Here is a 144,179-nt window from a genome sequence, read left to right on the forward strand (position 1 = left end):
AGCATCCATCTAGCATGATTAATATGGTATTGTTTGCTACTGAGATTCCCCCGAATCTCACCCCTCCCTAACCAACCATTTAGGTCAATCATCAATGGACAATAATGGCATGAGAAGCAAGGAGAAGAAAGTGGAGAATTGTTCATGTTAATGAATGATATTATTATTCAATATGTAATTCTCCTATTATGTGATTTATGTTATGGATGCCAATGATGTCATGTATTTATTTATAATGTTTATGGCATGAATGAAAGTGTATGAGCATGAATGGGAAAGAGTAAACCCATGTTATATATGCCAAAGAAATAAAAAGAATTAAAGTAAAGAGATGTTAAGAGATAAAACGTAGGTACTGAAGCAGTGAGTTTGTAGCTCCAGTTTGGCCTATCAAACGAATGAGTTAAGTCACGAGATTTGACAGACTCATAGTACACATCCCAAGCTTTAAAATGAGAGGTAGATCACCTCAATTGGATGTGTACACAAGGAGATTCAAATTTCCAAAATTGAGACAGAGAATCTGGAAGTTTCAGATTTTATGAAATGAACAGTAATATTTATTGATTAAACTGTACGAATTGGGGAAGGATAAGTCCAGTTTGATATTTTTCCACTAGAGACCATGAAATAGCTTTTCATAGAATTTTAAGAACACCTCAATACGATTTTTATGGAATTAGTTATAAATTTTTAAACAGTAAATAGTAACCCAAGTAATTATGTTGAAATTTTAAATCCACGGGCTTTGTCATGAGGGGTTAAAGGTAGGAAGTTTTAGAATAAAATTCCAAAAAATTCCTATAATGTCCCAAGAATTATAAGAGATTATGGATTAAAAAGACACCCTTAAATATCCAGGATTTTTTCTAATTCTTTGGACAATTGTGAAGGGAATTGAAAGACGCGCAACGAAATAAACTTTAAAATTTTCAATCCCTTGCCTGGATCTACCAATCGTGTTTAAGTCAAGTAGTAAGAAGCATTACCTTCGATGTTCGGTCTCTTGGTGGCTCGAGGATTCTGCTGTTCAGGATGCCTCTGCTCGCCTCTTTTATCGCTCGAAGTCGACAACTCTGGTCGGCTTCCTTTACCGGTATCCACACGAATAGCTCCCCAATCACAACGACGTGCTAGCGCCTTTTTGTCCGTCTAGGGTTTTTCGAAGAATCCGTCCTCCTCTCTCTATTTTTGGCCGTCTCTTATCTGCAAGCTTTCGCCCTCTCACACCCAAAACCCTAGCTCCTAATATCAAATATATAGGATGCTATAGGTATTATGAATGATATTTAATTTCAAATTAATCCTAAATTAATTCCGAAATTAATGCAATATCAAATATTGCCTAATCAGATAAGAGAACAATTAAATAAATATGGTTTATATTAAATCCGTCTCACAGATTTAATTCACCTATTTATTTAATTCAAAATAAAGATATGACGGAATTAATTTATATAGATCTAATTTATCCTTATAAATTAAATCTAACAATTAATATCTCTTATATTTATATAATATGTGTATATATATACGGATTTATATATATATACACGTCCACCCTATATTATTCATTGAATCTGGATAAATCTTAGATTCAATGAATCTGGACATCATAACTCGTGTTGGGCTATTTTGTGTGTGACCCTGTAGGCCTATATGAAGTTGGCAGTGGGCCATTAACTATAATGACTCACAAGTCGTAAGCGGTCTCTAGCAAGACATCACGACTACCCAAATCATATGAGGATCGTTGAACGATGTAACCTTTCATACAACCATATCACGTCCCTTTTGTCACACAACATTTTGGTCATGGATGAGGCATGGAGAACGTCATCCTCCTATTCATGACCGTTACTTTCTCGATCCCTGAGTAGTCTGAGTATAGAAACGGAACTACCTTTCCATTATAGTATGGCCATACATTTCTCAGACTTACTCATCGAGGGGCCCAGTAATATCTCTTTACGAATGTGAGGGACAAATTCCTTCTTGACTATTCACATTCCTCCGCATGAAAAACCACTAAGCCTGAACATAGTCTTTATGATCACTCGGTCAAAAGTGACTTTTGACTAGGTCAAAGCTGAGCGTTTCTCATGTAGGAATCCATGATGATCTCAGGTCAAAAGGCACAGTGACATGGTTTGTATATGAGAGAAGCTTATGACTTAACCCATGCAGCTCTCTCATGGTAGGTCAATCCAACACCTTGTACTCTTACGTGTGCCTATGACTTTGATTTATATCTCTATATATCTTCAAAGTCATACTGGTCTTATTTCATCTCTGCTCCCACATAGATGACCGACCAGGGACATTTAGGATAAACCATAAGTTATCCAAGGATAGTCATCACAGTAAACATGCAAATAATATGATAACATAATTAATAAATTCATAAATCAACAATGTTCATAGAACAATGATTGGCCCCTAGGGCACAATTTCCAACAAATTGGAAAAGTCATTAATGAGAAAGAAAATAGTTTTCCTTTTTATTTAATTAATAGGAATTTAAGATTGAGTTAAAGATGACCTTTTGGGCCAAATGAGAAAAGAGTAGAAAGTTGGAGTTTTGAAGTTGAATCAAGGAGAAAGCAAGAAACTTTGATCTTCCAACTAAGATTCAAGGTTAGTAGGTCGTCTTAAGTTCTTCCTCGCCTTGTTTTCTGAAGTTGTATGGTTGGAAAATTCTGTTTATCCTCCATGATGGTGCTGGCCAAAATGGTTGATGGTTAGGGAGGGAAGTTTTAAAGTTAAACATAGCTAAGACACTTTGATTCAAGTGGTTTCAAGTGGTTTTTGAAAAGATTTCTTGGTTGATCCACTAGAGGTTCAGTTCGGCCAAAATGAAAACCATAACCTAGGATGATTTTTTCAAATTTTTGATTCCTTTAAGAACGAAAGGAAGTATCAACTACCATTCAACTTAGCCAAGAGATTGACAAATAAAATCAAGTAGCCTTCCAGGTCCCTTTTTTAAGACCACAGGCCAGCGGCACTGCTTGCTCAATTGGACCTGCATTTTGACTTCCATTGTGTTCAAAATGAAAAATGGTGTAGGAATGAACCAAGAAAGAATTTTTAGGGTTAAGGAAACAAAGCTCAAAAATTAAAGAACAAAGATTGAAGCTTTAAAGGATAATGGAGTTACTTGAGTTTTACTATTGATTTTTGTATGGTTTGGTTTGTAATGTTGCTACCCTTTTTATGCGTTATGATGTTAGGGTTTGATATTTGTGGAGGAGAGGAAGGAGATCAAAGAAGAAAAGAGCTTTTGGATCAAGATAGTAGGATTTAATTAACTATTAATGTTAACTTTACATTGTTTATTGTGGCATGAATACTTGCTATCATGTGGTTAAACTATGATGATTGTGATGTGGTTGCTTCTTGAATTTTTTCCCTTGGCCTTGCATGTTGAGGTTGCCTATTTATAAGAAGTTTAGTTCTCCTATGGTAGCTAATGTTAAAATGCTTTAATGATGATGCATGTTGATGTTATGGTCGATTATTCTTGCTACTCTGATTTTATTGAAATCTCACCTTTCCAAAATAATCCAACATTTTAGGAGCTGAATCATCTAAAGGGAAGCCGCAAATTCAAGGGTAAATGTGGTGGTGGGATCATGAGAAACAATTATATTTTGATTATGTATAAGTATGCATGGTTGGTGATGTAACCCTAACTGAACTATCAACTTGAAGCTACATTTTGATTAAGCCCCCAAACGAATTTTACCACAAAATTTGGCATAGTTAAAGATCATGTCTTGAGCTTCAATTTGATAGGTAGCACGTTAAAAATGGTCAACTATTCGATTTATAATGATTTTTCAAAGTTAAGGTTCAAAATCTAGAAAATAGATTTTAATTACCAAAATGACAGTGGTGACTTCCACAAAAACCTGACACTTTCTCAAATAGAATTGTTTTACAGGATTATTTTTTCTTGGAAGAGCATTCAAGAGATTTCCATAGAATTTTGAACCACTTCATTTTGATTTTTATAGATTAAGTTATGATTTTTGAAGTTAGTTCAGAAAACTGGAATTTACACATGAACAGTAAAAATCTGAAAGTAATGTCCTATACATGATTTTTGAGCCCACGACCATCCAATATGGTCTAAAATAGTTCTAATTAAACTCTCAGTTGATTCAATAGTAAGGTGTAACAGTAATTAAATGGATGATGCAAATGCCCTTAATGATTGTCAATCAACAACCATAGAAACCAAGTAAGCAAATTAACTATCAATAATCATTGACGATTAACTAACCAACAAGGAATCAAAACTTATATATAGATAATCCTACACAAAATAGCATCCAATCTACTTACAATAGTCTAATCACAAGATTTACCAATCAGTAATCAAATCTTACATAAAAGTGGAACTTCCTAAATCTAGAAATGTCTAACACATTCAAGTACAGAATTAGACTAAGAAAACTCCCCTAATGTGTCAATGAGCTCAAACTTTGTCCTCCACACCAAGAGACTAAGGATTTAGCCTCTCTTAGCTTGAAACTTGCCACAATCACTCCAAGAGTGTTCAACCATGAGGAACGCTAGAAAAGGGGTTCAAGAAGTAGAGAAAAAGATGATAGAAGTGATTTAATCAATGTGGAATTGCAGAAAATAGTGAAGAAATGAAGAAAAATGGAAGATTGAGGTATGGGATGAATGGAGGCTTGAGAGAGAATGGTTGATACTTCCTTTCATGCAAATCTACAAAACGAGCTACTGTTTTTCGTGGCTACTATTCCCTTTTATTCTCAATGTAGAATGACCTATTCCAAAATGCACAGCTTCACTAAAAATGCATTCAGGTCACGACCTAGGATAGCTATGTCATGACCCAAGAACATAGAGGCACTATAGATTGACCTAGCTCCAAAATGCACAGTTTTGTTGAAAAAGCATCCAAGTCGCGACCTGAGAAGTCTATGTCGCAACTTAGGGACATAGAGGCACTTCCAATCTTGCATTTTGGCTCTTTTGAACTTGTAGCTCCTTAAATGCTCTATCTTAGATCTTTAAGCCTTCTCCAAATGGCTAAAAACAAAAGCAAGGAGCTTTGTAAAAATTAAACAAATTAAAGATCAAGGCATTTACAATTAGACGAGATAATTGACCCTTTTAACCCTTAAATCAGCAAAATACAATGTATAAATTGACATAATCAAAAGGGTATAAATGCATATAAAATGACGGTAAAAGTGTTACAAAATACCAGAAAATACTTAGAAAAACCATATAAAGATTGGGTTCTATCACAAGGTCACAGTGACCAAGCCTAAGGAGAACATAGTAAGCATTGAGGGTGATAACTCTTAAAGCATGAAAATGAGATAACCATGAATGAGTTAAGATGTAAAAGCCTCCCCAGGATGGTTAACTAGTACTGAGAGTGTCACATCCAGAAACTTCATCATTAAGGGTAAGGAAATCCCCGGACATTTAAGGGCCAGAATAGTGAAAGAAATATAAAAATTTGGAAAAAATATGTTAGAAATTCCTAAAAATTATGAAATAATTATGGAAGGTAGAAAAAGAGTCCTTGGATAATATTCTAGGCTCAAAAAGTTGAGATTATGATGGAAAGCAATAATCATTGAATTTTCAATAATTATTGAATATTGACTAATTAGGAAAAATTGGTCAAAATAATTATAAAAAAATATTTCCAAGCCTCAGAGAATTAAGAAAAAATAAGGATAATATTCTTTGAGAATTGTACAATGAGGTAGAAGTGGTTTTATGCCCAAATTACCCCTAGAGAAATTACAAAGGAATTTAAAGGGGAATTAGGCTAATATTGTGTTTTATTTGAGAAAATTCCAAATAAGTATGTGGAAGAAAAATAAAATTCCAAGAAAATTCATATGATATCCCAAGAAATTATAAGAGATTATGAGATTAAAAAGAGTCCCTTAAATATCCAAGATATTTTCAAATTCTCATGACAAGTAGAGAAATCGCTATAAAAAGAAAAAAAGTTTTTCTTTTTATATAATTAGTAGGAATTTGGGATTTTAGCAAAGAAGGGTATTTTGGGAAGAGAAAAATGAGAAGAATGGAATATGGATCTGAGAGAAAATAATTACAAAGGCCAAAGTACTGTAATTATGGAAAAAGAATTAAACCCGGAGCAAAAGTGTACCGATAAAGTAAAAAAGTAGAGTCTTGCACTTTAAATAGCCCACATTTTGCCAGGTGTCAAGCCACCAATGGAAAGGATTTAAAGTTACCAAGTATCAAGCCCCTAATGGAGAGGATCTTGACTTTTGAAATTAATTACATTTGGAATTAAATTAATTAAGAGAGAAGTTACAAGATGGTTTAGGGAAATGACACCTAGCATGGCATTAATTATGGTAGTTGAGATATTTTGGCATTAAATAAACACACTCCTCCCTCTTGCAAGACCACTCTTTTTGGCCAAAAGAAGAGGAACCCTTGCCATTTGATTTCTTGAGTTCAAACAAGCGAAAAGCAAGCTATTTTGATCTACTAAGTTAAGATCCAAGGTTAGTAAGTTGTTTAATTGTAGTTCTTGCTTGTTTTTCTTGAGTTTGATGGTTGAAAATTTTGTTCTTGCCCTTAGTTGATGCTGGCTGAATTGATCAGTGGTTAAAGAAAGGAAGTTTTGAAGTTAAACATAGTTTAAACACTTTGATTCAAGGTTGTTTCAAGTGGTTTTAAGTTGTTGTTTGAAAGATTTCATGGTTGGTTTATAAAGGGGACTGTTTGGTCACTTCAAGAAATATACCCTATGATGAGATTTTTATAGTTTTGATGGTTCCATTGTGTTTAAAATGAAAAATTGTCACATCTAGTAATATGGCATTTAGGGAATAGGAATATTCCTAAATAATTAAGGGTCAAAAATGACAAGGAGAAATAGAAGAATTTTGGTGGAAAATAATTATTATAATTTTCCAAGCCAATTATGAAAAGTTTGACTAATTAAGGAAAATTGGTCAAGAATAATTATGGAAAAATATTTTCAAGTCTCAGAAAATTAAGGAAAAATAAGGACAATATTCCTTGAAAATTATATGGGATTATAAAATTGGTTTTATGACCAAATTGCCCTTGGAGAAATTACAAGGTAATTTAAGGGCAATTTAAGCTAGTTTAAGGTCTTTTATTTGGAAAATTCCAAATAAATATTTGGAAGGAGAATAAAATCCCAAGAAAATTCTTATGATGTCCCAAGGAATTATAAGAGATTATAGAATTAAAAGAAGACCCTCAAGTATCCAAGATTTTTCCCAATTCCTCCTAAAAGTGGAAAAATCACTAAAGAGAAGGAAAATAATTTTCCCTTTTTATTTAATTATTGGAAAATTAAATTTGAGACAAAGAGGGCAATTTGGGAAGATAAAAATGAGGAGAATAATTTATGAATCTGACAGAAAATAATTACAAAGGCTAGAGCACTGTAATTATAGAAAAGAAATTAAACCCAGAGTAAAAGTGCACCGATAAAGTGTTAATCGGAGCCTTGCACTTTAGTTGGCCTACAAGTGCCACTTGTCAAGCCTTTTAATGGGTGGTGATTAGAGCTTTCCAAGTGTCAAGCTACCAATGGAGAGGATCTTGACTTTTAAAATTAATTTCAATTGTCATTAAGTTAATTAAGAGGGAAAATTAAGAAGGAGTAGGCATTTGACACTTGGCTCCTCATTAAATGTGGTAGATGAGATATTTTTGATTCATTAATGAGCTCCTCCTCCCCCATTTTCTGGTTATGGGTTTGGCCAAGTGAGAAAGGAAAGGGAAAAGAGAGAGTTCAAGGGAGAACCAAGGAGAAGGCATCAACTTTAAGCATACAAGTGAGATCTAAGGTAAGTTCTCGGTTCTAAGTTGTTCCTTGCCTTGTTTGCTTGAGTTGTATGGTTGAAAATCCTAGTTTCTCTTCTCCTTTGATGCTGGCCGAAACATATATATGGTAGAGGAGGAAGTTTTATGGTTCAATCTTGCTAGAACACTTCAAACTATGGTAGATCCTAGTGGTTACAAGTGGTTGTAGGTTGATTTTGAAGTGTTTTTCTTGCCATGTTGCTTGAGTTTCATTTCGGCCAAGGCTAGATCTGGACCCTAGGATGAGTTTTTCAAAGTTTTGAGGCTTCCATTGATTTCAAAATAGAAAATAGTGTAGGGTAAACCTAAAGAACAAGTGTTGGAAGCCATAGAATCAAAGTTGTAATTTTTGGAAAGTGAACCATAGTGGTTCGGCCAAACTGAAACTGAAGGAAGGAAATTTATTTTGTTAAATCCAAATAGATATTTGGAATCTACATGAAAAATCATGTATGGTTGAGTCAAGAAGTGATTTTTAGGGTTTATGGAAACTAACTCTAAAAATTCAAGAACAAAGATAGAAGCTTTAAGGGGGTTTAGGAGTTACTTGAATTATGTTATTGATTTTATAAGGAATGGTTGATGATTCTTGCTGCCATTTTTGTGGATTGCCATGTTAGAGTTTGGCATTTGTGGAAGCAAGAAAGAAGAACAAGAAAATCAAAGAGCATTGGATTAAGGTAGTAAGATTTAATTGACCTTAATGTTGAATGTTGCATTGATTGCTATGCAATTTCATGTGCTATTATGTGGTTGAACTAAATGATGATGATGATGATGATTGTGTAGCTATACTCCTTGCTTTATGTGCCTTGGCTATTGCATGTTAGAGTGCTACATGTATGAGGTAAAGTAGTTCCCTATTAATAGCAAAAGGTTCGAATTCTTGTAATTGATGCATGTTAATGTTTTGGTTGATTGATCTTTCTACTGGGATTTTCAAAAATCTCATCCCCCAAATATAATGTAACATTTTAGGGCATGTAACTCTCAAGAGCAAGCTACAGATTGGAGGCTAAATTATGGTGATACACCATAAAAATTTGTGGACATTTGGTTATGTATAATTATCAATGGTTGGTGCTGTAATCCCTAAGCAGGATGTTAGTTTAGAGCCATGTTTTATTTATTTACTGAACAAATTTATGCACAAAATTTGGTATGGTTAGATTTGACGTCCTGAGCTTCAAATTGATAGGTAACACATTAAAAATGGCCAAGTATACGATTTTTAATGATTTTTCAAAGTTAAGGTTCAGAATCTGGAAAAAGGATTTTTGCCAAATGAACAGAGGTGAATTTCACAAAAACCTAACGCTTTTTCAAATGGAATTGGTTTATAAGCTTATTTTTCTTTAAAATAGAATTCAAAGATATTTTTATAGAATTTTGAACCACTACATTTCGATTTTTGTGGAATATGTTATGAATTTTTGAAGTTGGACCAGAAAACTGGATTTTTACCAAATGAACCGTAAAAATCCGAAAATTAGCGTTTTTAATGAAATTTTGAGCTCAAGACCATCCAATGTGGCCTAAAATGGTTTTAATTAAACCCTAAGTAAATCCAATAGTAAGGTGTGACAAAAATGGTGTAGGATAAACCTAAAGAACAAACATTGGAAGCATTAGAATTAAAGTTGTAATTTTAGAGTTCAAGACCCCTATGTTTCAGCCAACCTTAGTTCTTAAGGAAGAAAATTTCTTTTCATAAATCCAAGTACATATTTGGATTCTATATGCTGGTTATTGCATGAGAAGAGAGGAAGAGGGAGAAGAGGAAGTTTGCAGCGAAGGAGAAAAGGAGAAAAAAAAGAAACTGCTGCTAGGATTCGCTCTAATCTGATGAAAAATGGCGTTGTGTTCTGAAAATTCAAAATTTAAAGTAAAATTTTTTCTTCTGTTACGTAACAGATCAATATATATCTACATAGTCGCCTATTACAGCATAACAGACGAGTACGAATTATTCATACTTGTCTGTTATGCTCTAACAAACGAGTATGTGTGTGCATACTCGTCTGTTCTGCCATAACAAACAAGTATATACACACATATTCATCTGTTAGAGCGTAACAGACGAGTATATGTGTACATATTCATCTGTTCTACCATAACAGATGAGTATAGTGGTCTTTTTTTCTTTGTTTTGAAAAACAAACGAAAATGACCTTTTTTGTAGTAGTGATTCTTGCCTTTTCTCTTCTTTTCTTTCCATATGATCATTCCCATTTCATAACTCATGCTTGGACATGATTCTTTAATCAAATGCTCACATGTAAAGTATACTTGATCATTGATAGAATATTCTAACATAGTTTATAACAATACATAACAATTCATAATAATTACAAAATATAATTTCGATGGCATTAGATTCAACCCTCTTCCAATATGATTTTCTTTCCTTTCTCCTTGCCTTTGGTAACACCACTTGAGGTTCCTATTGATTGTTTATACATTGAAAGGAATGAGATTTTATAGAAATCTCAGTAGCAAAGGAATTACAATAATAATGTTAAGTATGCAAGATATATTACAATCAATTCATGAAACATTTCTTGACCTTTTTGCCATATAAACACCATATCAAATCATTCCAAATCAATAAATTTATGCATTATGCCAAGGCATACTATGCATGTAAATCAAACACATTATCATCAAACAATTTTAAATATCATGTATCATGTAATAACCAAGCAAGTCAACATTAAAATTGTAAATTCCATACTACCTCTTTTAATCCACAATTTCAGTTTCCTTGATTCCTTTGGGCTCCTCCTTGTCCTCTTGCACAATGCCTATCAATTCACGCATAAACACATTCCAAATTACCAAAAATCTAAGCATAAACATCAATGTTCAACCTTGAATTCAATTAAACCCCTTTTTCCTGGATTTTTCACATAATTAATTTCTTTTTGTTTCTATCAATCTCTTGGTTCATCCCTACATAATTTTTCATGTAGAATCCAAATATCAAATTAGATTGAACAAAATCGCACTCCTTCCCCTTCAATTCATTTTGGCCGAATAGTAGGGTTATATTTCAAAATTTTTATTTTTGATTCCAATGATTTTAAATACTTTTCCTTAGTGTTTTCCTACACAAAAACACCTTTTAAACTCACTAGAATCATCAAATCACATTGAAACAAACTCCTATCTCAAGCACCCATAGTGGCTGAATAGGGCTATATAAACCCGTACTTTGATTTCTTCCAAAATTCAATCCAAACATCAATTAAATATGATAATTTCAACTCATTTTTAAGGCTTCTATCCTTCCCTAACCATATTCAATCTAACCAAATTGGACAGCATAATAACCTTAGGTTACAACTTGAATTTCCAACCAAAACAAGCTTTAAATTCGAGCAAAATCAAGCTCAAACTTACCTCAATTAATCCTTGATCAAAGCTTGATATTCTTCTTCCAATTGCACGGTTAAAGTCTCTCTCTTAAGGTCAAGAATTCAGTTTGGCAATACCTCCCCTAAGCTCTCTAATTTTGGCTGAATTACTCCAAATAAGGGGGTATTTATAGAAATTTTTGGGCCAACCTCCCCTCTGCAATTATGGCCAAAAATTGGCCAACAAAATGTCCATGTGGCTACCATCAAATGCTCCAAAATTCCTAATCTTGCCAAGTGTCCTTATTCCCACTGATATTTTGACTTAATTTGAGTTTAAGACTCTTTAATTGTTGGGCCAAAATTTGCACAAAATCTTTAGGCTTTCTTGGGCCAAAATGAAGCCCAGATCTAACTTTAAAAGGAAGAAAAAATGGGGCCTACTCATAAGTATCAATTTTTTTTTACCAAAACTCACTATATCGGTTACTATTTTTAAAAATATTTTTGGTCCTCTAAAAATTCATTTCTCTTCATCAAAACTCCTTTCTAATATAGGAAAGCATTCTGAAAATTTTGGGAATTTATCTTCACCTCTAACTATTTATTTTGAATTTTCTCTGAAATCAGGCTTTATTGATAAGATTTTGGTGATTAAATTCTAAAATTAATCCTTTCACCTCCAGGACCTGGAAAAATTTTTATAAACTCAAATAAATCCTTAAATAATTTTTTCATATTTTTCTAGAAATTATTGAGGCCTCTATATATTTAAAATAATTTTTTTGGGCTAATTTTTCACTGTTTTTTCCAAAAAAAATATGTTTATAGAGAATTCTGTAATAATTTATTTTCATGTCATTTCCACCTTTAGGGCCTTAAATAGGGTTCCAAAACCTCTAATTTATATTTTTTCCATTTTCTTAGGATTTTTTGAAATCTTTCTCAAATTTTTCCATTTTACCCTTCCTGGACCTTTAATTTCAAAAATATCAGTTCAAAAAAGAGTCGGAGCTTAACTCAAAAGTTGTTCCACCTCTGAGTCTATTTTACTATTTAACCCTCTATCTAATTTATTATTCATATTCTTAGGGTCAAATTTGGTGGGATGTGACATCTCTCTCCCTTTAAAATAAATTTCGTCCTCGAAATTTGAAATATATCTTAGGTAAAGAGCTCTGGGCAATTGCGCTTCCTATCATCTTCCTTTTCCTAGATTCTTCCTTTTGTATCAGATCCTCCCAAATCACTCTAACCAGTGAGATTAAATTACTTCGTAACTACTTAACCTTTCAATCCACATTTTCCAGTGGTTGTACTCCAAATATCTAGTCTCTTCGTAGTGCCATGCCATCGTACTTCATGATATGAGTAGGATCTGGTTGATACTTCTTTAGTTGGAAAGCATGAAAGATGTTATATATATCTGATTAAGATTAAAGGGTAGGGTTAATTCATAGACTACTAACCCAAATTGTAACATAATTTAGAAGGGTCTTCGGCATTAACTTCTTCCCCTTAAGGGTTTAACCCATTCCCATGGTTAGTATCCCCAACCACAAACTCTAATAGCTTCCTTTATATGCCCACATAACTTTTCTGTTTACTTTGTGATGTTAACAATCCTTGTCAAATCACATTCATTTGCCCTAAAACTTGATCCCTTATCTTTGGACTGTAAACTTTCCTTACACTTAGTTTAGTCCAACACAGCAGTGATCGATACTTCCTGCCATCTAAGGCTTTATGCAGAGTCATCCGTATACTAGAATGGTAACTATTATTATAGCTAATGTCTGCCAATGATAGATGCTCATTCTAGTTTCCTTTTAAAATTTAATACATAGCCTCACAGCATGTTTTTACAGTATTTTGCTACCCTTAATAGGCATGTTAGCACATTCAGCCATCCTTCTCTTTACCTTAAAGGTCTATTTTCCTTCTTTTGCCTTTCATCTAACATTTAGCTTGCCTAAATGCACACTATTCAAGACTTATAGCTCTTGGCCTAATTGACAACAATGATATCTCTGAAAAAGTCACAGTACTATCTCTGTACTAGTTAATCACTGGAGGGGGCTTCTATATTTTAAACGCATCCCTGGTCATCTCGTAATCAAGCACCAAGAGGAATCACCCTCATGGCTTAGTATGTCATCTCATGCTCATACCTCGAGAGGCATCACCTTCTCAGCTTAGCATCTTCCTTTTATGCTTGGTCTAATGTGACCTTGGGAGCCACTGTGCTCTATCGTAAGCCTCTTTAGGATCTACTGTAACCCTGGACTATCATCACCATCACCCTCGTTATTATTTTCATCATCACCGCCACCATTACCATCATCAATTGCCATGTTAGGATCTCTAGGAGATCCTAGACCACAGGACTGAGTAATAAAATAAGTCACCTCTACTCCATAGATAATTTGACTGATCGTTCCCCAAGATTGATCACAGATACTACTATTGCCTTCTTAAACCTTACTTAATACTTCCCATCAACTTCAGAGTTCTTAGCCTTTCCATATTTTCTTAGCCCTTGAGTTTAGCTACTTTAAGTCACTTTTCCTTCATTGTGCCTCTTGAATCTCTAAGCACTGGCTCATTTGTAAAACTTGTTAGTTTGTCATCATGTTAATGCCAATCTGTCTTGCCTTAGGACTCTGTACTCCTTGCTGTCTCTTATCAATTTGAAAAAATATTAGAAGAGGACTTATATCATCATGTTCTCATTACCCATCACCATACTATAGTATCCTGTTAAGTTCGAGGAGTCTCATATACCTACCTCATAATACTTTCCCATTACTGTTGACCAATTTTGCTCTCCTCAACGTAAGATCCACTCTGCGTGTTGCCTCAACTGCTTCCATTATCCTCATTAGAGAATTTATACTTGTGGGAAGACGCATTGCTCATGCCAGAGCAACCGTCTGTCCACTATTTCTAGTACTATTGATGGGGGATATATTCTATCAACTCTATTCGAGCTATTCATCTATAATTCCTACCGAGATTAACTTGCTCCCGTAAGAGCAGAATTAATTCTGTGGTGGAGGAGCACATCCAATCTTAGAGAGGCACTTTGTGGCCAAGATCTTCCTTGTATTCAATTTTTGCCAGGATATACTCCTCAATGTCATATCCCTATTAAAGGGAGCCTCTCCACTAAAATTATTTAGTCCTATAGGCAACGGCATTCATTAGTGGCGATTTTGTCTCTTGGGTTCCACACTGGTCTGGGTGTCATGGTTACACACTCCTAAACACCTTAAGGATGGAAAAGAACACTATATAGTTCCTAACATTATCAAATATCCTAGTATCATTAGGTTTTAAGTATCATCGAGAATTTCCTTATCTTTTATTACATATCGATTCCCAGTGCAACCTTTAACTATTACATTCTCGTCTCTCTCTATCCAACTCTATCCTCAAGAGGGATCTTACTTGACACTAACTTTTTCTTTTTCTTTTTTTTTGTTTTACTTTACCTTCTAACCAATCATTCCTATGGTCAAATATTGATTGTCATACACTGATCACATTACACAGCAAATATTTAATCTCCTTGCTGTCATATCTTGGTCAGGTACCTAACTCATCATTAATTCTTCATTCAATACCATTAAATTCCTATCCCTCTTAGTTTATCATCCCTTAGGGATTTCTACTTCTACTTCAAAGGTTTGAATAGACCTCAAACATTTTACCTTATCACCTTGTCTCTATCAACGTTACATTGATTACTCGAAGTTTAGGTTGTCACTCTGCTTTCCTACTAAGGTATAAACTCCTATTTCTATTGGGTCTACTATACTTCCAACCATTTGATTAGGAGTTATACGATGAGGATCCTTTGAAAATCAGACCCGTTCCAGGCATCCCCTCAATCATAAATTCCACCTCAAGAAACAAACTCCTACCTTAAGAAACCATAGTGGCCAAATAGGGCTATATAAACCCTAACTTTGATTTTTTCCAAAATTCAATCCAAATATCAATTAAACATGATAATTTCAACTCATCTTCAAGGCTTCTATCCTTCCCTAAACCATATTCAATCTAATTGAATTGGACAGCATAACAACCTTAGGTTACAACTTGAATTTCTAACCAAAACAAGCTTTAAACTCAAGCAAAATCAAGCTCAAACTTACCTCAATTAATCCTTGATCAAAACTTGACATTTCTTCTTCTAATTACATAGTTAAAGGCTCTCCCTTAAGGTCAAGAATTCAGTTTGGCAACACCTCCTCTAAGCTCTCTAATTTTGGCCAAATTATTCAAAATAAGGGGGTATTTATAGAAATTTTTGGGCCAGCCTCCCCTCTGCAATTGTGGCAAAAAATTGGCTAGCAAGATGGCCATATGGCTGCCATCAAATACTCCAAAATTTCTGATCTTGCCAAGTGTCCTCATTCTAAAATATTCCACTAATATTTTGATTTAATTTGGGCTTAAGACTCCTTAATTGTTGGGCCACCATTTGCACAAAATTTTTAGGATTTCTTGGCTCAAAATGAAGCCCAAATCTAATTTAAAAAGGAAGAAAAAGCGGGGCCCACTCATAAATATCAATTTTTGACCAAACTCACTATATCGGTTACTATTTACAAAAATAGTTTTGGGCCTCCAAAAATTTATTTCTCTTCATCAAAAACTCCTTTCTAATATAGGAAAGTATCCTCAAAAATTTGGAAATTTATCTCCACCTCTAATTATTTATTTTGAATTTTCTCCAAAATCAAGCTTTACCGATGAGATTTCAGTAATTAAATATTCTAAAATTAATTATTTCACCTCCAGTGCCTAGAAACAATTTTATAAACTCCAATAAATCCTTAAATAATTTTTCATATTTTTTAGGAATTATTGAGGCCTCTACATGTTTAAAATAATTATTTTTGGCTAATTTTTCACTATTTTTCCCGAAAAATCTCTGTTTACAGAGGATTTTGTTATAATTTATTTTCATGTCATTTCCACCTCTAGGGACTCAAATAGGGTTTCAAAACCTCTAATTTATCTTTTTACTATTTTTCAGAAATGTTCTAAATTTTTCACAAATTTCCTCATTTTATCTTTTTTGGACTGATATATTTCAAAAATATGAGTCCAGACAAGAGTCGAAGCTTAACTCAAAAGTTGTTCTACCTTTGAGTCTACTTTACTATTTGACCCTCTATCTAATTTATTATTCATATTCTCAGGGTCAAATCTGGCAAGATGTGGCACCCAAAAATTAAAAAACATTTCTTTCACTACACTGTTTTATTTTACTTGAAATGATTTTCAAAACTCCAATTTTAATTTTAACTTCATTGAGTCAGTTAGTTTCCTAGGTAATTAATGAATAAGGCTTCTTTGAGACGACTCGAGGTTGTAGCTAACTACAATCTGTGGTCTAAAAATTTATTGATTTTTGACCCACAATATGGGCTAGACGCAAGTCAAATCAAGGCAGCCAGTAAGGATAACTTGAGGCTTTTAAAAAATAATAATAATGGAGTAATATTGTAAATTTGCCAACATTTTTAAATTCAAAATCTGTCATTATGACTGATTTGAAATTTCGCAAAATCAAGTGACCTTTTGAAATTTGGAAATTCAACTATCAATGTTTTTTTTTTTTTGGAATTTTCCCAAAAGAAATATGTATTGAAAAGATAACTAAAGTCTAGAGGAATTCATGTAGAAGGAATTTTTGCTCCATTTCGAAATGTTCAAATGTATTTTTATATCAGAGATTTTTGTTTTTTTTGTTTTACTATGCACGGGTATTACCCTATTAAATATAATTTGTTTAAGACACTGTTAAACACTAAATGTGAGCACCTTTCTCAACTAGGATTCAAATATTGGTTTATCATTTTATGAAGGACCAACCCCTTTCACTATACTTAATCCTCGTAGGTCATCTAAGATCTGATTAGTCAATAGAGCTTTTAACAAAAGATAACAAGTAATTTTAAGCCACTAAGCTTTAAAATTTTGGCTAAAGTCTTTGGATTTGCGTTAGAAGGATGACTAAATAGGTTCAAAGTTTAAAATATTAAAAGAAAGAGAGGGCATAATCTGAAAATTTATATTCTCAACATGTAATGGAGGCATATGCCCACTAACTTGTATGTGGCTCCGCCACAGTTCGCAACTTCACAGAGATGGTGGTATTTCAGAGAGTAGTACGAGGGAAGCTCAACTGAAGGTGTGAGGGCTGCTAACTCGATTAGCCGAGAGAGATGGAGCGTTGCCATCGAAGTCCATTAGTCAGAGGAAATGAAGGGGCGGCTGCGGTCAAATTTGATTTGCTTGTTTTCTCATATAAAATCACTCTTTAAATATGCTAGCGAAGCTCGCTCCCCACACTAGAGCCGTGTTAAAACTGATCTTTTGAACTTGTAGCCATCAAGCCCGAGCCTGTTTTATTTTATTTTATTTTTTGTAATTCTTTTCCTCCTTTCAGCTATAATTTTGTTTACTTTTTTAGTTTTTTTATCTCATTCTCATTATTTCAAATGACCATAGTGTAATATATCTTTCACTTTGTATTATGAATTTTATTTGTGGTGGAGTTAGCTGAGCAAAAAGAAGGCGGCTCTGCTTCTCAAGCTCAACCAAATAATTTCATATTTTCATATCATGCTTCAAACCCTATCAATATTAAATGATGACTGATGGTTAGGTACTTGATATGATTAGTGGCATTGTGTTTGTGTTATTATTGATTTTGATTTATCATGTTTTAATTTAGGATGTATGCTGATAAAACTCAATTTTTATATATTTTATTTCACATTAATCTTGGATTTAAATGATATCTTAAGCTTAAATAGATATTTTATGCATTATTGGATTAAATTATTGATTTTAGGATTTTTCATAAAATTTTAGATTTTGGATTGAAATATGAATATTTTGTGATTTCTTATTTTTTGGCTTGAAATTAATATTTCCTATTTCTTTCAAGTCAATTCTCATATTTTTGAAAAGTTAATTTTTAAAAAAAATTTCAATCCCTTGCCTTATTTAATTTTTTCAATTCCTTGCCTTATCTAATCTTTAATTTTGATATTGATTATATTATATTTGAATATAATCCATATTAATAGACGAGGCGGCTACCTTCCTCTTCACTCAGTAATCTTCATTCCATTTATTCACTTATCCCCATCCTCCATCATTCCATGAGTTTCATGCCATCCATGGGAGTTTGAGCTTGGTTGGGAGACAATTTGGAAGGAGTATGAGGAAAGTTAGAGCCTAAGGCTAACATTTGAAGACCATAAGGAAGTGATATTTCATTTATATTTTTAATTCAGAGTGGATTCATACCGAGATTATATTTGTACTAAGATATTTGCTAGATTTTATGTTTATGAACCTCTACATTGTTAATTAAATTTATAATTGAGTTTTCATTATGAATTTAATTATCAATGTGAGTTGAATTGCAAACTTGGATTCTTTTTCCTCTTGATTGTTCAATTGAGTGGGTAAATGATCTAATTGTTTAATTAGATAATTCTAAGCATAATTTTTAAAATTAATTTGAATTATTTCTCACTAGTCTTAATCAGTTTAATTAACTAACCTTATATCATTATGAGTTCTCTAATGGTTTAAAAATTTTTGAACTGAAGGGTTTCTCATGTTTCAAGCAAGTAATTGAACTTGTTAACTCCTCTCTTTTGTCACCTCCCTTTGATCCAATTAATTGATTCCATAAAAGTTCACTTCTTGCAATTAATCATTCTTGAAAAGAACCTCTCATTTTTGTTTTCTTAATTTTCTTTACTTTTTATTTAATTTCCTTTATCCCCCCAAAATTACATTTACATTCATCCAGTTTAATATCACTTTTATATAGATTCTAGGTTATTTGCATCACATTTTTCATCACATGAACTCATATCTTAAAAAAAAAACCCCTAAATTGCTCCTTAGAAGATGACCTATGTTGCCACCATATTACATTTATAATTGGTCTTTGTTTAATTGAGTGATATAGCAATGGAGACATCAAAATGATATATCATGTATGTCTAATAATTTGGGATGTTTGAAATTTTGGATTCTATATTTTATTTATAATAATTTCTATTTCAATATTTCATTTCAAGTATCTAGGAATTGGAATGAATTTTATTAAAAGAAAACAAAATGCAAAAATAATTTTTACAACAAAAAGTGACATTTTGGCAAGCTTGCTTGGTAAAATACCAATCCGCTAGAAATCTGATCTTTTAGCTAATTAATAGTCCAAAAAGATTGTAGAACTCCCATGAATAAATATGGGTATATATGCATACCAAGAAATGAGCAACGACGTCAATTATATGTGCATACCTTTAGGGTTGATAATATGAACCCATAGGTTGCCTTTTGGCGAGTTGAACCATATAGATCAGGTTGAAAAGACTCGTTTGAAAACAGCTCGGGAGCCCATCAACACCTTTTTTTTATCTAATGAAATTGTTACTTTTTAATATTTTTTTCTTATACAATATCCAAAAATAATAATAATACAATTTTTTTTCCTTCAAATATTTGATTGAAAACACCAAATAAATTATATAAGTATTTTTTAAATTTTTTAGATAGGATATAATATATAATAATATAATTATGATAATTAAAATTTAAAAAAAAATAAGGGCTAACCCGCAACAAGTTGCGAGCCTAGCGGTGCGGGTTAAAAAAACTCGTTTATTAATGGGTTGACTTTTGGCTAGCTCTAACAGACTATTTTTGGAGGGTTGTACGGGTCCAACTCATATTACCAGTTCTACATACTTTTGCTCATCAAACTGACGGATATTTAGAAATGCTTTAAAGCAAGATGCACAAACTGAATATGAAAACAGATCCAACATCTTAAAATGAAGAAATGAAATACAACGTACTCAAATGCTCACTAAAGAAAGAATGAAACAATCTTCTAGACAAAAAGCTATCGTAATGATGTTACTCGGACAGAATTGTCGGCAGATCCTGTCAAAAAAATGGGCAATATCGGATGCCAATCAACAGCTGTAACAGAGGCTGCATGAGCAAGCGTTCTCCACCCACTTCGACCACCTTGAACCTGAGACAGTACAGTGAGACGTACGAGTAAAAGCACCATACCCAACATCGAGCACGATGAATGTAACAAACAGGGGTACATGGATTTATCACTTTTCAACTACCACGCAGAACTTCAAAAACTAAAATATCATCCACAAACATTACCACCAGGAAGTTATATCCCATTTTTACAAAGGCTCAGTTTGTGTAATATGTCATTCCTAACTGAATTGAAGGGTATCACATGACAAACCAGATATAAATTGACATCTTCGTCGAGATGGGTGATAGCAAAATTAATACACCAGTGTTTAGATCTTCAGGAATGATAGTTAAGTGGGGTATTTTCGACCACCTTGAACCTGAGACAGTACAGTGAGACGTACGAGTAAAAGCACCATACCCAACATCGAGCACGATGAATGTAACAAACAGGGGTACATGGATTTATCACTTTTCAACTATCACGCAGAACTTCAAAAACTAAAATATCATCCACAAACATTACCACCAGGAAGTTATATCCCATTTTTACAAAGGCTCAGTTTGTGTAATATGTCATTCCCAATTGAATTGAAGCGTATCACATGACAAACCAGATATAAATTGACATCTTCGTCGAGATGGGTGATAGCAAAATTGATACACCAGTGTTTAGATCTTCAGGAATGATAGTTAAAGTGGGGTATTTTCTACCTTTTGAAGTTTAGCAAATGGCTCAAATTAAAAGGTGTGTTTGCATTTTTCCCCAGTTTAATCATAAGTTTTCCATCCATCATGTGAAGACCGGTGATGCAAGTCAAGCCAATATGACACCCAGGGAATTCTAATTCATTTTCTATAGAGCAAAATAATTTATTATTGTTAGAAGGAGTAGACCCAAACCCAGAAAGCTAGATTAGTTTGAATTTAAACTGTTTTTTTCCTTACGATGTATTAACAGTGAAGAATACATCATAAGGTAGTTAGTTAGGATAAAAAGAATAATAGTAAGGTATAGTTGTAATTGCAGATCAGTTTTTGGAAGTTAATCAAGACTATTATTCAGAATTATCTGTCTCTTCTTCTCCTACCTCTCTTCTTCCATTTTCTATCCAAACCACAAAATGGATAGACCTCAGCCTATATGCCCTCCACACATTCGCAAGCAGCACTACAACAGGTGGCTGAAGAGTACGATCAAAGGTTTCAAGCTTCAAGCCATCAACAATGAGCTCTGAGACCTACATGAGCTTTGTGCTCTGCCTGCCACCACATGGGCTCTTTCCAACCAAATGGATTCCTTTCTTCAAGATAGGGAGTCGGACAATCATGGTGGGAATAATGGACCTCCTTGACACCCAAGAGGCTGCGCAGATGCTTAAGGATTATCAACCTCCTATGAGGCTTGCAAAATTGGACTTTCCTAAATTCCAACACTCAGATATTGTGGTGTGGATCTAGAAAAGCGATAGGTATTTTGAGTTGGATGAAACGCCGGACAAATGGAAAGTGACTACGGCAAGCATTCAATTGGACGAAAAGGCTTGCCTCTAGCATCAATCGCTTGAACAGGACGTGGAGGGTCGTTGAATAAGATGGCCAGAATATAAAGACGACCTCAAGAATAGATTTGGACCAACTTACTAGGCTCCATGTGAGATTTAAAGAAGCTTAGACAAACAGGTTTGCTAGATGACTACAATGACAAGTTTGATGCCATTTGGCGTAAATTGAGACTACCCAAAGATTATATTGTTCAGGGCTATATGAGGGGTCCCAGCAATGAATTTGCTAAGCAAGAATCCTGCAGCTAAGAACTATGAGGGAGGAAGAAGTATAGCAAAATTACATGATATAAATCTGCGTCAAGAAGAAGACACAAAAGGAGGTTAGAAGGGGTTTAATGACGCAACACAAACACAAGGGAAGTGACACTATTCCTGGATGCCATTCGTGTGGAGTGGGATGCAGACCTTTAGGGGCAGAATAGTCAACTCGGCAAAGCCCACTACAGTGCCTATGAAGAGTGGTTTGGGTTCTTCAAGTTCACGAGTTTCTTCTCAAGGGACAACCCGCCTGAGGAAGTTGAGAACCACATAACACAACCTATGTTTCTACTGTCACCAGAAATATTCTAAGGGGCGCAAGTATCCCCAACAACAATGCATGGAGCTCCAATTGACTGAGTTGGAGCTGGGTAAAGGAGAAGATGAACCCAAGCCCACAAAGCTTGGACAAGATATTCAAGATCAAGAGCCAAAGGTATATATGCAGATTTCTTTACATGCAATACAAGGCAGTGCAGGGGCGTCCTCCATGAGAATTCAAGGTCATGTGGGAAAAACGCCAGTCCAAATTCTTATTGACAATGGTGCTACGCATGACTATTTGGACTGAGCTTTGGCAAAGCAGTTGGGGTGGAAGGAAGAGTTTGATGTTATGTCAGATGCAGAGATCGCTAGTGGGGGTAGGTTGAAGATATGTGGAGGGGTTCAAATGGCGCATGTAAGGGGAAGAATACCTGTGGGATCTGAGAGTCATGGGAATTAAGAAATATGATATAGTCCTGAGGCTGTGTTGGCTTAAGCATACAGTTCACCAGGCTTCATGGAATTATGACACTTTAGCTATGCCATTTTGGTATAATGGTATAATGTGTACATTGCAGCCAGCACAACGAATAGTACGTGGGTTAAGAAGGTTGATGGGTCTTTAGAGGATGGTGGTCAACTTTTTCTGTTGTGATTGGTGGAAAGTGGAGAGAATAATCTCCAATGTGTGCAAGATGAGTTAGAGTTAGGTGCTGTTCAGGGAGTGCAGAAGCTTTTCTCACAATTTGCTGATGTATTTAGTGAACCCAAGGGGCTGCCTCCTTCCAGGGAAGGTCAGAACCATCTTATAATTCTTCACGGGTCAGATCCAGTCAATTTAAGGCCCCATCACTATGAAGGCCTGTTAGAAGCCGTGATCCTCTCCCCCATCTTCTCCCTTGATTTACTCTATTAATTACCTAGAATAACTTCCTGATTTCTTGTGATATTGCATTATTACTGATTGATTGTAATCTCTTTGCATTATTATTATTGATTGTAACCGGATTGCACTCTCCCATCCGGACTCTATAAATTGTACTCAGATCATATGAAATAAGATATATGAGTGAATTTACATACTCCACAAATATGGTATCAGAGCACTGGGTTCGGTCTGAACCCAGAAAAGCTCCGTAAACGTCTGTTGTGAGCCAGAGAGAGAGAGACAGCGCGGGGAGAGAGAGAGAGTGAGGTGTCCTCAAACTAATGCAAGAAGAGCTGCGTGGACGACACCACCCCTCCAGTCCTCACCGGCGTCCCTTGATCGGCTAGTCCCCAGAAGCCGACGTCGAACGGAGCTGCGCGTGACTCTCACGCGCCGACACAAGCACTGCGCGTGAAGTCCACACGCCGCCACGCCCTATCACGCGCCGCCGCCAGAGACCTCCAGTATCTTCCAGAGACCCAGAAAATGGATGACCTAGAATTTCCACCACTTTTTGGATCTGTTCGCAATATTCCAAGGGCCCTCATGTCCGGTACATCTTCTAATACTCAAGCTACTCCTTCTAAAAACTCCACTGCAGAATCAGACTTGACAATAGCCACTGAACCTCAAGCTATGGGGGTATCTCACAAACTTAATGGTAGCAACTATCTCCAATGGTCTCAAAGTGTCTTAATGTATCTGCGTGGGAAGCGTAAGGAGAAGTATATCAATGGAGAAGCACAACAACCTTCACATAATGACCCCAAATTTGACACCTGGTTCGCTGAAAATAATCAGGTGATGTCTTGGTTGTGCAATTCAATGACCCTCAAAATCAGTGAAGGATACCTTCTTGCAAGCACAGCCAAGGAAATCTGGGATGCTGCTAAGCGGACCTACTCTACCCTCGACAACACTGCAGCCTTATTAGATCTCAAGAGGCAACTCAAAGATCTGAAGCAAGGCAACTTAACTGTAACACAATACTACAGTACTCTGACAAAGATATGGCAGCAATTGGATCTCTTTGAAGTACATCCTTGGAAGGATATAGATGATGCTAATTACTATAGACAGTTGGTGGAAAAGGGACGAACATATGAATTTTTGTTGGGCTTGAATGATGTGTTTGAAGAAGTGAGGGGGAGAATTATGGGACTGAAACCTCTGCCATCCCTATTTGAAGTCTTCAGTATGGTTAAGTTCGAAGAAAGCCGAAGACACCTCACCCAAGGTAATCTGACCCCAGCAGAGGGCTCGGCATTGGTGACGAGAGGGTTCCAGACATCAGAGGGGCCTGAGAAGAGAGGGAACAAGTGGTGCAATCATTGTAACAAGAGAGGGCACACCAGAGATGAATGTTGGAAACTACATGGAAAACCAACCCAAGGGAAGCAGAAACGAGAAGATAGAAAGAGCCACCACACCTCATCTGAAGAAAGAGGTGACGATGGAGACTAGTTGACCAGAGAAGAGCTTCAAATGCTTCGTAAGATACTTGAAAAACAAAACAAGTCAAAATCTGTTCCCAACGTGAACTTGATACAGTCAGGTAACTCCATTATAGCCCTTAATGCAATGGTAACTAGTGATGAGACTTGGATTATTGACTCCGGTGCTACGGATCACATGACTGGTAATAAGTCCTTCAAATCCCTCAAATATTGCCATGAGAACCTTAGGGTAAAAGTAGCAACTGGACTATATACGAAAGTTGAGGGTGTTGGCATTGTGGCTCTATCTGAAGATCTGGAAATCCATAATGTTTTGTTTGTCCCTGCTCTTACTTGCAATCTTATTTCTGTGAGCAAATTAACTAAAGGGGACGTATGTCGGGTGATCTTTGATGATGTTAAATGTGTTTTTCAGGATTCGACCTCGGGGAGGAAGATTTTGACTGCTAAAGAATGGGATGGACTCTACTACTTTGAAGGAAAGGATATGAAGATAGCAGGAGTAAAGAAAGCTATGGTTAGCTCCAATTCTCAGAATAAAAATGTAATGTTGTGGCATCTAAGATTAGGCCACCCCAGCTTTGATTATATGAAGCATGTGTTTCCAACTTTATTCAATAAAAATTCTTCTCCTTTCCAATGCGAAACGTGCCAAATTGCAAAACAAACTCGCGCCTCTTATCCCAAACATACTTACAAACCTACTGCCCCGTTCACAATGATCCATACCGACATTTGGGGACCTGCCAAAACCAACACACGAACAGGCACAAGGTGGTTTATCACATTCATAGATGATCACACCCGGGTCACATGGGTTTACCTTATGAAAGAGAAATCCGAAGCCTTACAAATTTTCAAAAACTTTTGCTCGTTTGTGAGAACCCAATTCCAAACTCCCATCAAAGTTTTGAGAAGTGACAATGCCAAAGAATACGTGAGTGGAGCCTTTAGGGAATTTCTTGAGCAGGAAGGAATCCATCACCAAACCTCGTGTCTATACCCCCCAACAAAATGGAATTGCTGAGCGAAAGAATAGACATCTTTTGGAAGTAACTCGAGCTATTATGATGGAAAGAAACGTTCCGAATATGTTTTGGGGAGATGCTGTACTGACCGCAGCTTACCTTATCAATCGCATGGCCTCCAAAATCCTCCATTTCAGTACCCCTATTCAGAAATTCCTCGAGACTTACCCCACCTCACCTATCATCAATTCCATTCCCCAAAAGATCTTTGAGTGTGTTGTCTTTGTTCATAAACATGATGGAGGCAAACTAGGTGCTAGAGCAGAAAAATGTATTTTCCTCGGGTATTCCTCCACCCAAAAAGGGTATAAGTGTTATAGTCCTACTACTAGAAAACTCATCATCTCCAAAGATACCGTCTTTTACGAGGATGACGCTTACTACCCCAAATTACCCATTCAGGGGGAGCACTGTGGAGTAGAATGGCTAATTACACCTGAACCTATAACCACCTCCAACCTACCTCTTAACCCCCTTGAATCTTCCACACCTCAAGAAGAAATCCCCGAACCGGAATCACAAACCCCTAGTCCTACACCTTCTCCAAAACACCAAAACACCACAAACACTCCTCACCCAATGGAAACCAATGCTGAAATTGATGCAGAGGTGACAGAGCACTCAAGTTCTCAATCAGGTAGTAGGGTTCCTTCCATTCCAAGGCAGCAACATGATTCCAATCCGGAGTTGGATCCTGAAGAGCTGGGATGGCCTATTGCACTCAGAAAGGGGGTAAGATCGTGTACTCAGCATCCTATTCAAAAATTTGTCTCCTATGGCAATTTATCTGCGCGAATGCAAACCTTTGTAGTGAATAGTTCACAGGTGAAGATTCCAGAAACATTTCAACAGGCTATGACAGATCCTAATTGGAAACATGCTGCATATGAGGAGTTAAGAGCCTTGAAGGAAAACAACACGTGGGATATTACCACACTTCCTAAGGGCAAGAAAGCAGTGGGCTGTAGGTGGATCTTCACCCCTAAATTCAATCCTGATGGAAGCATCAACAAGTACAAAGGAAGATTAGTGGCTAAAGGGTACACTCAAACCTATGGGATTGATTATCAAGAAACGTTTGCTCCTATGGCGAAATTCAACACCATCCAGGTACTCCTATCCCTTGCTGCTAACCTTGACTGGTCTCTACATCAGCTAGACGTGAAGAATGCTTTCCTAAATGGAATTTGAGGAGGAAGTATACATGGAAATTCCAGATGGAGTAATAGCTCCACCCAACTCAGTTTGCAAATTGAAGAAATCATTGTATGGCTTGAAACAGTCTCCACGAGCTTGGTTCGACAGGTTTGCCAAAGCAATCAAAAGGTTTGGTTACATTCAAGGACAAGCTAATCACACTCTTTTCGTCAAACACAGTGATGGAAAGGTAACGATCCTAATTGTGTATGTGGATGATATAGTCATAACTGGCAATGATGAGGTTTCTATCTCCCATCTCAAGAAAGCCCTGGCTAGGGAATTCCAAGTGAAGGACCTAGGACAAATGAAGTACTTTCTTGGAATGGAAGTTGCTAGATCCAAAAAGGGTATAAGTGTGTCTCAACGAAAGTACACACTTGACTTACTCCACGAAACAGGAATACTTGGGGCTAAGCCTAGTGAGACTCCTACGGAAGAGTCATGCAATCTGGAAGTGAAACCAAACGGGACACCAGTTAACTCAGAAAGGTACAGAAGACTTGTGGGTAAACTGATCTACTTGACTCATACAAGGCCTGACATTAGCTATGCAGTTGGAGTGGTAAGCCAATTTATGCATCAACCCCAGGAAGAACACATGGAAGCAGTATACAGAATCCTCACCTACCTCAAACTCAATCCTGGAAGAGGAATATTCTTTCAAAAGGGGAATACAAGGAGCATAGAGGTCTACACTGATGCAGATCACGGGAGAGCTGTGGATAACAGGAGATCAGTCACAGGATACTGCACTTATGTTTGGGGAAACCTAGTCACTTGGCGAAGCAAGAAACAAACAGTAGTCTCAAGGAGCAGTGCTGAAGCTGAGCTAAGAGCTGTAGCCCTCGGGGTATGTGAAGGAATGTGGGTGATTAGACTCCTGAAGGAATTGAGAATTTCCTATGAAGGACCTATGAATCTCTGGTGTGATAATCAAGCCAGCATTGAAATGACCAAAAATCCTGTGTATCACGACCGAACAAAACATGTTGACATTGATCGGCACTTCATCAAAGAAAAGGTCGAAGATGGCACCATTAACTTGAACTATGTGCGTTCAACTGATCAGATTGCTGACATCATGACCAAGCCGTTAGCCAGAGTCAAGTTTGAAGGGCTTCGGAGCAAGCTGGGAATGGTTGACATTTACTCTCCAGCTTGAGGGGGAGTGTTAGAAGCCGTGATCCTCTCCCCCATCTTCTCCCTTGATTTACTCTATTAATTACCTAGAATAACTTCCTGATTTCTTGTGATATTGCATTATTACTGATTGATTGTAATCTCTTTGCATTATTATTATTGATTGTAACTGGATTGCACTCTCCCATCCGGACTCTATAAATTGTACTCAGATCATATGAAATAAGATATATGAGTGAATTTACATACTCCACAAATAAGGCCCAATGCAGGTTTTATGTGACAACATGGCAACAATCAAAATCGTAAAGAATCCTGTTCAACGTGAGAAAACAGGATTGATTGTCATTTTATCAGTGGAAAAACACGGGAGAATTGCAGAAGTGAGCTACGCTCCCACTAGACATCAAGTGGCAGATATACTCACCAAGTCAATTGCCAGGCCTAGGTTTGAAGAGTTGACAAAGCAGGGAATGATAGACATCTTTCTCTAGATTGAGGGGGAGCGTTGGAAGGAGTGGACCAAGAAGCCCAAGTTCAAAAAGCTTGATTACTTTGAATTTAAATTTTGTTTTTTTTCCCCCTTTCAGGTAATTATTATTTCCTTGATTCTAGCAGTCAAATCTAGCTATTGATTATTCCTTGATCAAATTCGATCCTCACAACCTAATTAGCCTATCTATGTACTACCTTGCCTACCATGAATAATACAAGTTGAGAATCATTTTTCTCTTCGGCAAATTTCAATTATCAACGAACTTGACTTCATATTTAGAAAGGAGGCAAGAGTATAAACTTGAACCTGATATATGGGTGCTCTTACTGAACCTGACGTTACTAAGAGTCTCCTCCCACTACCATCCAAAGCCATCTCATGTCTGCAATATTTAAGATCTGCTGGGTAACGCAACCTACAAAAAAAGGTTGAGATATCATGATAGCAACAAACTCTTTGAGCATGTCCAAACATGGGAGGAGAGGACAGGGGGCCCAAATTTATTACTCCAACAAAATGCATTGTTGTTCTGCACAATTATCACATGTAGTAGCAAAGTCTATTACTGAGTAGAAGTCAGATTAACCAAATATTTTAGCTATTGAAAGTACACACCCATAATTAAATCATATCTGCAACAGGAAAAGAAAGATTGTCATTAAAATTCCACGTCAAACAAGATAAAAATACCCAATTTTACAGCTTCCATTAAACCATAGGTTCCTTTACACCACAACACTCAATATGTGAATGGTAGTTGATAAACCTCTAATTTGCTATGGTTAACATCGAATTTGTATGACATTTAATTGTCTTTTATGGGAAATTACACTAATATTGGATTGGATGATTATGAGTATATGATATTACATCTTTGATTGAGATTTTGGCAGATTGTGTTGGAATCTTGAACATAGAAGTAGAAAAAGGGGAAAAGGCAAAGAGAGAGAAGAGAAAGAGTAGGGAAGAAGAACTCTAGAACCAGAATCTGAAGAAGAATGAAAGAAATAGAGAGAAAAGAAGAAAGGAAGGGAGAGAGAAAAGGGAGAGGCTAGAACCAGAATATAATTCTAGGGAAACAGAGGAGAAAGTTAGGAAATTGTATAATCATTCATTCATCCATGTCTAATATTTATAGCCTAACACAGTAACTGCAAATAACTACTCTTTCCTAAACATATAAAACTAACATTAATTGACATTATCTTAAAATAACTGACATAAGACATTTGTAAAACTGACACTAACTTAAAATAACTGACATAAGACACTTGTGATGGCCAATACAACATCACATAATAGACAAAACATAAAACACAATACTAGTAAAGGGTGCTAGTTCCTATCAATACCCTCCTCCAGGAGAAAAGCCTTGTCCTCAAGGCATAAGGAAGCGAGTTGAGAAGCAATCAGATCATATTTTCCACCATATTCCTTTCTCCAAGTTATTGTTTTTCTTGGTCTTCATAGTCTAATTCTTCATAAGCATATTTCCCATAATTATTGTTGCTCCCTTTAGGTTTTGGAAGTGACTTTTGATGCTGCATGGCTGTCATCTCTGTATCCAAATTGTTTATGAACAATATGGTGCGCCGAATGGTATATATTATTCACTGTACAGAGCGCTATATTTATAGGAGAGAGGAGGAGATCTCACAGAATCATCCGAGATCTTCCTAAGATACAATATGGAAAAACATAATAAAGGAAACAGAATAATTCTATGATCCCTAGAAACACGGAAATAATGATAATAAAGATAATAAAGATAATTAACCCTAAAAGGCTGTTACTTAGTCAAACCAGAAACAAAGAACTACTCCCACTTCCAACACTCCCCCTCAAGCTGGAGAATAAATGTTGAGCATTCCCAGCTTGCTTGTGAGCTCATTGAACTTTGTTTTTACAAGTGGCTTAGTCATCACATCTGCCACCTGCTTTCCAGAAGGAATGTATGAGAGATCAATTTCCTTAGCTTCAATTTTTTCTTTGATAAAATGTCTATCAATCTCAACGTGCTTTGTTCGATCATGCTGTACAGGATTGTTTGCAATCTTTAAAGCTGCCATACTATCACACCACATCTTGATTGGTGTGGTTACTTCTATACCCAGTTCCTTGATCAACCGAACTACCCAGATTCCTTCACAAATTCCAAGAGCCAGCGCCCTGTATTCTGACTCAGCTGAGCTTCTTGACACAACAGACTGTTTCTTACTCCTCCAAGTCACCAAATTTCCCCAGACAAACGTGCAGTATCCTGTGGTAGACCGTCGGTCACTTATTGCACCTGCCCAATCTGCATCTATATATACTTCTATACTTGTATCACCCTTTAGATCAGGCACCCTCTTGTTTCCATTAGTGTATATCTCAATATCCTGTTTGTCCCCTTTGCAGAAAAATAGACCTTTACCAGGAGTTTTCTTCAGGTATCTGAGTATACGGTACACAGCTTCCATATGTTCTTTCTGAGGATTATTTGCAAATTGACTAACAACCCCCACAGCAAAGGATATATCCAGCCTTGTATGGGCCAAGTAGATCAACTTTCCCACTAGCCTTTGATATCTCTCCCTGTTAACAGACTTTCCATCAGGAGAAATTTCCAAATTACAATTGAACTCCATAGGAGTATCAGCAGGCCTGGCCCCAAGCATCCCGGTTTCTTTGAGCAAATCCAGAGTGTATTTTCTCTGTGATACACTAAGACCCTTCTGTGATCTGGCAATCTCTAACCCAAGAAAATATCTTAAGTTGCCGAGGTCTTTTACCTCAAATTCGGTGGCTAGTCTTCCCTTCAAGCTTTTAATTTCTTCAGGATCATTACCTGTTAACACCATATCATCAACATACACAATCAACACTGTTATTTTATTAGCATGGTGTTTAACAAATAATGTATGATCTGTTTGGCATTGTTTGTATCCAAATCCCTTCATGGCACGTGTGAACCTTTCGAACCATGCCCTAGGGGACTGTTTCAAACCATATAGAGACTTGTGTAGTTTGCAAACCTTGTCTTCATTTTATGGACCACGCAGTCCTAAAGGTACTTCCATATAAACTTCCTCTTCTAAGTCTCCATTTAGAAAGGCGTTTTTTACATCCAATTGATGCAAAGGCCAATCTAGATTTGCTGCAATAGAAAGGAGCACATTTATGGTGTTAAATTTAGCGACCGGTGCAAATGTCTCTTGATAGTCAATCCCATAAGTTTGGGTGAAACCCCTTGCAACTAGTCTTGCCTTATACTTGTTTATACTTCCATCAGGATTATATTTCTTGGTAAATACCCATTTACTTCCTACAACAGACTTCCCATGAGGTAGATTAGCAATTTCCCAGGCTTTATGTTGATCTAGGGCCCTCAACTCTTCTTCAATTGCTAATTTCCAGTTTGGATCAGTCATAGCTTCCTTGAAATTTTTTGGAACTTCTTCCTTGTCAATAGTAGTAACAAATGCCTTAAATTGAGAATTAAGCCTCTCATAGGAGACATACCTGCTGATTGGGTGCCGTGTACAACTTCTCTTGCCTTTTCTTAGTGCAATAGGCCATTGAAGATCTTCAGGACTAGCCTCGGGTAGAGTTTCATGGCTCTGCCTCGGAATGGTAATGGGATCTTCTTGGTGTGCTGGCTGCTCAATCTGATTCTCCCTGTTTTCATCCCCACATGAGCTTGGGTTTACTTCCGGGGTTGTATTAGGTGCAGGTTCAGGTCTGATTTCTGATTCTGCTTGGATTTCAGCTCTGTTTGGCTAAGTTTCTGATTGGGTATTTGGTGGTTCCAGGTGAGGACAGGTGATTTCAGGCCTATTTATGGATGGTTCAGGTTCAGCTGTTGGTTCGGTTGCAGGAAATTCAGGTCTGTCTAGTGATATAGGTCTGTCTAGTGATGTTTGAGTTCCAGTTATAGGGTGCCCATCCATGGGATAAGTAGGGGTATCCACTGTAGGACAAATAAGCCATTCACTAGTCTGCTCCCCCTGAATGGGTGATTTGGAATAAAAAGGAAGTGTTTCAACAAACTTGACATTCATTGTGATATAAACCCGTTTTGTGGCTGGAGAGAAACATTTATACCCTTTTTGTGTGGAAGAATAGCCCAGAAAAATGCATTTGATGGACCTAGAATCTAATTTCCCACCGTCATCATTGAACACAAATGCTGTGCAGCCAAATACACGGCTTGGAAGAGAATTAATAAGATGGGAGGTAGGAAAAAATTCTAGAAATTTTTGGAGAGGGGTTTGAAATTTCAAAACTTTGGAAGGCATTCTATTTATGAGATAAGTTGCAGTAAGAACTGCATCCCCCCAAAAATTGTTTGGGACATTTTGGCCAATTAAAAGAGCCCGAGCTACTTCCAAAAGATATCTATTTTTGCGCTCAGCCATGTCATTTTGTTGAGGTGTATACGCACAAGAGGTTTGGTGGTGAATGCCATTTTTAGCGAGAAAATGCTGGAATTTAGAGTTAAGATATTCTCTCCCATTATCACTTCAAAGAATTTTAATGGAAGCATTGAATTGTGTTTGAATAAAGGCATAAAAAACTGTAAACAGTGAAAAAACTTCAGATTTATCTTTCATCAGAAAAAGTCAAGTTAGACGGGTATGATCATCAATAAAAGTAACGAACCATCTTGCTTTAGAATTAGTGGCAACCCTTGATGGTCCCCAAACATCACTATGAATAAGGGCAAAAGGTTGGGTTGGAGTATAAGAACTAAGAGGATAAGAATTCCGAGTTTGTTTGGCAAACTGACAGGTATCACAAATAAACTGAGAAGTATTTTTATTCATTGAATTTGGAAACAAAATTCTCATGTAATCAAAACTTGGATGACCTAGCCTATAATGTCATAACAAAATTTCCTCAGAAGACATAAGAGAAGCAGGTTTAGAATAAATTGTAGAAGCAGTTGCATAGCTTTTACTGATGTGATCGCCCTCGAAATGATATAGCCCATTACTTTCCTTAGCTTTGCCAATCACCTTCCCCAAAGCTATGTCCTGAAAATCACATTGAGACTTGTCAAAGATAACTAGGCAATTTAACTTGTGGGCCAAACACTTTACAGAGAGCAGATTACATTTTATGTCAGGTACATAGAGAACATTTTCAAGAATAATTTTTTCAGATAAAATGATAGTTCCAGAACCCATAACTGTAGCATAGGTATTATTTGCAACTTGAACCCGAGAGTGTTCAGCATAAGGACTAAGTGTTGAGAATAATTCCCTATAACCTGTAATGTGATATGTGGCTCCAGAATCGACCATCCAAATATTCTTAGACCCCGTGATAGCACTTAAAGCAGTAAATAAAACAGTACCTGCATGGGCCAACGTAACAGTAGGAGTAGGTTGTTCACTTGGCTTATTGTGAGAATACTTATCTAAAATTCGTCGCAGCATAGAAAGCTCTTCATGATTTAGACTATCATTCTGATCAGTGGGGGTGCCTATTACAAGTCCCCTGCTTTCTCCTTTGGACCGTTGCTTCAAATGGGCTGGTTTCCCATGTATCTTCCAGCAAGTATCCCGTGTGTGTCCATTTTTGTTGCAATGATCACACTTCAAGGAAGATTTCTTTCCCTTATAGTCTCCCCCTTGGTTATTACGAGTCACCATTGCTGAACTCTCAAACATGGGGGAAGGAGTAATGGAAGACAGATTCTAGACTAGAGCTTTTCGGCTTTCCTCATTCTTGACCATATTAAAGACATCCTCAAGAGTCGGGATAGGTTTGATGCTCATGATATGCCCCCTAATATCCTCAAACGTATCATTAAGACCAAGTAGAAATTCATAGCATCTTTCTCTATCAATTACCTTTTTGTAGTAGAATTCATCGGTATGGCATGACCATTGGTGGACCTCATAAAGGTCAATTTGCTGCCAAAGTCTCACAAGGGTGCTGTAATATAATGTCACAGATTTTTCCCCTTGTGAGAGGTTGCGGAGTAATCGCTTTACTTGTAATATGGCGGCTGTGTTTTCCTTCATTGAGTAGGTACGCCTAGCTAATTCCCAGATTTCGTGAGCAGAACTAGCGAGCAAATAATTCTCGCTAATCTCGGGTGTCATGGAATGAACCAACCAAGTCATTACCAAGTTATTATCTGCACACCAAGTCTCGTATTGAGGATCACCGGCTTCTGGTGGTTTCGGATCCCAAGTGAGATATTTTTCCTTCTTCCTTCCACGAACAAACATGAGCACATTTCGGGACCATTGAAGATAATTATTCCCATTCAGCCGATGGGTAATGATCAGGCCAGAGAGAGAGTCATTTACCAGTCCAGTTGACTTGCTCCCATCACTGTCGGCCATGGTTGAGGAGTCCTTGTTTGATGATGATAGGGTCTTTTCACCATCGGTATTGAGGACTCTGGGCTGACCGATCAGCACTTCTTTGAAAGACATGGGTGGTGCTCTGATACCATGAACAATATGGTGCGTTGAATGGTATATATTATTCACTGTACAAAGCGCTATATTTATAGGAGAGAGGAGGAGATCTCACAGAATCATCCGAGATCTTCCTAAGATACAATATGGAAAAACATAATAAAGGAAACAAAATAATTCTATGATCCCTAGAAACACGAAAATAATGATAATAAAGATAATAAAGATAATTAACCCTAAAAGGCTGTTACTTAGTCAAACCAGAAACAAAGAACTACTTTGGGCCTAACAGCGGAGGCCCACTTCCAGCAGTTTAATTTGGCCATAACGGCCGATAGTTGTTGGAAAAGGTGGTCTGTTGGAGGAGGGTCAGTGGAGACAGAGGGTGTGGGTGCAGTGTGAGAAGTTTCTGGATTGGGAGGGGGAAGCATTATTTTGTGATTAATTGCGGGTGTTAACCACGTTGACCCAACAGGTTACAAGAAGGGCGCTCTAATACCAAATTGTTAGATCTCAAAAATAGAAGTAGAAACAGGGGAGAAGGCAAAGAGAGAGAAGAGAAAGAGTAGGGAAGAAGAACTCTAGAACCAGAATCTGTAGTTCTAGAGAAGAGAGAAGAAGAATGAAAGGAATAGAGAGAAAAGAAGAAAGGAAGGGAGAGAGAAAAGGGAGAGACTAGAACCAGAATATAATTCTAGGGAAACAGAGGAGAAAGTTAGGAAACTGCATAATCATTCATTCATCCATGTCATTAATAGAATACATGTCTAATATTTATAGCCTAATACAGTAACTGCAAATAACTACTCTTTCCTAGACATATAAAACTGACATTAACTGACCTTATCTTAAAATAACTAACATAGGACATTTGTAAAACTGACACTAACTTAAAATAACCGACATAAGACACTTATGATGGCTAATACAAAATCACATAATAGACATAAAACATAAAACACAATATTAGTAATCCTATATCAGATTGAAGTTTGGAAATTTAGCTGAATTCCGAAAATGTTTAAAAAGGACCAGGTTCTGCTCAGCAGAGGACTAATTGGTACTGGTGGCGCTAAAGGACGTCAGAGTGTTGAGATGCAGTGTTTAGCTCAATTTGAAATTTCAGCGGGAAGCAAAGGTGCGATGGGAATTTAGTTAGAACCTGTTAAGCACCTTAGGTATTTTGCCCTTAAGCTTGAGTGATCTAATCAGGGACGAGAGATTCCGAGAGGTAGAGGAAACAGAACAAGGGATTGAGAGAAAACTGAGTATACTTCTATTATTCACGAATCATCATAGTGGTCTGATACAATTAGGGATTCACACATCTATTTATAAGGAGAGAATTAAATCACTAATCCTAAGTAACTCTTCTAATAGCTATATGATGCAACACACACACAGAAACCCTTGAACTACCGTAAAGAGTGGGGATTTTAGGAGAAATGGATAGAAACAGAGAGGGCAAAGAGAAGAATGAGCAAAATAGGAAGGGAATAAGGGAGAGTCAGAAAGTGGGGGAGAGAAAACAGAAGCTCAAGGGAGAAGTTTCATGTAATTCAACTACTATTCATCAAAATCTGATTTCAAAGCACATAAGATCTCCTATTTATAGACTAAGGCTTCCTTCCATCAACTTGCAAATAATAAAAGAAAAGAAGATCCACTTGCACGACAAGTAGCTAAAATATCTTGACACTTGCAATGAAAATATATCTACTTACATAACAACTTGCTAACAAAATATCTTGAAACTTGCATAAAGATAATATAAATAAATTAAAGCTCTCTTTTATAGTAAGTTATTCCAAAAATATCCTAACTTATATATTCTATCATTTTTTTCCTAAAATACGTGTTCCCATATTTTCTATCAATTCCCCCCAACTTCCAAGAGCTCTCCTCTAGAGAGGTAGAAAGCTTGTAAGTTTCCAACAGGGTAAGATCTAAATGTTGAAACTCATCTTTTGGGATCCAAGTAGCATCCAAATCTCAATGACCTTTCCAACGAACTAAGTAACGGTGAAGGGGGCCATCTCGAGTGAAAACAATTTGGTCATCCATAACTGTGTCAATTTCTTCTACAGGTGGTGTGTTGGATGGCAAGGATGGAATTTATGCTTAAGTACCTACAAAAATATCAAAAAGCAAAAAGGGAGGCTTAAAAGTTTCCTAGTAAGACATAAGCTCCTCCACATTAAAAAATGGACTTATGGTCATTTTAGAAGGTAATTCTAATAAGTAAGCATTAGACCCTAATTTCTTAGATACACAAAATGGTCCAGAAGCCTAAACATGCAACTTTTTGAAAGCATTTTTGGGATAACATTCTGGACGTATACGTGCCATAACGTAATCACCAACATTAAAACTTTAAAAACGACAATGTGAATTAGCAAATAATTTATACTGTTCATTGCTCACTGTTAATTTGTGCCTGATGTCTGCATGTAAATCATGAAGGCGTTGGGCAAAAGATACTATAGATTCAGAGGTGCGGAATGTCAAAGGAATTGGCATGAGGTCAATAGGTTGTTTGGGGTTGAAACCTTGAACAATTTGGAAAGGACTCATACCTATGGACCTATTTACCAAGTTGTTGTAAGCAAATTCAGCAATTGGTAGCACCAAATCCCAATTCTTAGGTTTATCCCCAACTAGATACCTAAGTAAGTTACCCAAACTACGATTAGTGACTTCTGTCCGTCCATCAGTCTAAGGATGAAAAGCAGAAGAGAATTTCAATTGGGTGCCAAATTGCTTCCAAAGGGTTTTCCAGAAGTAGCTCATGAATTTGACATCTTTATCTGAAATTGTTATAGAAGGCAACCCATGCAGACGCACAACCCCCTTGAAAAACAATTTTGCTAGATGATAAGGATCTATAGTTTTACTAGACGGAATGAAATGAGCCATCTTAGAAAATCTATCAACCACTGCCAAGACGAAATCATGTCCTCAACCTATGTGTGGTAACCCAAGAACGAAATCCATACTCAAATCCTTCCATGGTGCTTCAGGGACAAGCAAAAGGGTGTAATATCTGGTATTTTGTTGTTTTGCTTTTGACATCTGCCAGGTACGACACTGTGACACAACTCTAGCCATATCACACTTAAGGGATGGCTAGTAAAATCGATCTTCTATTAGAGATATGGTCTTGTTAACCCCAAAGTGGCCAGCTAAACCTCCTGCGTGTAATTCCCATATAAGAAAATCTCTCATGGACGTATGCATGATGCACAGCTTGGTTCCTCGAAAGAGATAACCGTCATTGATGATAAAGTCTACATGATCGTGATGATTTCCACCACAAACCTCTTGGTATATGATACCAAAATCAGGACATGAGATGTATTCATCCTTTAACCCCTCGAAACCTGTGATGCCAACGCTCATGGTACTTAACAAATGAACTCTTTGGCTTAAAGCATCAACTACCTTGTTCTCTATTCCCGATTGATGCTTGACAACAAAAGTGAATCCTTAAATAAATTCAACCCATTTGGCATACTTGGTGCTCAAGTGCCGTTGAAAATTGATAAACCTGAGTGCCTCATGGTCAGAATGCAAAACAAATTGTTGTGGAAGAAGGTAATACTTCCAATGCTCTAGGGATCTTATGATTGCATAAAATTCTCTGTCATAGGTAGAGTACCTTTGCTTGGCATCATTCAATTTTTCACTAAAGAATGCCACAGGGTGACCTTCTTGACTCAAGACACCGCCAATTCCTACTCCTAAGGCATCACAAGCAACTTCAAAGCACTTGGATAAATCAGTTAAAGATAAGAATGGAGCTTCCGAAAGCTTCTTGATATCCTGAAAAGCAAATAATGCTGTAGATGTCCACTTGAATTTTTCTTGCATCAAGCAATTGGTGATGGGAGCCACGATGATGCATGTAAAGATATGTAAATATTATGCAATTAGTAGAGAATTTGATATGATATTATTTTCTCATAATGAGCCATTAGTGCATAGGCTCCTCTCTCTTGTATATATGTGCATATTCTAATCATGAATAATACAAGGAATTATTTCACAATTCTCTCTAGAACTAATATCATATCAAAGCAGGCATTTTAAGGTCTTTTTTTTTCTGTTTCGAACTCTAGTTGCAGGCTATGTTTCTGGTTCTCCATCAGCCCTTGTGCTCACAGTTAGGGCTTGGGTTTCCAGCATCAACTGGGAGCACGTGCTGCACAGGGAGGAGCGCGAGGTCCCCATTGGCCGTTCCCCGAAGTTTCGTCTCCGTCTGAGCAACACGTGGGCCTCACACGCTAATTCATGACCTTCTTTTCTGATAAGGTATCCGACGGCATTCCACTTTGCCAAGATCAACTCCACTTTTCCAGCCTATTCGCAAAGGTTTCGAGGTTTAGAAGCAACGTTTGGTAACTGGGCTCTCTCTCACATTCTATGCTAGGGTTGAATCTGTTTGCTTCTTATTTATGGTACATTCACTCTGCTCTTGAGCTCTTGGTATAGCTTTTGTTGCCTCTACCTCTATTTAGTAACTTATCTACCTCTGGCGTGGCACTTTGGTCGTACGTCTCCTCTCTATGATCTTTTGTTGAATATTATAATTATGACTAAACTTAAATCTATTTCTAAGATTGTTCCAACTGTTACAAAAATTACTGATCATAAGTTGACTTGGACAAACTATTTGGATTACAGTAAAACTATTCGACTCTATCTATGGAGTGTTGAAAAGGAAGATCATTTGAAGGATGATCCTCCCAAGACCGATTCACATCAAGCATGGTTACGGGATGATGCATCAGCCGCAGAGTTAGTACTCCCAAGCTTATATTGGATCTGAAAAGTATAGCCCATCGACTTAAAGACCCAACCTTACTGGGTATCATCAAGTATACATTGCTCAAGTAAGAATTTGAGTGCTTTTTGGTCTATCTTGATGCTAAAAGGACGCCCCATGAGATAATAGAGCCATTTGCGTACTACAAACACAATGGCCATCAATTCTCATTCCTACACAGATAATTTCCGATGTCGAGCAAAAAGAGAATGACCAAAATAAGCGATTGGTCAACCTGATTGCATTAACACAGCACCCAACCCAGTACCAAAAGCATCTGTCTCAACAACGAAAGGCTTTGAAAAATCTAAAAGAGCTAAGACAGGGGCGGTGGTCATAGCTTGTTTCCATTTCTCAAAGGCCTGCTGCGTATCATCACTCCAAATAAAGGCATTCTTCTTAAAGAGGTCAGTTAAAGGGCCAACAATCAAACCATAATTTCTAACAAACCAATGATAGTACCCGGTTAAACCCAAGAAGCCCCTAAGGCTTTTTAAATTAATAGGGATAGGACATTGCAGCATGATGTCAATTTTGGCCACATTAACATGAACGACTTCCTTAGAAATGATATGGCCCAAATACTCAAGCTTAGATTGAGCAACAACACATTTCTTAACATTTAACACCAAGGCATGTTGTAACAACTGCAAGGCAAGTCAAAAATGTTGCAAATGAGTATGGCAGTCCCCACCATAAATGAGAATATCATCAAAAAAGACTAGGATGAATTTACACAAATACTGTCGGAAAACATCATTCATAAGGGACTGAAAAGTGGATGGTGCATTCTTCAAACCAAATGGCATGACCAAAAACTCATAATGGCCATCATGTGTGTGAAAAGCAGTCTTATGTTCCTCCCCTTCCTTCATCCTGATCTGGTGATATCCAGATTTTAAATCCAACTTAGAAAAAATCTGTGCTCCCCCTAATTCATCCAAGAACTCCTCAATGTGACCTTGTTCAAGGCACGATAGTCAACACAGAAACACCAACTCCATCCTTCTTCCTAACCAAGAGGACTAGGCTAGAGAACGGGCTCTTGCTGAGTCTAATAATATCCGCGGTAAGCATCTCTTGTACCAAACGCTCAATCTCAGTCTTTTGATAATGGGGATACCTATATGGACATATATTTGGGGGCATAGTATTGGGTTGTAAATCAATGGTGTGGTCTACTGACTGTGGAGGAGGTAACCCAAAAGCTGGGATTAGCACTGTAGGGAAATCTATTAGTAAACGCTGAACATCATTAGTGAAAGGACCATAAGACAACTCAGTCATTTTTAATTCTAAAAACTCAATAAAAAAAAACCTCGTCTTCACATCGTGTGGATCAACGGAGGGAGTTGAAAGACACCAGAGTCTCATATAAGGCAGGGTTGCCTTTGAGACAAACCCATTCTTTGCCTAAATCAATCTTAAGGGTGGAATGTTTTCAACTAACCAATACTTCCCCCCAATGAAGCTAACCAACCAGCTCCAAGAATGACATCCAAACCCCCCAATTGAAAAAGGTATAGGGAGTGAACAATATGTAAACCTTGAACCGGAAGAGAAACATCACAGTAAACCCCCTACCCTTTAACCCCAACTTGAACCATGAAAGCAACATGAGGATCCAAAGGAAGAGACAAAGTGTGAACTAAGTCATGATGGATGAAACTATGGGTTGCTCCATTATCAATAAGAACTAAGACCTCCCTACCGCTCAACAAACCCATAAGTTTGATGGTCTTATAGCCTGTGAAACCTGCGAGAGCATTAAGGGAAAGCGACATTAGTTTGCCAACAAGAACTTTGCCATCTTGCAAAGCATCATGACTAAGAAATGCGTCTTTAGATAGCTCAGGGATGGTTTCAAGGTCGTCACTCAGGTCTTCAGACATAATCAGGACTTGCAATTGCTTTTTCTTACAACGATGGCTAGGTTGATATTTCTCATCATACTTAAAACAGAGGCCAAGTTCACGGTGCCGCTCAATCTCTGCAATGGTATACTTACAGGGAACCGACTTGGAAGTATAAGTAACTGGAACGGAAATCTTTTTAGAATCTTCGGAAGTCTTTGCGTCCCCAGACTTGGCCGAACTGAAGGAAGAAAATGAAAAAGACTTGGGCGCATCTGCAGGGCAAATCCACACATAAACGAAGCCCTAGTGGTGACTTGTCTATCATTAAGCCAAGATCGAGAAGGCCCAATAACGCATGGGCCATAACAGTATGATAAAACCCCATTATGCTCCTCCAAACGAAAGGCCATATCCATACATTCAATAAGTGCTGCAGGCCTCAACAATTGCAAATCCACCTTAATCTCGACCTTTAAACCGTTCAAAAATGCAACAATCAGCACTTCTTCATCACAACTTCCAAGAGTCGTTGAAAGTAATTCAAAACACTCAATATACTCAACAACACTCTTGTACTGTTTAAGGGCCATCAACATTTCATAAGTGTTGCCACACCACGATAGATAGAAGCAAAGAATCAAATCCCGTTTCAACTCTGTGCACGTAATGACTGGAGCACAAACTTCCTTCCACCAAAACCAATCAAGAGAACGACCTTCAAAACTTAGGACAGTAGCATCAAGTTTCTCCGAGTTGGGAATTTTGTTGAACTTGAAATACCGTTCAACCTTAAAAATCCATCCCAGTAGTTCATCACCCGAAAACAAGGACATATCCAAACAACGATAGGAAAAATCACCTCCTTCACTGCTACTTTGATCCTCAATGCCAATCACACGAGGATGAATGCTATCATCCTTTGGTGGCTTAAAAGTACCAGTCAGTGACTTCGAAGAGGTACCAAGAGGAACATCCGGATTCCCAGACTGTTTGCCAAAACGCAACTCCGCTAAGACTTCATTTAACAAGGAAGTGATCGTAGCAAATCACACTTGACCGTACCCAGATCCGATTTTCATAAAAGATATATCAACACCTAATTGCTCAATGAAATGCTCCGCTTGAAGCATCTAAGAATCAAAACCATCCGGTCGACCCTCCATCCGAGTGCTAACTATGCCCCCAAAAAAGAACAGCTCTGATACCTTTAATGAGACTCAAATACTCTGATGTATTATTCAATCACCAAAGCTCCACAAATTGGCTCCAATATCAACTAGAGTCACACAGACCCTCCTAGACTTCACTCAGTCTTTCCATACCCCCCTCAACCAACAGAATCCACATATATACCCATCTTCTCTCTCCCTAACCATTTCTAGACAATAACCCAAAATACCCTTGTCATAAAAGATATCCAAATTACTGGGCTAGGCTCTTCTTCTGCCTAAAATATTTAAGTTTGAGCCCATGTTCATTAGATTTTCGTGACTGCTTACCCTCAATATTGGGCTTGGCAGAACACAGCAATATAGTCTTGCCATTATACTTGAAGGAATACGTATTCTCTCGTCTACAATTGATGACGTCATGATCATAAAGCCATGGTCGTCCTAAAAGAATATGAGCAACATCCATAAGGATAACGTCACAAACAATTTCTTCTTTATAGTCACCAAGCCGAAGAGGGACTCAGTATTGCTGTGTGACTAGTAAAGAATCTTGCCAACCTATGCAACTCTAAAAGATTCAGGATGAAGTTCTATTTTCAGACCAAGTCTAGGTACCCCTTGATTGGAAATCACGTTACTCGAACTTTCTCCATCAATGACCAACTTACATGACTTATCACCACACTTAACAAAAGTATGAAAGATACACCCCCACCCTCAAGGTGACGAGTCTCACAACCTTGCTCATCAATAATGATTTCTTCATCAACATCTGATGAAAGCTCAACAAGGTCTATTACTACATCAGCTTTGTCTTCTTCCACGTTCTCAGGGTGTGAATCAAGGACCAAAACTTGTTAAGGGCATTTAGATGCAATATATTCCTTTGAGTGACAACAAAAACATTCAATAAGAGAGTTGCTACACGAGAGCTTAAACCCAGGGACTCGCTAGGCTTCACGGTGTCCCTTTTGATGCCCGTTGCTTAACAAGGTGAAGAATTAGTTCGGGATGTGAACAGGGCTCCAATAGATCGTTCAATAGAGTTGAAGCTACGAGTTGCCCGAGCTAGAGTGCCTTGGTTGTCAAACACCTCATAGACGGGTGTTGTAAAAGAGATTCTATTTCCATTGCTATTCTTCAAGTGATGCAGGAAAATTGAGCTTGAGATCCTTTTTATTCAAGTCCATTAACAAATCGGGTAATGGTACACCATTCTTCCTTGTCTATGTCACATCGAACTAGGAGTTTATCAAATCGCGACACATATTCAGAGGCATTTAACACTCGTCTCAAGTTGAGAAGCTTGTCAAACAACCAGCTCATATAATGAGCTGGAGCATACTTCTCTTTTAACTTTCCCTTCATTTCATTCCACATCATGATTGGGGGTAGATCTAATCGCTCCATGTATTGTTGCACATTCTGCCAATACTTCCTTGCAATCCACAAGCTTCATCTTTGTAAACCGGACTCTTTGAGCATCATTTATGTCATACCACTCAAAGTAGTCTTCCATGTTTGCTAACCAGTCTAGGAAGGCACCAGGATTTAGCCTCCCATCAAATTCTAGGGCGTCTACTTTTACCTTCTTAGTGATACTCTTATAGCATTGTCTTAACCATGCCTATGGGTTGGTTCACATGTCCTATCATGATAGTCACCCCACGTATCACTTATATCTTCAAATTGATTACGGTTACGTGAAGGTAGTTGAGTAGGCCTATTATCTACTCCAGAAGATTGACTAGTCCTAAGAGAGGTAGCTCTAGGATAATTAGGAGCAAAGGATCAATCATTTCTAAAGTTTGGCTCTATTACATCCTAAAGCCTTTCTAAAATTCCTTCAGTTATCTTTCCTGTTTGTTGCCTATCTCTTAACTAAATAGCACTCATAACTTCATCAAATCTACTATTCATTTCTTCTTATAACTTAGTAATTCGTTGGTCGAACTCAATAAGTTATTGGTCCACATATTCTTTATAAGTCTTACCAAACTTCTCAAGGTCATCCACGGTGATGAACAAATTATTAGACATGGCAGTTTTAAGGGTGTTTATCTCTTGCTCTAATAATTCTTGCCTATCAGATACTTCTTGAAAGGTTATGTGAGGCATTGGACACGAGGAAAATATAAGGCTAGGTAGGCATTAAGCAATCAGACTAAGTAACCAGTATAATTTATCTAGAAAGACTGCTTTCGAAATGTTTAAAGTTTCAAACAAGGAGAATAAAATTGCAATGCTAAAGGAAAATCTGAATATGAAGCAAACCAAGATCTATAAGCTTTCCAACAATTTAAAATAACCTCCTACCAGTAACCAAGTAATGACAGTCAAATGAGAGGCTCATCAGCCTTACCAGCGAAGATTTAAAGCCAAAAGTTTAAACCTATACCCCAAATAATGCTCCCGATTGATGATTCCCGCATTCTGGGTTGTTTTGAATCAAGAAAACCCTTTGAAACAGCTCAAGAAACACAAAAAATCACATTCTAGGTGGTTTCGTACGATGATGCGTGGAGACAAACTGGCGGCATGTGGGGCTCGTGAAGCCCACACTCAGCGAGCTTCGCCGATGCGTGGCAGCACGTGCGGCAGTGGATGGCGACAGAGTTTTGGGGTTTGGCTGGATTTTGCCTTCTGAACACAATGGCAGTGGTGGTTTTAGGGTTTGACATCGAGAAATGGGTGTTTCAGGTTGGGCAGCATGAAACAAGGGGTTTAGAAACCTTCCTGGTGAGTTTTCTGTGTTTTCCAACAACGGAAGCAGCCTAGGAGCGTCCTAAGCCTTGCTCTGATAACAAACTGATGCAAACACATTGACACACCCTTGAACTACTGCAAACAGTGGGGATTTTAGGAGACATGGATAGAAACAAAGAGGGGAAGAGAAGAACGAACAGAATAGGAAGGGAATAAGGGAGAGAGAATCAGAAATTAGAGGAGAGAAAACAAAAGCTCAAGGGAGAAGTTTCACATAACTCAACTATCATTCATCAAAATCTGATTTCAAAGCACACAAGATCTCTTATTTATAGACTAAGGCTTCCTTCCATCAACTTGCAAATAATAAAAGAAAAGGACATCCACATGCAAGTTGCTAAAATATCTTGACACTTGCAATGAAAATACATCTATTTGGATAACTTCTTACAAAAAATCTTGACACTTGCCTAAAGATAATATAAATAAATTAAAGCTCTCTTCTATAGTAAGCTATTCCCAAAATATTCTAACTTACATATTCTATCATTTTTCCCTAAAATACTTGTTCCCATATTTTGTATCACTATATTAATAACAACCTAACTAATATTTAATATTTATATGTATTTAATTAAAAAAATTAGAAAAGGGGGTTATAAAATTTTAATAAAGTGATGAGGTAAGATAAAAGAGCAAGGAAAATTAATTAAAAACTAGTAACCCCATTTCTTCAATTTTTCAAATTGAACTCATTAAAATTTTTCCTCCTTTTTCCTCCCCTCCCCTCATACAAACCCTTAGGCTCCTTGTGAAATCAACCTACGGTTGTGCTGCTAATTGCATGATCTAGAATTGTTGAATTTCACCCCTAAACAGCATAGAGATCAGTTTAGAGATCAGTTGTGCAACTATCCTTGTATGAGGGCTGCTCTGAGAAGTAATAGCAATAACATCCATCTCATTCATGTGCCCAAATTGGTTACAGTTCGTACATTGGCATATACATCAATTGATCTATCCAACATTAATACAACTCCATGCTTTCTTTAAAATAAAAAGTACAATAAAGACAAGTCTATAGAAAACTAATCAAAATTAGAACTTACCTACTACAGTTTCTTGACCACATGATTTGTCCTTGATTTTGCAAACTCCATTCAAATATCTAACCCAAAAAAAGAAAAAATTCATGTAATTGAACTAATAATATCATTTTAAAGGTAGGAAAAATAGGCAACATGGCATCTCTATTTTCGGGCTAAACGTGAAACTAATAATACTTGCCTTGCCATCAGAGCCTAAGCTGAAAATGCTAGTCTCATCAGGTCCAAAAAGTATTGAACTGATAGAAGAATCATGAGCAGGCCAGCCAGTGATTTGTAAACCACATGACATGTCTTTAGCCAGTTCAAGGAATGAATATTAAACCAAACCAACTATACTAGATAGAACATACTTCTGACATCAGTTGACATCATTAAACAATAAAAACAACCACAGGTATGGAACCTCCAGAAAGCATATAAAATCCATCAGATTAGCACATACAATAAGGAAAGATGTTGGACCATTAGCTAATGGGCCTTTATCTGATGGGCCAAGGGTAAGTCATGTGGAATGTGTGAAGTCAGAAAGGGAGAAAGGGAGCGGGGTTGTTTGCTATATATATTTGGGGAGGAGGGCTTTGTGAAGGCAGGCAATACGTGACGTGAATGTGGGAGAGTCTCTAACTTCTAGCATGTTAGATGTGGTTTTATGTTTCTGTTTGTGTTATTCAATTTATTTCCTTACATTTTCATTATTGTTTGTAGCTTAATCCATTAGACTCACTCTTGATTATTATTGTGATTTAATATCAACTCTGGAAGAGAGTTCCTTCAGGTGTATTATCTAAAGTACAAGGAAAGTAACAGATTTCGCTTTATAGGTGAATAACATGTTACATCAATGCCACCAATTTAAAACCAAAAGCCAAAAAAAAAAGAGTAAGGATACCAAACATGTGAATCATTCCATCAGTAGCAGAAGCCGCTAAGATCTTCCCGTTGTGATTAAAGCACAGAGAAGTAATTGCTGGTGGATCTTCTCCAAGGGGAAGAACTGTCTTCATGAATAGAAAAATTATATATGACTTAACAAAACGCAACTTGAAGATATAAATATGAACCCCACAGAAAAAGGCTCATACCATGGCTTTCCATGTTTTCATGTTCCATACGGTCAATGAAGCAAAGCCCAGATTGTCCAAGTTGTTAGAACCGACACTATAAAGGCACGACGCATGATTAATAGTTAAAATGTGAAATATTAAAAAACAAGAAAAACAGAAAGGACATACATTGAAAGGTTTTTAACATGAATAATTCCATGAGCAAGGTGAATGCCGTGGCTAGCAAATCCAAATAATATGTCATACTATCTCTGTTTTTTAATATAAGACCAAATTGACTAACTTGGAGAGATTAAGTTACTAAATTACTTAATTATAGCATATGTTATATGATTTCTCTAAAATGCTTATGCGCATCATTGGATTATATGTCAGTTTATATGTAAAACAAATTAGTTTGGAGAAAAATGATAAATATAAATACTTTAAATTAATTTAGTAATTTTCTTAATTTTTTCAAATTAGTCAATTAAGTCTTATATTAAGGACCGGAGGTAGTATAATAATAATAATAACAAAATGTTAATGCCAGTTAGGGATTAGCTTAGCCATTAGACACCTGACTTAGGCATATACCCCCATCAAATGTATTCAATCATAACTGTGATGTGAATGATATGCAGCTCCTCGTTCTAGTTTCTCTCAACCTTCCTCTGTTCTTTCTCTCTACACTCTTAATCTCTCTTCTACTCTCTCTCTGTCTCTCTTCTATTTCCCTCTATCACCCTGCTCTTGCCCCTTTCTCTCTCATGTCCTAATTACATTATCTCATCATAATATTACATGCACGTGATTATAGAGAAAAACAGAAACATCAAGACACAGAGTCAACAACCACATTCAGTGGGCTTAAAACTTTCAAAAGGATTTCAAGAGTCAAAAGTTGAATCAGTACCGCCCAGATGCTGCTGCGGACACAAAAATTGGTTCCACAGGGCTGCATTTCACATCTAATACACTGCAACAACATAAAATACTCAAATGGCTTGAAGGAAAAAAAAAATGAGAAAAAAAAAATGCTAACTACATGATTAGGTTAGCTAACACCTTGGAAATGTTTCAGTTGTGTTAAGGTCACAAACAACTCTCTTTGCATCCACATTCCATGCCTTAATGCACCCATCAGATGTGCCTATCAGAAGCTTTTCCAACCAAAAAAAAAAGAAAAAGAAAAAAAGGAAACAATTAAATGAATTGACATCATGATACAAGTTGTGCCATGAAATAACCAGTAAGGCCATGAGAAATGAATTCACATACCAAGCGGTCTGACTTACACTCCCAGTCAAGAGAGAGGATTTCTGTGCCACAATAAATGGTTGCATTTCTAGATGCTGGAGTTGATGAGTCATATGTCCATATCCTTTATAGAGCAGAGCAAGATAAATTTTCGTAAGTAGATTTCACACATATTATTAAAATTGGTAGACCAATCTCCCGGATACTTGGTGAGAGGAAAAAAAACTTTTTTTTGGGGGGGGGGGGACCGTTTAACAAATATATATATGCAATCATTTTTCTTTTCTTGGTTTCTTTCCTGACATGGATGGTACTCATCTAATAAAACTCTGCACATGCATTTTTCAAGTAATGGAGAATACTACAACAATATCAAGACTAGATTAACCAACATCATTTATATGTCCCTATCAAGTTCCTAATCTGAATATATGCATATATATATATATATATATATATTAAGTGCCTTGCAAAGAAAATACCTCACAGTTCCATCAAGGGATGCACTGGCGATATTGTTCCCAGATGCAGAAAAGCGGCACCGGCTTATTGGACTTGTGTGTCCCAAAAATGTTTCCTAGAAACCACAGTAATTTGATAGTTACAGACTCCAATAAAAGTGAGCATAACCGGGAAAGTTAAATGGTATGAAGATGACTCAGTACGAAGGAGAAACAGAGCTACTAAGAACTAAGAAGAATATGAAACTTCAAACATTAGATATGATTCCAACCACAAATTTACCTGGTGCTCTACTTTGACCTCTGGAAAGTCCTCTTCCACATAAACGTCCTCACTGTTCTCTGGCACAAGATTAACCAAATGATAAATAGCTAGTCAAATTTTTCATTGATTCCAATCTCAATCCACAAAGCAAAATTTATTCCGTATCCAGAAAATTAGATGGGATATCAAATGCGGATAAAATTTATCAAGATTGCGTGTTGGTTGCACTGGCACACTGAAGCCTACAGATAATTTTAATATCAAATCTAAAAGGGAAGGAGATAACTAATTGCTTCCTTATATTAACTATCCGAAACTTTTGTTTATGCATGGATATGAATATAAATATAAACATATATATTCATTATGAATTTTGAAGCTGATTTAATTCAACATCCATTAACATACTTTGCATGCCTGTTGCTCCCCCCCCCCCCCAAAAAAAAAATCCATAGATTCCTGAAATACTCCTTGACAGAAAACTTGTTAATCTTCCTCATACTATCTTATTTTATGATTTGTAGTTACAACAAGTGACAGCATCAAACTAGCATCACCATTCTTCAGGGTGCATCAATCATTTTACCAGAGAATGTCAAAAAATTCTATGAATTTACAGAGATCCAGTATGAGCCTTTATACTCCAGTGTCATTCATTCTTAAAAATGAAATCTCTTGCCTTCTGGATTTCAGACATATCTATAATTCCAGGAAAGTATCACAGCTGCCATCAACTTGTTTAAAAGATTATGACAAAACAACTACTTCATGGAAATCCACAATGAAGCGGTAGTCTTAAAAGTATATGTCTACCTATTTGGCGACTGTCATGAACTATTTGACTGGGATCACCTGTTTTGCCATTTCCCAAAAGCTCACCCAATTGCGAAGTTAAATCATCACCATGATTGAAGCTAATAAACTCTGAATGAATTTTACTAGGCCCAGCAACATCAGAATCTTGGCTAAATTCTGTTTGACCTATTTGGGGATTAATTGTTGTGCAAACTTCTGGAGTATCTTTCAATGCATAAATACCTTCTTCACGCAAGATACTTGACGAATCATTACTTCCTTCCATACTGCAATCGAAGTTAAAAGAGGACTAAATTTTATTATACTTAGAGTCTCAATAATTGAGTAGAAAATCCTCACCTCCTAAGCTGGCTTAATTGTTCTTCTTTCTCCTCGAGTAAAGCCTGGAGTTGTGACAACTTAAGATTCAGTTGACCGATATCTCTTTTGAGGTTGTTGGTAGAATTTGCATCTGAACTAATCTTTAGCAAAGCAGGTAGACGTGGCTTTGTTAAGAATATTTTCAGAGGCTAACAATTACTGTTCAAATAAATTAAGTTTATGTAAATTATTCCTTTTTGTCGCCAATATATGACTAACTCCTCAGTTTGATCATCTGAAGCGTACTTCTCTCAATTTAATCCCTACAAAGTTTTCCACGAATCAGTTTCATCCCATTGGAGGATCAAAGTGAGGAATTCATTCTCATATCTTAAACAGATTGAGAGATGAAAATAATTAGGGAAACATTATCAAGGGACTAACTTGAGAAGTTTATACTTTGGACAAAAATCAAAAAGGTTAATGTGCAAATTTACCTATGAAGTACTCTGCCAAGGTCACCAGACACCATAAGCTTTTCTGAAGTGCAAAAGAATACATAAAATATTTGAAATAGTGCAAAATTGCCACAGCCATTAAGTCAAAAAACATTGACCATTCGAAAAACATGTCAATCACAAAAATGATCAAAAATACACAAGAAATTTCTAAAATAATGTAAATATACATATGAAGTTTCCAGTGGCCATGGAATCTTGTACCATTCTGATCATGTATATTGTTGCACCATTTTCTTGACATATATGCTTGCTAAACAATCAATGTTAATTAACATAACAGCCATGACATTTTCACACCATTTTCAAAATTTCATGTGTACTTTTACACCCAAGAAAAGTTTATGGTGTTAGACGCTCATGACAAAATATTTCATAGGTAAATCTAAACCTTAACCCAAATCAAAATGACAATCAACTACTAGAGGCAAATGAAACTACTTAATGCATTTCTCCTCTCTTTTCTTGCAACCTTTTTTTTTTTTTTGGTTGGCAACATATAATGGACAACAACCGAGTCTCACACTATTCAAAATGGGAGAATTACTATGAGGTCCCATGAAAAATAATTGTTAAAAAGTCTCCACAACAAGTAAGCAGCTGAAACCTGTTATCATTTTCTGCTCTGAAACTTATCATTATAAATTGCTCAGGTGCTATAGGACTTTCTTGTGAACATGTTCTTTTCTTGGGACCTTATTGCAATTCTCCCATTCATGATTCATTTTACAACAAAATAATAATAATAATACTAAAGCATTCAAGATAAATTCTTAAGTTTGATAATTCATTAATCCCATAATCTTTGGCCAACTGATGTATCCATATTTTATTAGGTATTTTTATACATATTTCTAAAATTGAGTTAGAGAGGAATTCTATAAATAATTACTAAAAAGGGCCTAATTATTATGTTTTATTAATTTCCTTAATTAAACTAATCTACATGAATATTTCTACTCTCTTATGTGTTTCAGGATAATTAGAAACTTTGAATCTAAGTTAGGCCTAAGACACCATTGCAAGATAATAATAGACCAGGACGGGCGAGCTTTGGAGCCCAATTGGAGTGAAAAATTCGTAGGTATTGAAGAACCAATGGATTTTAGGGCCTTAAGGATGCATTTGGCCCATTTTGTAGCATAGTTAGGACCTATTCATGTCAACCTACCACTTATACTACTCAAATGGGCCCTCACACCTCCATTTAAACTGAAATAGCATCTCTTTTACAGCCCTATGGTCCAAAAACGTTACTCACCATTAATGAAGGATAGGAAGGCGATTTCACAAGGTTTTCATCCTCATTAAATCAAGGAAAGTGCCCCCTCATTAATGAAGGGCAATCTTGGGATTGCAAAATTAATTAATTAAATTAAGGAGTTGTTAATATCAAAGGTATCTACTTAAGAGAATATCCTCAAATATCTCCTTCATACTAATTATTATCCCAAATCTATATTTGAGTAAGTCAAAACTCCTACAAAATCCCCTTACTTTCTCTCCAAATCTTTCTTTTTAATTATTTAAATTATCCTAAACCCTTCCTACTTCCACTCCCATCATGCCGCCTCGCCTTTTCATTATTCACAACTCCATGATTCATTGTTCCTCCATTAAATCCATAAAAATTCTTCCACCTACCACCATTTAGGATAAATCAATTAACTAGTCTTTATCAGTGACTTTCTCCACAAGAAATGTGATCCTCTCCGCTCATATTATGCTACCTAAGCTTCTCATTGTCCTAAACCTAAATTCAAATAACTTAAGTCATCCTTTATCTTAACTCAGATATTAATTTGATGACTTAATTTCCAAGCCAAGTCAAGAGATAAAAATCAAATCCTATTCGTGAGCTTATTTCTAAATTCTTTTTCCTTTCATAATTATTTCATATTATTCTAATATGTTAGTTTTAGGGTTGCATGAGTAGTTATGAATTAAATATGGTACTAGCTTACTTTTGAAGAATATATCATTTAAATATTCTTAATTCAAGGAACAAATTGTAACTCATATTGAATTCCCCGGGCTAAGTGGTTCTGAAAATAAGTATTTGGTTGATATTTATATATTACTTTTGGATATAAATATTAATTAAATAGTTAAGACCAATGTGTTCACCTATGGCTTATATTTTGACTTAGTACTCGTTCTTTATCAACTCTTGTTATTTTTATGGACCGGGATAGGAACAAATCGATCTTGAGGAAGCTCATCCCATTGGTGTATATCACCAACCTAGGGCTAGCTCCTATACCACATAGGATTAATACTAGTAACTAATTCAAAGCGCTAGCAACAAGTGTCATCACCAAGTATCTTGCAAAACAAAAGAACATCTCCGTGTGTGTGTTTTTTTCCCAGGAGAATTGATTTTGCGAAAAATGACCATAAAAGACAATGTACTCGTGGGTTCTATCAAAAGAATTACTTTTCTACCCTAAAATTAATGTAGTATTCCAGTCTTGGGAAGTCTCAGAACCAAATCTTAAGGCTTTAGAATCAAAACAAGGCATGCATCATGTCCAATAAGAGTTTGATTGACTGCAGGCACCATGACCAGAAGTTTTATGGATTATACAGAACTGAAAATTATGTTTTACCTTTGAATATGTATTTGTATCTGAAACATGAAGGGGCCATAAATAAAAGAACTAAATACCAAATTCAGAGAAGGAGAAAAAAGAAAAACGACAGATAAAAAATATTTTCTGAAGGATATGACTGCCATTGAAGATCTCACAAAAGAAGTTTCTCACAGAAAGTTGCATGGCCTCAAACCATTCCTTGGAGAAATAAATGCGAAACTCTGGATCCAAGTGTGGATTCTTGATATATGGAATTGCTGCATTACAACCACTCAGCATCATCAGTTCATGCTGACAGCTCATTAGAGTGCAACAGAAGTAAAAGCAAACGCACCAAACCATGGAGTCCAATCATGGGACCTTTCCAGCAATTCATTGCCTCTCATTGCAAAAAAATCTACCACTCTATCTCTTCTTCCCACTTGCAATGCATGAACTATGTAGTACCGTAAAATGGAAGCCTCCAATTTAGACAAGGTGCCAATTAACACTGCTTCAGATGATGATGAGAGGTACTGTTTGAAGAAACTGAGAAGACCAACTAGTTTTTCTGCTTGAAATTTGGGAATATATACTGAGAAAATTAGATCTAAGATCTTATCTACTTGAAAACCTTTACAAATATCAGCCCGCAATTCACTTTCATAAGTTTGAAGTGTACTAGTAAATCCTCTGAAAATGAGGAACTCTCTCACTAGCTCCTCAGCATACTCCATGTTCTCCATCCTGTCCTTCCAGACCTACAGTGATGAATAATAACGCCTGAATCTTCTAGAATTTCACAAAGCAAAGGAAATTTCTTGCCAATTGAATGATTCAAATTATCAACGAAGTTACTAGTTCAAGAAAAACTTACATGACAATCAAAGCTATGCATATACAATGGCAACCAATATCATGTTAGAACATATACAATGTGCCAATGCCAGAATAATTCTATTGAAAACATTCACATATTCCCCATACAAATGAAATATAGAAAGAAATTCACCTCCGATCAAAATTCTAATACCCACAAACTCGGGACCAACATAGAGCGACGATTGAGAACGAAGACTCTAGTGCATCTCATAGGCGTTTCAAACAAGTACAGCATCCAATAACGAAACAATACAAGCATCAAAAGATCATAGGTCCCCGGAAATTAAAATACAATCAGCCCAAAAACAGAACAATTTGAATTAGATTGACATAGGGGGAAGTACCTAACAGAATCGCAAACGAATGAAGAAAGAAAGAATTAAGCGTCTGCAACGCATGAATAGTAGAATGAACAGAAATCTGCTGAGACGAGGAATTGGTATTAGCTTCGAAAAGAAGTGAAGTGGCGCTGAAATCAGTACGCAAATTTGCGCCGCTATCTGTTCCAACTGAGCACCGGAATTAGATTTAGGAGAAAGCGACGGTCGCAAGGGCGAGCATAGCCTGACCAACCAAACACCAGCACGAATCTGGCTCGCGTCTCACACTCTCACTCGACCGGACGGCCAAATTACAACGGAACTGTTGATGGAACTTGGCTTTACTGGAGCAAAGGATTGGAGCCTATTTTCTTGCAAAAATTAAAAACAAAAACACAGTTTAGTTGTACCAGCGTGTCAAAGTTCAAACCCCCTTACAGGTTCGTTCCGGGTACGGGTAAGTTGAAAGGATCCAGGCCCTCTCTTACTGCTTCTCTCTTCTTCTCCTAATCCCTTCTTACCTCAGAGGATGTTTGATGTTTGCATTACTGAAAAAGTACTTTTGAAAAAAAAAAATTTATAAATCAAGGTAAATTTTTTTATATATTTATTTCATACACTGTAAAAGTATTTTTAAAACTATAGTTTTATTTCATAAACGGTTTGGATCTAACATTTAACTACTCCTTCTAGGACAATCTTTTTGTCCTTTCCATAAAAGCCCATGATAGTTTCAAGGGAAAATTGGTGGTAATCCCAGTTTACAAAATTAATTAGGCAATTATACCCCAAACATTTAGGCCCTTGAGTATAATTAGTTATAGTGAGAGAAAGATTAAATTACCCTATTTGCATATTGCTAATCCAAAATTGCATATAGCTAATTCTGATTGCATATTGTAGATACCCAATTGTATATAAAATTTTATTACATAGCACATATCCTAATTGTATATCATTGATCTAAACTTGTATATTGCTTATTTTAATTGCATATTATGGATGGATATGGGATCTCATTACATATCACGTATCCTAATTGCATACCATTGCTCTAAAGTTGCGTATTGATAGTTATTATTATTTATGAGTACTATACAAAGAAATTTGTATATGTAAATAGTAATGCATATGCCATTAAATTAAAACCAACAATATACAAATTTGGGTTAATGATATACAACTGGGGTTCATGATATGCAATAAAGTTTCATATGTAACTAGGCATCCATACATGTAATAAGAATCACCAATATGCAATTTTGGATCAATGATATGTATTTCTGATAGGTGATATAAAATAAGATCTCATATGCAACAAGACATCCGTAATATGCAATTAGAATCAACAATATGTAACTTTAAATCAACGATATACTAATAAGATCCGTGATATGCAATAAAGATCCCATATGTGACTAGGCATCTACAATATGCAATTAAAATAAACAACATGCAAGTTTGGATCAATGATACACAACTATGGTCTTGAAATGCAATAAGAATCAGTCATCTACAACTTTAGATCAGCAATATGCAATTTGGGTAATTTGGCTTTTCTCCCACTACAATTAATTATACTTAAGGACCTAAATGTTTCAAGTACGATTGCCCAATTAATTTTTGAAGTAGTGATTTATCTCTAATTTTTTCTATTCGATATCAATAGAATTCTATGACAAATTTAATGTTTTTAATGATGATACATGTAAATTAGCAAAATCTTATAATAAGGATCCGAGGAACTATAAAACTATTTTATACTATAGGTGTAAAAACTACACCTTACTGAAAAATTAATTAGCAAATGTTCTTTAAGGGCTTTGTGCAACTTTACTTTCCAGATATGCAACTTAATTTGCCTTATGTAAAATCTATCTTCCTTGGTTCCACATCTTTTTTCTAAAGTTGAACTGTCATATAATCTATCTTCCCTAGTTCCACATCGTTTTGTGCATATATCTATACATATATATATTAGCTCTTAGTTGCAATGACATACATAAAAGATAAATTGTGTAACTAAACTTTTAAAATCTAAAAGTTAGTGTACCTGGATCAAGTAAACTTGATCATGTGGTTTAGGTGAGAGCAAGAGACAACTAATAAGAAAGGAAGGTTTGCAATGGTGGGATTAATTATTCATGATGGAATGAAAGAAATGAAGGAAGGAGATGTTAGGTGTAGAGAAACATTGCTCGCCATCAATATTGATTGAAGGGCAAAAAGTATAAGCCATCTGTGCAATTGATGGTCAGAAAAGGAACCAAGAAACAAAAGTAACAGGCGGAGATGGTATGTATGAGAGGAGGTGAGAACAAGGGAAAGGAAAAAAATAGGATCTAGGTTTAAGTATTTCACTATTAGATTATTAAGATATAATTTTGGGAGAATATTGATTAAATCCAATTGAAATATCAAAATTTAAATTAAGACCTATACTTTTAACAAATCCCCGATTAGACCAATAGGCCTTATTAGGGATTTTTAAATATTGTTAAAAGACTAAAATGCCTTTTTACAATTTAAAATAATATTATTTTGAAAAAAAATTAGACTACGAAAACTTGATAAATGGAGACCATTATAAATACCTCTCCTCCCCCATTTTAGTAGAGATTTTCAACCAACATCAAGGGTAGGGAGAGGGTTACAGAATTTTGATGAGAAAAAGGAGAAGTGGAAGAGCAAGAAGCTTTAAGCCAAGTCAAGCTTTAATACAAGGTAAGATTGTGGACTTTGCTATAGTTTATGTTGCCCTTTGTGTTGTTAAGCTTGATTATGATTTTTTAAGAGTTTTGGAAGCATGAAATCTTATGATGAGGTGCTATCCAATTGTGATTAAGCTAAGCAAAGGCTTAATTGAAGTTAGATTAATGATTAAGAGGAGGAAAAGAGTAGTAGTCAAGTGGTTTTGTAATAAAATTGGAAAAAATCCAACTTCCCCTTAACCTTTGTAGAATTTTGACCAAGACTAGGATTTGAGTTAGGGTTGAATTTTAATGATTTTGATCCTTTCAATATGTTTGGAATGAAAAAAATGTGTGGGGTAGAAGTGAAAAAGCAAGTTTAAAAGCATTAAAATTAAAAATAGAATTTTTGCCTCAAAAACTCTAAGTATTTGGCCATGATGATTTGAAGGAGGAGTTAGATTTTGTTAATTTCAAACTTGAAAATTGATTGTATATGTAAAATTATGTGAAAATAGTATGTGGAATTAATTTTAGAAATGTTAGAATTAAAGTTCAAAAGCTAGAGGCTGATTTATGTTCAAGAGAGTTATGTATGAATATTACTTGTCATCATGTCTCTAATGAGTGAATGGCATGATGCGTTAATGTATTTAGGTGTAACGCCTTGCTTGTAAACCCTTTAGCACATCAAACGGAAGCATGTGGAATTACATTTGATAGAGATTTGTGCTTTTCGTAAGCCATATAAACCATACATCACACATGAAGGCATATACAAATGACTTAAATTTAGTTTACATCCATTTTCTGGCCATGAGTTATTACATCCATTCACAATAATTACAAGCTCTAAAATTCAAGGCACATATATTCATAATTCTAGCAAATACATGAGCTTCTCCTTTTTTTCATCTCCATTCCTTTACCTTGCCTCTTGATATTATAGCCCTTAGATGGTGTATTTAAATAAGAAAGGGATGAGATTTTGGGAGAAATTTCAGTAGTAAACTGCAACCATGGTACATGCAAGACAATTGCTTGGTGGATGACATGCTTGGTATTAAAATGACATGCTTTCATGCTTGTAATGAAACGTCCTGTCTTTAACCCATCAGAGCACACATTCGTAAGCGTTATGGCTTAAGCAGATCATGACACAAGCCTGTGGATTTAAAATTTCAAAATAATTACTCGGGTTACTATTCATTGTTTAATTTCCGGATTACAAGTCTAATTTCAAAAATTCATAATTAAATCGATAAAAATTGTATTAAGGTGTTCTAAAATTCTATAAAAATATATTTTGATGCTCTTTAAGAAAAAAATATCCAATTGGACTTATCCTTGCCCAATTCGTACAGTTTAATCAATAAATATTACTATTCATTTCATAAAATCTGAAACTTCCAGATTATGTGCCTCAATTTTGGAAATTCGTATCTCCTTGTATACACATCCAATTGAGGTGATCTACCTCTCATTTTAAAGCTTGGGATGTTTACTATGAGTCTGTCAAATCTCGTGACTTAACTCATTTGTTTGATAGGTCAAACTGGAGCTACAAACTCACTGCTCCAGGACCTACGTTTTCTCCCTTAACATCTCTTTACTTTAATTCTTTTTATTTCTTTGGCATACATAACAAGGGCTTACTCTTTCCCATTCATGCTCATACACTTCTATTCATGTCATAAATATTATAATTAATTACATGGCATCATAGGCATCCATAACATAAATTACATAATAGGAGAATTAGACATTGAATAATAATATCATTCATTAACATGAACAATTCTCCACTTTCTTCTCCTTGCTTCTCGTGCCATTATTGCCCATTGATGATTGACCTAAATGGTTGGTTAGGGAGGGGGTGAGATTCGGGAGAATCTCAGTAGCAAACAATACCATATTAATCATGCTAGATGGATGCAATGCACTACATGCAACTTACTTGTTCTGTTGTTAGTTAGTGACATATTAGTATGCTTAAAGCTACCTTCTTGATGCATGGCCATGGAGACATAATCTACTCATCATAAATAGCATTTACAACAGCCAATACATGTCACAACAACATTCAAACATCATGTACAGCAACACACAAGCATACAACATCAAGCAATGATAATAGGTAAGTTCACTACCTTGCACCTCAAGCTTTCCTCTTACTTTTTCTTTGAGTCCCTTGACTTTCCAACCATGTGGGCATTCGGTCAATATCACCAAATATCCTCTTGGATGTTCCAAGGTCCTAAACATAGTAATAATGATCATACAATCTATTAGGACCACTAGATTACATAATATTCAAGACTAGCTCTCTTGAACCTCAACCCTTTCTCTTGCTTTTAGGGTTTTCTTTCTAGCTTTTCTAACATAAATCTCATCATTTCCCATCCTTAAGATCTATTTCTTATCAATTAGGACCACTTTAGATGGCCTTAGATTCAAGAAGATCAAATCTGAAAATCTTGCTTCGCGGGTACTGTTCACACAAAAATTTCAGAATTTTTGCTCAACTTTGAAAATTCATAATTAATTCTAGAAAAATCAAAACTGAGTGGTTCTAAGTCTCACTGAAAGATCCTTAAGTTTTATTTAAAGAAAAAATAGTTTCAGGAACCAATTCTATGGTAAACAGTACCGGAATTGTACGGAACTCGACACTCTTCCAAAGGTTAAACACTGTTTCCAGATTTCAAACCCTAACTTTGAAAAATCACCATAAATCGTACACATATCCAAATGAAGTGTTCTATCCATGGATTTAAAGCTTACAGAGTGTACTTTAATCATGCCAAATTTTAGAATCAGATACAAAGAGTAACTTATTTGAAATAGGCATCAAATCAGATGCTATAACCATCACATACCTTGATCTTGAAGCTTGAATCTTGTTCCTTCTTCTTAGCCTTCACCCCTACGTTTTTTCTAAATTTTGGCAGAGTTTCCCCTATGATTCCTTGCTTGGCCAAAATGTGAGGGGAGGGAGTGCTTATTTATAGCCAAAAATTTGGCTTGAATGGACTAAAATGCCCTTGGTGGCTAATAGAAAGAGTAAGGGCAATCTTGAAATTTCAAGTTAACTTTTACATCATCATTGCATCATCTTCTTGCATCATCCTTACCTCATTCTTCTAGAAGATGCCAAGTGTCACAAATGTGGTGGAGGAGAAGGGAAATTAGATCCTAGCCGTTGAATCAAAACTTAATCTTTAAGTTTCCTCCGAATTTACTTGGCCCACGTTTCTCTGACTTTCTTTATGGCCTTTTGGAGCTCAGAAAATTCTTCTATCTACTCCATAAATTCCATTTAATTCTAGAGAATATTTATGAATTTTTTTAGGCCATAACACTTCCTTTAAGCCTTGCATAAAAATTCATTTACTAAAATGCCCTTTTATCGGCATAATCAACTTTTTAATTTATTAAAGTCATTCCACTGGCCTTTTGGTTGTGGGACTAATTTTATAAATTAGTACAATCTTTCAAACATTTAATCTCATTTTTGTATACATTTTTGAGGTCTCTTGCTATTTTAAATAATTACCTCGAACAATGCACTTTTTACCGGCCATAACCTTATAAATTCCATTTAAGCTATCTCAGGGGTGTTTTCATCTTTTCTCTTCATAGAAGAGCCTTAGAATATTATTTCCCATTTTTTGGGATTTTCTTGGAATTCTCTGTGTACTCTTCTATTTTTACCCCTATTGGTCATATCTTTCTGAATTTACAGTTTAGTCCCTGTTTGGACTTAACTTCATACAATCCTCTCTTTGAGGTTTCTGACTTAACCTTTAGCCTGTTTCTACTCTCTTTTCTCTTTTTGGGCCCTTAAGACTTTACTGGAGCCTCTAGCATTGATTATACTTGAGCCTTTGAAAACTTTTACTTTGCAGTTTAGTCCTTGAAACTGCTTTGACTTCCTTTCTCATCTTTGAGACTTCTGCTCAAAAAGGATTTGGCAGCCTATCCAATTCAGGCTATTTTTGGTACTTCTAGGCCTAAAAGTTGGGATGTTACATGTAAAATGCTATGGATTTATGCTTGTAAAATGATGTACTTTCATACACACATGGCCATGGGTTGTACAAGAAAAAGAACAACATTTCATCATGCACATATTGTCACACCTTACTATTGTATTGACTTAGGTTCCTTCCAAAATCATTTTAGACCATATTGGATGGTCTTGGGCTCACTTTTTTCTATAAAAACGCTAATTTTCGGATTTTTACTGTTTATCAGGTAAAAATCCAGTTTTTTTGGCCCAACTTCAAAAATTCATAACTTATTCTACAAAAATCCAATTGGGGTGATTCAAAATTCTACTTAAATCTCTTTAAGTCCTCTTTCAAGAAAAAATAATTTCATTGTCCAATTCCTTATGAGAAAGTGTCGGGTTTTTGAGAAAAGCAACACTGTCTATTTGCCAAAAACCCAGATTCCCAGATTCTGACCTTTAACTTTGAAAAATCATTATAAATCGTATACTGGGCCATTTTTAACGTATTAGCTATCAAATTGAAGCTCAGGACGTTATCTTTCATCATACCAAATTTCAGGATTTAACGCATTCAAGAATATAATCAAAAAGTCACGTGAACAGTCAGTGTCAGTGTGCTTCCAGCCTGTTAGTTTAATATTTACATAACCAAAATGAGCTCACGAATTTTGTGGCTAAACCCCACAAATTAGCCTTCAATCTGCAGCTTCCCCTTGGAGGATTCAGGTCCTAAAATGTTACATTATTTTTGGGGGATGAGATTTTTGAAAATCCCAGTAGCAAATTAACCAACTATAACACCAAGCAAGCATCATTATTATGCATGATCATATTAGCTACTATTGGTGAATTAACATGCTTATCATTTGGCAAACTCAAACATGCAAAGGCTAAAGCAAGATACTATAAAGAGTAGCCACATAACAATCAAGAAAGCTCAACCACAATAATAGTAATTAACCATACAATAATCAACAATGCTAGTTAGTGGTAGTAGCTAGGTTTAACTTACTACCTTGCTCCAAAAGTCTTAGCTTTTCTTCCTTCTCCTCTTTTCCTTGACAAATATCAAACCCTAACCATGTGATCCAACAAAAAGGGCAACCATAATCATTTTTCAACCATGAAAAAAGCAAGAACACAAATTAAAACAACTCTTGAACCATAAAGCTTCAACCTTGGTTTACTACTTTTTGGATTTGGTTCTCTTTAACCCTAAAAATCACACCTTGACCTAACCCTACATGGTTTTTCATGTAGAACTCAAATATATGCTCAGATCTAGCAAAATAAAATGGCCTCCTTCAGTTTCATGTTGACCGAACCACTAGGGATTTTAACCAAAAATTACAACTTTGCTTTAAAGCTTCCAACACTTGTTTCCTTTGGTTTACCCTACACCATTCCTCATTTTAAGCATCATGGAAGCCTTAAAACAATGAAAAACTCATCCTAGGGTTCAGTTTACCTCTTGGCCAAAATGATCACTCACAACAACAACCATGAAAAAATGCTTTAAAACAACTTAAACTCACTTGCAAACACTAGGATTTAGCTTGTGTTGTTGTGTCTTAGCAAGTGTAATAATCAAAACTCCTTTCCCCTTTTTTAACAACCAGTTAGGCCAGACACAAGAGAGGGAAGAGACAGATTTTAAACCATAAAAATGAAAGAAAACAAAGTAAGAACACCTCTAGTACCAAGATCTACCTTGAAAGCTTGCTTGAATGACCAAAGGTGCCTCCTTTTCTTCTTGTTTCCTCTCAAGCTCTCTCTTTTCTCTTGCTCTCTCTTTTGGACGAAATGGACATCTGAAAATGGGGGAGGAATGAGATGATTATTGGCTCAAAATATCTCAACCACCTTCTTTAATGATAATCCAAGTGTCATTACCCTACTAAGTCTTGATTCCTCTCTCTTAATTAACATAATTTCAAATTAAATTATTTACTAAAGTCAAAATCCTCTCCATTCATGGAATGACACTTGACTAATTCAAATCTTCTCCTTCAAGAGCTTGACACTTGGCTCATTAGGATCGCTTGGATTTGCAAGACATCAATCTTGCTTTATCAGTATACTTTAGGTTCTGAGTTTAACTTCTTTTCTATAATTACAGTAGCTTAGCTTCTGTAATTATTTTCTATCAGATCCTTAATTTATTCTCCTCATTATTATCTTCCCAAATTTCCCTCTTTGTCTCAAAATTAATTTCCTAATATTTAAATAAAAAGGAAAATTAATTTCCTACTCTTTAGGGATTTTTCCACTTTTCATCATTATTTGGAAAAATCTTGGACACTTGAGGGTCTCCATTTAATTTCATAATTCCTTATAATTCCTTAGGATCTCATAGGAATTTTCTTGGAATTTTATTCCCCTTAAAAATATTTATTTGGAATTTTCCAAATAAAATCCCTTAATTAGCCTAAATCACCCTTTAATTCTCTCATAATTTCTCTAAGGGTAATTTGGTCATAAAACCAACTTTATAATTTCATATAACTCTCAAAAGATATTATCCTCATTTTTCCTTAATTTTCCAAGGCTCAGAAATATTTTTCCTTATTTACATTTGACCAATTTTCCTTAATTAGTCAATTTCCTATAATTGGCTTGGAAAATTACTGTAATTATTTTTCACCAAAATCCTTTGACTTTTCCTTATTATTTTTAATCCTCAATAATTTGAGAATATTTTTATCTCTAATTATCATAATGCTGGATGTGACACATATCAAAACATCATCAAGCAACATCAACACACAAGCATCTATCTCAAGTATACAAATAGGGTAAGTTCACCTTTGTGTCTTTCAACCTTTTTCTAGCTCTCTTTACTCCCTTTGCTTTCAACCATTAAGATTACTTACTCAACCATTTCCATTCTTCTTCCTTGATGTCTCATGACTCTAAATATATCAACACATAATGCCATATGCTTAGTAGAGCCATGACATCAAACCCATTCCATCCTTAACTTTTTCTTGATCATATTTTAACCTTAATTCTTAAGCTTTATTTTTAGTCTTTCTAGAATTAATTTTACACGCTATTCTCACATAATTTTGCATGTAAAATTCATTTCTAAGCTCAAAATAATTAGAATTAACTTCCTTCCCCCTCAAACCAATTTGGCCGAAATCACCTAGGGTTAAGGTTCAAAACTTCCATTTTTAATTCCAATGCTTCTAAACTAGCCTTCTCACTTATACCGTACAAAAATTTTCATTTTAAACACATTAAAAGTATCAAAATTATTAAATTCTAGCCCTAACTCAAATGCCAAGTGTGGCCAAAATTGTTCAAAGGTTAGGGAGAAGTTGGTTTTCTTGCAAACTCATTATAAAACTGCTTGATTCTTGTTCTTTTCTAACCTTTAATCCTTAATCTAACTTCAATTCCATCTTGTTCTCACTTTAGAAATTTTGTGTAGTACCTCCCTTTAAAGTTTCCAAGTCCTCAAAACTCAACAAAATCATATCTAAGCTCAACAACACCAAGGGAAATATAAACAACATCAAAAACTACAATCTTACCTTGTGTTAGAACTTGATCTTCCATGGTACGTCAAGCTTTCCCTCTTCTCTTTCCTTGGCTCTCCCTTGGTCGACCTCCCTCCCTTTTCTCTTGTGTTTGGCCAAAATCTTGGCCTAAATGGGGAGGGGAGATATTTATAAAAATTTGCTGAAATCTTAGCCCTTAATCTTATATGTGTATGGCTTGATTTGAGCCATTCATTTAATCTCTTTAGCCATGTGTCCCTTTTCTTCTTGCCTTCCATCTTGATCAAGCCATATGTGTAAATCCTAGGGCATAAAGCTTAATCAAATGCCATGCGTCTTTCCTTTTTATTTCATCTTCCATCAAACCTGTACACGTAATATATTTTCCTTCCATCTAACCGTACACATAATCCCTTTCATATCCCCTTATCATTTTGGCATTAGGAGAAAAATAGGAAGAAATTCATGCAAAATGCAACCCCTAACTATTTCTCTACTTATCTGGCCATTTTACACCGTATCGGATACTTTTTCAAATTCTGACTTACCTGGTACCACTGTGATATATTCTGGCACCTTTTCTTCATCACAGTTGATTTCACATGGCATTATATAACATGCCTAAAGAGAGAGTAGTACTCTTCCCTTTGTTCTTTCATTAAAATATTTAATAATATTTATTTCAGAGCAAACTTGACTGAATTCTTTCTATCAGTCCATGACTCTGAGAATCTGTCTCTAGGTACCAATACTACTTTTTTCATTACAAGAAATTTCTCTAATTTTCCTTAAGTCAAAAGTCAACCTCTAGATGGTTTATTTTTACTTACCATGAATAATGCATAACTAGGCTTTAAATGCTATTAAAGCCAACATCTTCACTTTATGGGGATGAAATCATTTTTAAAACATGTGATAATTTATCAAGTATTATTACCCATTTTTCTCCAATTATATGAAGCTTTCTCGTATTTTAAATAATTTAATTTTGACTAATATTCATAATTAGCCAAAATCTTGGGAATTTTGTCAATTTGCCCTAGGGGTATTTTCATCATTTTTAACCCCATACGGGCGTCAAAACCTTATTTGCCATTTTTCTAGAATTTTTTTGAAATATTTGGGACCACTTTTATCACTACTTAATTTTCAGCCCGAAATTTTTCAACTTTACATTTAGGTCCTTATTTGGGTTTAACCTCAGGAATCCTTCCACAGAGGTTCTTAGCACAACCTCTAGCCTTTCATCACCTCAATTCCTTATACTAGATCCCTTTAGACTTCATCAGAGTCTCTCTAACTTACCCATCTTGTAGTTCCTAAAAATTCATACTTTGCAATTAGTCTATGAGAATCTCTTTATCCCTTTAGGAAAACTCTGAGACTTTGCTAAAAGGGATTCAGCAACCTTCACATCTCAAGCTATTTCCTACACCTTTGAGTCCAAAATTCAGGATGTTACATTAGGGTCATGAGACATCAAGAAATAGAAATGAAAAAGTTTACCAAGCAAATTACAAAGGTTGGTTTCAAAGAGAGCAAGAGAAATAATGCGACAAGTTAAAGATAACAAACTTTACCCTACTCTAGTATTTGCTTGCATGCATGATATGTTTATTATGTTTATGGAATTTTATGAACTAATGCATTGTGTATGTGATAATATTTGAAGTATGTCATAGGCCTCTATGATTTATGATTAATGAATGATACTTTCCAAACATATCATTATGTTGTGAAAATGTTAAGTTTGCAAGCATGTCATGAATGCTAAGCTAGGCTATATATGTTTGGGTGATAATTATTTGCTACTAAGGTTCTCTCAAATCTCACCTTTTCTTAACCAATCATAATAGGTTTCATGAGCAAGGAAGAAGAATGCAAGTTGAAGAATCTTGAAAGGAGAGAAGAATTGAAAAAATGTATTATATAGTTTTATGTAATGATTTTTCCTTTATATTGATGTATTTTATGAACAATGTCATTAATGTTATATAATGATAAATGTTGAGGATGACATGTAAGATTGAGTATGATAATGCAAGAAAATGTTTATTTACTGTTGGAATAGTCGCATGTATAATAAATGATAAGGGGATAAACACTCCAATAATGGGTAATGAGTTTGAGTCAAAGCAAAAATAATGCAGACGAATTATTCTGCTATTGAAATTTTATGAGTAACTAGTACACATCTTAAAATTCAAAATGAGTGGATCACGTAAAATAAATGTGTGCTAGAAGTTATGCTTGCTCAAATTTAAGGCAAAAGAGTTGTAAAGTAGTATTTTGACTACATGGATAGTACCACTTCACTTTTTTTTTGGTATTAAATGAGTAAGTAAATGACCCAATGAGTTTTTTTTTCCCTATAGAGAATTAAAATAGATTTAAATGGAGACTTGAATCACCTCAATATAATTTTTCTATAATTAGTTATGAATTTTTAAAGTTAGACTAAAAATATAAAATCACCAAATAAATGGTAACCTGAGAATTAAAATGCAAGATTTTAATATACGAGCTTAAGTCATGATTCATCTAAACTGTAATGCTTCTGAATGCGTACTAAATAGGGATAAAATGACAAATGTTTCAATTTTTATCCTGAATATATGTGAGGCGAATACTCAAACATATAATATGGATCATTGAAAATCATATCAGGATAAGTTTAAAGTTAAAAAATGATTCTTAGTATGTTTAGAATAAGGTTAAGATGTAAATTTGTCCTAAATGTTTTTACTTAAGAGTGCTGGGTATGCGAAAGTTTTTTTTTTTGGCAAGCAAACTTGTCATAAAAGTTTAAAATTGTAGCAATATTGCCTCTTGTTATTAAAAATATTAACGGTCAGCATCACTATTTTAATAGTCAACATTAGTTTTTTGATGATAGGGGATAATATTGCCACAATTTTAAACTTTTGGGGCAAATTTGCTCCTAAAAAGGTTTTTTAGATACCCAGAGCTCCTCAATAAGAACTTTATGAGCAAATTCGCACCTTAACCTTTTAAAATATATCAGAATTGAATTCTAAAATAGGTGAAGATTCATGTGAACAGAGAACAAGACTTTTTTTTTTTTACTTGGTTGATAATTTGTATTCATGCGAGTCAAATACTTATCACTTAGATAAAAAGTAATTAAAAACTTATGAACCAATTAAGCGAATTTGGAACAAAAACTTTTTAGTAGATTTCATAAATTAATTATCTTCTCCTAATCAATTTTTCTACAAAATAAATTCTTTAAATTTGTTAAAATCAAAACATTAGGTCTGGCTTCTAACACCTTTTACCATATCACTTGAATTATTTAAAGGATATTCACAATGCCCATTTATCCTAAAAATTTGATTTTTAGCTATTCATGTATTATTTGACCAAAATCCAATATCCTTCAATATCACCATCAAAATCACATCCCAGTCACCCAAGATCACTAAAAGGACGACATTGACTCCTTTATACCCAGCCATATTGGGCTTTTAGGTTGTTACGATTTCTAGCATGTGTTGATGAGTTATATTTTCTATTTAAAGTCAAGTATTGTACTTTTATTATTTAGATTAGGGTTCAAAAAAGCGTTATTAAACACACTTGCTTCCTTATACTTTGTGAGGATACTACCTGACATAAGAGGTGATCAACTCTTGTGGTGATTATAGTTAGACTTCTTGAACAATTGTTTCCTTTGGATGATGAGTTTTGTATACTCAAGGTTTTATAGAATGCGTATTCATTGGATTCCTAGTGTTTCGATCATTTTTTTTAATCTTATTACATTTATTTTATTTCTTAATTGCTTCCATAACTCATTACTCAATTTGCAATTTCTGGGTTTTCTAGGACAAGTTCCTGTTAGGTCCCTATCACCTAATATGTATACACCTGAAGACTAACTAAACTATACAATTTGCAGTTATAAAGGGAATGGGCTTTTGCCCTAATAACTTTCTATCATAACTCTAATAGAGGGTATAGTAAATTAGAGAGAAATTTAAAGGTATAGCTATTATCAAAGAAAGGGGGAAAAAGAAAGAATATATATATATATATTAAATAAGAGAGCACAATACTCATTTATAATTAAACATTAACCATTTTTACACAATTCAAAATAGAATAAATCTTATAAATATCAACTTATGGAGGAAATCGTATTTCACATTGAAAACAATACAGTAAGAATAAAATAAAAAATCTGCATGTTCACAAAAGACATACATGTACTCGCGATATGCACCAAATCTAAATGATAGCACGTCATTTACATTAACAGACCAAAATCGTCGCCACTTTACAAATGAAACTATCTTGGTGACATTGTGGAATTGCTACAAGTAGCATGAGAAGAAGGGTGGCTAGTCAAGGTGAATGAGCCGTAGTGATTATGCTCTCTCTTCATAGCTCTATACACTTGCTCTAAGCCCTCATCAATCAACTCTGCTATTGTTTGTGGCATTGGTGGTGTGTTGATACTGATAGACCCTTCTAGCATCCTTACCACTACTCCCATTGTTGGTCTCATGAAAACCTCATCTTGGATGCACCAAAACGCAACCCTCAATGCTCTTACTAGCTCTTCTACATTAACCACCCATTTAGTCTCCTATCTGCTACTTTTATTGCCGTCCCATTTGTCAGCTCCTTCAATAGCCAAACATTTCATCATCAATGTTCATAAAATGCTTCTAATGTCTGATGTTATCAAATAATCAAAATTGAGCATACAACTACTCACAATGGCTTGTAGAGCTTAATATCAAGACAATTTTAATCAAAATTGAATTAAGTTACTCTTGTTAAAGTATTATTGCTAAAATGTGATCAAAAACTTTATTTTACATTGTAAAAAGGCAAGAAAGTAAGCAAGTAAGACTAAGGTATGAGATATACCTTATAAGCCCATCCAGGATAAAAAGAAGTTCTCTATATCAAAGGATGTCAAGATTCCTTCGGCCGCCAATGATCTCTAATAGAAGCATTCCATAGCTATAAATATCAGCTTTTACAGTTATTGGATGATTACTCACCCATTCTGGTGCTAAATAACCTCTAGTCCCTCTCACCATTGTTACCACCTGAGAGTGCTTCCTCTCCATCAATTTTGCCAATCCAAAATCAGACACTGTCGGATGAAAATTCTCATCTAGCAGAATATTTTTTGGTTTTATGTCACAATGTATTATTCGATTCCTGCACTGCTCATGAAAGTATGCAATCCCTTGAGAAGTAGCAATAACTATATCTAATCGAGTTTTGCAATCCAACAGCTTATCTCGTCTTTGATATGGAGGGAAGATCCATTTGTCCAAAGACCCATTTTTCATAAACTCATAGTCTAGAAGCCTATAAGTAAAGCCAAGGTTATAGTAATAGTAGTAGTACTAAATAATAAGGGTTAAGGTGTAAAATTTGTCATGAAAGTTTTCACTAAGCACTACTGTGTTGGAATGGATGAACACCCAAGAGGGGGGTGAATTGGGTGTTGATTAAAATTAAAAATCTTTTCGCAATGTAATGAAATTCATAAGAAATTCTGAGTATAAAAAACAATGAATCGAGATAAGCATAATCACAGTAGTAAAATGGTTTAGCTGGAAATATAAAGAGGTAAGGGAAGAGAAGATGCAAACAGTGATTTATCCTGGTTCGGTCCTCACTAACCTACGTCCAGTCCCCAGGCTCCCCCTGAGATTTTCAATCGACTATCTCCCTCAAGTTTAACATGGGTACTTGAGAACCACTACAATCACAAGTTTGATCCGGGCACTTATGACGCCACTTACAATTCTTAGACTAACCAGTCTATTCAGCAGCAACCTCACACCGAGGTAAATACTCCCCCTTACTCACGGTAAGGATACAATCTAATAATGATAATGAAGATTGAATATTTCTTCTCTCAAAGAAGTGATAGACGACTCTTAAGCACGTTTGGGAAACTCTCCTCTCTATCTTACGAATACATAAGTTTTAATCTATGAAGTACAGAGACAGAGTTTTCTTTCGGAGCTCTAAATGAGAATATATTGATTCAGCATTTTAGCATTTGATGTTGTAAGCTCGGACTCTTCTTCTTTTTCTTGTTCTGAATGCTCTTCTATTTATAGATGATATTGGGTACTTGACTGTTGAGCATTTTCTTCCCGTTTGGCTTGAAGAATATGACCGTTGAAATTAGCCGTTGGAAGCTTCTGATGAACGTCGATTCTTCACATCATAAATTCGTTGTGGCTCTTTACCTAAAATAATCTTCCTCAGATCAAGTGATAAGTATCTGATAATCTTAGAAACAATAAGTTGGAAAACATGGAATCAGTCATCAGATATTCAGATATTCAGAAAGTAAGATGAACTTACTTGATTGATGTCTTGATCGATAAAGCTTTGATCGATTATATTATCGATTAATTACATGAAGAAAAGATATAGCAGATAGATGCAATTATCGAATAGATTATGGATCATATGATGATCGAAGAAATGATCGATAAATGATGAAACATGAACACAGTGAACTCCGAATGAAATATGCAAGGTTAATCCCTTTCAAGTTTCGTTTGCCTTCGTGTCTTTTCGATAAAGAGTTATATGTTAAAAAAAGGCTGAGAAAAGCTTGAAAGAAAATAGATCATTGATTTTAAGAATCATCATTGTCGACTGATGTTTAAACAGAGAACGTTCCATGATCGAACAAGTGATCGAACACTTGTTGATCGAACAGATTATCGATAATCCAAGTGTTACAGAAATGAAACTTCAGTCATTGATGATCGAACAAATTATCGATAAGTGGATGATGGATAAGGTTATCGATAAACAATGAGTAAGAATATATTCAGCGAAAAACATAGACTATATGGATTAATCGAACAGGTGATCGATCAATGAATATTCGATCAAGTGATCGATAAAATGAAAAACAGAGATTTAATCCTGTAAGGTAAAGAAACTGATTATCGATCACGTTATGTGAAAACAGGAGTTTCAGGAAATCGGATGATCGATCATTTTATCGATAAATCAATGATCGATTAGGTGATCGAAAAAATGATTCAACATAAGTTAATGCAGTGAAAATAATAATCGATCATTTGATCGATAAATGTTTGATCGATCAATTGATCGATAAAAGATTTTGAACGAATGGTTTTGACAGAGCACTATATTGAGTAAGAAGACATGTAATATTCGAACAAGTTATCGATAAAGGTCTGATCGATTAAGTGATCGATTATTTCCTGCAACATCTTATATTAAGCAACTATACTAATGATCGATTAGTTGATCGATCAATCTAGCAAGTTATTGAGCAGACTAAATTATCTATCACGTGATCGATAAAACTTGACAGTTATCGATCAAGTGATCGATAAACATATTCATCTATAACGTTATCCAAAAATCATTTATCCAACATGTTACTGATAAAACCTTAATAATATGTATGAAGATAAAGGAGAAGAATTGAGGAGATAGTACTAGTAACTCGATGAGTATGTAGTCGCTTGATCAGGCTCGAGTAACATATGATAATGGCTTTTTATTTCTTCATCTCTTCTAGAGCTTTTACTCAATAACATGTTTGAGTAGCATGTTGCTTGAGAACTTAATCGTTCAGTGTAGAACTTCTGGTCTTTGCCTCAATAAATTCGAAGTCTGATTCCAGCAAAACGAAGGTCAACTTTGGGTGATCATAAATCTTCCAATTCAACTCCAAATTTTGCAAATGACCTATCCCCAGAAAGCTCTTTGAGTCTACTTTCTAATGCAACAAGAATCACCCCAAAATTCGTTGTGGTTGCAAAGTTATCTTCATCACAATGACTAAACATCGGAATAAAGGCGTTAATCCTTACTGCAATCTTTCGAACAACATATCTCTCTCATATGAAAATCTTTGAAGGTGAATTTGGTGTCCATGAACCGTTTTCTGAGTCTAGTTTCATAGAAATTAAGTTTCACCTCAAACGGATTTGTGATTTGAGAGATATTGAAGAAATACCGAACCTATGTCAGAGCTGAACGAAGAACAGAGCATAACAGAGGATGTATTTTATCGATAACTTGATCGATAAATGGATGATCGATCAAGTGATCGATAATTGCCCATGAAAATCACCTCTGAAGCTTATTTTCCATGTTTATATGAAGGGTGACTCAATATATGATGGTATAACTTCCCGGTTGTATATTTTAGCTTCCGACTGAGCCATTCAAACTTCTGATTAAGTATAGCAACATTTAACATCAAATCTATGAACTTGAATCTTGATATTTTCATTTGATCTTGCAAGTTCTTCTTTTCTCAATCTCTCTTCTTCTTCTTCCTCTTGATCATTTTCCATAACTTAAAGTGCAACATAATAACTCCTTTCTTTTCTTGAGGAAACTACACAAGATAGTAAGTATCATAGTTAGTCAAAATATGAGATAAATAATTTATGTAAAATTTTTGCTCTATTATTTGACATCATCAAAACTAATCATATCTAACATGCTGGATACCCAAAAGTTTTTTTGGATACAAATTTGTCATGAAAGTTTAAAATCATAGCAATTTTGCCCTTTACTGTTAAACCATTAACATTGATCATTAAAATAGTAACATGACTGTGTTAATTTTCAATGATAGGAAGCAAAATTACTATAATTTTAAACTTTTAGGGTAAATTTACATCCAAAAAACTTTGAGTGCCCTATGATCCTCAGTGAAAACTTCTGGAACAAATTTGCATCATAATCCTAATAATAATAATAGTTTAATACCATCTAAAAATATCTCCTAGACCGCTAACAAAACTAAATTCTATTTACAATATAAAAGATGCCATGCATACCAATGTGACCCCTCCAAGCAATAGCCGTATAAGCGAACCAAGTTCATGTGATGCATTGAGCCAATCGTGTTTACTTCAGTGATAAATTCCTTCTCTTCGTGAGGCAAAACCCTATCAAGTTTCTTTATTGCCACTATTGTCCCATCTCCAAGACTTCCTTTGTATACATTTCCAAATCCTCCAACAAAATAACAGAATTAGACTCACTAATCAAGCTTTTAATATTCACTCTGCCATATTAAATTTAAAATCAATGTTTACACCCACATGTTCCTAACAAGTGCGAGAAGTTATAGGTCCTAATTTGCAAATCATGGTAGGAGAAGTTCATGAGAGCATCTGATAGGATCAATGAACTTTCCATCTCTCTTTTTAGTGTTCTTTTTCGGTGAACACTATAGTACAACAGTAAACATAGAAGGGCAATAAGAAGCACCATGTTAAGAAAAATTGGAAGGACCAAAATTTTGTCTTTAACCTCACTATCAGAATTATTGCTAGACCCTCCTCTTTTACCTTCTGGGGTGATTGCGCCATTTAACCCGACCTTCACAAATAGGGTCGCACTGGTATCCTCAAACCCTCCAAAATCCAAGCTCCTTAATACCCAATAGTACGGTGTTTCTTCAGTCGGCCCATAAAGAGAAGCAACACAATCACGGTCTGATAAACAAGCATCCCCACATTTTGACACAATAACAACATCACTATAGTTTGCTATCACAGAAGTCTCAGAAAAATAATAATTCGTCTATTGCACTATAGAAATCTGAAACTTTGATGTTTAGGTTGGGTTCTTATTTTCGTGTTGGGAATTGCATTTTCTGACTGGTGAAGAATTCTCATGGCAAAGGCCATCTCTTCCAACTTGAGATGTCCCAGGCAAGCAAGTACAAGATGCATTTGTCTTGCTTCCATCTAATTTACAAACTCCATTACGACAAATTCCAGCAATATCACAGGGGTTTGATACTGCAGCCCACTCTGACACCCAGTATCTTGACCTATTCACATCATCGTCCCAATGATACAAAACACACATTTCCATTCTTTTCCAGTGTTAATCTTCTCAAAGTGCTTAATGGTGTTGTTTGGTGAGATGAATAAGATAAGCCCAAGTCATCATTGCCTTTTTATACACATAAACAGCCCCATTTGAAGAATCTCCATACACAATCCTGAAGCTTCCTGCTTGATCTAAAATTGCTGTGACATTGCGGGTGACATTGGATATATCTGGGCCTTGCCAATATGAATAATTGGTGTAAGGTTTTGAATCTGGGAGAATGTAGGTGAGGCCAAGGCTTAATTAAGTGGTTTGTTGAAGCATTTTGAGAGCGTAGAAGCTACCATCAGAAGCAGATTTTGAGGATGTTAGCTCCGAGGAGGCAGTTAAGGGTTGGTTTGGCAGAAGGGTATCAGATGGCTGTGAGAAGCTCTACCACACAGGAAGACTGGCATGGGAGGATGCATAGAGGACGAAGTTGCTAGATTCTTCCATGGATGCTGAATGCACACCCATGTTGGAGGTGTTTGAGGCCTAGAGGATGAAATGTCAGTTTGAGAGAACGAGGTTTCCAGTGATGTCGAGCTCCAAGATAGCATTTCCAAATGTCGGAGAGTCTCTATTTGGGATTTGAGAAAGAAAGTGAAAATTTGTTGGAAACTGGGGAAAGAGACACAAAAAGACATCATAACCTCCCAGAGCTACTGTGAGGAGCGAAGACTAGATGGATATATGATTTATGACTACTTTTTAAGTCAAAACCACATTGACCATCTAATCTCTTTTTTAACCATTTTCTTGTTAAGTAATCAAGTATTTTTTTCAGCAGCGTGTCGTAAATTATTTTTTACGTTTTAATAAATTAAAATAATTTTTCATAGCGATATTATTTTAAAGTAATTTTTGGTGTATTTTTATTCCAAAAGTATTTTTCACAATAACAATAAGTGCATCAACTTAAAATATTGAATGCCATTAAAGGTGTTATTAAGAAAATATTTTAAGATATTAGATACTCTTATGGTCTTTAATAGAAGACCTATTTAACTAATTTGATTAGATTAAAGAAGTTAGGTAAGTTAGTTAATCATAAGAAATATGACATATTTTTCCTAAAACATCATAATCATTTTTCTTAATATTCTCCTCCCTCATTTACTTGATTATGGTTGAGAAAGTATCCATAGAGATAATTCAAAAAAAAAAGATAAATATGAGAAATAAGTTTTATATTTAGGATTAAAATTAACTTGACAATTAGGTCCTATATTAAGAACCGGAGGAGCATATTAAAAATCAATTATAGAGTACCAAGTGCTAAAAAATATTTCAAGGCACCTTTGTGGAATGGTGGATTCTACAACTTCGCAATCAACAATATAAATTTTATCTTTTTTGATAATCAATAGTATAAATTTTATCATTGCAGTGATATCACTATTTTTTCTGGAAAAATCATATGCTGAATAACTAAATTTTAATGATAAATTTTTTTTTGGTGAGAAAACAGTCAATTTAGTTAATAACAAAAAATTTGGTGATAGATATACAATGTCCAAAAAAAATTTACTAGTACGTCAGTAACCATGCAGTAGATATTTAATTTGTGCATGGTGACAAAATTTGCTGTTTTCCTATGTAACTTGATATCCCTGACTTTCTCGATTACTTTTCCTGAATATTGTATTGTTATACCTCAAACTCGGATGGTCTGGCGAGCATGATCTGATAAAATAAAAGGTAACATTATGCTTTAAATATACATTCGTTAATTCTTAATCAATTTGTATAGGTTAAGCAAATTGATTAAGTAAGTTATTTAATTTATAAAAATTCTGTAACTTACCTAAAATATTGGGCTTGAACAAATATTTATATGAGTATGTATACAAATTATACAGGGATAGTTAGTAAAAAAAATAAAATATTACTAATGAATATGAGAGAGATATATAGTGGGACAAGATTACATTTAATCATGATCAAAACAACCATAAACCAATTTTCACAATTAGCACTAGAGTGCCAACAAATATCATTAACTTTGAAATATAATAACAATGTACAAATATTGTGATATGTGTGTGTATTTCAATTTGGTAGAAGGAAAAGAGGATCACTGTGCTTCCAATAAATTAAACGTCCGCTTCCAATAAATTAAAGGTGCACGAATGTATTCCTGGACCCTTCGACACCATATCCATGAGCCGAAAGGATGCATAATGATTATAATCCATCTATAGTTGAGTCTGTTAGCAAAAGAGGGTTTTTTTTTTTTTTTAAGGCTTGTTATGGGCTTGTTTGATTCTATTTTAGCTTTTATGTTTCTAGAATAATTTTATAAAGTTGTTTTTTTTAAAAACGTTTTGGAAAAAAAAAGAAAAAAATTCTGTTTGGATGATTCTACTACAAAAAATCATATTTGAGAAGACTGAAATTGGAGAATGAACTTCAAAGTTTGAATTTGAAAGGTGAGGACTCAAACAGTCTAAGCGATTAAATAAAGATATGCTTGCTTTAGAAATAAGGAATCAAACATAATACGTATTTCTTAAGCGAAAATGACTTGTCTCTAATATTATATTATTTGGTTAGACTATACATTATTTTGTCCGCTGATTCGAAGTTATTCGAAAATTCACATCTAAAAAATAAAATCAACAACAATTAGGATACAAAATTTCAAAAATTGTAATAGTAGTAGCTAAATAGGATCAGAAATAAAACTTTGTAAATTTATATAAAGTTTAGAAAGTTACAAGACAATTTAAAAGGGTTAAAATTTGATATAAATATTCAAATCGTGGTAACAATTCTGTTAAATTATTACATAAAAAAATGATCTTAAGTTTTGAGAACATGCCGCCCAGTACTTTCTTGCACTTCTAGACGACGCATGTATGTCACTATGTTGTGAATTTATCGCCAATGAATTATAATTCGCATGTGAATAATCATTTCCTCCGATAACATGTCTCAGCTAAAATCTCATATCATGAAAACAAAAATGATGAGCATAATAAAAAGGGAGAATAACAGAAAAATAGCTCATGAATTTCAAAATGATAAATAGGTGATTTTAACAGATTTTGACTTGTTAAAATCATTATAAAAATAATCAGAACTATTACAAGAGGAGTGAGCTTGACCTATTTATTTTTTTAAAATTCAATATTCTCCCTAATGAAAGAGCCAAGAGAAGTAGGTCCTACTACTTAGTTCAATCTTTTCTAATAACTTTATTTATCTAAAGTATCTCAAAGGTTTTAGATCTTGAAAGAAAAACTAACAAAATATTAAAATAATTATTTTTAAAATTATATTTTTAAAGAATGATAGTTAAGAGATTATTTTTATTTTTTACCCTATACATATTAAAATAATTATTTTTAAAAAAATAAAAATAAAAATAAAAATAAATCTGGACCGTCCAGATCTGATGAGTATTGGGTGCTAATCAAAACTGATGAGCACCCGATATAAATCCCACCATTGCCAGCCATTAGTCTCGAGCCCAAACCAATCTGGCTCGATATAACGCCCCCACCAAGACCACCCATCACTAGGATGAACAAGAGCCAGCAAAAACGGGAACGAGAAGCAGTAGCCATTGTTAGCCACGCTTGTAAGCCAGTCGACCGAAGTACTAATCTCGGTGTTATGTTATATTTTGAGCTTAAGAGTATTTTATATATATATATATTTTGGAGGATGATGTGAGTGGTGTGTGGCGAGGGAAAAAGAAGAGAGATTAATAAGACGTGGACAGGGGTAGGTGAGCTACGATTTTGAAAAATGGCAATCGGAAGGTGAATGTGAAAGTGTGGTCGGCCGTCGGCGAGAAGATTTGAAGTGGTGCGCTTTTATGGCCTTCGAATAGGGATTTAGGTCTGTAAGCTACCCAAAGTGACAACCGCGGCCACATAATTCTGTCCTCAGCGTTGTTTGAAATGTAAAAAGAGCCAAAGGCTATTGGGTCTAGTGTCACAAAATGTGTCTTTTGTAGCAACAGATGTGAGATTAATTGATTTTCACCTCAAGCTTTATGCCGGCTATTAAAGTTCAAAAATTGAAAAAATGAAAAGTTGCATTGAGGCTTTTTTTATGTGTCTATTGCGTTTTTTCCCCGCCACTAAAACGGTAAGGTTTGCTGTCCTCCCCCCCCCCCCCCACATTTATTGATGACACTTGAAGCCAATGATCTTTTTTCTTCTTCAGAAGATAAAGTTCAAGCTAGCTTGACGCTCTGACTAAAAAAAAAAAAAAAGATCTACCTCTAAACTTCCATTCATTATTGTGCTTTTTTCGTCTCATTTCTGTTGAAGAATATGTTTCAATGATATCAAACTAAGAGATTGTTGTTTTGCTGGAGAACTTAGCTGAAGTAGTTAATCCGCATTGAATTGTATTTAAGAAGCCTATAACTCCAACGTCATATTTGAACTCTAATATCCCAAATGTTCTTTTGATGTGTAACACCTTTTTTTATTACTCAATTTTACATCAAGTGGGAGTTATTGGAACTATTTTCCAAGACATTAAGTGAGGAAAATTTGAATTTTTAAATTTAATTTCTTGGGTTACTATTAATTATAACCCTAAATTTTGCCAAATTTTGAAAAATCATAATAAATTCTAGAAAAATTGAAATGATAGGTTTTAAGTCCTACTTGAAGCTTGTAATAAACTCTTTAGGGAAAAAATACATCCAGAGTATGAACACAACTCATGTGTGCGTAGTTTTAACGGCAAAGTGCACTGTTCATTTGGTAACTTCAATTTTTCAAAATTTATGCTTAACTTTGAAAAGGCATAACTTTTTGTACAAAACTCCAAATTTTATGAAATGACACTCATTTTAAAGCTAAAAATATAAACTATTAAACTGTTAAGTTTTATATTCAGATTCCTTCATTTGCTTAAAATTTTGCGCAGTCAAACTTTGCCCCTAATTAAGTTAACTTCCATCCCTTTTATGCATAACTTGTCAAAATAAGACCATAGCCACCCTAACATGATTCAGCCATATATTAAAGCATATAATAAGTAGTTTCACATAATTTACAAGCCATAGGGATCATCCAAATATCAATCCACAAATATTACAAAACTTGTACACAAGGTTCATTAGAAATTCCATGACATTTTTCTTCATGAAGGCACTACTTCCTTGTGCTTGGCCACACCACTTGCATGCCTTAATGGTGGTATTTAGACACGGAGAGGAATGAGAATCCATAGAAATCTTAGCAACAAAGGAATTACAACAATAATGTTAAGCATGCATGACATATTACAGTCAATTTCACAAAGCATTTCTTTACCACTATGCCATGCAAAAATCATGTCAAATCATTCCAAATCAATACATTAATGCATTTTGCGGAGCCATAACATGCAAACAAATCAAGCACATTGCCATCAAACAATTTCAAATACCACTCATATATTCAAAGCATTATATCATGTAATAATCAAGTAATTTAACATTAAAATTGTAAATTCCATGCTTCTTCTTTGAGCTTAAGTCACACGGCCTCCTCTCTTAATCCTTGAGCCTTCAATTGCTCAATAAAATAACCTATCAAACAACAAGAATAATGGTGTCCCAAATTAATCATACCCATTCATTGCATAATTCTTCTTAAAACCCTATCCTTTATTCCATTAATTTAGGGTTTTAGTATCATCAATTTTTTCATAACTCCCATAAGTGCTCCCTACACAATTTTCCATGTAGAATCCATTCTTGAACTTAGATTCATCAAAATCTAATTCCTCCTATCACTTCTCCTCTTGGTTGAATAGGTTACCTTAGGGTTCAAAATTTCATTTTCAATTTTAATGCTTCCAAACACATATTCTCCTTATATCCCTACACAAAATCATCTTCTAAATGCATTGGAAGCATCAAAACAACAAAAATCAAACCCTAGGGTATCCATTTTCATTTGGCTGAATAGTCTCCTCTTGATACACAAGCTGCTATCTTTTAAATAACCAAGTTTAACCACTATCTGAAAATCATTTCCAATCCTTTAAACCACATAATAACTCAATATTAATCGTAAACCATCAAGACCATTTCATGCAACACCCATCCCTTAGGGTTTCAATCACCAAACTCTACTAAAACCAAGTCTAAAACCATCAAACCATAATCAAGTACTAAAAAGGATAGTCAAGCTTTTACCTTGGTTAACCACTTGATTCACCTTGGTTTTGGCTTATTCTCTCTCCTCATCTTCTTCATCAAATGGCTGAATTCCCTCTATCTCCAAGGCTCCTAAGTCTGGCTGAAAAAGTGAGAAGAATGGGGAGGAAGTGATATATATAAACATAAAACCAACTTGCCATATGTCATGATCTTGGCCCTTGATTTCCACCACATAACACATGTACAAATCTCCTTCATCCTCCCTTGATTTGGCGCCACATGTGAGTTGAGCTGTCATCCACATTTAATGCAAAATACCACCTCATGGGACACCTAATCATTCACATGTAAAAATTCTACATATTTTATTCAAAAATCCATTCTTCCAACTCTAACCTTCAACAAATTGTATTATTCCATCTATGTCCTCAACCTTCATAAATGGCAACATTCAAGTAAAAAAATTAGGGGAAATTTTGGCCCCACCAAGCTTAAGGTTAACATACTGTGTAATTTCACGTAATCAATTGAATTTTTCTTGGATCTTGTTAAATTCACTGTTTCCAAAAATTCATTTCCTTTTGCCAAAAGCTTCCTCTTAATGAGAAATGATTCCCCAATTTTTTTGTCAGATTTTATTTTGGCCTATAACTCCTCCAATTAAATTTTCTCCGAAATCGGCCCTTTACCGATAAAAATTCTAGCTTTAAATAATTTAAAGCTAACCTCTGCATTTCTGGAGATTGGGAACAATTTTAAAATGAATAATAATCCTTCAAATAATTTCTCTAATTTTTTCATAAATTATTGAGACCCCTATATGTTTTAAATAATTCAATTTGTCTAATTTTTTAATTAACCAAAATTTCAAAAAAATACAAAAAATTCTAAAATAAATTATTTTCATCTTGTTTCATCTTCCAGGCCTCAAATACTATTTTGTATTCTTTATTCTATTTTTCATGATTTTTGAAATTTTTTTAGAATTTTCAGTCTACATTCATATCCTGTTCAACATTGATCGGATATTCCAAAAATAACGGTCCGGTTCAGGTCTGATCTCAGTTCAAAAGTTGTGTCATCTCTCTGTTAGCTACCCTGCTTAACCCATAGTCTAATTTATATTCTTCATTTTCAGGTTAAAATTAATAGGATATGATATTTCCTCTCCCTTAAAATAAATTTCGTCCTCGAAATTTGAAAAACATACCTCATCAAAACAATTCATGGTACTTGCCTCTGAACTCATCTTTCTTTTCCCATGTTGCCTCTTCCTGAGTCATGTTCTTCCCGATCACCAACACTAGTGGAATTGTCTTATTCCTCAACTGTTTTATTTTTCGGTCCACGATTCGCTCTGTTCATACTTCAAAGGATAAATTATCCCGCATCTCTATATTATCATGCTCTAGGACATGTGCCAGATCTGGATGATACTTCTTCAATTGGAAAACATGTAAGACGTCATGTAATTGACTAAGATTAGGGGGTAAAGCTAATTTGTAAGCTACTGACCCAACTTTTGACATAATTTAAAAGTGTCTGATGTCTTTTGGGGTTAATTTCTTTGTCTTAAGGGTTCAACTCACCTGTAGTTAGAGATACTTTTAGAAAAACATGATCCCCAACAGTAAACTCTAATGTTTTTCTTCTTACATTCGCATAACTTTTCCGTCTACTTTATGCCATTAGCAACCTCTGTTAAATCATCTTTTATTTACTCTGACGTCTGATCCGTTATTTCCAGACTATAAACTTTTCTTTTATTTAGTTCAATCCACCATAGTGGCGATCGACACTTTCTTCCATATAAGGCTTCATCTGAAGCTATCTATATACTGGGATGATAACTATTGTTGTAAGCAAACCCTGCCAACGATAATTATTCATCTCAATTTTCTTTAAAATTTAATACACAGGCTCATAGCATATCTTCCAATGTCTGAATGATCTATTCCATCTATGATTTACATGAGCACAGCTCTTGCCTTTAAGTACTTATCGTCACTACTCATATTCTTCTTATTACTTAGGCATGTTCTCTCATGATAATATCATACACCTATCTTTATGGTATTTTGCTACCTTTATCAGGTGTTTTGGCATATGCCATTCTTATCTTTACCTTAAGGACTATCTCCTTCCTTTTACATTCTCATTTTACATTTAGCTTGCATGAATGCATACCATCTATGACTTATAGCTCTCGGTTCTTCCAGTTCTTACTTCCTCACTTTCCTTCATTGACTAGAATATAATTGAGCTCTCAGTCCAATCAACAATAATGGTACTTGTGAAAAACTTAAGGGTACTCTCTTTGTTCTAGCTAACCATCTTGAGGAGGCTTTCACATCTTAAACTCATCCCTGGTCATCTCATTCTTGTGCCCCAAAGAGGTACTTCCCTTATGGTTTAGCAACTTTCCTTTAGACTTCGTCTAATGCAACCTTAGGAGCTACTACGCTCGATCATAAGCCCTTTTTAGGATCCATCGTGACCTTGGATTCTTTCACATTTTATCCAAGCCATATTCCACTTTCTAGCCTTTAGACTACTAAACTAAGTTAAAGAATAAGTCGCCTACACTCATCTAGTAACTTGACAGATCATTCCCCAAGACTGCTCATAATGCTAGTATTGCCTTCTTAGGCCTTACTCTATCCTTCTTGTCAACTTCAAAAATCATTTACTACTGGGTACTTTATTACCTTTAACTCTTTAGTTTCCTGGGCTACTTGTTCATCTCTATGGCTTTTAACTTACCCTTATACTAATGCCAACCTGCCTTACTCTTAGACGTTACAGTTCTCGCTATCAATTCTCCTTCAGTACCCTGTTAAACTCGAGAGACGTTCTACCCCTGTATTGCTTTTGTATTACTGTTCTATTGTTCTTGACTAGTTTCGCTCTCTTTAGGGTAAGGTCACCTTAGTATGCCTAATCTCAGCTGCTTTTGTGGGAGACAATTGTCAATCTACCATTTCCACAGTCATTGATGGAGAATATATCACCGTCAACTCCATCCTAACCGTCATTCTCTATTTCTTTTAGAGAATAGCTCACTCTTAATAGAGTAGTACCAACTTTGAATCGAAGGACTACCCCCAATCTCGGAGACATACTTTCATGGTCAAGACTTTCTTTATGTTCAATCTCTATTAGGGTACTTGCTTCACATGCCATACCTCTATTAAATGGAGTCTTTCCACTAGACTTATTTGATCACGTAGGCAGTGGCAATCATTTGCAGAAATTTTAGTCCCAACTTCTCATTAATTTGAGGGCTATGGTCATATTCCCCCTAGATACCTTAAAGTCAAAGAATTTCATGCAATCCTAAGCACTATTGAATATCTAAGCACCATTGGAAACATATTTATTTCTCTATTCTGGTTGCTAGTGCAGCTATCATCTATAATGTTCTTGTTTGTTGCTCTTCTCCCTTATCCTCAAGAAATAATTGCCTGATTCTTACTCCCTTTATCCTCTTTTATTCCCTGACTAGTCACTCACATGGTTATGCATTGGTCATCACATCACCCAGTAGGCATAATCATTCAAATATCTCTATTATATGGTATCTAGGTTAGGTATCTAATTTATCGGTAGCCTCCTTATTTCAACTCTAGTCATAAGACCTCTATTGAGATATACTCTAACCAGCGTCTCTAACTTTTGACCCATCACCTTTATTCATATTTACCAGTCTCACATGTTTGGGTTACAATCCGGGTCAAATATTATCCAAGATACCTAATTCTATTTTTCCTTAATAAGCCTTGTTAAAGACAAGACAATTCAACCATTACCTTAGATAGGTCATCAGAAATTGATTCACTAAACCATTCAGTCTTTCATTTCTTATCTTAGTACTATCTCTATTAAGCTGAGACTTTATATTACCATTCATACAAAAGCATAATTTTAAAATTAAATTTCCTTTCTATCAAACTCATATTAGCTGAGTTTGGAGCTTAGTTATTAATCTTTTAACTCTTGGAATAATCCTTAAGTAATATGGCCAGGATATCTTTTGCTCTACCTTTGGTTGGTTCTCTCTCTCTCTGTGTTTTTTTTTTGACATATGGATCCTATCAAAAGATAGCTTACTAAGAGTATGGCTATCATCAAAATCACGGGAAGACATGCTTAATAACTCATACATTATACAATATAATGCGTAGTTCAAGCGTACATTGATAGGGATAACATAAAGTTTACTAGGAGTAATTAAATCATGGAAGGATGCATCAATACTTAGATCTTACACCCAATAGCTAGATCATGTCAATGAATAGCTCATGTCTAACTTAAATATTGTATCCAAGCAATAACTATTACTTGAATCGTACCTTGAGTTATATTAGGCTACTCTTGAATCTCATTTTGTGAAAGGGCAGAAACTCTTTCCTAGTCATGAAGTGTCAAAGCATCCATCTTTTGATAACATTGCCTTGTATAATGTCTAGTTTTGCCACATTTATAGTAGATATTTGATCCTGCCAAATACGGCTTGCTTCTATGATTTTTCCCACATAAGTCACATCCTTTTGCTTCTTTTTGAAAATTGAATTTCATTCGCGTACAGCTTCTTCTAGTCTGTTTACTCTTTCCAAGTCTTTTCTTTTTAGAAGTACTTCCTGGTTCAAATTTTCTATTCTCAAGAGCGTCTTCCATCATAACATGATAATCTTGGCCAATTTCTATCAGTTTGCAGACTTCTACTACCTTGTTAAAGTTCATCAATTATACAAGGGGCTATGTGTTCCCTGAGAATAGGTTTGAGACCTTTAATCAGCTTTTTTATACTCTATCTTGCAACTTCGTGTAAGTAAGTAGAGTACTGTGACAGATATATACTTGGTTAGGTAGCCTTTCAAAGACCCGTCTTCAGCTTGCTTCAAAGTAAGGAACTCCATTTCCTTTCTATCTTTTTCAGACCAGGGAACATATTTTGCATAAAACTGTTCCAAGAATACTTCCAAGTTATTGGGGTGTTCCTTGACTATAGAATTCACTTCATGTCATTCCACCCCTGTTCAGCATCTCCTTTCAGTCTTAAAACAACTAGTTGTATTCTCTGTTCATAAGGACAATTCATATTTTGAAAAATTATCCCAAGATACATAATCCAATCTTCCGCTATTTGAGTATTAGTGTTTTCTTCAAAAATAAGAGGATTATATCCATAAAATTTTACAATCCATTGCTACCTTATATCTTGTCCTGCAGTTATCCCAACTTGTTCTGATGAGGGGATTTGAGATGGCATTGGTATCTCAGGAAGTCCTGTGATCCTTGGTTCTAGATGCAGTTGATGAATGCTAGCTGCTACTGTTGCCATTGCAACTTCTTTATCTTATCAAGCCTGTATTGCCTTGAATTGCTCCATCATTCTTTGTTGTTGTTCTAGACGATTTACTAGAGCTTTTATTGGATTACCAAGGGATCTGACCCACTCCTCTTGTTGCATTCCCGTCTAAATGTTAGCATTAAATCTATATATCTTGATATCTTCCTTAGTATTTAAAGAAATAAAGAGATCACATTCTTAACATTATATCCCTTTCCATTTATTACTATCACAGCACAACAGTAATAAAAATTTCACCTTTATGTCACTTGGTACTATTGATTCCTTAAGTAATCTCTAACTATCCCTTTAGGACTTGAAATAGCCTCTTATCCTGTCGCCTCACTCCTATCAAGACCTCATCAATTGTTCGGGGCTTAGGTCATCAATCCATTATCATACTAAGACATAGACTAACATCCCCTACTTGTTTTGCTCTATTATTGCCATCTCTCTCTAGGAAAGTCTCTTGACTTTGACTCATACCTTAATCAAGTTTTTTCAGTTCAATCATTCTTTTCCAGAGGGGAGTCTCTTAAATAGTAGCTATTGATCTCTCAAGTCACTCTCTTATTATCATTTCTTGGTACTCCTTAGTGCATATTTTTCCCTTGTAGGAATCACCTCGATAGGACCAATCCTAGCAACCCATTAGTACTAGTTAGGGGTTTTCCTTACACCAAGATTACCTAGACCCTTACTTGAACCCTTGCCAAAATCTTTACTCATAACAAACTTACCACATAATCAGTGGATACTACACTAAGCCAGAACCTTTGCTCTAATACAAAAAAATGTAAAACCTTATTCTATTACCCAATTTTACATCAAATGGGAGATATTGGAACCATTTTCCATGACATTAAGTTGGAGAATTTTGAATCTTTAAATTTAATTTCTCAAGTTACTATTCATTACAACCATAATTTTTGCCAAATTTTGTAAAATCATAACAAATTCTAGAAAAATTAAAATGATATGGTTCCAAGTCCTACTTGAAGCTTGCAATAAACTCTTTAAGGGAAAAATACATCCAAGTATGAAATAAGCTCATGTGTGTGCAGTTTCAATGGCACAGTGCACTGTTCATTTGATAACTTCTCTAATTTTTTAGAATTTATGCTTAACTTTAAAAAGGCATAAATTTTTGCGCAAAACTCAAAATTTTATGAAATGCTACTCATTTTAAAGCTAAAAATATAAATTATTGAACTGTTAAGTTTCATATCCAAACTCCTTTATTTGCTCAAAATTTCACAAAGTCAAACTTTGCCCCTAATTAAGTCAACTTTCATCCATTTTATGCATAACTTACCAAAATAAGACCATAGCCACCCTAACATGATTCAGCCATATATTAAAACATATAATAAGTAGTTTGACATAATTTATGAGCACTAAGAATTATCCAAATATCAATCCACAAATATCGCAAAACTTGTACATAAGGTTCATTAGAAATTTCATGACATTTTTCTTCATGGAGGCACCACTTCCTTGTCCCTGGCCACACCACTTGCATGCCTAATGGTGGTATTTAGACATGGAGAGGAATGAGATTTCATAGAAACCTCAGTAGTAAAAGAATTATAATAATAATGCTAAGCATGCAAGACATATTACAAGCAATTCCACAAGGCATTTCTTTACCACTATGCCATGTAAAAATCACATCAAGTCATTCCAAATCAATACATTAATGCATTTTGCCAAGGCATAACATGCAAACAAATCAAGCACATTGCCATCAAACAATTTCAAATACTACTTGGCATATATTCAAAGCATTATATCATGTAATAATCAAGTTAACATTAAAACTGTAAATTCTATGCTACCTTTTTGAGCTTAAGTCACACGGCCTCCTCTCTTAATCCTTGAGTCTTCAATTGCTCACTAAAATGACCTATCAAACAACAAGAATAATGGTGTCCCAAATCAATCATACTATTCATTACATAATTCTTCCTAAAACCCTGTCCTTTTTTCCATCAATTTTTTCGTAACTCCTATAGGTGTTCCCCACACAATTTTCCATGTATAATCCATTTTTGAAATTAGATTTATCAAAATCTTATTCCTCTACCACTTCTCCTTCTAGCCGAATTGGTTACCTTAGGGTCCAAAATTCTACTTTCAATTTTAATATTTCCAAACATATGTTCTCCTTATATTTCTACATAAAATCACCTTATAAATCCATTGGAAACATCCAAAAAACAAAAATCAAACCCTAGGGTATCCATTTTCATTTGGCCGAATAGTCTCCTCTTGATACACAAGCTGCTATCTTTCAAATAACCAAGTTTAACCACTATCTGAAAATCATTTCTAATCCTTTAAACAACATAATAACTCAATATTAATCATAAACCATCAAGATCATTTCGTGCAACACCCATCCCTTAGGGTTTCAATCACGAAACTCTACCAAAACCAAGTCTAAAACCATCAAACCATGAATAATCAAGTACTAGATAGGATAGTCAAGCTTTTACCTTGGTTAACCACTTGATTCACCTTGGTTTTGGCTTATTCTTTCTCTCCTCATCTTCTTCCTCAAATGGCTGAATTCCCCCTATCTCCAAGGCTCCCAAGTCTGGCTGAAAAAGTGAGAAGAATGGGGAGGAAGTGGTATATATAGACATAAAACCAACTTGCCATATGTCATGATCTTGGCCCTTGATTTCCACCACATAACACATGTACAAATCTCCTTCATCCTCCCTTGATTTGGTGCCACATCAGAGCTGAGCTGTCATCCACATTTAATGCAAAATGCCACCTCATGGGACACCTAATCATTCACATGTAAAAATTCTACATATTTTATTGAAAAATCCATTCTTCCAACTCTAACCTTCAAAAAGTTGTATTATTCCACCTAGGTCCTCAACCCTCATAAATGGCACCATTCAAGTCAGAAAATTAGGAGAAATTTTGGCCTCACCAAGGTTAAGGTTAACACACTGTGTAATTTCACATAATCAGTTGAATTTTTCTTTGATCTTGTTAAATTCACTGTCTCCAAAAATTTATTTCTTTATGCCAATAGCTTGCTCTTAATGAGAAATGATTTTTCAAATTTTCTAAGATTTTATTTTGGCTTATAACTTCTCCGATTAATTTTTTTTGGAAATAAGCCCTCTACTAATAAAAATTTTGGCTTTAAATAATTTAAAGCTAACCCCTGCATCTTTGGAAGTTTGGAACAATTTTAAAATTCATAATAATCCTTCAAATAATTTCTCTAATTTTTTCATGGATTATTGAGGCCTTTATATATTTTAAATAATTCAATTTGTCCAATTTTTCTTTAATTAGCCAAAATTCGGGAAAAATATATAAAATTCTAAAATAAATTAGTTTCATCCTATTTTTATCTTCTAAGCCTTAAATATTGTTCTATATCCTCTATTATATTTTTCATCATTTTTGAAACATTTTCTAGAATTTTTAGTCCACGTTCATATCCTGTTCAATATTGATTGGATATTCTAAAAATAACAGTCCAGTCCTGATCTGATCTTAGTTCAAAAGTTGTGTCGTCTTTTTGTTAGCTACCTTAGTTAACCCATAGCCTAATTTATATTTCTCATTTTTAGATTAAAATTAATAGGATATGATATGATGAGTCACCTGTATTCAAAGCTTTAATTGTTCGAATCACATATTTGAACTTAATTAGTCTTAATTTAATTATTGAAGGAAATGTTTTCACAAAATTTGTTATCTTTAAATGCGTTTCAAATAGTCATTTAACCGGTTCATAAGTTTTAAGCATTTTCACTAATGTTGAGTATTTAACTTGTATAAGTTTTGAATATGAACTGAGTCAAAAAAGCCATACTTTTTTATCTAAATATATCTTTTGCTTGTTTTAGTATCTGAAACAAATATATTTAAAAAATAATGAAAGTTGATTTTTACTCTGAGTCTATTCGAGTTCGCTATAAAGTTCTTCATTATATGTTTGAGAATTAGGCTCGACTATATTCAAGATAGAGATCAAGTTAAAAGTGACATTGGTCTTATATCCAAGGCAAACTAAGCTTGACATGTTGTATCTTCATCGGCTAACTCCAATAGACTAAAGATATATTCGGGTAGTTTTTTTTTTTTTTAACTTTCTTTCGATTCGAGTTCTATTTTGAAAAATTATTTATTAGATTTGAAAAAGTTCTTAAAAATGTTTTAAGGAGTGTGCCTTCTAAAAATTATTTTAGAATATATCTTATAGCACTCTTTGCAAGATACTGCGTAACATTGCAACTTATAACCACACATAGAGTTAAAACATGTCAAATGGAACTACATTACATGTCACTAGCTTAGAAAATCAAACTTTGAAAAATCACTTTCTCGGGTTGCTATTCATTTGGTAACCTTAGAATTTTGACCAATTTTAAAAATTCATAACTAATTCTAGAAAAATCAAAATGATATGGTTCCAGTTTCTATTTAAAGCTCTTTCATTTTTTTTTTTTATAGAGAACAATATCCACTGGTTCATTTCTTTTATAATTTGGGTTCCATTTCACATGCCAAATATACTGTTTATTTGATAAATTTTTAATTATTCAAACTTTACCATAACTTTAAAATTCATAACTTTTAGTATATGGCTCCAAATTAGATAATTTACCGCTCTATTTGAAGCTTGGAATGTGCAATTTGAATCCACCATTTCTTATGGTCAGATGTATTCATTTTTCTAGAAACACAGCTTTTCATGCGTTATCAACCTTTTAAATAAAGTGTCATGGAGGATAAAAGCTATAACCGAACATTTCATCACATACTCAAACTTAAACTATACTTCTTAAGGATAATATCAATATCTTATACAATCATTTATCAAACTTTACACAAATTATATAGTCTTATCTGTTAGTGATAGTGTCACCCAAGGGGGTGAATTGGGTGATATATAAAAAATCGACTTAATAAAATAAATAATCAAATAAAGCAATGGAGACAAGTTTAGAAAGATTTCACTGAGTACGAACAGATGAAGAAAGATACAGGAGATTATACTGGTTCGGTCTCAACCACTTGACCTACGTCGAGTCCTTAGAGTTCCTATGAGTTTTTCACTAAATCTCCAAGATTCAACGAGCTCTTGGTGCCACAGTATAACAATTGAGTCACTCTCAATCACTCCCCCTTACTACCCGTAAGATTACAATCCTCTCAAGAGTCCACACCCTTGAGTCACTCACAGATTTGAGTAAAAACAATTATAGACTTTCTCACAAAGTATATATGATAAACACTAAAGTTTAGAACATAAGAACACAGTAATGAATGCGAGGATTAATTTTCACAGAAGGTAGCTTGGTTCATTCAATACTTCATTGAATGTTCTTCACGCCATTTATAGTTGGAGACTTTCAATTTTACGTTAGACACAAGAGCTTGTAGCCATTGGAACATCAATTGCGTGTGTTCAGCAGTTACAATAGTTGTTCATAATAAATGCTTTTGACATAGCAGGTTGAGCCTATAATATATCCGTTGCGCTTCATAATCTGCAGAAGTATCTTGGCAAAAGTGTAAGTTTTCTTCTCAAATAAATATGAATGAATAACAAAAGAAATGATGATTCTTGGATTTAATGTAGTAAATGAAAATCATAGGAATAAAAATCAGATATTTAGAAAGTAAAAGGAATAAACTTGATTGAAGTCTTGATTGATAAGGTTATCGATTAATAGCAAGGGAATCAGACTTAAAAGAAGAGAACATTTATCAAAGTCATTATGGATCATTGGTTTATGGAACAAGTGATCGATAAATGATAAAATTTAGACAAAATGAGTTTAGTTAAGAAAGTACTTCTGAATTCAGTGCAAAGTTTGTTCTTTTAACATTAGATGCTTTCGATGATGAACAATGAAGGCTCAGAAAAGCTTAAAGATAATATGAAAATATATTTTTTAAAAGATCATCGTGAAGAACAATTTAAGGAAATGTGTTTGTAAATTATGGAACGGATGTTCGATCAACACTTAATCAAACAGATTATTGATAATATAAGTAACTAAGTAAAAATAATTTGAACTTGTCAATTTGAAACATTATCGATGATATCTTGATCAAATAGGTTATCCCAAAACAGTTATGAAGTACTTCGTCACAGAAAGGTAGAAAAGCATGTCATTAATCGATCATTTGATCGATTAGTGTAATTATCGATCATTGGATCAATAATTGTAATGATCGATCATTTGATCGATGTTTGACTCTAAAAGGTCTTAGAAATAAAAAATAACAAAAGGAGGCTTGATCGAGTAGCTGATCGATCAACAGCCGAAGTTTTACCAAATAGAGTTAGAACAAGTTATCAATAAATAGATTATCGATAAGATGATTGATAATCCATAAACCATTTCAAATAGTAAGTGAGTCAAAGAGACTTACCAATTATCTAAGCCATTATCGATTACCTCTTAATTGACAAGGTGATCGATTAACCCTTTGTCAAAAGTGAGGAAGTTAACCTTTATTACCTGACAGCTTATCGATTATTGAATTATCCATCAGGTGATCGATAATTTCCTGAAAGCCCTTATATTGAGACAATTTTACAAATGATCGAACAGGTGATTGATCAACCTATTTAGCTAGCAAGTTATCTAGCACAGTGATTATTTAATATGTGATTGATAAAACCTAACAGTATTTGAACTCAAAACATACAGTCAATTATCTAACACATATTTGATCAACTAATGATCAACCACTTGATCGATTAATATAACAATTATGTAGAGAAACTAAATTACTCATTTTGTTATCATCAAAACCTTAAGTCTAACGTTCTCCCCCTTTTTGATGATGACAAAATGTAAGATGTAAAAATAACTTAAATCACAAAATTTTTACCAACTGTCAGAATAGAATAACACAATAAAAAACCAGTAGACTGATAACAATTATTCAGATATCTAATAAGAGTCACAAAGGTTTAATCAGTAAGGCAGTAAAACAGCAAATTCGTTACATAAAAATTAAAGATTAGTCTAAATCATCTAAAACAACATTCTTCTCCCCCTTTTTGTCAGCATCAAATGGGGTGGAAGAAGAAGGATGAAGGGAAGGTAGGGTAAAAGGAATAGGAAGAGAAGGCAGTTGAGCAATGGGAGAGAGAGCTTGGGAGATAGGTAGGAGTGGTTGTGGCTGAGGTTGAGGTTGAGGAACTGAGATGATGGCAAGAGAGGTAGAGGAAGAAAGAGTGGGTGAGTCAGAAAGGGAAGTAGAGACAGTGGTGATTGGAGTTGGATTTGAAGTAGGTGTTGGTTCAGTGAATAGGGGTGAGGTTGGATGAGTAAACAGGTCCTCATAGGTAAATAAAGTGCTAAGTGCAAAAAAGTTGACAGGGAGTGAGATGACCACGCTCCTGAGCTCCTTAAGTTCTTTATCCACTGCATCAAATCTTCAGGAGACTTCCTTTTCTAACACTGCCATAACTTGTCGATGGAGATCTAAAATAGTGTAAAGTCCTTTTCTCCATACTCCTTAGAAGTGGAATACAATCTCTTCTCAAACTCCTAAAGCTCACTGTGGAACAACCCTCAGATGGTATTCCTATAAAATAAAGGTGTTGAGGTTTGAGTGGGGTCTGTGGATGACTGAGCTTCATCCCGTCCTAGTGAGACATTGATGGCAGGTTGTTTCCCTTTCCTTTTATCTGCATTCTTCTGTGCTGGGTAGAAGGGTATTGGAATCCTCATCTTATTCAACTAAGTGATTCCAAACAAAGGAATTTTCTCTTTAGTTTCTCCAGGTTCCAAATGTGTAATGTTAGGCACCTAGAGAAAATATGAAGCCAACTAGGGATAAGGAATAGGGGTAGACTTGGATTGAAGAATGTCAAGTTCTTCATCTCACTATAAATTAACCCACCAATATTGATCTTTTCCCCACTTATGGTTCTGGCCAATAGAATGTAGTCATCTTGAGTTAGATGTGAGAAGCTTCCAAATTTATTCACCATACTCATGGAGTAAATATAGTAGATTATCCTATAATAATCTCATATTTGGCTTGGGAGAAAACTGAGTTCTCCAGGATAGGCATCACTTTACATCAGTATCTTGTAGGCCTTCACAGCATTCATATCAGGCCCTTTGACATGATCTTGAGTTCTCAGAAGCTTATTTATCTTAGCTGGGTCTAGGGTAATGATTCTGCCTCTGAGTTTAGTGGTTATGCAGCTCCTTACCATATTGCCCTCTTTATCATACTCTTTTATTACCTCCATGTTGCAATAGAATCTCCCAACTACCTCAGAACAATAATCTTCTCTGATGCGTAACCAATTGGAGTAGTATTCTATTAGGTCAGACAGATCCAATCAAGTTTTCTCATTGGTTTTCAAACTTTTAAGTCTATAAACACGACTGGGTAGAACTTTCTTGTTGCAAAATTAGTTTTATGCTTGCCCATATTAACATCCTCATCTAAATTCCCAATCAAAAACTCTTTAGAGGATTGAGGAGGATTACCTTGAGTAGGGGCCTAATGTGATACCCCTTCACTGGCTCTCTGCTTCTTATTTCTTGGCTACTTGGGTGCTAAAATTTTCAGAGTCACGTCCGTAGCTTTCTGAACTGAGATTTGCTCGTCAGACTCAGTTTTTGATCCTTCAAAGATTGCAGGAAGTTTGGACTTTGACAAAGCCTTATTTGGCGTCTGTTGAGATGAGCTCTACGTCTGGCTCTCTCTAATCTTCAGAGTTCCATTTCATGATGGCTTATCTTGTCTAACCTTCAGTCTATACTTTGTCTTGGCACTCGAAGGTGTAGTTCCTTAGTTTGGACTTGTTTTCAAAACTCTCTTCTCAGCTAGAACCTGGTTGCTTCATTCTGGCCATTTTCGGTGTAGGATGGAATTATAGAGAAATGTTTTGATGATTTCTGAGCAAGAAAGGATTTAGAGTGATTGAAATGTTAGAAAAGTGATTTCTCACACTAACCCATCAATTTGGGATCCAATTCGGGATTTTCCTTGGGAGGTATTGGGAAGGAATTGGAATGTAAAAATATCGATTCATATAGATACAGAAGAAAGGGTTCTCTATTGGAAGGAGTTTTGAGAGAAATTTTAAAGGAATAGGAGTGATTTTGACCGTTGCTAAAAACAGGGATAGCGGTTATCGATTTAGGGTTCTGTAACTGATAAGGGAATTTCAGATTCTTACACTTAAAACATTAAGAATTATCGATCAGGTTATTGATTAAGGCATGATTGATCAGCTGATCGATAATATTGAAGAACAATATGAACAGTTATGGAACATGTTATCGAGCAAGGATTAGTCGAACATGTTATGGATAATTTGTAGTTAGCAACCATACCTGCCCATGTTGATTAATAAGTTGATCGATAAATCAATGTTTGATCAGTTAATCGATCAACCTTACCTTTTAAGTTGCTTTGCTCTATCCATGAGCTTTTGTCTCAGGTGATCGATCATGTGTTTGATAATTGATTTATCAAACATGTTATCCCTAATTTGCTAGCTGCCATTCTCCACATGCTTCAGTGATCGATAATTTGGCCAATAAATGCTATTATCGATCAGGTGATCGATAAATATAGCAATCCTTGAAGCATAATTATCGATGTCTTCATTGAACATTCTATCCTCTGTTTACCTCTATTTTCTAGTATCAAAACAGGGTATCTTGCAAAACAAATTTCTATCCACTGTAATACTTAAGTTAGTTTTCTAATCATCAAAACATTAAATTTAAATACTCAAAATAAAGAGATAATGTAGGATTTCTTACAACTCATTAGGATTTACCATTCCTAATTCTCTTCTAAAGTAATTGAACTTTTGTTGGTTGAGGGGCTTTGTGAAGATGTTTGCAATTTGATATTCAGTAGGAATGAATTCTACCTTTATGTCTTTCTTTTAAACATGATCCTGAATGAAGTGATGTCAAACATCAATATGCTTAGTTCGGGCATGATGAACAGGATTCTTTAATAAGTTGATGGTACTTGTGTTGTCACATAGAATTGGGATCTCCTTCAACTTGATTCCCAAATCTTGCAATTACTGTTTTAAACATAGTATTTGAGCACAACAGCTTGCCGTGGCAACATATTCTGATTATGTAGAGGATATAGCCATAGTGTTTTGTTTTTTGCTTGACCATGAAACTAGGTAGCCTCTAAGGAATTGGCATTGTCCACTTGTGCTTTTTCTGTCTGTTTTATAACCTCTATGGTCAGCATCTGAGTATCCCATTAGGTATTCTGCTCCTTTCTTTGGATACTATATTCCTAGATTAGGTGTTCTGACAAGATATCTAAGGATTTTCTTGACGGCTTTTTCGTGTGATTCCTTGGGAGTTATTGATGTCTAGTACACATTCCTATGCTGAACTGTACATCTGGTCTGCTTGCTATGAGGTAGAGCAGTGATCCAATCATTCCTCTATACTTAGTCAAATTCACGTCCTTGCCCTTCTCATCCGCATCCAAGGATATGGTTGAGCTTATTGGAGTATTTGCATGTTTTGCTTGCTCCAAACCATATACCTTTAGAAGTTCCTTCAGATACTTCGTATGGGATATGAATATTGTCACACCTTACTATCAGATCCACTTAGGGTTTAATTAAAACTATTTTAGACCACCTTGGATGGTCTTGGGCTCAAAAATCCATGAAAAACGTTGATTTTTGGATTTTTATTGTTTATCGGGTAAAAATCTAGTTTTCTGGCTCAACTTCGAAAATTCATAACTTAATATAAAAAAATCAAAATGGAGTGGTTCAAAATTATATAAAAATATATTTGAATGCTCTTTCAAGAAAAATAATCTTATGAACCAATTCCATTTGAAAAAGTGTCAGGTTTTTGTGAAAGTCACCTCTGTCCATTTGGCAAAAATCCTTTTTCCAGATTCTGAACCTTAACTTTGAAAAATCATTGAAAATTGTGTAGTTGGCTATTTTTAACGTGATGGCTATCAATTTGAAGCTCATGACATAAATTTAAGTGTGTCAAATTTTGTGCAGAAATTCTTTCAGTAACTTAATAAAACATGGCTCTAAATTGGCGTCCTGCTTAGGGATTACAGCTCCAACCATACATGCTTATACATAACCAAATATAAATGTTTCCTCATGGTTCCTCACCATATTTATCCTTGGATTTGCAGCCTCCCTTTTGATGATTCAGTCCCTAAAATATTAGGTTACATATGGGGGATGAGATTTTAATGAAATCCAAGTAGCAAGATCAATCAACCAAAACATTAATATGCATCAATTACAAGCATTCCAACCTTTTGCTATTAATAGGGAACCACTTTACCTCATACATGTAGCACTCTAACATGCAATAGCCAAGGCACATAAAGCAAAGAGTATAGCTACACAATCATCATCATCATCATCATCATTTAGTTCAACTACATAATAGCACATGAAATTGCATAGCAATCAATGCAACACTCAATATTAAGGTCAATTAAATCTTACTACCTTGATCCAATGCTCTTTGATTTTCTTGCTCTTCTTTCTTGCTTCCACAAATGCCAAACTCTAATATGGCAATCCATAAAAGGGACAGCAAGAATCATCAACCATTCCACATAAAAATCAACAACACAACTCAAGGACAACCTCTGTCCCTTAAAGCTTCTACCTTTGTTCTTTAAATTTTAGAGTTTGTTTCCTTAAACCCTAAAAATTCCCTCTTAACTCATTCCTACATGATTTTTCATGTAGATTCTAAATATCTACTTGGATTTAACAAAATAAAATTTCTTCTTTCAGTTTTGAACTGTCCGAACCATTAGGGTTCAAAATCCAAAAATTGCAACTTTGATTCTATGGCTTCCAACACTTGTTCTTTAGGTTTACCCTACACCATTTTCCATTTTGAACACAATGGAAGCCTAAAGACTTTGAAAAACACATCCTAGGGTCCAGTTCTTGCTTTGGCCGAAATGATCCTTAAGAGAAACATAAAAAAAAAAACACTTCAAAAACAATCTACAACCACTTGCAACCACTAGGATTTATCCTGCTTTGAAGTGTTCTAGCAAGATTGAACAACAAAAATTCACCCCTTACTTATTATAAATTTTGGCCAGCACCAAAGAAGGAAGAAAACCAGAAATTTTAACCATACAACTCAGGCAAACAAAGCAAGGAACCATTTGAAACCATAAACTAACCTTGATTCTCACTTGTATGCTTAAAGTTAATGCCTTTCTCCTTGGTTTCCCTTTGAAGTTCTTCCTTTTCCTCTCTAGCTCTCTCTTGGCTGAAACATATTCAGACAAAATGGGGGAGGAGGAGCTCATTAATGTGCACAAAATATCCCACCAACCAACATTAATGATTTACCAAGTGTCATATGCCTACTTAATCTTAATCCTCTCTCTTAATTAACTTAATGCCAAATGAAATTAATTTCAAAAGTCAAGATCCTCTCCATTGGTGGCTTGACACTTGGAAAGCTTTAATTACCATCCATTAGAGGCTTGACAAGTGGCAACTTGTGGGCCAAGTAAAGTGCAAGACTCTAGTCTTCACTTTATCGGTACACTTTTGCTCCGGGTTTAACTTCTTTTCTATAATTACAGTGCTCTGACCTCTGTAATTATTTTCTGTTAGATCCATAAATTATTTTCCTTATTTTTATCTTCCCAAATTTTCCTCTTTATCTTAAATTTAATTTCCCAATAATAAAATAAAAGGAAAACTAATTTCCTTCTCTTAGTATTTTTCCACTTTTCAGATGAATTGGGAAAAATATTGGATACTTGAGGGTCTTCTTTTAATTTCATAATCTCTTATAATTTCTTGGGATATCATAGAAATTTTCTTGGGATTTTATTCTCCTTCCAAATATTTATTTGGAATTTTCCAAATAAAAGGTCTTAAACTAACTTAAATCGCCCTTAAATTCCTTTGTAATTTCTCTAAGGCAATTTGGTTATAAAACCAATTTTGTAATCTCATATAATTCTCAAGGAATATTGTCCTTATTTTTCCTTAATTTTTTGAAACTTGAAAATATTTTTCCATAATTATTCTTGACCAATTTTCTTAATTAGTCAAACTTTTCATCATTGGCTTGGAAAACCATAATAATTATTTTCCACCAAAAATCTTCTATTTCTCCTTATCCTTTTTGGCCTTTGAATATTTAGAAATATCCCTATTTCTAAATGCTATATTACTGGATGTGACAAATATCCCATTCTTTCTTTTTGATTTGTAATCTGAGGAAAAAATTCAATTATCCCATCATTGACATTTCAAACTCTCCCTGCATTAACTTAAAAAATTCTTGGTAAAGATTTTCATTAATAGCACTGAATATAATATCATCTATATAAATTTGAACTATTAAGAGTTCCTTCTTCTTTTTTTTTTTGATAAAGAGTGTTGCATCAACCTTGCCTCTTTCAAAATCTTTTTCTATCAGGAAATTGCTAAGATGTTCATACCAAGCTCTAGGTGCCTGTTTCAATCCATATAAAGCCTTTTTTAATTTGTAAACATGATTTGGAGGATTTGGATCTTTAAATCCAGGAGGTTGTTCAATGAAAATTTCTTCCATAATATAACCATTCAAAAAGGCACTTTTAACATCTATTTGATATAATTGAAATCTTTTATATAGGTAAAGGCTAAGAGTACTTGTATGGCTTCTAACTAGTTACTGGAGCATGTTTCCTCGTAATAAATACTGTTTTCTTGATTATAGCCTTTTGCTACGAGTCTAGCTTTGTTCCTGATGATTTGTGCAGATTTATTGAGCTTATTCTTAAATACCTATTTGGTGCCTATGACTGGATAGTCCTTATGTCGTGGTACCAAGTCCCAAACTTGACTCCTCTCAAATCAGTTCATCTCTTCCTATATTGTTGCTATCTAGAATTCCTTGGATGGAGCTTTATCAACACTGGTTGGTTCAATGTTTGAGATAAATACAGAGAAATGCACTTCATTAAACACTTGTCTCTGGGTTTTGGCCCCTTCATTGACTTCACCAATGACTTGATCTATAGGGTGGTCTTTGTTATGTCTCCAGACCTTAGGTTGATCTAGATTATCTTGAGAAAACATTTCAATTGGATTATCTTTATTCTCTTCGTTTTCTACGGAAGGCATTTTGTTAGAAGACTTGTTTAGACCCAATTTTTCAAGACCTTAAACAATCTTAGCATCATCATCTAGACGTTTTAAAATTGACTCATTTCTATCAAACACAACATAAATTGATTCTTTAATAGTAAAAGTTCTTTTATTAAAGACCCTATAAGCTTTACTACAATTAGAATAACCTAGAAATAAACCTTCATCAGCTTTAGGATCGAATTTACCAAGGTTTTCTTTATTGCTGTTGTGGAAGTAGCATTTGCTTATAAAGATCTTCAGATGAGCCAGGTTTGGCTTTCTTCCTTTGTATAGCTCGCAAGGTGTTTTCCTAAGTAACATTCTGATGTATGCTTTGTTCGAGATGTAGCATGCCGTACTCATGGCTTCTACCCAGAATACTTGTGAGATTCCCTTTTCGTTTAGCATTGCTTTGGCCATCTCCGTGAGCACTCTATTTTTTCTTTCCATGACTCCATTTTGTTGAGGCATTCTTGGTGTTGAGAAGTTATGGTCGATCCCGTATTCATCACAATAGTCAACAAATTCATTGTTCTCGAATTCTCCTACGTGGTAAGCCCTGATTGACACAATAGATATACCTTTCTTATTTTGGACCTTTTTAGCAAAAACAATAAATGCACTAAAAGTCTCATCCCTAGAGGAAAGAAACAGAGTCCAAGTAAATCTTGACTAGTCATCAACTATCACAAGAGTATACAAGTTTCCCCTAAAACTTTTGACTCTTGATGGACTAACCAAATCCATATGAAGCATTTGGAGTAGTCTCTCAGTTGAGATTGTCTTCTTTGATTTAAAAGAGGACTTTGTTTGTTTACCCTTTTGACAAGAATCATAAATAATATTATATTCAAACTGAATTTTAGGTAAACCAATAACCAAATCCCTTTTAGTTAATTTTGAAAGCTGATTCATATTTACATAAGCAAGACGTTTATGCCAAAGCCAACTTTTTTTATTTTTACTAACAAAGTAGTTTTTAGAAAGTTTAGAGTCAATTTGAATAGTATAATAGTTACTGTCCCTTGGTGCTCTAAACTTCACATTTAATTCTTCTTTTTTGAGTGCTAGGTCATCTTTGGTAATGATCAAGCATTTTTCTGAATCAAAGATCACCCAGTTATTCTTGTCAGTACTCTGGCTGACACTGAGTAGGGTGTGACATAAACCTTCAATGTAGTACACATCTTTAACTTTCATTCTTTTGTCACTTCCAACTTCTCTGATTCCTGCTATTCTTCTAGATTGATCTCCATCAAAGCTCACTTTACCACCTTTTTTTGGGTTTGAGTGTTGAGAATTTATCACTGTCACCTGTTGTGTGTCTGGAGTATCTGCTGTCAACGTACCATTTGTTTGTTTTGGATTCTTTAAGACAAACCTGCATCTGAAAAATCACGTTTTAGGTACCCATACCTTCTTGGATCCTTTTAGGTTAGCTTGGTTTGTCTGTGGTACATATGTACCTTTGGGCACCCATTTTAATGTTCCATAGGTTCTTTTCTTCTTGTGATGACAAAAAGATGTTGTATAACCCTTACGGTTGCAGTAAGAACAAAATGCAAATGGATTAGAAGAATGAACTAAATTTCTAAAGAAAGTTAAACACAATCGATCACCATTTTTCTGCTTTTCCTTTTTCTTATTCTGAGTAGGATCATATCCTATTTCGGATTTGTTCATTGTACATCATTGAGCTCCTAGTACCACTTTGAGCATTTCACTGCCCTTCGTGAATTTCTCCAGAGTTCTTGTTAGCTCCTTAGTTTTCTTCTTGTTCTGCTCATATTCTGTACAGTTTGGTGGACTAGTTTCTTTCTGCTTGACTTGTTCTTCCAGACCCTTGATTTTCTTTTTGAGCTTACCAACTCCTTAGCTATTCTAACTAATTCAGAATGTACTGTATTCAGATTGTAATTCATCATAGGAAGGTTCACAAATGATTACCTCATCGGCCTCTAAATCTTTATCTTCTTGTGCCTCGAGACAGATGTTAGTTGTCTCTTTATTATCACTATCAACCTCTTCAGATGAGTTATCTCCCCAGATTGAAGTGACATAAGCCTTCTTCTTTCTGAATTTTTCTTTCCTTTTATCTTTGTCCTTTGACTTAGATAGTTGAGGACAATCCACCTTGATGTGACCTGGCTTCTTGCATTCGAAGCATATTATTGGGTCTTTGGTCTCGATTTGAGATGTGGAGGCTTTTTGTTTTGATTAGAACCTTCTTCCAGTTCTGTTCTTGTATAATTTCTTGAACCTCTTAATTATAAGGCTTATTTCCTCATCCTCTAGATCTTTGTCATTGTCATCTTTATTTTCTTGAGCCTTGAGAGCAATGCCCTTATGATTTTCCTTGTACATCTCCTTTTTGTGCTTTTGCTCGCTCTCATACTCTGCCAGGCTTCTAAACAGTGTAGCAACCGAACCTGTTAATTCTCCTTTTGCTTCCTCAATGGATGTCACTTTCAGGTCCCACTCCTTGTGAGTCCACTCAATATCTTCCTCACCTAATCCTCTTAACTATACTTCTTACAGAGTGTAGTGAGGAGATTGATGAGATGTGAGAATCTCACTTCCATATCTTAAATACTCTCTCCATTTTTCATTCTGAATAACTCAAACTCTATGGTGAGAGTATTGATTCTACTCTATTTTACTCCCATTATTCCCTTGTGAGCAATCTCCAATGCCTCCCATATTTCTTTCACAGTCTCTAGGCTTGAAACTCAGAAATACTCTTTGACTTAAGGCACAGGTCAACATGTTGATTGCTTTATCATTCAACAGAATGAGCCTTTTATCTTCATCATCAAACTCTTTCAGACTTTTAGGAACTTATTAATTGTCTACCATCTTTATTAGAACATAGTTCCTGTGCTCTATCATGTCCTATAGGCCATATTTAGTGGCTTTAATAAAAATCTTCATTCTCATCTTCTAGAAGGTGAAATTTTCTCTATTGAAGCCTAGTGGTTTTGACGTTGAACATCCTTCGGGTAGCATGCTATCACCAAATCTTGCCATTGGATCTCTCTTCAGGCAGTTAGGCCTTTAACAAAGAGACCTGCTTTGATACTAAATGTTAGTGGCAGTTTCATTCAAGAGAGGGTGAATTGGGTGATATATAAAAAATCGACTTAATAAAATAAATAATCAAATAATACAATGGAGACAGGTTTAGAAAGATTTCACTGAGTATGAATAGATAAAGAAAGACATAGGAGATTATACTAGTTTGCTCTCAAACCACTTGACCTAGTCCAGTCCTCAGAGCGCCTCTGAATTTTTCACTAAATCCCTCAGATTCAACATGCTCTTGGTGCCCTAGTACAATAATTGAGTCATTCTCAATCACTCCCCCTTACTACCTGTAAGGTTACAATCCTTTCAAGAGTCCACACTCTTGAGTCACTCACACATTTGAGTAAAAACAATTACAGACTCTCTCACAGAGTATATATGATAAACACTAAAGTTCATAACGTAAAAACAGAGTAATGAATGTGAAGATTATTTTTCAGAGAAGGTAGTTCAGTTCATTCAATACTTCATTTAATACTCTTCACGCCATCTATAGTTAGAGACTTTTAATTTTCCATTACACACAAGAGCTCGTAGTTGTTGGAATATTGATTGTATGTGTTCGGTGTCACACCTCTCTTAATACATCATTATATATCTAGTGGGACCATTTAAAGTCATTTCCCAAGGCTGAAGAATGGGAAAATTTCAATTTCAAATTTTCTAGTTTCGGATTTCCATACACTATTCACAGAATTCTGGGCTAACATTGAAAATTCATAACTAAATATAGAAAAATTAAAATTGAGTGGTTCTAATTTCTGTTATGCCTTCTATGGGGGAAAAAATACTCACTGGCCTCATATCCCTTTGAAACAGAGCCAAAAAATTCAACAAGTTGCACTATTTATTTGGTCAATTTTTGAATTTTCAGTATTTTAGCCTAACTTTGGAAGGGTATATCTCTTAGCACAAAACTCCAAATTTAGTGATCTATCACTTGTTTTAAAGCTAAAAATGAGATCTATAAGTTTGCCAAATTTCAAGTCCAAATTCATCTATTTGCATATTATTTTATATGACATAAGATTGCCCTTAATTAAGGCATTTTTATCCCTTATTCATATTTTTCTTGAATTTTATTTTCTTTTTCTTTGCATCACTTTACTTATCCAGTCCAGCATCAATAATTCCAGCAGTATGGCGCATGATACAAATATGGAGATAACATAATATCAACCATAATCGATTACAGCATCATCATAAAGTTGGTCACAATATTACATAACATTATGAACCATTACATAATTCATATTAATCCTTCAACCCAACACCAATTCCTTGCCCTTGTCCATGGATGAGCCACTTCCTATTTGTGACATAAATTGACATAGGAGGAATGAGATTTCATAGAAATCTCTGTAGCAATGAACTATAATTCTCATGTAAATCAAGCAAGTTATAATGTGACATGCTTTGGAACTTCAAGACATTCTCAAGTTACATAAAATCATGTTTTGCATTATAACAAAAGAGGAACATCAACACTTTCATATTAATATATTTCGATGCATTTGGCCCAAGCACAATCCAATGTCATCCAACAACAATTATCACAACACAAGTTCCTTAATCAAAGCAATCAATATAATCACATTAAACAAGTAAGATAAACATTCAAATTATAATTCAATGCTACCTTTCTTTGCTTAAATCAATTCGGTCTCTTTAAGGGAATATGCTTCTCCTTGTTTCTTTCCCTCAAAGCCTATTAATCCAAGTATAAATACAAAATTGAACACATGATATAGCCATAAACCTACTTAATTCCCTCCTTTTCCTTTGATTTTTAACAAAATTGTTCCTCCTTTGGAATCAATAATCTCTTGGCTCATTCCTACATAATTTTTCATGTAGAATTTAAATATCCAATCAGTTTGACAAAAATCAAACTCCTTCCTTATTAAACAACCTTGGCCGAATAGGGGTATAGGTTTTCTAAAAATTCCATTCTTGATTCCAATGATTTTATACACTTCCCTTTAATATACCCCTACACAAAAACACATTTTAAACCCATTAGAATCATCAAATCAATGCAAAACAAACTCCTCTACCCTAAACTTGTCTTGGCCGAATTTAATGATAGAAAACCCTAAGTTGGTTTTCTTCCAAAAATCAATCTATACACCGCTTAAACATGCTTATTCCACTTGATTATTAAGGTTTCTATCCTTTCCTAATAGTCACATATTCAGACCGAAAATGGAGCAGCATCTTATCATGAAAATTCATGCAAAACCTAACCAAAACTAACCTTAATCTTAGCTATAGTGTCACATCCAGTAATATGGCAATTAGGAATAAGGATATTCCTAAATATTCAAGGGCCAAAAAGGATAAGGAGAAATATAAGAATTATGGTGGAAAATAATTAGTATGATTTTCCAAGTCAATTATGAAGGTTTGACTAATTAAGGAAAATTGGTCAAAAATAATTATGGAAAAATATTTTCAAGTCTCAGAAAATTAAGAAAAAATAAAGATAATATTCTTTGAGAATTATATGAGGTTGTATAATTGGTGTTATGATCAAATTACCCTTGAAAAAGTTACAAAGGAATTTAAGGATGATTTAAGCTAGTTTAAGACCTCTTATTTGGAAAATTCCAAATAAATATTTGCAAGGAGAATAAAATCCCAAAAAAATTCCTATCATGTCCTAAGGAATTATAAGAGATTATGGGATTAAAAGAAGACACTCAAATATCCAGGATTTTTCCTAATTCCTTTGAAAAGTGGAAAAATCACTTAAGAGGAGGAAATTAGTTTTCCTTTTTATTTAATTATTAAGAAATTGATTTGGAGACAAAGAGGGAATTTTGGGAAGAGAAAAATGAGGAGAATAAATTATAGATTTGATAGAAAATAATTACAGAGGCCAGAGTACTATAATTATAGAAAAGAAATTAAACCCGAAGTAAAAGTGCACCAATAAAGTATAGATTAGAGTCTTGCACTTTACTTAGCCCACAATTTGCCATTGTCAAGCCCCTAATGGAGAGTAATTAAAGTTACCAAGTGTCAAGCCTTGAGAGGAGAGCTTCTTGACTTTGGAAACTAATTACATTTGGATTTAAATAATTAAGAGAGAAGTTTCAAGAAGGAGTAGGGAATTGACACTTGGCAAATCATTAAATGGTGGTAGATGAGACATTTTGCTCATTAAAGAGAGCAATCCTCCCCCTGTTTTCAGATGCAATTCAGCCAAAGTGAGGAAGTGAGGGGAAAGGGTGAGTTTCAAGGAGAAATCAAGAGAAAGGGAGCAACTTTGATCATCCAAGTGTGATTTAAGGTTAGTTTTTGGTTCCAAGTTGTTCCTTGTCTTGTTTTCATGCTTTGTATGGTTGAAATTTCTGGGGTTCCCTCTTTGTTGGAGTTGGCCAAAATGCTTAATGAGTAGGGAAGGAAGTTTTGTTGTTCAAACTAGCTAGAACACTTTAAATCATGGTAGTTTCAAGTGATTTGGTGTTGTTTTTGAAAGATTTCTTGGTTGGTTTTCAAGAGGGACTATTCGGCCAAGATGAAAGATATAACCTAGGATGATATTTTTAAAGTTTTGATGCTTCCATTGTGTTCAAAATGAAAAATAGTGTAGGATAAACCTAAAGAGCAAGTGTTGGAAGCATTAAAAACAAGGTTGTAATTTTTAGAAAAACCTAGATCCTATTCAGCCAACCTTAGTTCTTGAGGGAGGGGATTTATTTTCTTAAATCTAAGAGCATATTTGGAATCTATATGAAAAACCATGTAGGAATGAGCCGAGAAAGAATTTTTAGGGTTAAGGAAAGAACAAAGATGGAAGCTTTAAGGGGTTTAGGAGTTACTTGAGCTATTTTGTTAATTTTTATGTGGAATGATTGGTAATCTTACTACCTTTTTTGTGATTTATCATGTTGGAATTTGTTAATTGTGGAGAAGAGGAAGAAGGTCAAAGAATCAAAGAGCATTGGATTAAGGTAGTGGGATCTAATTAGCCACTAATGTTAACTTTGCATTGTTATTTATGGCATGAATGCTTGCTATTATATGATTGAACTATGATGATTATGATATGGTTGCTCCTTGCATTTGTTGCCATGGCCTTGCATGTTGAGGTTGCCTATTTATAAGAAGATTAGTTCTCTTATGATAGCTAATGTTGAAATGCTTTATAATGATGCATGTTGATGTTTTGGTTGATTGATCTTGTTACTGGGATTTCATTGGAATCTCATCCCCCATATCTAACCTAACATTTTAGAGGCTGAATCATCAAAAAGGGAAGCTACAAATTCAAGGGAAATTGTGGTGGTGAACCATGAGGAAACAATTATATTTTGGTTATGTAAATGTATGATGATGGGATGCTGTGACCCCAAGCAGGATGCTAACTTGGAGCTACATTTTCATTAAGTTCCTGAATGAATTTCTTCACGAAATTTAGTATGCTTAAAGTTCACATCATGAGCTTCAAATCAATAGGAAGCACGTTAAAAATGGCCAACTATATGATTTTTCATGATTTTTCAAAGTTAATGTTTGGAATCTGAAAAAAGGGTTTTTACCAAAAGGATAGAGATGACTTTCACAAAAACTTGACACCTTTTTTAATGGAATTGTTTACAAGATTATTTTTCCTTGAAATAGAATTCAAAGAGCATTTTATAAAATTTTGAACCACTCAATTTTGGTTTTTCTTGATTAAGTTATCATTTTTTAAAGTTGGACTAAAAAACTGGATTTTTACTAAATGAACAGTAAAAATCCGAAAAGTAGCATTCTCAACATCCTAAATGAGATTTTTGAGTCCAAGACCATCCAATGTAGTCTAAAATGGTTCTGAGTGAACTTTAAGTTGTTCTAGAAGTAAGGTGTAACATATAGCAAGGCTTAGACATACCCTGATGTTTTCTTGACAATAGCTTGCTACTTCCTTGCCCCAAAACACTCAAGAAATTTGGTCAATAGGTCTGGAAAATAGTTGAGCAGAACCTCCCCATAGTTTTTCAAATTTTTACCATTTTCTTGTACTTACGGGGTATTTATAGACAAAATTTTCTGCCATTTTTTCCCAATTTTAGACTCCTAAAATGCCACCTAAGGGGGTTACTTGGTTGCCATCCAATGCAAGACACATTCAGATTTGTCCAAGTGGCTTTTTACTATAATATTCCAAGATTACCATATTAAAATTAGATTTTATTTTAATTAAATGGTAGGGTCCAAAAGCTGTATGAAATTAGGCCCTAATTGGGCTCAATGTTGGGCCCACAAATGATTTAGGATGGCCTGAAAAGATGGCCCACAAACCAAGTCACAGTCTCAAACCATTCCGAAACTTTATCGGTTACTATTCACTAGTAACATTTCATATTTTTTCTAGTCATCCAAAAATTCATTTCTCTCCATGAAAAATATATTTTTCATATAAGGATATGATCTGAAAATTTTCAGAATTTTTCTCCACCTCTAACAATTTTTTTTGAATTTTCCCCGATTAGGCCTTTATTAGTGCAACTGCAGGAAAATAAATTATCTAAAATTAATTCCTGAGTTTCCAAGGACTAGAACCAATTTTATAAATTTAAAAAAATATTTAGACAATTTATCCATATTTTTCTCAAAATTATTGAGGCCTCTAACTAATTAAAATAATTGCTTTCCTTTGATGTTTTAGTATTTTCTCGAAAAACCTCCATTTACGGGAAATTCCATAACAATCTATTTTCATAATAATTCCACCTTTCAGGCCTTAACTAAGATTCCAAAACCTCTAATTTATATTTTTCCCATTTTTCAGGAATTTTCTAAAATTTTTCTCAAAATTTTCCCGTTTTGCCCTTCCTAGACTAATAATTACAAAAATGCCAGCTGAGGCCTTATCAGGGTTTCACACCAAAAGTTGTTTCATCTCACTATCTAGTTTCTACATTGGCCTTTATCCTAATTTTTAACTTCCTATGTCCAGGTGAAATTTCTCGGGATGTGACATTCGGCAGCTATAACGGTTGTTCATAATAAATGCTCCTAACACAATAGGTTGAGCCTATAATATATACGTTGTGCTTTGTAATCTGCAGAAGTATCTTCACAAAAGTGTAAGTTTTCTTCTTAAGTAAATATGAATGAATAATAGAAGAAATGATGATTCTTGGATTTAATGCAGTAAATGAAAATCATAGGAATAAAGATAAGACAATCAGAAAACAAAAGGAATCAACTTGATCGAAGTCTTGATCGATAATCCCTTGATCGATAAGGTTATCGATTAATAGCAAGGGAATCAGAATTAAAAGAAGAGAACATTTATCGAAGTCATTATGGATCATTCGTTTATGGAAAAGTGATCGATAAATGATAAAATGTAGACAAAGTGAGTTTAGTTAAGAAAGTACTTTTGAATCTAGTACAAAGTTTGTTCTTTTAACATTAGATGCCTTTAATTCTTTTTAAAAGAAAATAAGATGAACAATGAAGACTGAGAAAAGCTTAAAGATAATATGAAAATATATTTTCTAAAAGATCATTGTGAAGAATAGTTTAAAGAAATGTGTTTGTAAATTATGGAACAGATGTTTGATCAACACTTAATCAAACAGATTATCGATAATATAAGTAATTGTGTAAAAATACTTTGAACTTGTTAATCTAAAACGTTATCGATAATATCTTGATCGAGCAGGTTATCCCAAAACAGTTCTAAAGCACCTCGTCACATAAAGGTAGAAAAGCATGTCAGTAATCGATCATTTGATCGATTAGTGTAATTATCGATCATTTAATTGTAATGATCGATCATTTGATCGATTACTGTAATTATCGATCATTTGATCGATAATTGTAATGATCGATCATTTGATTAATGTTTGACTGTAAAAGGACTTAGAAATAAAAAATAACAGAAAAAGGCTTAATCGAGTAGTTGATCGATCAACAGCCAAAGTTTTACCAAACAAAGTCAGAACAAGTTATCGATAAATAGATTATCGATAAGATGATTGATAATCCATAAACCATTTCAAACAGCAAGTGAGTCTAAGAGACTTACCAATTATTTGATTCATTATTGATTACCTCTTAATCAATAAGGTGATCGATTAACCGTTTGTCAAAAGTGAGGAAGTTAACCTCTATTACTTGACAGCTTATCAGTTATTGAATTATCCATCAGGTGATCAATAATTTCTTGAAAGCCCTTATATTGAGACAGTTTTACAAATGATTGAACAGGTGATCGATCAACCTATTTATCTAGCAAGTTATCTAGCTCATTGATTATCTAATATGTGATCGATAAAACTTAATAGTATTTGAAGTCAAAACATACAGTCAATTATCTAACACATATTTGATCAATCAATGATCAAACACTTGATCGATTAATATAACAATTATGCAGAAAAACTAAATTAGTCATTTTGTTATCATCAAAACCTTAAGTCTAACATTATCTAAAAGTTCATAATTACACAACATAATTTAAAAGCATATAATTGCATGTCATCTATTGCAAATTTTCTTAGGTCTCCACATTTTTTCCTCTGTCCCTTAAAGGGCTAGCCCCTAAATGCTATCATTTAGATATAAAAAGGAATGAGAATTTATAGAAATCTCAGTAGTAAAGAACAATAATAATAATGCTAACAATGTAAGGTTATATCATGCTACATGTCAATCACATTCTCATGCATTCTTTAACATTATTATGCCATGAAAAAAGAGCACATAAATATGCCATTAAGCAACTCAATCATAAATATTGCCAATATATAGAATACAAGGAGTTAAACACATTACCTCATAGCTAGCTCAACCATATCATAGCATATAAACGTATAGCAAACAACCAATGCAAGTTAATATCAAAATTGTAAATTCTTGCTATCTTGTACAAGCCCTTGATTCTTGCTTTCTTTCCCATGGCCTTGAAGCTCCTCTTGCCAATGCTTAACTCTTATCAAGCATCCTATAAGGGCATTCTAAATATCAACTCAAATAATCAACAATAATTTAACTTGACATAAACCCTAATTCTTGTCTTTAATTTTAGGGTTTTTGTATAATCTTAACATAATTCCTACATGTTTTTTCTACATGATTTTTCATGTAGAATCCATATTTAAACTTAGATTTATCATGAAACATCATTCCATTTAGCCTGTTGATAAGTCTCATTATTTGCATACATTTCTAGCCCTAAACTCATGCTTTTGCCATCTATATTTGCATACTTTGGGCATAATTAGCTTCCATTGTGCGTAAGAGTTGGTGAGAGGAATTGTGAGGTTTTGCAGGTGTTTTTACATGTTTTTATATGATTTTAATTGTGTATACCTTTGATTCCTGCTTTGGTGTGAATTTTAGGGAGTTTCAGTTCTGTTTGAGGCGCCACAGCGGATTTGGGAAGGCGCCACGGCGGATTTCTAATGGGACTCTCGGTAAAAGGCGCCACGGCGGATGATCAGAGGCGCCACGGCAGATTGATGTCTACATGAAGCGCAGGTCACTAATCAAAACGACACCGTACAGGACAGGCGCCGCGGCGGATGACACATATCAGCAAATTAAACCAGAAACGTGCGAATAGAAGCTGGAGGAGGAAGTAGGCGACCCGGATCTTGGAGCTCCATCCTGAAAGGCGCGGATCCTAACCAGATGGAGGGAGTTAGTTACAAAAGGGAAAGAATCAGATTTAGAGGGGATCACCATTCTTCTCCCATACACTCTCTCTCCGTCTCAGCTCTCTCCATCTCATCCATATCTCACCATCATTTTCATCTTCTTCCTGGAGCGTCTGCCATGGCTGAATCTGGATTAAAGCTTGATGAAGCAACTCGAGACACCATGAGCAGCTAAACTTCCACCTTCCTAAGAGGTGTGACCGAACCAGAGCCTCTATGCTGACAGGGGAGTTTATCTTCAGTTTATGTTCATGGTTGATTGTCTAGTTGTACGTTTGACTATGATTTTAGGCTGAGATTGAATTGTTTCTGCAAGATATAATGTATTCAGATTACAATTTGGATGTATTGACGGTGTATTCCTTGAGTATAAGTAGGTTAGATTGGATTCTTAGGTCTAGTTTGACTGAGATTTCGATTTGGCTGAATGATATATGGTAGATATCGGTTGATTCTATCTTGGGAATTTTCAATTTATCCGATTGATATTTGCATCATTATACCGACTGCAAGTAACTCTTAACTCCATTATCTTTTTAGTCTGTGAAGGTCTGGTCACCACTCTTAGGAAGAATATCATTTCGCTTAAACCTCTGTTTCTACCATCTACATCTTCATAAACCAGAAAATCAATATAAAAAGTAGAATAGATAGTTAAATCAATTAGATACAATCAGATCACTTCTACTATTAATAATTTGTGAAGGCATTTAATTGACAAAACTCTTGAACAGCAAGCCTCCTTGTGAATCGACCTAGGGTTGAGCCACTGCACTTCTAAGCTTAATTCTAGTATTTTTGAGAGCCCTTAACGACAAGGTTTCATCACCTGTTTAGTACGTGTCTGGAAGTATTATGATTCAAGCAGATCACGAAATAAGCCCGTAAATTGAAAATTTGAAATTTGATTATCAGGTTACTATTCATTAGTAAATTCCAGATTTTTTGTCCAAATTTGAAAATTCATAACTAATTACAAAAAAAATCATATTGAGGTGTTTCAAGTCTCCATTTAAAGCTCTTTTAATTCTCTACAGGACTCATTAGTTCATTTAATTACTTATTTATTCTAGAATTACATGTAAAGTTACATGGTCAAACAGTACATTTCCAGATTCTCTGCCCTAAATTTGAGCAATCGTATCTCTTAGCACACACATCCATGTTAAGTGATTTACTACTTGTTTTAAAGCTTAGGATGTTTATAAGTTGCATGGACAGATTCATTTATTTACCATACTTTTGCTCTGTCTCAAGTTCATTGCTTATAATGGGAAAGTTTATCCCTTTACTTGCATTAATATGCTATAAACTTTTTTTTTATCTTACATGCTATCATCCCAACATATTATAACACCTTAGTTTATAACCATATATGAAGCCAAAGCATGTCAAGTGGAACTATATTGCATGGCATTATGCTTAGAAAATCAAACTTTCAAAAATTACTTTCTCAGGTTACTATTTATTTGGTAACCCAAAAATTTTGGCTAATTTTGAAAATTCATAACTAATTTTAGAAAAATTGAAATGAGGTGGTTTCAAGTTTTATTTGAAGAACTTTCATTTCTTTACATGGAAAAAAAATACTTATTGGTGGATTACCTTTACAAATCAAGCTCCATGTTTCATGTAAGAAGCACTATTCATTTGGTCAATTTTTAATTTTCAAGCTTTTTTTTATAACTTCAAAAATTCATAAATTTTAGCACATAGCTCCAAATTAAGTGATCTACCACTCTATTTGAAACTTAGAATGTGAAATCTAGGCTCACCAAAACTCATGGCTAGATTCCATTATTTGTCTAGAAAAGTCACAAACACAAAATCATGGTTTTTCAAGTGTTTCCACCCTTTTTAATTACATTATCTTATGAAATTCAAACCATGATCTTCATATTTACTCGGTACCATTTATGTTATCATGTAATTAAGCATAATGATACTTCCTAAAAAGTGGGAGCATTATCCCATCCAAGCCTTCATCAAGTTTACATAAACTATATAACTTTATTCAAAATTCATAATTACAAAACATAGTCAAGCACATTTTTACATGACATTTCATGCAAATCGTTATGCTTCCACATTCTTTCCTTTATCCTTTGATGGACTAGCCCCTAAAGTAATCATTGGGTATAAAGGGGTGAGACTTCAAGAAAATCTCAGTAGCAAAGAACAACAATTGTAATGCTAACAATGCAAGGTCATATAATGCTATATGTAAATCAATATTTTCATGCATTCTCATATAATATCATGCCATGAAAAGGGAGCACATAAATATGCCATTAAGAAACTCAACTATACATATTGCTAAGGTATAAATGCAAGAAGAAAAGAGGACATGATGATGCCGGGGAAGAAGAAAAGAGGCCGACCGAGAAAGTACGGACCAGACGGGTCGGTGACCATGGCTCTGTCTCCTAAACCAATATCATCTTCGGCTCCACCCCAAGTCATCGATTTCTTCGCAGATTAATGCAAGTTAACATTAAAATTGTATAAAACACATAGTAAAACAACCAATACAAGTTAACATTAAAATTGTAAGTTCTTGCTACCTTACTCAAGCCCTTGCCTTTTGCTTTCTTTCTTTTGTTCTTGAGTCTCCTCTTACCCAAGATTAATGCTTATCAATTATATAATAAAGGCATTCTCAGTTTCATCTCAAAAAACTTCAGTAAAAAATTAACCTAAAACGCTAACCCTTTACTTTTGATTTTAGGGTTTTTGTATCATCATTCTTAACATAACCTCCATATGCTTTTCCTACATGATTTTTCATGTAGAATCCGTAGTTAAACTTAGATTTATCCAAATCCAACTCCTTCCTTTAGATTCAGGTTAGCTGAGACATAGGGTCCTGGGATCTAAAAATTTTATTTCCAATTTTAATGCTTCTAAACACATTTTCTTAACATAATCCTACATAATTTTATCTTCTAAACTCAATGGAAGCGTTAATCAACTTGAGTCAAACCCTAGCCTCATGTTCCTGTTGGAAATTGTGCCCTAGGGGCCAATCATTTTGTTATGAACATTGTTGATTTATGAATTTATTAATTACGTTATCATATTATTTGCATATTTACTGTGATGACTATCCTTGGATAACTCATGGTTTATCCTAAATGTCCTTGGTCAGTCATCTATGTGGGAGCAGAGATGAAATAAGACCAGTATGACTTTAAAGATATATAGAGATATAAATTAAAGTCATAGGCACATGTAAGAGTACAAGGTGTTGGACCGACCCGCTATGAGAGAGCTGCATGGGTTAAGTCATAAGCTTCTCTCATATACAAACCATGTCACTGTGCCCTTTGACCTGAGATCATCATGGATTCCTACATGAGAAAAGCTCAGCTTTGACCTAGTCAAAAGTCACTTTTGACCGAGTGATCATAAAGACTATGTTCAGGCTTAGTGGTTTTTCATGCGGAGGAATGTGAATGGTCAAGATGGAATTTGTCCCTCATATTCGTAGAGAGATATTACTGGGCCCCTCGATGAGTGAGTCTGAGAAATGTATGACCATACTATAATGGAACGGTAGTTCCATTTCTATATTTAGACTACTCAGGGATCGAGAAAGTAACGGTCATGAATAGGAGGATGACGTTCTCCATGCCTCATCCATGACCAAAATGTCATGTGACAAAAGGGACGTGATATGGTTGTATGAAAGGTTGCATCGTTCAATGATCCTCATATGTTTTGGGTAGTCATGATGTCTTGCTAGAGACCGCTTACGACTTGTGAGTCATTATAGTTAATGGCCCACTGCCAACTTCATATGGGCCTACAGGGTCGTGCACAAAATAGCCCAACACGAGTTATGATGTCCAGATTCATTGAATCTAAGATATGTCCAGATTCAATGAATAATATAGGGTGGATGTGTGTGTGTGTGTATATATATTCGTGTATATATATATTATATAAATATAAGAGATATTAATTGTTAGATTTAATTTATAAGGATAAATTAGATCTATGTAAATTAATTCCGTCATATCTTTATTTTTGAATTAAATAAATAGGTGAATTAAATCTGTGAGACGGATTTAATATAAACTGTATTTATTTAATTGTTCTCTTATCTGATTATGCAATATTTGATATTGTATTAATTTCGGAATTAATTTATGATTAATTTTGAAATTAAATATCATTCATAATACCTATAGCATCCTATATATTTGATATCAGGGAGCTAGGGTTTGAGAGAGTGAGAGTGAAAGCTCTTGCAGATAAGAGACGGCCAAAAGAGAGAAGGGAGGACGGATTTTTGAAAACCCTAGACGGACAAAGACGCTAGCACGTCGTTCGAGATTGAGGGCTATTCGTGTGGATACCGGTAGAGGAAGCCGACCGGAGTTGTCGACTTTGAACGACAAAGGAGGCGAGCAGAGGCATCCTGAACGGCGGAATCATCGAGCCACCAAGAAATCAAACACCGAAAGTAATGCTTCTTACTACTTGACTTAAACACGATTGGTAGATCCGGGCAAGGGATTGAAAGTTTTAAAATTTAGTTTCTGCTGCGCGTTTTTCAATTCCCTTCAGTTCCATGCTTGGTCAAAATATATACTTTAGGGTTACAAGTTAAAATTGTTCCATAAATTAAGTTACAACACAATTTTCTAACTACATCACTACACAAAGTTTCAAAAGTGAGAGAAAACTGTGTAGAGGATTCAGACCTTATGTCACGAAATATATCTGAAATTCTATCACCAAAGTCTTCATTCACAACCTTATCCTTTCCGGAAAGTGTAGTCTTTCTAATTTCTCCATGCCATTTCTAATTTGTATACCTCAAATTTATCCCATAATAGATAAGATGCTCTTTTATCTCAGAAATACTCCGCCAAGTATTATTTAAGCATTTGACATAAGGACAATAGTACAATCCATTTCTTTTAGTAGGGGCATTTCTCTGAGCAAACTCAAGAAACCTTTCAACCCTATCCTCATATTCTTTGCTAATTCTCTTAGCTTTCATCCAACTATGATCTATTGTTCTACAGAATCAATGAACATAGTTGTTAAGCTCAATTCTAACTCCTTAATTCAAACATTGAAATAATAAAATAATTAAATGTTAGTCAATAAATTAAAATTGACTAACACTTAATTACAAATTTAAGGGCATGTCTCCTTTTTAAAAATAAAAAATTTGACAGAATTTCCCCTTAAATATATAACAAAGGGAAAATTAGAGTGAAGGACCAAGAAAAAGTTATATTTATTATAAAGAATATTAAAAATTGTAATTATTTAAAAGGAACATAAATATATTAAATATATTATAATAAAAAAATGAAATATATAATTACTTTTAAAAATTAGATTAAGTAATTTCTTAAAAATTAGTATATATAGTGAATGAGTGAAAATATTGATAAAAATAAAAAATTAAACAAACATATATAAGTTTTGCAAAATAGTTAAACAAAAATTATTTTAATTAAAATTAAAACCATTCTTCATAACATATTTCAACATGCATAAAGTTTTATAAAAATATTAAATTAATTTAATATAATTTCTTTTCAAACACTTGTTTCTAATTTAAAGTTATAGAAAAAATAAAAATAGATTTGTATATTAAATTTAGCTTTTTGTAAAAATAAATTATAACACATATATACTTAAAGAAGTAAATTTTTGTAAAAATATTATTCCCTTTAGGTCCTCCATTCTAATTTTTCCTATAACAAATCCCAAATTATTTTAAAAATAAATAAATAAATCAATCAACCAAACTAACTTAACAATGTAATAAACAAATTAAAGACAGGATAAATTTAAAGAAATATAACAAATTAAAAAAATAAGAATTCAATTTCAAACCAATTCAATGAATAAAGATTCTTTAAAGCTAAAACTTCTGAATCCAAAATGGGAATACAAATGATATTCATTTGTAATGAAATTTTAAAAAACACTTTATCATCAATCAAAGTTTATAACCAAAAAAAATCACAAAGCAATGAACAGATTATTTATTACTAAATTATCAAATTTATTACAAAAAATTACCAAAAATTTGAAATAAATATCAAAAAATTATAAAAAATCAAAAACTTCAAAAATAATCACCTACAAACATTTAAACATGTTTTTAATACTACATATAAGAAGAAATTGAGGTTTTCTAACACCAAATGCCACCAATCAACAACTCAAGCACATAAAAAGCACAAAATCAACAATGCAAGCCAACCACAATGTAAAACTAACAAACTTATTTGAAATACAACAGATTTTTATGGTCAAAATATCCAGGAAACTAAGAAAAATTGAAAACATTGAAAGAAGAGGATACTCACATAGTAGAGACGATTTAAAGGTGTGAAGTTGGGCATTCAAAGGGCGGTGGACGGCAGCAAGACACCACATGCTAAATAGAGGAGTTTAAACGATGGGAAAGGCGGGGGAATGGCCGGTAATAGAAGTTTGTTGGTAGTAGGACAGAGGGGGACCATGACGCACTGATATGAAACTATGAAAGTGAGTAAAACTAAACCCTATCATAAGTTATTTTAAAACTTTCCATGACAGTTATTAAGAAAACCGTCATGAAAAGTATTTTTAACGGCGGTTATTTAAATAACCGCCGTTAAAAATACTTTCCACCATGGTTTTCTTAAATAACTGCCTTTAAAAGTACTTTTCATAGCGGTTTTCTTAATAACTGCCATAGAAAATCAAACGTCAGGCCACTTATTTACAAAAATGCTACCTCTTTTTTTCACAATGTTTTTCTTCATAACCGCTGCTATTTTGTGACGTTAAATGTCTTTTTTCAAGTAGTGAATGTGTCATGTTCTTCCCATATCTCGAGAGGTCTCACCCTCTCAGCTTAGCATATCATCTCATTCACATATCTTGAGAGGTCTCACCCTCTCGGCTTAGCATATCATCTTATTCCCATATCTAAAGAGGTTTCACCCTCTCGGCTTAGCATCTTCCCTTTAGGCTTGGTCTATTGTGACCTTGGGAGCCACTGTGCTCTATCATAAGCCTCTTCAAGATCTACTATGACCCTAGAATATCATCATCATTAATTTTCCATATTAAGATCTTTAAAAAATCTTAGACCATAGGACTGAGTAATAAAATAAGTTGCCTCCACTTTGTGGGTAACCTAACTGATTATTCCCTAAGATTGATCACAGACACCAATATTGTCTTCTTGGACCTCACTTAATACTTCCTGTCAACTTTGGGATTCTTAGTCTTTTCATATCCCTTTAATCCTTTAATTGGCTACTTTAGGCCACTTCCTTCCATGGTGCCTCTTGAATTTCCAGGCACTAGCTCATTTATAGGGCTCATAAGCTTATCATCGTGTAAATGCTAACTGCCTTGCCTTAAGACTCTGTAGTCCTACTGCCTCTTATCAATTCTAAACAGTATTGGGAGAGGGCCTACATTATCATGTTCTCTTTACTTATTATTATACCATGGTACCCTGTTAAGTTTGAGGAGTTTCATGTATCTACCTCATAATGCCTTTCCCATTATTCTTGACCAATTCCACTCTCCTCAGGATAAGATTCATTCCGTGTTTTGGCTCAGTAGTCTTCCTTATTCCTATTAGAGAATTTACTCTCGTGGCAAATGTATTGCCCACACTAAGCAATTAGAAGTCCCCTATCTTTCCACACCACCGATGGAGGGCATAACATTGTCAATTTCATTGTAACTGTTTCCTTCCCTTTCCTTCAAAGAACAGCTCACTCTCAATAGAGTGGTGTCAACTCTGCATCAGGGAATTGTATTAGTTTTCCTTTCTTTCCCTTTAGAGAACAGCTCGCTCTTAGTGACCGGCATCAACTCTACATCAGAGAATCATATCCACTTTCGAAGAGGTACTTCATGGCCAAGGCTTTCCTTATATTTAATTTCTATCAAGGTACTTTTCTTAATACCATATCCCTATCAAAGGAAGCCTCTCCACTAATATTATATAACTCCATAGGCAGTGGCATTCCTCACTGGGAACTTGGTCTCTCGATTTCATACTATCCTAGGTGTTGTGGGTGCATATTCGTACTTGTTTAGGGATACTAAGGAACATCATATGGTCCCTAACATTATCGATAGCCGAGCATCCTCAGGCTTTAGGCACCATCAAGAACTCATTCATTTCTCATTACATATTAGTTCCCAATGCAACTATTAACTATTACATTCTCATACATCTTCATTCAACTTTATCCTCAAGAGGGATCTTTCCTGACACAACCTTTCTAACTTCTTTATTCTCTGACCAAATGTTCTTATGGTCAGATATTGATTATCACATGCCAATCACATTACATAGCAATGGTTATTCATTTTGCTATGTCATATCTAGTCAGGCATCTAGCTTATCATTAATTCTCCATTCAACATCATTCAATCTCTATCCCTCTTGGTTTACTATCCCTTAGGAATTTCTACCACTATTCAGGGATCTAACAAACCTCAAACATTTCATCCTGTTATCTTACCTCTTTCGAGGTTACAACGATTACTAGAGATTTAAATTATCATTCTATTTCCTTATCAAGGCATAGACTCCTGTTTCTATTAGGTCTACTCCATTCTCAATCATTTCATTAGGAGTCATACGGTGGGGAGCCTCTAAAATTAATCCCATCCTATTCATCTCCTGAATCATAAATTCTATTCCTCTTTCTCGTTGGAAGTTCATTAACCTTTTTAGGGATTTCTTCAGACGTCCCCTTATCATTAGCCTTTCCTTGATTTCCACTCTTTATTTCTGCCACCAAGGCGTTATCATGTACCCTTAGTAATCCTACCTTTTACCTTTTTCTATCGGAGTCGCCTTAGTAAAATTCAATCTTTCCTCTAGGCAAAAGACAAGTTCCTTGGGAGGGAAGATTAAGTTTCAAATCTTTGGCAATCCAGAAGAACACTATTAAATGAAAATCAATTTAGGCCAGTTTTCAAATCAATATCACAAGATGGTATACATATCAGATTAGAGATAGCACGGCAATGTATATACCGGACAATATACTATAAACACACTAGAGGTCACTGCTTTAGTGCTAGTAAAATCACATGATAATATTTCCAGTAAAGTCTATTTGCCAATCATAACCATACAATATAAATAAATAACTAGCACTCGAATCTGACATTGTACCCTGTGCAATTAATCATATAGATTATATCCCAAGTCACCTCGGGTGACTCATTAGCTTCCATCTGCCCCCAAGGCAACACTTCCTTGTAAAGTGTCTAGGTTTCCTAAAATGAAAGTATAGATTCTGATCCGTTATGTATCACCAATCTCCGTAACTTCCTACATAATTTTCATAATTCTAGGCCTATCAAACAATGTTTGGTTCTCCTCAGTACATGTCCTTCTTAGGCTATCACTAAATTGAAATTTCTCTCAGTCATCATCTTTGTCTGAGGTTTATCAACCTTCAATATTATCCTGATACGATCATAGCAATTCTTAACTACTCTCGGTGATTCGGCTGACTTTCACCATTTTATTGAAATTTCCTATCTTCCTTAAGGCTAACTTTTCCCCAGTTATGGTGTTAAGCCCCTAATCATCTTCTCAATGAACCATCGTTCATCATTCACTTATTTGTAATAGGGGATTCAATTTCCTTCTCATCCTATGTTAATCTTAGGGGAACACTTCTGAAAGAATCAGCCCTTCAAGATACCCAAGTAACTGGGGTCTTAGCAGCTTAGCTGTTTATTTCTGAGTTCTTCCACCTCCTATTTGCTCTTGCTTCTTAACTCGTGATTGCCATATGCACTTTGCTCTCAGCAGAGCAATCCATCATTCTAAAGATTTTCCTTAGCCGGGTAGTTCAGTCTCCAGCCATTCGCACATCTGGTGTGACCACAAATACTAGTAGATTATGCTTACTAAGTACGTAATCCACTATTGCAACTTATCTACTTCCCTTACAGGCCTTACCTGTAAAATCTCAATTTTTGGGCCTAAGAGCCCTGGAAGTAGCCTGAAAAAGGTAGGCTACCAAGCCCTTTTAGCAAAGGTCTCAAAGATGAGAAACAAAGTCAAAAGCAGTTTTAGGGACTAAACTGCAAAGTAAAAATTTTCAGGGGCTGAAATATAATCAAAGTTAGAGACTCTAGTAAAGTCTCAAAGGCCCAGAAAAAGAAAAGAGGCTAGATATAGGACAAAGGTTAAGTTAGAAGCCTCAAAGAGATGGTTTGATAAGGTTGAGCCCAAGCAGGGGTAAAACCGTAAATTCTGAAAGTTATGGCCATTATGGGTAAAAATGAAAAGTATACAGAAAACTCCAAGAAAATCCTAAAAAATGAAAAATAATATTCTAAGACTCTTTTGCGAAGAGAAATGACAAGAATACCCCTGAGGCAACTTAAACAGAATTTATAAGATTATCGCCTATAAAAAGTACACTGTTTGAGGTAATTATTTAAAAAAGCAAGAGATCTAAAAAATGTACACAAAAATGAGGTTAAAGGGTTGAGAGGTTGTACTAATTTATAAAATTAGTCCCACTCCTAGAAGGCCAGTGGAATGGCTTTAATAAAATATAAGGCTAATTTTGCTGATAAAAGGGCATTTAAAGAAATGATTTTTAACTGGGGCCTACAGGAGTTATAGCTTGGAAAAATTCATATATTTTCTCTAAAGTAGAAGAAATTTTTGGCATAAACAGAATAATTTTTGGAGCTTCAGAAAGTTGAAAAAAAAAACTCCAAAAAATGAGAGCCAAGTAAATAGAAGAAAATATCTAAGGAAAAGACAAATGTAATGATGGTTCATTAATGCATTAGGTGGAGTAATTATTGTCACATCCAGTATTTTGTAATTAAGGTATAATTAATATAAAGATGGTTAAGGGCCAAAATATTAGTGTTAATGTAGATTGTACTACTTTTGGTGTGAAATCAGAATAGAGACCAAAGTGGATTTTTCAGTATTTTGAGTAAGTCAGTATAAATTAGAGAAATATGACAGAAAGTTTTGAAAATTCCTAGAAAGTCTCAAAAATTAGAGAAAATTCTCTGGATCAGGATGATGGTGCTAGAAGTTAAAAATATGAAGGAAATTAATTATTTCATATACTACAATGCCTAAAAAAAAATTGGAAAAAATATGGATAAAATGCCTTGAGAGTTTTTAGAATATTTTAGAAGTAATTTTATTCCCAAATTACCCCCATATTAGCTTTAAAAATATTTAAAGCTTATCTAAGCCAACTGAGGCTTTTATCCGAGAAATTCAAAAAGAAATATCTATAAGGGGAGTTAAATCCCAAAAAAATTCATGAAGTTTCCTTAGAATTGGAGATTTTAAAGCTGACAAAAAAAATTTCTGAGTCCTGAAACTCTAGAAAGCATTTCCGGAAGGAAAAGTAATACTTTTAGCCACTACTTTTGACTAAGGAGTTCTGGTCTTTTGAGAGCCATTATAAGGGGTGGTGACTCAAAAGTAAATAGGTGGTGACTCAGAAGTAAATAGTAAAAGATGAGGATAGGTGGTCAAAAATATCAGGGACAATTATGGTGTTGTCAGTACAAAAGTTACTTAAGCCGGTAGAAATTTATACAGGATATATTATGAAAAATCTTCTTCCTTCTTGACTAGGCTATTCTTGGTGCCATTTGGAGGGTGAAAGAAGCAAGGAGAAGTTTTAAGATGTGCATGACATAAGCCCTTAGGAATTATGATCTCATATATAACAATTATCAACCAATCACATAATTTTGGCAATTTGAAAAAGGTTAAGGGCAAAATTGTCCAAAGACCTTTATAAAATCCCATCTTCCTCTCCCACCTCCTTCACATTTTGGTTTTCATAGGGGAACCTCTTGAGCATTGAAAACTTGAAGCTTAAAGAGGAAAACAAGGCAAGAAATCAACCAATCACACTTGGACCCAAGGTTAGTATTTAATCCTAGTTGGTTTAATGCTTAGAAATCTTGGGTTTTATGGTTGAAAATCCATGATTTTCCCTTCCCCTCTTGATCGCTAAAATTATATAGGAATGGTGGAGGATATTTTGATGATGGGAATTAGTTTAAGAGGTTGTTTATGACTTGAATCAAGTGGTATTATGTGATTATGGTTGATATTGTTGTTGTTGGAAAACTTAGAGTACCCCACGGCCAAGAGGACTTTTCACCTAGGATTGGATTTTTGTTTGTTTTGATGCTTCCAATGTGTTTAGAATGAAACATTATGTAAGATACACCTAAGGAACAAGCCTTGGAAGCATTGGAATCAAAATTGAAAATTTAAGTGAAAAAGAGGAAGTATCTCAGCCTAAGGGAGTTCAAGAGAAAGGAAGAAGAATTTCATAATTTTGAACTCATATTTGGATTCTACATTAAACATTATGTAGGATTGGCCTAAGAGAATAAGTTATCAGTTGATGGAAACAAAATTCAAAAATTAAAGAGAAAGAGATTAAGGGCTTTATTCAATTTAAACATTGAGTTTTGTTATGATATGGAATATAATGGTTATGCCCCTTTGTTGGATAGGCTTTGATATCTATGAAGGAAGGAGCCAAGAACAAGAAGAGAGAGTTAAGGCTTACTTCACTTGAGGTAGTAAGATTTAATTAACTTTGTTGTTAAAATTGCATTGTTGTTATACTTATGTTATTGCTATTGGATGGTTGAGCTACATGAATGTTTATGTATGACTTGTGGTTGCTCCTTTCAATGTTATGCCTTGGCTATTGCATGTTAGAGTTTCATAATGTATGAGTTAGTTTTAGTTCCCTAATAATGGCTTTTAGTAAAGTTTGTGATAATGATGCTTGTTAATGCTTAGTTGAGTTTATCTTACTACTGAGATTTCTATGAATCTCATTCCTTCCAAATTTACCATGATTCAAGTAGGGGTAAAGGCATTTTGAAGATCGAAGAGCATAATGGAGGAATAGCTTCATAGTTTTACATTCCATGGTATGAATGTGATATATGTGTGTAATGATGCTGGAAATTATTACTTATGGAGCTGTAAATTTGGATAAATGTTTTGAAATAGTTGCCATATGAATTTGGCCATGAGATTTTGTATGCTTAAAAACACATCTTGAGCTTTAATTCCATGGGTAATTCACTGGAATTGGAGATGTGTGCGAATTATGGTGATTTTTCAAAGTCAGTGCTTTAAATCTGGAAAATAGTTTTGACTATATGAACAATGAAAATTTTGTACAGTTCTGGCACTGTTCCATAATGAGTTAGCCCCCTGAAAGTATTTTTTCTCATATAGATCTCTTTGAAAGCTTTCAGTGGGGCTTAGGAACCACCTCATTTTGATTTTTCAAGAATTAATTATGAATTTTCAAAGTTAGCCAAAAAATCCGGATTTACCAAATGAATAGTACCCGAGAAAGCAAAAATTCCAGATTTGTTTCCTTACGCTGTAAGCCATCTAACGTGGTTCCAATTGACGTAGAATGAACTCAAATATGGTATATAGCTAAGGGATGACAATTATGATTTGTAGGGATTAGGGTGCCACAGTCAAGCTACCAATGGAGAGGATTTTGACTCTGAAAATCAATTTCATTTAGATTTAATTTAAGGGTGGAAAATGGTTCAAGAAACCATAAGAGCTTGACACCTTATCATTATAATTTGAATGAACTTACAGGGTATTTTGGCCTATTCAAGCCAAAGTTTTGGATATAAATAGACCCTCCCTCCTTCATATTTTTGTCTAAGATGAGGATTAGAGGGCAAACTCTTGCAATTTTGTCTCTTGAATTCCAACCAAGAGGAAGACACCTATCTTTGATCAGCCAAACTTGGATCTAAGGTTAATAAGTTGTTCCCTCTTGTTTCTTGCTTTGAATCCATGGTTTTTATGGTTGAAAAGTTTAGTTTCCCTTAGGGTTTGATGCTGGCCAAATTATATAAGTTTAGGGGAAGGAAGTTTTGATGTTATATCTAGTTAAAACATATTGGTTCAAGGGTGTTTCAAGTGGTTTTGCTTGAAATTTGAAAGACTGTATGGTATGGATTTTGGGTATACTGTTCAACCACTTTAGAATCTATACCTTAGGATGTGTTTTTCATGATTCTAAGCTTCTAATGGATTTATAATGAAAAATTATGTGGAAACAAGTTGAGAAAGTAAAGTTGGAAGTGTTAGAATCAAAAATGGAATTTAGGAATTCCAAGGTACATTTCAGCCAAAGCAGATTGGAAGGAAAGGAGTCATATTTTCAAGAATCCAAGCTTATGTTTGGATTCCTTGGGCAAAATTGTGTAGGATTGGCTTAAGAGAACAATCTTTCCAAAGCTAGAATATTAATCCAAAAATTAAGAGAAGAGGTTAAGTTCAAGAGAGCTAGTCTTGAACCTTATGTAATATCTTGGTCCTAATGGATAGTGTGATCATTGTGGCTATGTTTAGGACCTTGGATTATCCAAGAGGATGTCTGTTGATGTTGCCCAAAAGCCCACATGGTTGGGAAGTCAAGGGAATCAAATGAAAAGCAAGAGGAAAGCTTGAAGTACGAGGTAGTGAACTTACCCTTTTATGTGCTTGATGTGGCATACCTATGTGTTAGTTTGTATTTGTTGACTTTATGATGTTCTGATATGATGAATGTTGCTAGAAATGCTATTTTTAATATGTTTATATGGCCATGTATTTTTATACCAAGCATAAAGCATGATGGTATGTCACTAGTTAACTTAAGTTTATAGAAAACTACACACCATATTAGCATCCATCTTGTGCATATATGCGGTAATGTTTGCTACTGAGATTCTCCCAAATCTCACCCCTCCATAACCAACTATTTAAGTCAATCATTGATGGGCAATAATGGCATGAGAAGCAAGGAGAAGGAAGTGGAGAATTATTGATGTTAATGAATGAGATTATATGCAATGTATAATTCTCCTGAGATGTAAATTATGTTTATGTATGTCTTGATGCAATTTATGTGCGTAGAATGCTTATGGCATGAATGGCAATGTATGAGCATGAATGGGAAAGAGTAAGCCTAAGCTATGTATGCCAAAGAAAGAAAAAGAATAAGACTAAAGAGTGGCTAAGGGATAAAACATAGGTCTTAAAGCAGTTAGTTTCGAGCCTCAATTTGACCTATCAATTGAATGAGCTAAGCCATGAAATTTAATAAGATTATAGTACATATCCCAAGATTTAAAATGAGAGGTAGATCACCTCAATTGGATATGTACACAAGGAGATCCGACTTTTTAATGTTGAGGCATACAATCTGGAAGTTTCAGATTTTACCAAATGAATAGTAATCTTTATTGATTAAACTATATGAATTGGCCAAAGATAATCCAACTGGATGTTTTTCCCTTAAAGAGCATTGAAAGAGCTTTTCATGGAATTTTAGAACACCTCCATATGATTTTTCAAAGTTAGACCTATAATCTGAAAAATAGGCAGTGAATAGTAAATTTTTGAAAATTAGCATCCAGATTACATAATTTTAAGTTTAAGGCCATCCCAAGTGGTCTAAAATGATTCTAAATGAACTCTAAGGCATTATATAAGTAAAATATGATTATTTTGGTATCAGAGCAGAGGTTCTGGCATAGGAAAAAGGAACTATCTGCAAGGATTTAGAAAAAAACCTAGTTCAGGTCAGAGCTAGTAATGGAATACTAGTTATGGTCCAACTAAGGATTGTTGTTGAAGGTGAATGCTCTAGAAAAAATAAGTATTGAGGATCACTAAAGAGGTGATGTTTGAGTCCCCAATTAGAAAGGAATGAGTAAATGATGATAAGAAATCATATAGTAAGGAAGGTAGCCACTGTTTAAAAATAAAGAGACTACCCCTCTAGAGAAAAAAGGATAATGGCTTATAAGTCAGATAGAGGTATGAGTATGAACCCTAGAAGAAAAGGGTAAAGTGGCAACCTAAGTTAGATATAGTTAGTTTAGCCTTGATATGGTTAAGGCAGCACAATTAAAAGTAGCTATCTTTGATTCCTAAATAGATATAAAAAGCTAGAAAGAGCTAAAGATAGCTTTCCGCCGCCAGTGATCCCTGAGGATAGGGAAAACCAAAAGTGCTAATAACCTAGAGATGAGAGCTAGACCCTTCCTCAATTAGCTAAAAGGATGTAGTTGACTTAGCTAGGGATCATACTGAGGTTACGGATCAAGAAGAGAAAGAGATGAGAATAAGAACCCAGTTGAGTCTTAGTATAGCTTATTATCACAACCGGACGAGAAAATAAAGTGAATGATCCAAACCCTGAAGACATGTTGAGGGCATATATTTTGGACTTTAAAAGAAACTAGAATAAGTACTTGCTACTAGCAGAGTTTGGTCACAATAGTAGCTATCATTCCAGCCTTCAAATAGCCCCGTTCGAAGCTCTATATGAAAGAAAGTATAGATCCCTGATTTGCTGGATGGAACTTAAAGAAAGGAAAGTTTAAGGTCCAGATGTAATTGACCAAATCTCTAAGCAAATATAGCTAGTTAAGTAGAAGTTGTTTACAGCTCAGAGTAGACAGAAAGCTACGCTGATAATAGGCGGGAACCATTAGAGTGAAAAGGTTGACACTAAAGTACGTAGGACTGTTTGAGATTTTAGAGCTACAAGTCCTTACTAGGATATATTCAGGCATGCTAAATAGGGAAAAAGAAAGGGACATTCTTCTTGAGTGACCTCTCAGTGATAGTCAAACTAGAGGTTTAACCCTGAAATTTTGAGGATGAAATTTTTAAAAGAGGGCAAGAACTGTCACATCTCAATTTTTAGGCCTAAGAGCCCTGGAAGTAACTTGAAGAAGGTAGGCTACCAAGCCCCTTTAGTAGAGATCTCAAAGATAAGAAAGGAAGTCAAAAGCAGTTTTAGGGACTAAGCTGTAAAGTAAAAGTTTTCAAGGGTTAAAGTATAATCAAAGTTAGAGGCTCTAGTAAAGTCTCAAAGTCTCAGAAAAAGAAAAGAGGCTAGATATAGGCCAAATGTTAAGTTAGAAGTCTCAAAGAGATGGTTTGATGAGATTGAGCCCAAGCAGGGGTAAAACTATAAATTCAGAAAGTTATGGCCATTAGGGGTAAAAATGAAAAGTATACAGAAAATTCTAAGAAAATTCTAAAAAATGAAAAATAATATTTTAAGACTCTTTTGTGAAGGAAAATGACAAGAATACCCCTGAGGCTGCTTAAATGGAATTTATAAGATTATGGCCTGTAAAAAAGTACATTGTTTGAGGTAATTATTTAAAATAGCAAGAGACCTAAAAAATGTACACAAAAATGAGGTTAAAGGGCTGAAAGGTTGTACTAATTTATAAAATTAGTTCTACTCCTAGAAGGCCAGTGGAATGGCTTTAATAAAATATGAGGCCAATTATGCCCACAAAAGGGCATTTTAAGGAATATTTTTAAGTGGGGCCTACAGGAGGAGTTATGGCTTGGAAAAATTCATATATTTTTTCTAAAGTAGAAGGAATTTTTAGAGCAAACAGAATAAGTTTTAGAGCTTCAGAAATGATTTGACCAAGTTTTACTATATTAATTCATGTCTAATTACATGTTTTTAGAGGACTTAATGGGTTTAAAATGCATGTTTTGATATGAATTGTGGTAATCTACAATTGTGGATTTGAATTCTCATTAAGCACTTTGTAGGGGTAAAACTGTCAAATTATGCATCATTTTAATTAATCATCATTTACAAAATTGAATTGGATATTACAAGTACTTAATTTGATTTTCAGGTCAAGGGTCAAGCGAAAAATATCTCCAAAGGACCTAAGTTCGAGGGAATTGTAGTTAAGGCCCAATAGATTGCAAGAATTCCAGAAAAGGGACAACTAAATGTAGCTGTTCATTTTGATCACTTAGTTGTGATGAAGATGCTGACACAAAATCAGGTTTTAAACCTCAGATTGTGATTTTGGGAAACATATCACACAAGCCAACCGCCACTCACCATCTAGAACTCCCATTTTTGTCTCCTAGGGTTCTTCAAGGGTTCTTGAGGTTCTCCTATTGATTTCCACTGATTTTTACCCATTTCCCACCTTATTCCATCAATTTTCTGCATCATTCATCTTCCACCTTCATCTGTTATGGTTGGTGCTACGATTTCAGAGCTTGGTGGAACTGTTTCTGAGGCCATGAGAGGCTAGGATGTTTTGCCCTGAGGATTTTTTATGAGGGCTTGAGCTTGGGAATCAATTTGGGAAGTTTTAGTTCATCTTTTCCATTACTTTAATAGCATTTCAGTTGTTCTTGGTTAGGATTTCTGTATTATTGTTAAAGCTGAACTTCAATGCTATGATCTTGTTATTCTAGATTGGATTTTGAGAATTTGTGCCTTGGTATTCGTTTTGTAATGAGAATTCTGCATTTAGTCTTGTGAATTTGATTGGGTTTCAATCGAAATTCGGTTTTGATTAAGTATAGTGCCTTGTTAGCATAATTGGTTATTGTGTTCAAGTGTATTACCATTGCATCAATCTTGCCAAGTATGCATTTGTAAGGGTGGTTAGTTGTGTTATGAACCTTTGGGTCAAAGGTTTCATTAGCACACTAATTTCCCTAAGTTTGGAAGGTTTTTCAAACTAATTAAGTTGGGTTTTCAAGTAAATTCCTACCATAATTTGAAGTGATGAAGGCTTAATCAATTCTCCTAAGGGCATTTTTATTAATTAAGTTTACAAACTATTCTTTTGATTATTCTCTTACACTGTTGTTTTAATTCACTAAAAGAAAAAGACCAAAAAGACTTTTCTACTTCCTATTTGATTTCATTGCAATTTAATTCAGTTTTAAAATCCCCCCCATTTTATCTTTCCACATGGTTTTGTCACTTAGATTGCATATGAACAAGTCAGGCTCCTCGAAGTGAACATGACCCGGATCATGCCTCTATAGTACATTCCTATCTAGAACTAATCGTCTTTTAGAGCCTATAACGACTAAGGCTTCATCAAACTGGTGCTGTTGCCGGGGAGCCATTGATTTGGTTCCTCGTGTAATTTTGGTGTCAACTTAAGTGTTGATCTTGGGTTTAAACCATGTGATTAAGGCTGTCTAGTTGTTGTATCTGCATTTCTTTTGTCTTAGAGTCTTCAGGGTTGAGCATAGTGTTTGTTTCTTTTGCATAGAAAATTTTTACAAAACTCATAAATATCTTGATTTCCTTCAAGTTTTGCATTTATGTTTCTTTTGTTAGTTCTTTAGATTTCTAGCATCAATACTGTGGTTACTAGCTTGTTTACTACAACTTTCTGACCCTTGTGTGGCATTAATACTTCTGGTATTGTGAGTGCTTTGTTTTTACTGTTGTCCTATTTTGAAGTTGATTCGGTCAAGATTGTTAGTCAGATGAACTGCTATCCCTTTTATGGGTTTGCTTTGGTGAACTTTTTAGTCATGACGAACTCAAGTTTAGCCTCGACGAAAAGCCTTTTTGAGTTAAAAATTTGTTTCTAAGTCTTGGCCACTACATAATCACTCCACATTTTATTTAAATGTATAGTTATATTCATTCATGTTAGAATCAATCTCACCCAAGAGGGCGGTGAATTGGGTGAGTTAAAAAATATTGCCAAATTAAAACGAGACAGTATCCAAAACAGAGAGTTAGAGTCAAGAGAGATTTCATCGCAGAGGGAAGACACAAGATTTATACTGGTTTGGTCTTAACCACTTGATCTACGTCCAGTCCTCAGAACACCTCTGAGTATTTCACTATCTTCCAAGATTGATAGGGCTCTTGGTGCCTCGGTACAGTAATTGAATCGCTCAATCACTCCCCCTTACTCCTGTAAGGATACAAGCCCTCTCAAGAGTCCACACTCTTGAGATCACTCAATAGTAATTAATGAATGATAGTTATCGACTCTCTTACAGAGTGAAATTTATGATGAATACTGACGCTCAGTAGTATTGAAGAAAACAGAGTATTGAATGCCAGACTTAATAATCACAAATGGTAGTTCCGGTATTCAATTCTCTTCATTAATGCTTCTTTGTGCCTTTTATAGTTGAGATCGTTAAGTAGCCGTTAGACGGAAGAGCTTCTAGCCGTTGTGACTCCGTTTGCGTGTTTCGCCAGTTTCAACGGTTCCGCCATTAATGCGTTTGAGCTTCTGACACTGTATGTTACAGTCTACGTAATTCCGTTGAAGAGCCGTTGTAGACTTTATTAGTAATCTGCATATTTTAAACTTGCGGTGTAGGCTTTAGTTATGAACAAAGAAAAACAAATTGATTATTCAATGATTCTAGATGAAATGAATTATCTGTAAAAAGAGCAGAAACACATCCTGGACATGGTTGATCGAAGTGGTGATCGATTACTTGCTGATCGATCAGGTTATCGATAAACAGAGTGAAAGCTTTTTGAATAAGTCCAACAAGATTATCGATCAAGTGTTGGATCATTGATTTTAAGAATCATTTTAGTCGACTGATGTTGAAATGGAAATCGTTCCATGATCGAACAAGTGATCGAACATTTGTTGATCGGACAGATTATCGATAATCCAAGTGTTACAGAAATGAAACTTCAGTCATTGATGATCGAACAAATTATCGATAAATGGATGATGGATAAGGTTATCGATAAACAATGAGTAAGAATATATTCAGCGAAAAACACAGACTATGTGGATTAATCGAACAGGTGATCGATCAATGAATATTCGATCAAGTGATCGATAAAATGAAAAACATAGATTTATTCCTGTAAGGTAAAGAAATTGATTATCGATCACGTTATGTGAAAACAGGAGTTTCAGGAAATCGGATGATCGATCATTTTATCAATAAATCAATGATCGATTAGGTGATCGAGAAAATGATTCAACATAAGTTAATGCAGTGAAGATAATAATCCTGAGGCTCTTTATCGATCATGTTATGTGAAAAGATACTATGCAGACAGGTTAAATTATCGATAATGTTATCGATAATTTGGTTGTAGAAAAACTAAGTATGAGCAGATAGAATATTGATTATCGATCATGTGATCGATAATTTAGTAATCGATAAGGTTATCGATTCAGCAGCTATGATGAGTACCTGCATTCAGAGAGTTAGAACATAATGTTCGATCATATGATCGATAAACAAGTGATTGATAGTATGATGGATAAATGATGACAGAATTAATGTGCAGAACGAGTAGAGTGTATTACCTCTTATCGAAGTCGTTATTGATAACTGATTTATCGATCATGTGATCGATAAATGCACTTCAGATTTGGTTCTCTTTATCTGTTACTTGTTCATTTATTTGATGTTATCGATCAAGTGATCGATAATTAACTGTAACCTTATGTAACTTCCATGTTAGTGATAATCGATCATTTTATCGATCAACAACTTATCGAATAGCTCTTCGATTAAAATACTTAATATAAAACTGATTTATACTGAATAGTTATCTGATAGCTTATCGATAATCATTTGATCGATCAGATGATCGATCAACATACTTAACCCAATTAATCTAACTTTGTTATCATCAAAACCATAATCCTAACAATTCATCGTTCATTCATACCCTAGACTCTTGCACTCTATTCATTCATCTATTTTATTTGATTTGGACTGGGGGGATTTTCTCGGAGGGATCGCTTGCTCTTCGACCCGACTCTCACGGATTTTCAGAACCCCCTTCTTCTTCGATGGTTCTTCCCTTACCCTCGGTCGATATCGTTTTCGAGTGCCCGAAGGGGTGGTGTCGCTTGATTGAGGTTGCTTCTCCGGCCCTTCGTCTCTTTCCATACTTGGCTGTTTTACTCGAGCCATTTCTGAGGTACTAAATGATTTCTGAACGGCTGAAATGGCGTGTTTTGAGCTCGGTGAAGGTTGAAAGTGTAACAGAGATGGATTCGAGTGGAAGAGAGGTTGAAAAATTAATGGAATTGTGATTCCTGACCGTTGCGTGAAACAGGGGATCGGTATTTTTTGAGTTAGGGTTCGATAACTGATAGAGGGGTTTCAAAAAAAGTACCGTTATAATCTTTAGAATTATCGATCAAGTTATCGATCAACTCTTGATCGATCACGTGTTCGATAAATATGAAGAACACACATGAACACAGAACAGAATTATCGATCACGTTATCGATCATGCATTTATCGAACATATTATCGATAAAGTCAGTAAAAGAGATGCGTACCTGGTCTAGTTTATCGATCATCTATTCGATAATTTACTTATCGGTCAGCTTATCGATTAATGCTTACCAATTCTGAAGGAGGGGTCTCGAAAACCTTGAGGCTCCTGATCGATGTTCTGATCGATAAGGCATTTATCGATCACATTATCGATAATTGTTGTGTTGGAGTACTTACAAAGTGGATTTATCGATCAGGTGATCGATAAATTACTTCTTCTTGCCTTCAGGATTATCGATCATTTGATCGATAATCTTATACTCTGTTTACCTCTGTTTTTCTTCATCAAAACAGAGCTTCCTGCAAAACAAATTTCTACATACTTCGATGCTTAAGTTAGTTATTTTATCATCAAAACAATAAATTTAAACAATTAATCTTGAGAGATAACGTGAGATTTCTTACAGTTCATTGGGATTTACCATTCCCAATTCTCTTCTGAAGAAGTTAAACTTCTGTTGATCTAGAGGTTTCGTGAAGATGTCGGCTATCTGATATTCAGTGGGGATGAACTCAACCTTTACATCTTTCTTTTGAACATGGTCCCAAATGAAATGATGTCGGACATCGATGTGTTTGGTTCGGGCATAATGGACTGGATTCTTAGACAGACTTATCGTGCTCGTATTATCACATAAGATTGGAATCTCACATAAGTTGATTCCTAAATCCTATATTTGTTGCTTTAACCATAAGATCTGAGCACAACAACAGGCAGTGGCTACATATTCTGATTCCGTTGAGGAGATTGCCACGGTGTTTGCTTTTTACTTGACCATGAGACAAGACATCCTCTGAAGAATTGACATTGTCCACTGGTGCTTTTTTTGTCCGTTTTATATCCACCATGATTTGCGTCTGAGTATCCCATTAGATATTTAGTTCCTCTTTTTGGATACCAGATTCCTAAATTTTGAGTTCTTACAAGATATCTGAGTATCCTCTTGACAGCTTCTTCATGTGACTTTTTTGGAGCTGACTGATATCTTGCGCACATTCCCACACTGAATTGAATATCTGATCTACTAGCAGTGAGGTATAGTAAAGAGCCGATCATCCCTCTATATCTTGTTAGATTTATGTTTTTGCCGTCTTCGTCCACATCAAGCGAACAGGTTGAGCTCATAGGAGTCTTTACACTTTTGGCATTCTCCATTCCAAATTTCTTCAGTAACTCCTTCACATATTTCGTCTGGGATATAAATATGCCATTTTTCTTTTGTTTGATTTGTAATCCCAGAAAGAAATTTAGTTCTCCCATCATGGACATCTCGAATTCTCCCTGCATAAGCTTAGCAAATTCTTGACAGAGATCTTCGTTAGTAGCACCAAAAATAATATCATCCACATATATCTGAACAATCAAAAGATCTTTCTTATCTCTTTTAATGAAAAGTGTGGCATCCACTTTACCTCTTTCAAATCCTTTTTCTATTAAGAAGTTGCTAAGACGTTCATACCAGGCTCTAGGAGCTTGCTTTAAACCGTATAAAGCCTTTTTAAGTTTGTAAACGTGATTAGGAAAAATTGAATTTTCAAAACCGGGAGGCTGTTCGATAAAAACTTCTTCTGATATGTAACCGTTCAAAAATGCACTTTTAACATCCATTTGATATAGTTTGAAATCTTTGATGCAAGCAAATGCCAAAAGAACTCGTATGGCTTCCAATCTAGCTACAGGAGCATATGTTTCTTCATAATCGATTCCTTCTTCTTGATTGTAACCTTTAGCTACCAATCTGGCTTTGTTCCTGACGATTTGTGCAGATTCATCGAGCTTGTTTTTGAATACCCATTTGGTGCCAATGACCGGATGGTCATCTGGTCTGGGTACCAATTCCCAAACTTGATTTCTTTCAAATTGGTTAAGCTCTTCCTGCATTGCAACTATCCAGAATTCATCAGATAGTGCTTTGTCAATACTGGAGGGTTCAATGTGAGATATGAATGCAGAAAAAAGAACTTCATTGACTACTTGTCTCCGGGTTTTGACCCCTTCATTGACTTTACCAATGACTTGTTCCAGTGGATGATCTCGGTTATGTCTCCATGCCTTTGGCTGTTCTAGATTTTCTTGTAAAGAGGGATCGTTTAAATCATCCCTGTTTTCCGAAACGGTTTCTGAAAATAATTTGTTTTGAATTTTTGTTCAAATCCAGTTTTTGAAAATTTTGAACGATTTCAGCATCATCATCTACAGGTTTTGAGATTGCTTCAGTTTCAGCAAATACTACATGAATTGATTCTTCTATTGTAAAAGTTCGTTTATTGAAAATTTTGTAAGCTTTACTACGATTAGAATAGCCAAGAAACAAACCCTCATCAGCTTTAGGATCGAATTTACCCAAGTTTTCTTTGTTGTTGTTGTGAATATAGCATCTGCTCCCAAAGATCCTTAGATGTGTTAGATTGGGTTTTCTCCCCTTGTACAATTCATATGGCGTCTTTCCGAGCAGTGTTCTGATGTAGGCTCTATTAGATATATAGCAAGCTGTGCTCATCGCTTCTGCCCAGAATACTTGTGAGACTCCTTTCTCATTTAGCATTGCTCCAGCCATTTCCGTGAGTACTCTATTCTTTCGTTCAACTACTCTGTTCTGTTGAGGAGTCCTTGGTGCAGAGAAGTTGTGGTCAATTCCATACTCCTCACAGTAGTCTGCAAATTCGTTGTTTTCAAATTCTCCTCCGTGATCAGACCTGATTGACACAATAGATATACCTTTCTTATTTTGAACCTTTTTGGCAAACACAATGAATGAATTAAATGTTTCATCTTTAGAGGAAAGAAACAAAGTCCAGGTAAATCTTGAATAGTCATTAACTATTACAAGAGTATACAGATTTCCACCAAAGCTTTTTACTCTTGATGGACCGACCAAGTCCATGTGAATCATTTGGAGTGGTCTTTCAGTTGAGACTGTTTTCTTTGATTTAAACGAAGACTTTGTTTGTTTACCCTTTTGACATGCATCACAGATAACATTACGTTCATACTGAATTTTTGGTAAACCAACAACTAAATCCCTTTTTATTAATTTTGAAAGTTGATTCATGTTAACATGTGCAAGTCATTTGTGCCAAATCCAACTTTCCTTATTTTTACTAATAAAACAGTTTTCAGAGGTTTTAGAATCAATTTGAAGTGTATAACAGTTACCGTCCCTCGGAGCCCTCAGCTTTGTATTCAATTCTTCTTTCTTCAAAAGTAGGTCATCTTTGCTTATGATTAAGCATTCTTCAAAATCAAAGATCACCCAGTTGTTTTTGTCTACACTTTGACTGACGCTGAGGAGATTATGACATAGACCTTCGACGTAGTACACGTCTTCGACCTTCATGCCCATGCTACTTCCAATTTCTCCAATTCCAGCAATTTTTCCCGATTGGTTTCCTCCGAAGCTTACTTTTGCTCCTTCTTTTGGTTTGAGTGATGTAAACTTCTCAGCGTCACCCGTCATGTGTCTGGAGCATCCGCTGTCTATATACCATTTATTTGTTCTGGATGCTTTGAGACATACCTGCAAAATCCCAATCATGTTTTAGGTACCCATACCTTCTTGGGTCCTTTTTGGTTAGTATGAGTTGTCTTTGGTACATAAGTACCTTTGGGCACCCATTTTAATGTTCCGTAGGCTCCTTTCTTCTTATAGTAACAAGAAGAAGTTGAATGGCCTTTACGGTTGCAGTGAGAGCAAAGTGCAAATGGATTTGAAGAATGCACAGAACTTCTAAAATATGTAAGATATGATCTACCACTACTCTTTTTCTTTCCTTTTGACCTATCTTGAGTTGGATCGTATCCTATACCAGTTTTGTCCATCGAACATCGTTGAGCTCCTAGGATCACTTTAAGCATTTCACTACCTTTAGTGAATTTTTCTAAAGTTCTGGTAAGATCTTTAATCTTCTTTTTGTTCATTTCACAATCTTTGCAAACTGAGACCGAATCTACATTGACTTCAACCTTCGATTGTTGTTCTTCTAAAAGCTTTATCCTTTTCTTGGAGCTTACCAACTCCTTTGCAATTCTTGCTAATTCTAAATGTAATGCATTGTATTCGGACTGTAATTCATCATAAGATGGTTCAGAAATTATTACCCCGTCTGTCTCTGATTCCTCGTTTTCCTGGGCCACTAGACAGATGTTAGCGGTTTCTTCATCATCACTTTCTTCTTCCTCTGAAGAACTATCTCCCCAGATTGATGTGACGAAGGCCTTCTTCTTTCTAAATCTTTCTTTCTTCTTTTCTTTGTCCTTCATTCTGGAAAGTTGGGGACATTCCGCCTTGATATGTCCTGGCTTCTTACATTTGAAGCAAATGATTGGATCCTTTGATTCGTTCTGATATGATGAAACTCTGCATTTCGGTTAGAACTTCTTTCCGGTTCTGTTCTTGTAGAATTTCTTGAACCTTCTGACTATAAGGCCTATTTCATCATCTTCAAGATCATCTTCATTGTCATCTTCGCTTTCTTGAGTTTTAAGAGCGATGCTTTTCCGGTTCTTCTCATTCATCTCCTTTTTGTATTTTTGCTTGCTCTCGTATTTAGCGAGGCTCCCGAACAGCGTTGCAACAAAACCAATGGATTCTCCTTTGGTTTCTTCAATTGCTGTTACTTTCGGTTCCCATTCTTTTGTGAGACCGCTCAGTATTTTCCTTACTTGATCTTCTTGACTATATTTCTTTCTAAGTGCAGTGAGGTGGTTTATGAGATGTGAGAATCTGACCTCCATGTCTCGGATACTTTCTCCTTCCTTCATTCTGAATAACTCGAATTCGGTGGTAAGAGTGTTGATTTTGCTCTGTTTTACGTCGGTGGTTCCTTCATGAGCTATCTCTAGAGCTTCCCATATTTCCTTTGCAGTTTCCAGACTTGAAACTCTAAAATATTCCCTCTGGCTAAGTGCACACGTGAGTATATTGATAGCTTTGTCATTTAGGGACACCAACTTCTTGTCTTCCTCATCGAACTCCCTGGGACTCTTGCGTACTTGCTGTCCTTCTATTGTTTTCATTGGGACATAGTTGCCGTGCTCTATTACGTCCCACAAACCATACTCTGTGGCCTTGATGAAGATCTTCATCCTCATTTTCCAGAAGGTGTAATTTTCTCCACTGAAACCTGGCGGTTTGGATGTTGAGCATCCTTCCGGTAGCACGCTGTCTCCGAATTCAGCCATTAGATCTCTCTTCGGACTGTTAAATCCTTAATGAAGAGACCTCCTCTGATACCAAATGTTAGAATCAATCTCACCCAAGAGGGGGTGAATTGGGTGAGTTAAAAAATATTGCCAAATTAAAACGAGACAGTATCGAAAATAGAGAGTTAGAGTCAAGAGAGATTTCACCGCAAAGGGCAGACACAAGATTTATACTGGTTCGGTCTTAACCACTTGACCTACGTCCAGTCGTCAGAACACCTCTGAGTAGTTCACTATCTTCCAAGATCGATAGGGCTCTTGGTGCCTCGGTACAGTAATTAAATCGCTTAATCACTCCCCCTTACTCCCGTAAGGATACAAGCCCTCTCAAGAGTCCACACTCTTGAGATCACTCAATAGTAATTAATGAATGATAGTTATCGACTCTCTTACAGAGTGAAATTTATGATGAACACTGACACTCAGTAGTATTGAAGAAAACAGAGTATTGAATGCCAGACTTAATAATCACAGATGGTAGTTCCGATATTCAATTCTCTTCATTAATGCTTCTTCGTGCCTTTTATAGTTGAGATCGTTAAGTAGCCGTTAGACGGAAGAGCTTCTAGCCGTTGTGACTCCGTTTGCGTGTTTCGCCAGTTTCAACGGTTCCGCCATTAATGCGTCTGAGCTTCTGACACTGTATGTTACAGTCTACGTAATCCCGTTGAAGAGCCATTGTAGACTTTATTAGTAATCTGCATATTTTAAACTTAAACAAGTAAGAGTCTTGCGGTGTAGGCTTTAGTTATGACCAAAGAAAAACAAATTGATTATTCAATGATTCTAGACGAAATGAATTAGCTGTAAAAAGAGCAGAAACACATCCTGGACATGATTGATCGAAGTGGTGATCGATTACTTGCTGATCGATCAGGTTATCGATAAACAGAGTGAAAGCTTTTTGAATCAGTCCAACAAGATTATCGATCAAGTGTTGGATCATTGATTTTAAGAATCATTTTAGTCGACTGATGTTGAAATGGAAATCGTTCCATGATCGAACAAGTGATCGAACATTTGTTAATCGGACAGATTATCGATAATCCAAGTGTTACAGAAATGAAACTTCAGTCATTGATGATCGAACAAATTATCGATAAATGGATGATGGATAAGGTTATCGATAAACAATGAGTAAGAATATATTCAGCGAAAAACACAGACTATGTGGATTAATCGAACAGGTGATCGATCAATGAATATTCGATCAAGTGATCGATAAAATGAAAAACATAGATTTATTCCTGTAAGGTAAAGAAATTGATTATCGATCACGTTATGTGAAAACAGGAGTTTCAGGAAATCGGATGATCGATCATTTTATCAATAAATCAATGATCGATTAGGTGATCGAGAAAATGATTCAACATAAGTTAATGCAGTGAAGATAATAATCCTGAGGCTCTTTATCGATCATGTTATGTGAAAAGATACTATGCAGACAGGTTAAATTATCGATAATGTTATCGATAATTTGGTTGTAGAAAAACTAAGTATGAGCAGATAGAATATTGATTATCGATCATGTGATCAATAATTTAGTAATCGATAAGGTTATCGATTCAGCAGCTATGATGAGTACCTGCATTCAGAGAGTTAGAACATAATGTTCGATCATATGATCGATAAACAAGTGATTGATAGTATGATGGATAAATGATGACAGAATTAATGTGCAGAACGAGTAGAGTGTGTTACCTCTTATCGAAGTCGTTATTGATAACTGATTTATCGATCATGTGATCGATAAATGCACTTCAGATTTGGTTCTCTTTATCTGTTACTTGTTCGTTTATCTGATGTTATCGATCAAGTGATCGATAATTAACTGTAACCTTATGTAACTTCCATGTTAGCGATAATCGATCATTTTATCGATCAACAACTTATCGAATAGCTCTTCGATTAAAATACTTAATATAAAACTGATTTATACTGAATAGTTATCTGATAGCTTATCGATAATCATTTGATCGATCAGATGATCGATCAACATACTTAACCCAATTAATCTAACTTTGTTATCATCAAAACCATAATCCTAACAATTCATCATTCATTCATACCCTAGACTCTTGCAGTCTATTCATTCATCTATTTTATTTGAATTGCTTTGTGTGCAAGGAATTTTTGTATCTCTTGACTATGCATGCGAAGAAGGATTGAACCTTTAGTGCCTTATAAACCTGAGTTAGAGAGGCATTTGAGGAGGTTAAGGAGAGATCGTAGGATAGCAACCATTAATCCCCACAATCCTGACCCACCTGCTGGTAAAGAGGAGGAGAAACAAGTGGAAACACTCATAGAGATCCTCATTATGGAAGGTGCAGGTGGTAATATGATGAACCCAAATGACATTAGGCAAAATGAACCAACTAGGGAGATATCTATACGAATCTTGGACTACACTGGGGAGAGCTTTTCTTGACAAATACTTCCTATCTATTAAGATCTCTGCTGCTAAGGAGATATCTTCTGCTAAATAAGAGGAAGGGGAAACTTTCTTTCAATTTTGGAGCCGATTCCAAGATATGCTTACTGTAACATCTAGACTTTTAGGCCTAGAAGTTCCAGAAATAGCCTAAATTAAATAGGTTACCAGACCCCTGTGAGCAGAAGTCCCAAAGATGAAAAAGGAAGGTAAAGCAGTTTCAGGGACTAAACTGCAAAGTAAAAGTTTTCAAGGGCTCGAGTATAATTAAGGTTAGAGGCTCCAGTAAAGTCTCGAAGGCCCAAAAAGAGAAAAGAGGCTAGATACAAGCCAATGGGTAAGTTAGAAACCTCAAAGAGATGGTTCTATGAGGTTAGGCTTAAGCAGGGGTAAAACCGTAAATTCAAAAAGTTATGACCAGCAAAGGCAAAAATGGAAGAGTGTACAGAAAATTCCAAGAAAATCCCAGAAAATGCGAAATAATATTCTAAGACTCTTCTATGAAGAGAAAAGATGAAAATACCCCTGAGGCAGCTTAAATAGAATTTATGAGGTTGTGACCGGTAAAAAGTATACCGTTTGAGGTAATTATTTGAAATAGCAAGAGACCTCAAAAATGTATACAAAAATGAGGTTAAATGGTTGAAAGGTTGTACTAATTTATAAAATTAGTCCCGCAACCAAAAGGCTAGTAGAGTGGCTTTAAGAAATTAAAGAGCCAGTTTTGCCGATAAAAGGATATTTTGGTAAATGAATTTTATGCAAGGCTTAAAGGAAGCGTTATGGGCTAAGAAAATTCATAGATACTCTCTAAAATTAAAGAGAATTTATGGATCTGACAAAAAATAATTACAGAGGCCAGAGCACTGTAATTAGAGAAAAGAAGTTAAACCCGGAGTAAAAGTGCACCGATAAAGTATTAATCAGAGTCTTGCACTTTACTTGGGCCACAAGTCGCCACTTGTCAAGCCTTTAATGGATGGTAATTAAAGCTTTCCAAGTGTTAAGCTACCAATGGAGAGGATCTTGACTTTGGAATTTAATTACATTATGATTTAAGTTAATTAAGAGAGAGGATTAAGATTAAGTAGGCTAATGACACTTGGCATAACATTAATGATGGTTGGTGGGATATTTTGTACACATTAATGAGCTCATCTCTCCCCTAAATCAGATGGGAATTTCGTGCAAGGCATGAAGAGAGGGAAAAAGAGAGAGTTTTGAGGGAAAACCAAGAGAAAGGCATCAACTTTGGTCATACAATCAAGGTTCAAGGTGAGTTCTTGGCTCTAGATGTGTTCTTGCCTTGGTTTCTTTCTCTTTTATGGTTGAAAATATGTCTTCTTTCCCTTTTGATGGCTGGTCAAAATGGTTGATGAGTGGGGAAGGGAGTTTGGTTGTTAGATCTTGCTAGAACACCTCAAAGTATGGTAGATCCAAGTGGATCTATGTGAAAATTGGAAGAATTACGTGCTGATTTGATGGCTTTTTTCGAATTAGTTACTGTTTATATCTGGTTCTAAAATTTGGTATGCTTAAAGTACACTCTGTGAGCTTTAAATCCATGGGTAGAACACTTCATTTGGATATGTGTACGATTTATGGTGATTTTTCAAAGTTAGGGTTTGAAATCTGGAAACAGTGTTGAACTTTTGGAAGGGTGCCGAGTTCCGTACAATTCTGGTACTGTTCGGTGTAGAATTGGTTCTTGAAACTATTTTTTGTTTAAATTTAAATTAATTAGCTTTCAGTGAGGCTT

The 144,179-nt window shown here is 34.9% G+C and overlaps 1 protein-coding gene and 1 pseudogene across 7 annotated transcripts; both read right to left on the reverse strand.

Moving 5' to 3' along the window:
- Positions 1-20,033: 20,033 nt before the first annotated feature.
- LOC114754169 (WD repeat-containing protein 91 homolog) lies at positions 20,034-55,527 on the reverse strand. 7 transcript variants are annotated; one of them, XM_028942934.1, is made up of 17 exons: positions 55,177-55,526; positions 54,633-54,711; positions 54,306-54,521; positions 54,106-54,228; positions 50,899-51,040; positions 50,557-50,825; positions 49,762-49,820; positions 49,500-49,594; positions 49,039-49,141; positions 48,826-48,920; positions 48,674-48,754; positions 47,797-47,872; positions 47,604-47,712; positions 46,893-47,005; positions 46,715-46,773; positions 28,934-29,042; positions 20,034-20,325 (listed from the first exon to the last, which is right to left on the reverse strand). In XM_028942934.1, the coding sequence occupies exons 2-17, from the start codon at positions 54,694-54,696 to the stop codon at positions 20,191-20,193; spliced, it is 1,848 nt and encodes a 615-aa protein (XP_028798767.1). In that variant the 5' UTR covers positions 54,697-54,711; positions 55,177-55,526; the 3' UTR covers positions 20,034-20,190. The 7 variants fall into 7 exon arrangements, with proteins under 7 accessions (XP_028798767.1, XP_028798766.1, XP_028798764.1 ...); XM_028942933.1 differs by having other exon boundaries at positions 50,596-50,825; positions 54,306-54,711; positions 55,177-55,527; XM_028942931.1 differs by having other exon boundaries at positions 54,306-54,711; positions 55,177-55,527.
- Positions 55,528-69,675: 14,148 nt separating this feature from the next.
- Positions 69,676-78,826, reverse strand: LOC114754171 (G-type lectin S-receptor-like serine/threonine-protein kinase At5g24080; annotated as a pseudogene).
- Between the last annotated feature and the right edge of the window lie 65,353 nt (positions 78,827-144,179).

The sequence above is a fragment of the Neltuma alba genome, unplaced genomic scaffold (genome assembly GCF_004799145.2).
Source record: "Neltuma alba isolate B1F8T4 unplaced genomic scaffold, ASM479914v2 tig00010093_pilon, whole genome shotgun sequence".
Lineage (NCBI taxonomy): Eukaryota > Viridiplantae > Streptophyta > Magnoliopsida > Fabales > Fabaceae > Neltuma > Neltuma alba.

Coding starts and splice junctions, on each gene's coding strand:
- LOC114754169 (XM_028942931.1), bottom strand. CDS start 54,696: ATGGAGAACATGGAGTATGCTGAGGAGCTAGTGAGAGAGTTCCTCATT. Junction 49,821..50,556: donor TCATGACAGTCGCCAAATAG/GTAGACATATAC, acceptor ATCTTGTGCCAG/AGAACAGTGAGGACGTTTAT. Junction 49,142..49,499: donor TCCCTTGATGGAACTGTGAG/GTATTTTCTTTG, acceptor TGCTCTATAAAG/GATATGGACATATGACTCAT.